At 38.7% G+C, this 118,854-nt stretch overlaps 6 protein-coding genes across 11 annotated transcripts; 3 read left to right on the forward strand and 3 right to left on the reverse strand.

The window, feature by feature from the left end:
* Positions 1–12,790: 12,790 nt before the first annotated feature.
* Positions 12,791–27,634, reverse strand: lhfpl2b (LHFPL tetraspan subfamily member 2b). 2 transcript variants are annotated; one of them, XM_053480501.1, is made up of 3 exons: positions 27,538–27,634; positions 17,644–18,246; positions 12,791–14,155 (listed from the first exon to the last, which is right to left on the reverse strand). In XM_053480501.1, the coding sequence occupies exons 2-3, from the start codon at positions 18,050–18,052 to the stop codon at positions 13,899–13,901; spliced, it is 666 nt and encodes a 221-aa protein (XP_053336476.1). In that variant the 5' UTR covers positions 18,053–18,246; positions 27,538–27,634; the 3' UTR covers positions 12,791–13,898. The 2 variants fall into 2 exon arrangements, with proteins under 2 accessions (XP_053336476.1, XP_053336477.1); XM_053480502.1 differs by lacking the exon at positions 27,538–27,634 and adding an exon at positions 27,276–27,436.
* An 8,181-nt stretch (positions 27,635–35,815) lies between these two features.
* homer1b (homer scaffold protein 1b) lies at positions 35,816–59,370 on the reverse strand. Of its 2 annotated transcripts, XM_053481057.1 has the most exons (9): positions 58,989–59,370; positions 54,238–54,394; positions 48,939–49,070; positions 45,974–46,066; positions 45,326–45,483; positions 38,288–38,444; positions 37,432–37,542; positions 37,276–37,356; positions 35,817–37,128 (listed from the first exon to the last, which is right to left on the reverse strand). In XM_053481057.1, exons 1-9 carry the CDS (start codon positions 58,991–58,993, stop codon positions 36,940–36,942), a joined length of 1,083 nt encoding a protein of 360 aa, XP_053337032.1. In that variant the 5' UTR covers positions 58,994–59,370; the 3' UTR covers positions 35,817–36,939. The 2 variants fall into 2 exon arrangements, with proteins under 2 accessions (XP_053337031.1, XP_053337032.1); XM_053481056.1 differs by lacking the exon at positions 58,989–59,370 and having other exon boundaries at positions 35,816–37,128; positions 54,238–54,547.
* Positions 59,371–61,852: 2,482 nt separating this feature from the next.
* On the forward strand, positions 61,853–69,293 carry tent2 (terminal nucleotidyltransferase 2). Of its 2 annotated transcripts, XM_053481690.1 has the most exons (15): positions 61,853–61,945; positions 62,293–62,457; positions 63,231–63,329; positions 63,423–63,705; positions 63,792–63,906; positions 63,990–64,081; positions 64,162–64,225; positions 64,307–64,373; positions 66,623–66,699; positions 67,155–67,283; positions 67,512–67,555; positions 67,640–67,776; positions 68,193–68,284; positions 68,432–68,511; positions 68,659–69,293. In XM_053481690.1, the coding sequence occupies exons 2-15, from the start codon at positions 62,324–62,326 to the stop codon at positions 68,731–68,733; spliced, it is 1,488 nt and encodes a 495-aa protein (XP_053337665.1). In that variant the 5' UTR covers positions 61,853–61,945; positions 62,293–62,323; the 3' UTR covers positions 68,734–69,293. The 2 variants fall into 2 exon arrangements, 1 of the variants encoding a protein (XP_053337665.1); XR_008356076.1 differs by lacking the exon at positions 68,193–68,284 and having other exon boundaries at positions 68,659–68,736.
* Positions 69,294–71,780: 2,487 nt separating this feature from the next.
* On the forward strand, positions 71,781–90,241 carry cmya5 (cardiomyopathy associated 5). Its single transcript, XM_053480423.1, has 13 exons — positions 71,781–71,942; positions 73,463–76,907; positions 77,350–77,445; positions 77,556–77,789; positions 79,000–79,022; positions 79,303–79,424; positions 79,555–79,689; positions 81,813–81,959; positions 83,314–83,461; positions 84,355–84,488; positions 84,587–84,701; positions 85,607–85,783; positions 85,884–90,241. Exons 1-13 carry the CDS (start codon positions 71,848–71,850, stop codon positions 86,134–86,136), a joined length of 5,124 nt encoding a protein of 1,707 aa, XP_053336398.1. The 5' UTR covers positions 71,781–71,847; the 3' UTR covers positions 86,137–90,241.
* A 776-nt stretch (positions 90,242–91,017) lies between these two features.
* Positions 91,018–102,551, reverse strand: mtx3 (metaxin 3). 3 transcript variants are annotated; one of them, XM_053480456.1, is made up of 9 exons: positions 102,459–102,551; positions 101,105–101,174; positions 99,062–99,138; positions 97,379–97,471; positions 97,109–97,291; positions 96,578–96,654; positions 96,231–96,388; positions 94,564–94,652; positions 91,018–92,262 (listed from the first exon to the last, which is right to left on the reverse strand). In XM_053480456.1, exons 1-9 carry the CDS (start codon positions 102,537–102,539, stop codon positions 92,155–92,157), a joined length of 936 nt encoding a protein of 311 aa, XP_053336431.1. In that variant the 5' UTR covers positions 102,540–102,551; the 3' UTR covers positions 91,018–92,154. The 3 variants fall into 3 exon arrangements, with proteins under 3 accessions (XP_053336431.1, XP_053336432.1, XP_053336433.1); XM_053480457.1 differs by lacking the exon at positions 102,459–102,551 and adding an exon at positions 101,265–101,419; XM_053480458.1 differs by lacking the exon at positions 94,564–94,652 and having other exon boundaries at positions 102,459–102,546.
* A 3,585-nt stretch (positions 102,552–106,136) lies between these two features.
* On the forward strand, positions 106,137–118,373 carry thbs4a (thrombospondin 4a). The gene is made up of 21 exons (XM_053480681.1): positions 106,137–106,344; positions 106,929–107,126; positions 107,336–107,583; positions 107,715–107,817; positions 107,905–107,984; positions 108,143–108,194; positions 108,332–108,495; positions 110,497–110,634; positions 111,120–111,197; positions 111,296–111,499; positions 111,583–111,687; positions 111,772–111,879; positions 111,992–112,151; positions 113,817–113,935; positions 114,383–114,435; positions 114,523–114,704; positions 114,808–115,035; positions 115,219–115,415; positions 115,602–115,774; positions 117,229–117,368; positions 117,449–118,373. The coding sequence occupies exons 1-21, from the start codon at positions 106,209–106,211 to the stop codon at positions 117,529–117,531; spliced, it is 2,949 nt and encodes a 982-aa protein (XP_053336656.1). The 5' UTR covers positions 106,137–106,208; the 3' UTR covers positions 117,532–118,373.
* Positions 118,374–118,854: the final 481 nt, after the last annotated feature.

Consider the following 118,854-nt stretch of genomic DNA (forward strand, 5'->3'; position numbering starts at 1 on the left):
AAGCTACATTTTGAAAAGGGAAATATATTTCTACACCTCTAAATTAAGGAATTACCTACACAACACATCCATTAGCATGATGCCTCGGTGAATAGGCTATTTGCGTCTGAGTGCCATTGAACTGACATTGTAGTGATCATTAAAATAATCTATCATTATTGTCAGGGAGAAAAATGTATTAATGTTGATGTTATTCATGGCCCTATTTTCTAAATCATTGATTATCAATGTTTGCTTAATAGGAAAATAATAAACAATTACGCAGAGACTTGTGGTAGGGTAATTGTATTTCTAATACTGTACACATTAACACCATACCCCCTTCCCAAAAAAAAGTGGTGATGGTCTGCATGAAATCAATAAGGAGAGATGCAATTTGTATGATAATTTTATACTAAACAGAGGCTGTGATTTGGGTTTGTTTGTTTCAACCTCAGATTTGTAACATCACTCACGACCCAGGCGTGGAACATGCACAATACAATTCAACTGCAATACTATTCAAATAAAATATAGCAATACAAAATCAAGGAAATAAAACCATAAGAAAAAATATCCAAGCAAAGAAAAAATGCTTATGATTTACTGATCTTTCATAACAGTTACATTTAAGTGAAAACTAAATTAAGCACATGTTTTGAACATGCACTGTCATTTAAACAACTTCTTAGTGAATCCTTTACAAATGTGTTTCTCCTAAAAATATTATTAAAATGTGGACCGACCATTGATATCTGAGTCAGACTCTGGTAGTCATGTACTGTATTTCTAAACAATCAATATGTTTATATAGTACAATATCATTATCAAACATATTCAGAAACCATATTCAACATATTCAGAGTTACAATCCGACGTGCATCCAGATATGCAATTATCTAGTGTCGGGGTATAATACTTTATATATTCCTTTCTACCCTTTCTCCCTTTTTTCCATTTTCATCTGGCCTCCTTTTCCCTCTGTTCCCAGCGTATTGCAGAATGTCAAAGAAGCCAATAAAAACTCACATTTGAAAAGGCAACCAGACATCCAGGTTTATCAACATAGAGCCCTAACCTATTCTCTGCTGACCAGACACATATTGAATGCCCTCACTCTGAAAGGGTTAACAAATTGGCCTATTACAAAACCCCGGTTTGAGACTAACCCCCGCAAAGAGAATGACAGAAAATCATTTAAGTTAAAGCCATTAGCTGCCCTGTGGATAAGAACTTGGCAGGTACTATCAGTGTGCAATTCTTGCCTTCCTGACAGAAGTTTCGAAGTAAACAGAGAGAAAGCTGTGTTGAAGTAATGTTGTTAAAATGTTTTTTCAGTTTCAGTAGCAGGTTGAGCCCATGAGGTTTAAGAGCAAATGTGAAGAAGCAAACCAAATTAAAATCACCTATACTGATCAGGACCATTGCTCCTTGGGGGGGCCCCCGACAGTCATCATTTTCTCTTAGAACAGACAAAAATCAATGCTTCATCATCCGTCTGATAAAAAGGTGCCCTTTGTCTCTCTTCTGAGAAAGATTTTCAGTACGTCCTATTATGGGCAATGAATGTACAATGTCAAGCAGAATGCCATGCCCCTTGAGTAAATGGCTGTTAAGTGCTTAGCTTAAGCCTAGGCTCAACAAGCAGAGCATGTAGCCTAGCACAACACTTTTGTGACTGGCAAACAGACTTGCATTTTAAAGGCACGGAACATTCGCTTAATTGAGGCATTCAGAATGAGTATATGAATGGATGCATTATCAAGATTGGACTAATTACCTTTCCATGGCTGAATCACTCAAGTAGAACCCAGTGACGGGTGACATTTTGAAACAGCAATGTTAAAAGCTTTTTCACCTATTTATATTAATCACATGTAGCCCCGCAGACCAGGCATGCTGCCGTGTAGTGTCCATCATGAATATTACAAACAACAAAAGAAAAGAGGAGGCAGAGAAAGAGGAAAATCAGTGGGTTATAGCTTGGCTAAGAAGGGACACGGCGGCACTCGTTTTAATCTCCAGCTGCCACTGGTTCAATTTTCTTCGAAGAACGCCACCTATCTGGTTTGTGTCAATCAGCGCATGAGTGACAGCTGAAGGGGTGTTCGAGGTGGGCTCTGCTATTGCACTGGATTTGCTGACTCATAATTAAAGCAGAACCAAATGGAATTGAGGAGGGGGAGGTCAATGGATTGGCGCCTGGGAGATGAAGCTGGACTGATTGCACCAAATTATGATGGGCCCAACTCACTGTGATGAGGCCAAACGCACGCCTCCATTTGCTGACAGTTCAATTTCCTCCAAACGTCTCTCATATCAAGACGGGCTAATTATGAGTGAAAAGTTATCAGAGGCCCACCTATTGAAAAGAAGGATTAGATGCATTTTTTTTGTTAGGATCCAAATGTCTGAGTGTTATTTTTGACTACATGACTGCTAAAGAGAAGGTCAAACCCGATAAGACTGCTTAAAATGAACGTTACGAAATGTCAGAGCCTTCTAGCATTGGCAATTAAACTAAGCGATATTTACTATTAAACACAAAATGCTTTGTTTAACCTCATGATAAAGTGTGATTAGCGTGAGTGAGCTCCGTGGATGAATTTTCTGTAAGTTCTTCAAATTTACTAAGGTTTATTCTTTTGTATATACAATGCAGGTGAGAAAAGGACGTCTAAAATATCAGTTCAGTAGTTTAATACCTGGAATTGACCTTAAACGCCAACCAAAAATTAAATTAGGGCACTGAGAGCATAGCTAATATTTTATGATGACAGACAGTAGGATAAATGTTCATGATGATATTAGAAGCTCAATCAGTGACTGATAAGACATGCTAAAGAAGGGCTATTAAGATGGGGAAAGTGGGTCCAACACACTCGAATATGTCTGTGTAATAGAGATGATTTGGAAAGGACAGATAGTAATGATCCTTATGAAGCAAGTGCAGACACATTCGATATTTTTACCCTTAGACTTAATACAGTGTATCTATACAATTACAGATTACTTGTACCTGTAAAATTCTTAGTATGAAAATTATATAATTATATTATATATTATATTAAACATGCTGGGTTTTTTTGTTTGTTTGTTTGTTTTATGTTTTTTTTTGCTTGGTGTCCTAACCACACACCTATTCCTTCAGGCAAAAAAAGAAGAAGAAAAAAAACTGTAAGCATGCAATGAAATACTGCACATTGCAACAGCACTGTTTTCATGGTTTATGCTCTAAACCTGTTTGTTTCTCGTGTTTTGTAATTTGAGACGCTGATCATTTTTGTCATGCCTTGTCATGCCATAATATAAAATAAGCACAAGCACGACGATCCCAACAGCAGCCTGACTACAGTAACATATGATGTTGTGAACACGTCCGTCACAAATGGCACACTTCCATAACCCAGCCCAACCGTTTTCACCCTCTGAAGAACCATAAAATCCACCACTGGTTCGACACACAAAGCACGGCAGCACAAAAGAGAGATTTTACACAGAAAACAAACAATGAAGTTAGAACCATATCCCATCAAATACCTCCCCATTCAACAATTCATCTTGGTAATAGAGATAGAAGCAGGGTAATGCACGGTGGTCTTGAAGCGTGAGATTGAGGATTTCTGTGGCACAATGCATAATTCATGGCCTTGGCCAGCAAAGTGTGTAAGATGGGAATTTCACAGCATGCTAAGAGTAATGGGGATGGGGGGGAAGAAATGGGCTATATTAGTACTGATTTATTAATACATTTCACTATGCATGCTCTCATTTCAGTGCTACCTAGTAATCAAGTATCAGAATTACCTAAAATTGCCTGGAAATTTTATCTGCATTGCTGTATTTGCCTGTCAAATAATTCTGAAATTGTCACAGACTATTTTTTAGCCTATGTAACCTGTACAGCTGCTGTAATAGTGATGGGGACATCAGAGTACTTGCTATTGACTTAATACTAAATTGTACTTAAATTATACTCAAATGTAATATTTAGTGTATAACCTAGATTCACCAGTTTTGTTAAGGTAATAATTCTTGAGATAATATAAACCCATTTAAGATTATCTGGAAATCTGATTAAGTCTCTAATACAGGCAATTGAAAATATGAAGCTTTTAAAGCCTTAGTCTTTACCCTATGACTTATAAATTATGGTAAAAGCTGCTGTATCTGATTTACGAAGCCTAAGCACACCACAGATACTGTTTCCCATTTAAATTCCTCGGCGTCTGATTGTTTTTCTGCCTGCCTGGCAGTTTCAGATGTGGAACTAAAGATGAAAATGTGACAGTAACAGGCTTTTTAACTCTCCATTGACGAAAAGCCTGTGTTAATCTAAGCTACATATTTAATTTGTTCAGAGCAGGAAAAACAATATAAATCATTTTTAAAACCATTAGATGCTGACTTACATTAATAAAGTCTTAATTTGGGCATTATGCTGGGTTGTTATGGAAGCAGCAGGGTGAAATAGCATAATTAGCATGTGTAATAGGGAGAGCAGGGTGTGGCGGATACGCGTCAAGGCCACGGCTGAGCGAGAGAGAGACTGGTCACAGGGGCCAATTTTAGACTGTCTGCGGGATGTGTGTACGTGTTTGTGTGCTTATGAGCAAAATGACAATTGTCTAGAGTTCCAGGTTTGGTTTCATTTCCTCTTTTGCAGCACAGCTATCCAGGATCGAATGTAGAACATCTTCATTTGAATCAACTTTGAAGTCAGAGTATAGCAGGGATAAAAAAAAAAAATAAAAAAAAAACCTTGCTTACTCGGAAGACTGCACTTTTAAAACACTAATTACGGCCACATCTGGACATGCAGTCATCTCGAGCAGAGAGCTTTCATGCACATTGTGAGGCTGGGCTGGAGAGGTACGCTAGGGAAGACTTCTATCTATTAGGCAACAGAAGAAGCACTCTGATCACAGCACAGAGCCAAAGTCACAAAGCAGTCTAATAGGGAACACAGGTAATTGACAGAAAATCAAGCCAGGTCTTCAAGCACAAATGGCAACCGGTGCCAGAGTTTTGTGTTAAAGGTTGCAGTGTAAAGCATGCAGCAGGTTTAGACAAATTGTCATTGGATTAAGCCAATGACACCTGCATACAAACACTGACACACACACACACACACACCAAGATACATATATATATATATATATATATATATATATATATATATATATATATATATATATATATATATATATATATATATCTTGCTAAATCCCCTGTTTTGTTTTTTCGTGAATGGTTGTTACTTAGTCAGGACATTTACTGTAGGTCCTAGCAATATCAACAACAACAACAACAAAAAAACATATTACACTTAGCCCCAAAAATACCTTTGTCCTCGTTGTATAGGGAAGGATAAAGCTTTTTACCCAATTACCCAATTACAGATAGCCAATGAGTTCATCTTCACCAAATCTAATCGCCATACCACTTAAGAAGATATAATAGCTGGCACCCTCACTATGAACTCAGTTATCATCTTTGTCTTCTTTGACACTTTTTTCCCTTTAAAACGTACATGGACATAAGGCAGCCAATGAGATGCAGCACATTAAAACTATGCCTGATAAGTTTGCATATGTTGCAGAACATTGCCCCCGTCTGCAGCACTTTCACAATGGTTTGACGTCCATCAAACCTATTATGAAAAAGAAGGGCTGGATGGACCTTCTCTGTGCGGGCCATTATGCACTCGTGACTAGTTTTTATGAACTGAGGGATAAAACTAGCATGGCTTTGCCTACAGACTTTAGATCTGTTAGCACAAACGTCCCAATGACAACATGATTTCCCAAAGACTGAGCACAGCAAGACGTGAATGTGAAGCATTTTAGGACAGGTTTTTTTTTTTTTTGTGTAACCACTATAGATGTACATAAGGTAACATAATGACCAAAGTGACACAATCAAAGCAAAGCAAGGTTGCCATTTCCAGCACTATGTGTATCTGTGTCTGTATATGACCTTCAAGAACAGTACAACAAAACATTATTTATCCAATATAAAGCTTGCAAGTCTGAAGTGTATTCTGCTCATATACTTGGCAAATCTCATCCATCTTTCTAAACTTCAGGGCCACTCACTGTAAACAGTGTTTGAGTCCTCTTGAGCGCTGCTTAGAGGACAAATTATAAGGAAGGTCCTCATATTCATGCTTATTACAAACTTCTTCTACTTCAAAAAAAAAAAAAAAAAAAAAAAGCCACCAATGCAGCACGCAGTTACAAACTCATCATCACATTACTTCAGAATTCACCCAATATAATTTGAAAATGGAAATGCAAATTGTGTGGTCTACCAGTGGCCCTTTCCATTTATTAATCTAAATAGGTTTCATTTAAATTTTTCACGGCATCAGCTTTATTTGTAAATGTCGCGCCCTATGAATACTGTTTTTTTTTTCTTTCGCATATTCTTGCTGCCTTTCATTAATATGTAAATAGGAAGTCAATCGCTCTTCTTCCTGACAGTGAACTGCACTTCTAGTGCAGTGTGTAATCAGCTTTGACCGCAATTCACTATTTATCATACGGAATGCCAGCTTTGACAGTAAATTATGGGAAATATACTGTTATGCCCCTCTCTGTTTGGGTGGTACACGTTTAATTGCCGATCATCATTTCTCTGAGCGCATAATGTAAATACTAACATGTTTGGATGTGCTTTACAAAATAACAGATAGCGTCATCAAATGTGTGCAGCAGCTAATTGTTCAGTTCAACCACCTGTACATATAGTTGTCAGTTGCCAATTATGTACCCATGTCAAAAGTCTAAAATCTAATTAAGCATATTGTATCTGTATCAGGTACCTGAATTGCACCTGAAACCTCATTCTGCATATCTGTGGCCAGGTTGTAGCTGCAGACAACTAATATCTCATACGGTGAATTTGGTGAGCTATATTAGCTGACAGGCTGGTAATAGGAAATATCACTCTAAGCAAAATGCTTGGCCAAATAACAATAAATTCTCCATGAAATGATGAGGGCTACAGCATGCTGCCTTGCATATATTTTGCCATGAATTCTAATTAAGGTGGCATAAACCTGAGAGTGCACGGTCATCACAGCAAGATGCCTGAGGCTTGATTGATAATGTGAAGACACAAGGCCCGAGCTGCCTGAGTTCCTCTCCTTCCTTAAATTAATGGCCATCCCAACAACCCTAATAATGCAGCAAGGATGGTGCCCCCCACCACAGCTACCAGCGCCACCAGTCCCGCGACACATACACACAACATCAAGGATACGCACTTCACCACCTCCACCCCCCAATTTCAATTTTCTAGAGGCATGGAAAATAGGAGAGATCATTCATTTATCTTGTAATAGCTGGATAATAGATCCATCACAATGGAACATCTGCACACACACACACACACACACACACACACACACACACATAGACACTCACCACCACCACCACCATTTCTGCTGACACTACGCACTAAACACTCTTGCCCCTCTCTCGCCCCCCACACCACCCCGTAACCATCCACTGTGTTAAGTCGATATCCAGAGGACGCCTGAGCTCACCGCGCTTGAGTTTCTGAGCACATACACGGTTATGGATATACAGCCAGTGTGTTGATTATCTGGTGCTGAGACCAAATGTGTTGTTTTTTAAAGTTAAAGGATTCTGATTCAGATTTATAGAGAATATGCATCTTTGGAAACATTCACACTGTTACAATGATTAATATGTGACTAGAAGACATAAATTACAACAATAGACATAACCTCAGCTCAAACAAATTATTGAAATGTCTAAAGAAAAAATGTTATCTATTCCTTAGTACTGTTTCTATAATTTTAAGAGACTAGTTTGTTTTATTGTTAATGGGAAGATACAGCAATTTAAGACCCAGATGTTGATCTCAGTGTCTTGGTTGGGACTGAAATGGGGAAGCAGATTGTTCGGGGAGGTTAATGGTGCTGTCACCTGGCCTGGCCGTGACGAGGAAAAGGATCACAGGCTCACCCGGGCTTTTCTCCATCCACCTGCTGAATTAGCAAGGTGCACAAAAGCAATAGCCTGCTCTTCGCTACAGCCTGCCAATCATCCCAAAGCGCTCGGCCAAGATGCAGCCCGGTGACCCCGGCAAAATGAGAACTGCTCATATACATAGTTATTGTAATGATACTTTAGCTTAGAAATACGGTGTTTGCTTTGCTTACTGTTTATGCTCACAAATATTTTATTTGAATAAAGCTGAAGCTCATTTATAAGAATTTCTGCCTTAATAAATAAATGCACAGTCATGAAATAATGGATTTTTTGTATATTAAATTAAACAGAATGTGAATAATAGTAAAATAATTGATTTAGAATAAATTATTATATAATATTTGACTTATAGTTTGCTAATACGCAATAATTGATTTAAATGTGAAAATGACAATAATTAAAATAAATAGAATAATTACTTTACTTCTTGGAGTATTATTAATTGGAGTATTAATTCCCTATAATCACATATATGTGTGTGTGTGTGTGTATGTGTGTGTGTAATTTAATTACGATAGAGATAGATAGATAGATAGATAGATAGATAGATAGATAGATAGATAGATAGATAGATAAGAGAGTAATTAGATATTATATTATCTAATATAATATATATATATATTTTATGAGAGTAATAATATATATATATATATATATATATATATATATATATATATATATATATATAATAAATTAATATATTATATATAAACCTGTAGCGAGCCATGCCCTCATCACAGCCTGATAACCAGCAAATTGCCTCAATAATTCGTTACAATTCCGGGTCCAATCAGAAGTGGATAATTGAAGCGTTGGCTTTTAACACTTGGCCTGGTGTTTAACTCTAAAGTGCTCTTGCAGTCACTGGTTAACTTGACTGGCATTAATTGCGCACGCGCAAAGTCTGCGTCCTTCACTGTGCTCCACGGCGCTTAATTAACCTTCATAAATTGCCACATTACTGTACTAAACACTATGTCATTGCCTGTGGTTCCGTACTACTGTGACATACTATTTAGTACGGTAGTTAGTTTGTGTATTTGGATGTAGCCCAGGTGTTTAAGGGCGCTAATGTAGCAGCCATTAACGCAAACAATTAGCCAGAGGGAAATGACACCGGTGCGGGATTTTTCTCTCTCTCTCTTTTTTCCCTGTCCCCTCTGTGTTTACCTTTCACATTCAGCGACAAACAAGCCATGTGATGGCCCGTGTGCCCAAAGCGCAGCATTATTCCTAATTAAAAGCCGGGGATGTGTGCCATTAGCAAGATTCATGCTCGGCTACGGGAGAGTTCATTCCGGCTGTTGACTATCCATTGATTATTCATACGGGTTCTGATTCGGGCCCATTAATGCAAAATCAAGTGGGAAGTAAATTTTGTAAGAGCAAGGCGCACACTGATGCCGGCCCCACTGAGCACGCCAAAGAGTGTTAATGGAGCAGGTTAGGGGGCCTTTAATATCATTGAATTTACAATGGAGCAAATGATTTTTCCGCACATTTACAGCTCGTACACGTGGACAAGCCTACTTTAGTGGATGATGTAGAATTTACATTCATTTTATTCCAGGTTTTTCTAGGCTATAATTCTGACCATCATCATTTCTATATACATATAATACTTAGCCTAATATTATAATATATAGCATAATATATAGTAGCCTCATTTGTTTTAAATAAATTGATAAAAGTAGTTAGTTACTCAGTGAGAACTGTCGCCTTGCACCTCCAGGGTCCGGGTTCGAGTCCCGGGCAGGCTCGATTCTCGTCTCTGTGTGCATGGAGTTTGTATGTTCTTCCCGTGCTTGGTGGGTTTCCTCCGGGTACTCCGGTTTCCTCTCACATGATATGCAGGTTAGGCTAATTGGCATTCCCAAACTTCCCATAGTGTGTGAATGAGAGTGCGAGTGTGTGTATGTGTGTGTGCCCTGCGATGGATTGGCACCCTGTTAAGCCAGAGTGTTCCCTGCCTCGTGCCCTAAGTCTCCTGGGATAGGCTTCAGGTCTCTGCGACAATGAATACAGGATAAAGCGGTATAGAAGATGAGTTAGTTACACAAATTTAAATCAGTCTTCTTTGTGCAACTTAACATTAAAATGTGCAATTATGTGATATAGTCCTAACACAAGCTATTATTACATAAAAATTATTATTATAATAAACAAATAAAACTAATTTAAAAAACATCAAAACCTCAATCACACAAAAACGACAAAACAACATACAAGGCAATAACAAAAAGAGAGAAAACCTAACAAATACACAACAACAAAGAAAAAAAACAACCAAATATCGATACCCTTAGTGTAAAACAAACAAATAGGCAAAACAAACAGATAGACAAAAGAAAATAAGCAAACAGACAGACAGGAAGAAAAATAAACACAGACAGACAAAACAAAGAAATAAACAAGCAGACAAAACAAATAAACAACCAGACAGACAACAAATAAACAAACAGAAAACAAATGAGCAAACCAAAAAAAAATTAATTAAAAAAAAAGAGAAAACACAATTGTTCAGACATAATCCAAGCATGTCGGGTGTAATAACAAATCTCTGTGTGTGTGTGTAATAAGTTAAATATCCAGACTTGTGGGTTGTTAGGCTCCACGTTAGAGCCATTCTGTGATTTAAAACTGTGTCACAAATGCAAACTCTCCCGTGGCTCATTGTGTAGTTAAAAATGGATGTGAAAGTAATCGTAGCTAATGCCTCCTAAATGTTCATTACAGTTGCAGGTTTCCAGCTGGTTGGAGCTGGTCTGCATGAGCACTGGCCTCTGGTCTTTTTGTCTGTGAGCTTTGTATGGAGAGGTGTTATAGGAAACAGTGAAGAGTTTGACACAGGCGCCACCAAGTGTTAGACATGGCACATTACACCATGCTAACTCCGCGCTCAGGTCACTGGCTTATTTACCTCGAGGAAGTAACACGACAGCTGAGGTTTACTAATGTTTTACAAATATTACTTCATTTTAAGAAACAGCATATGTTAAAATAGCACTAAAGAAATAATCAGTGTGACGTTATATTTCTAAATGTAAAATAAATGAAGACTTTTAGCCACTTGCTAATAGCCTAGTTTATTTTTTTCAGAATTTTCTCTTCAGTCATTTAATCCTGTTACATTTTCATATCTGAAATTTCAGATGTGAACTCAAGGTAAACAAGATGTGAATCATCATCTTAATAATAAGAACCATGTGGTGTTCATATAGATTTAGCTCTGAAATACTTTGATGCCATTATCTTTGTTTTGCTAAGTTTCTTCCCTTAACTACACTGTTTAACTTTACTTACACAACACTCCTGCCTTTATATTGGACCTAGATTAACTACTGTAATATTCAATTATATTCTACACTGCTTATTCTGTATTAACTGTATTAATCCTGTCTTTTGTGCACACCCTTGAGAGGGTGCCAATCTATCACAGACTACTGTAAAATGTAGGCTTTATTCATTTCAATAGAGAGCAGCGTTTATTTCTGATGAATGGTAAAACAGAGGTATTTACCTAAAAATAAGAGGAAAGCTGTGTATGCAAACTTTTAGAATGAACTGTTTTTGCGAACACTGCACTTACTGGGTGCATCTATTGTGCAGAAATATTTTTGGGTAAATTTTTCCATCTTGCAGTAAATGCTACAGGGAGGGGCACTGACTCCAGCATGACACTCAACTGATTGCTGAATGAGTAAACACTACTCAACTAGCATAAACATAAGCTAAAAAGTGAATGATTGAGTTGAATCAACTTCCTATTATGGAACATTGTGATCTTTAGAAAAATGTGTGTTGAAAATTTATTAAGGGCCAGAGAAAAAAAAAAAAAAACTTCAAATGCTTCTTTGATGTAAACACTTCAAAGAAGTTTGTTTTAAAGTTGGGAGTTTCTATATGTGCACTAAAGTTTTTATGTCTACAAAAATCAATGTGTAGAAAAAGAACATCAGCCAGCTCCAACCAGGAAACGGTGCTCTAATGAGACGAAACCGTGAGCCATGCCTGTTTGGACAGCAGTTTAGGTGGGAAGTCCTGCATACATTCATCAGGGAAGAGGCCACTTCATTGGGAAGGCATTAATCACCACAAACCTAATTATAAATTGATTACACGGTCATGCAAGATGAAGAGGCCTGTCGTGCATTTCTGATCAGTACGGGAAGGCCATGAAGGTCTGGGTAAGAGACTGGCAGTCATATAAGAAAAGGGTGTAGCAGAACAATCCTCCCCATTATCGTAACTATCACAATAACCCATTATCAAATTATATTTTACAGATCTGGCTATGTGTGGAACTTCCTACTACCAGTTCCAAATGTAGTTGAGTTTTTAAAGTTATTTACCTTTATGTATTTTTAAAGGCACATTTATCAAAGTGTCTTACAAGTGAGAAAAAGTTCAAGCCAAGCTTTAGGGGTTCTCTGGCATCATGTTTAAGCTCAAAACCTTACCAAAATCCCTCCCACACACACACGTTCATCATTACAATGCATAAGCAAACACAGCCCAGTCCCCAATTAATTTTAAAGAATTAACTTCTGTTTCAATATTAAAAATCAACTCTGCTTTTGTCATTTCTATGTAAGACAAAAAAACTTGATCAGCTTTTGTTATTTTAACAGTGTTGATCAAGGATACAGTGAGGAAGCCTCCTTTTCCTTCTTCAAGCCAATGATCTAGTGCTTCCTGTTTCCTGATCTGCTTCCTGACTTGTTTTGCACTGTCTCAGTCAAATATGACAAAAACAAACCACACACACTCATGATATTTTTTGCAGTCTAAAATTTTAATTCATACTGCTCACTAAAAGCACAGCAACAGATATAAAAATATACAAAATATTTTTGTTAATATAACAAATACATGAAAGAAAAAAAAATAAAGGCAGCAAAAGTTAAATGAAACCACTTCCAATGAACTCCTGCACAAAACTGTTAGATAAACGTGTGTGTGTGGGTGAGAGAAAGCGAGAAAGAAAGAACAGTAAGTATTAAATGCAAAAAAAAAAAAAAAAAAAATGTAGCCTGTTGCCATCACAACTACAAAGAACTAACTATAGTTGAAGCTAAAAATAAATGATTTTTGACCTACTCTAAAGACACACAGTTTGTCCCTGGAGCTTTATACCTGCCCTCTACAACAACCTCAGAAATGATTGCATACCTTTAAAAAAATAAGAAGAAGAAGAAGAAGAAATGGGCTCACATATTGCATCACAGATGTTGCATTCATGTCTTTTGTACCTTAATGAACAGAGAGCTTTATATCTGTTTCTAGCACTGTGGGATACAATCAGCACAAAAATATTAATGCCTCCTTGAGCTCGAAGTGGATAATCTGGGCTAAATACAAGTACATAAAGAGGAACAAATGGAATTCAAAGGCCACAGAAACTTCACTTTGGTTTCTTTGATGCAGAGGTTTTGAAGGCCAAAAATTTGTAGCTTCACCTCAGATAATGCTCCTCGATATGTTTCTAAGGCAAACGATTTCGGTAAAATTTACGTCCCTAATAAGTAGGATATACACACTAGGCATCGATTTATATTCGTACTTCTTATCTCATAGCCTAACTTTCTAACCCTTAATACGTTTTACAATATTATCAAGATATTACATTTTCAAAATACTACTTTGGATAACTAACTGTGCATGTTTTGAATTTGGCACAAAAAACTAAAGAATTTTGGATTAAAGGGTGTTATTACTATCATTACCACCGTCATCATCATCATCATCATCGGGCTGCATCTCTTCTAGAGTCGATCAATCAAAAAGAGAGCACCGTGTAACATCAATGAGCCCTGCCGAGCGGCGACAGAAAAACAACTCGAAAACGTTCGGCTCGTGACTCTGAGAGAGATGTTAGTCTTCTAGCTAAATGTTTCACAGCACACAGATGAGAGTCCTGCCTTCATCTATCTCATCTTGAACCTTGTCGCCGGAGGTGGCGATCTCGGCTTGGGCAGAGAACATGGCGCAGACGAAAGTGAGCACCGTCCCTCCTATTGCTGTGTAGAGAGCCCAGCCCACTGAACACTGACCCGGTTTATACGGGGAAGCTTCAGGGCCACAGTAGCTGACCACCTTATCACAGCCGAAGCCTGCTGGGTAGAGCATCAGTCCGAGCATCAGGAACAGACCTGGGGGGAAAAAGCAAAGACTCACTACTTAGTGATTCTCAGTGTGAAGTCTGGGGGAACCCAGAAACCTGTGAAACATTTGTTAGAGTAGTGGAGATACTAACATGGCATAATCAAAGTTATTGGAATTATTTTTGTTAATATATTTAAGTTATTGGTACGGTTGACTTAACCTGGACGAATTTATTGAAAAATACATTCACTTTAAAACAAGGACACTTGTGGAATTTATTTTATAATTAATGGATTATAAAATTTATTTTATAATCCTGGCTGTAAAACAAATGGAAATCCCAGTTATAAATACACCATTCGGACAAAAGTTTGTGGACATCTAACTAGCACACCCATGTGTGGGCCTGTAACCTGTTACCAGTTTAAAACACACAGTTGTCTAGAATATCTTTGTATGATACAGAATTTTGGTGCCTTTACTGGAACTAAGAAGCCCAAAGCTTTTCCAGCATGACAATGCCCCTGTGCACAAGGAAAGCTTCGGGAAGACATGATGATATGAGAGAACATGAGTGTCCTGTTCATAGTCCTGACCTGAACACCTTTAGGATGAACTTTAAATGACATCAGTGCCTGGCCTCACTAAAGCTTTAGTCGTTGAATGAGCACAAATCCCCACAATCATGCTCCAAAATGACCAGAAAGCCTTCCCAGAAGGGAGTAGGTTGTTAGAAGAGCAAAGAGAGCCAAAACAAGCGTCATGTGTCCACTTTTGACCAAATAGTGTATTAGTAGATTTGTTATATACAAGAAACGTTTTATGAATAAATATATATATCAACAAATAAATATGATAAATGTATTTATACTAGGTATAAGCACTTACCTGTTCGTTTATTTTTAATCAGTTCAGTTCACAAATTACATATTTGTTATTGTTTCACATTGTATCATATCTGCATGGACGGGCATGACCAGGGACTTCCCAATACAGTATAATTATAATACCTAGGTCACTGATTCGATTTGTATTGTGATTCTAAAAAGTATCCTGAATATTATAAATATACTAATTAATAAATAATTTTTAGCCACAATTCTAAACACTTTATACAAAATATAATAATAATAATAATAATAATAATATCTGCTTATTTCAATTGAGTTAATTATTTTGCCCATCTCTATTTGCTTGTATATTTACAGATCATGGGGACGTGCTGTTATAAGAGCACACTCTACAGTGGGGTGGTGTGATATGGCCGAATGCTGGAACAATTGCTAGAATCATTGTGCCAATGATTGCACTTTCTATTTTATTAATGAACATGTTCTGCTTTTTAATCATTAACAGTTTCTGTTATATTTTCCTTTATATACAGATAACATAACATTAAGATTTAAAAAATAATAAAATCAGTTGGTCATGTTACTGAAAAACTGGAAGTCCTCTTTCCTGAAGATAGTGGAAAACTTACTGACCTTTAACATGCTTTGACAATTGAAATTCCTTCCATAAATCAGAAAAAAAAATTCCCCATATCCACAATTATATGTTTTTCTTTATTAAATAACACATTTTAAAAATCTGTTTACCATTAGGCTTGGATTATGTAGACTGTCTCGGTTCGAAGTCCCTGTGAATGCTCCGTTACTGTTACATCCACAAGCCTTTCTTTCCCTCGTTACCACTAATGTTTAGAAACCCAGACCTCACCCATGCTATATAAACACTAGGATTCCTTTGAGCCATGTGATACCATATATCATCTATCACACAATTTGCACACAAAGGGCTCATATCATTACTAATATCTCGGTATCTTATCCATGGACCGTTTGCTGGAGTGAAATAAAAATGGATTTTGCATTCGATTTGTCTTTCGAGTTTGCCAAACAGGCCAACGTTCTTTCTCAGCCACATAATGCACTCTCTCTGCCATCAAATCGGGCATGCGAGGTCCTGCCTCAAAAGCCTTTCTTCTGACTGTTTAGGAATTGCTCAATCCCACCGTCGTAAATATTTCACTAAGCTTTCAGCACAGCTACAGAGCTCTCTTGTCCCCAGATAAACCCTTGCAGAAATGAAAAACCCTTTACATGGGGTTACAAATCAGTGTTTTCTATATTACGGAAATTAAAGACGGCGGTCTTAGACTGGGTAGTGAGTAACGGAGCTGTTGGATTTGTCCCTCCCTAACTGGAAAGATTGAATGGTGGTTGGAGCAAGCCGTAGACCCTGCCATGGTCAACAATACACGCGCTGTTGCTGCGGGTTGGGCTGGGACGGAGTGCTGATGGGGCAAGGCAACATGTGGTTGACATGCTTTACTTACCACTGACATAATAGATAGCAATTTTACAACTCGCACGCACCCACAGCAAGATACAGTCTATCGAGTCGCTAGGATCGCTTAAAACCTCCCGAGTCCCTTAACATTCCTGATTCTTTTATAGCCATATTGAAATCATTTACCCCAGGTTTGTTATCACGATCATACAGTCCATGTTATGATTCATATAATGCTGTAGATAAGCTGTGAAAGTCCTGGAAGACATCATTCCGTGTTTTCCAGGCAAGCCTGAACCTCTGAGGCTGTCAGGAATGTGAGGACTGTCAGCTTAGAGGCTTTGACATCTGACCTGAATACGCACGCTCAGCTTATATCTCTATGCTGTGGGACTGAAATAAAAAAAATATTCCTGGGCAGGATTCACTAGCGTCACTTGTCTTTCCAAATTGGTCTCAGTTTTATGTCTTTTATTTTATGTTCTTATGGTTTAACCAACACTGGACGGATTAAACATCAGATCCTGTCTAGTCTAAATATGAATATAAAAAATTTTATAATTAAAATATAATTTAAAAAATATTTTTTTTAGAAAGGCATGTTTCAGGAACTACATATTTTTATATTAAATATAGCTTCAATTATTTAAACAAATAAAACTTTGGAATAATGCACTAATTTATGGCAGATCAAATATATATTATATATTTTTCTCAATTAAAATACCTGCTATGAGTTGATGCTTTTTTTTGTTTGTTTGATCCAGTGTAATTTCTTCAGTCTGAGGAAATGTTATGCTATGTTTAGCCATGTGTCAGATCATATACTAGATGATTGGCAGTTGTGCCTCTGTGGCAAAACAAACACTTAATCTGTTGCAGTGTTAAACGGAGTCGAATGACGAAATGAAACATTTCCAGAATTCTAAATTTCACACAAGTCGTGAATTAAAGATGATAAATGATACTAATTTCCTGACACTCACGGTATGATGCTTAAACAAAACAGATTTAAATTCTAAATGTCATTCTTGAATTAATCAATAATAGTCACTTTAGCAGTGGAGCAGAGGCGTAGTATTTACTCCACATATGACTGTATCATACTTCCACAAATGATTTATTCCTAATTTTAACATTCATATGTGAATACATACCTGTCGCTATGTTAGTAAAACCCAATAGTTACACAGCAAGAATAATTGTAGCAAAATAAAAAATATCTCAGATGTGATCTTCCTACCTGCTATGCCTTGAAGTAGGCCGCACACATTGAAGATGCTTTTTCCCAGGATACTCTGAAAGCACATGCTAAAGACGGCAAGAAAGCCCACTATGGACAGCAGGAAGATTCCAACAACCAGGAATATAATGGAGGCCTGCCAAAATCCACTTGCAATCTCGGTAAAGTCTGCAGCGTAGGGTCCGCACTGAATCGTCTTCTGTTGAGACACTCGGATGCAGCGACTGTAGAGGCCGAGCGTGGGTGGGTTAGGGTCTGGAGGTCCAGGAGCTGAGGCGTTGAACTGAGATGGGTGTTGTACCCCTACTAACCAATCAGCACTCATGATGGCCACCAGCTCAGCAAACGCCACCACGATGCTCAACAAGGTCCAAAGCATAGACCGGCATGTTACAATGACATGACACATGTTGTCTAGCCTATAAAGCTCCTGTATGCTGATGCGTTCGATCTAATAGACAAAGAAGACTGAAGACTTGCAGGGTTATCTTCATAGATCCCTCTTCATGAGCAGACTTTCATGCTGGACACGATCCATGCCTGGCAGAACAGAATCCTCATCCATTCTCAGCGTATCCAATTAAGAAAACAGAAACTGGGCACCTATGAATAAATGAAAACAGAATGACATTTAAAAAGGAGTTTCATGTATGGACCTCCCTTTGGCACCGACAGATTGCTCAAAGGCTATGAATCAGCATGTCAGAGCTCAACGTTACGGCTGCATCTGGCAACACCGACTGCACGAATCCCGTCTCAACAGGCATGAGGCTCCTAAAAAAAAAAAAAATCAATCCTATAGGCACACGCTGATTCGATATCTCATTTTCTTTAAAATGGGATAATAACGTTTTCTCCAAATACAATACTGCACCACCGGGTGTCTTCTTGGTTGGTAAAAACGGTCTGATAAATTCTACACAGCTTTTGAAAACATCAGTCAATACTCCCATTGATATCATGCCAGGTATGCCCTGTAACACTATTGTCTACGGAAATTTGGAACAGATGGGTTCAGAGATATTAAGTTTTGGGGGGGGGACCTTTTTTTTTCAGCGTATTTGAATTTATCCATAGTCACTAAGACTTTAGTCTTTAGTGATTTTAGTGATTTTAGTGATTTTCCTTACTATACTTTAGTAAGGAAGCGGTGGAAGAAATATTTGGACAAAGATAGTTCCGAAGCAAATCATCAAAGGAAGCTTGAAGCGTTAAGCAGATTGAGATAAGCACTGACAGGGCGAAGCTGTAACAGACACATAGCTTTAAGCTTGTGCAGGCAAGCTCTGGGAAAACCGATGCAGGGAACAAAATTGTGCCTAGGTAGTCATAATACAATCATCCCAGACCATGAAGTGCTACAACGTGGGATTGAAACCTTTGTTTGACTCATACCTTCTTCTAAACAAAATGGAAGTAGACTACACATGGTATGACGGTAAACACAGGTTTGATATCAGATATATGTGCTGGAAAAAAACAATGACATCAAGGCTAGTAGCAATAAACAGTAAATGTTAAACGAAAGTATTTTTAGACAGCGCAAAGATTATACACCTTTTAATTTGCTAAAATTACTTAGAGAAATTTAGCAACTAAATCATGTTAAGAAAAGATATTAACCTTTTTTTTCCCCTTCTTTTTTTGTTTTACTTAAGATCTGATGCATTTGTATCAGCTTAGTTGGTTAAGGCTGTGGGTTACTGATCGAAGGGTTGGAGGTTCGAGCCCCAGCACCGCCACTGTTGAGCCCTTGAGCAAGGCCCTTAACCCTATCTGCTCCAGTGGTGCTGTAAGCTGGCGGACCCTGAGCTCTGACCCCAGCTTTCTAACTAGGATATGTGAAAAATTATTTCACTGTGCTGTACAACACATGTGACAAATAGTTGAATATTATTATTATTATTATTATTATTATTATTATTAATATTAATAAATCTCTGTCCATGTAAACAACATTCAATTATTTTTTTTTTATGTAAAAGCAGAGATAAAACCTTATACGTCCAAGATCCTGAAGAATATTTGTTTGTTTTTTTAACTTGGAATGACCATGTACTTTAATCTTGAATCTTTTTAACCTATTTAAAAAAAAAAAAATGAACCTGGCCTCAGGCTAGCAATATGATTCATAAACATAGGTGTGTCTCAAAGCATTAAACCCTGCTGTGTCAATTATTAGACTTCGATTCGATTCTCTGACTTCAACATACAGTATATAAAGCACACAGCTCATTCATCCTCAACCACACATCGGCTCATACCGTCTTCTTTTTTAAAAAAAAAAAAAAAAAGGATCCCCAGCTGCTGTCTATATGAGAAACCTATTTACAGCAATTATATACAGTCATGCTGTGATCCCATTTACCTAGACAGGCACATGTGTCCAAACCAGAACTCACACAAGGAAGATTTACTCAAGAGCAATCTAATCAAATCAGAGCGCATGACTTCCCTGCAATAAAAGGCACGCAGGCAAGAGCGCCTCGGATTCTCAAGAGACATCAGAGAGGAATTTCACAGGCCAGGAGTTGCTGAGAGGCGTAGAGACAATGGCGTCTCACGCCGCGGTCCCAGCATGGACCTCAAACATGGATGATCAGACTCTCGGACCCCCAGTGATGTGGATCAAAGAGCCACAGATGTTGCTTCAATGTCAGAAAGATGAAATGTTGCCTCAGAAACACGGCCACACACGGACGGGAACGCGTCCTCGTTACTCTCCCTCTGAATATTACTATCAATATTATTCCATATTAAATATATAAAGCAAACTATTTAATGTTTCTAAACAGGGAAACATTAGACATGACAGTCTTAAGACAACTCTAGGTTTGGGTTGGCCTACTCGGAAGAAGTCCGCATTTAGAATCGAAACCATATGTAATTAAAAAGTGATCCCTGAATGCATCTTTTTAAAGTGAACTGAGCCAAATAAAGAATGAGCTCCAAACCCAGTCTCATTATTTAATATCCTAAAGTGCTGGGTCAGCATTCTAGCAGAACACTCGCACGGCTTTCTGCAGCACCACACCGGTCCACTTTAACCACTGCGTGCCCTTGAACAAAGACAAGAATAAAACATTCAAGTAATTTAAGAAGTTTAAACACTGAAGCGGTCTTGAGTTCTAACCTGACATTAATGGATGTTGTAATAAATGCAAGTTTGAAGTTGGTTTGTTTGTTTAAAAGATCTCCATACTAAGACCACCATAGAAAACGCCGGCATACTGTTTAGTACAGTGGATTTTTTATTTTACTAAAACTGTCTGTAACTATTAACTATTAAATACAAATGGTTTATAATGTCATATTATATTTAAGAGTAAATGAAATAAAATTGTAGTTGGTCTATTCAACATTTAGGAAGCAAGGGATTTATCTGGGACCACCTGATACGATATCAGGATAACCAGGTGCCGATTCTATTTGTATTGCAATTTGATATACGACAGTATTTAATTTAAATGTTTTAAAATTTTTGTTACAATTCTGGCAGCACAGTGGTGTAATGGTTAACACTGTGGCCTCACACTTCAAAGGTTCGATTTCTATCTCGGGTCTGTGTGTGTGAAGTTAGCATGTTCTCCCCGTGCTTACTGGGTTGCCCCCAGTTACTCTGGTTTCCAAAGACAAAGACATGCATTTGAGGCTAATTGGCGTTTCCAAATTGCACATATAGTGTGTGAGCATGTGCCCTGCAATGGATTTTTCACCCCGTCCAGTGTGTCTAATTTCCTACCATGCAGGATGCTGTGTTGCCTGTTAATGCGTAAATAGTTCAGAGTACGCCTCCTTCAGGATCATAGAGAAAGATTTTACCACATCAAATGCAACATTTATGAATTAAAAAACATTTTTTAAAGGATTTTGGAGTCACGGTTGTAATGCATGACATGTCACCCGATACACCCAATCTCTACTCCATGATTCCCCCCCATCTCTACTATTTAGTTTCCTACTGCTTTACCATAGGTCCTTCTTCCCTTTGTTTTTACTATTTTTCTACACTTCGCTATGCAGTAAGCTACACATCATAAAGTAGAGTAACCTAACCTAAGCTACCCTAGTAAACCAGAGTAGACCAGAAAAGATTTCATAGATACAGCACACCGAATATTTGATGTCACTTAGCAAACACACTTTTGGCCGAATTCTGGTTGGACTTTTGACTGTTAATGGCATAATTGGTAGGGTTCAATTAAATTCACTGCTTTCCTGTCACAAACCAAACTTTTGACAACAATTCACCTATTTTTGCCAAAAATTTCAAGTTAGGCTTCATTATGCATTTAAAAACCAGCTTTGATGTGTATCTGGGATCATCGTCCTTTTTGGAAAAATCTATTTCGTTTTAAACTTCAGTCCAATTGTTTAAAGTCATGCTGAATAATTACAATTTAGTCTATTTGCATTACTCCATCTACTTCATGCTCTCATCAGTTCCTCTGGCAGCAAAACAGTGTCAATGCATGATGCTACCACCACCGTGCTTGATAGTGTTATTGAGGTTGTTTACAAATCCAGACATAACTTTGGTCAAAACTTTATTCCTGAAGGCTTTTTCTTTGTCCATGTGGTCAGCTGCAAACTTTAGTTGAGCTTGACTAGTCTTTTCTTGGACAGCATCCTATAAGTTAATGTAAAACTCGCTTGACTATAAACAGTGACAGAGATGTTCCAGCATCTTCCAGTTCAAGGCAATGGCATTCAAAATGTCTCTAAGACACTTTGTGTAAACCTGTCATCCTTTTTCTCAGATTTGCACTGAGCTCCGTGGACTTTTCAATTGGTCAATTCAATTAGTGCTGAAAAACAATCCCTTTTTATGTTGGCACAGTGAAGCTACCAGCTGTAGTCAATAATCAGGACTAACAGGAAGTTTAAAGGCCTTGAGCTCAACAAATTAAAAAGGTTTGGGTCTTTTGGCACCAGTGAATGAATGATCTTACTGGAGGTTTGTATATTTCAGCCCTGTGTTGATTTCACAAAAAAAAGAAGAAAAGAATTACATCATGTGCTCTGAACTCCTTGGGGTTTTCCTCTATTGAAATATGCGTGTTGTACAGTCATTCTGCCACATAAACCAGTTCAAAGAAATAACTGAGAGCCCAGTAACGCAAATAAAATTGTTCATAAAAACTCATGTTCATGATGGGTGTATGTAAACTTCTGACCACAAATGTATACAGTATGTAGTACGAAAAACACTACACTTTATCCACTGCCTGCCCCCCCCAAAAAAAATGTATTCAATAAACTTTAGCTTTGATTACAGCACACAGCATGGTATTCAGTTCATTCAGGTCATCACCTGAGTTTTTATTGCCAGATAATATTGCTGAGCACACGCCTGACCAACTGGAGCGACCCCGGATCATAACACTTACTCCAGAGGCTTGTAAAGCGGAAACTATGCACGATGGGTGCATCGCTTCAAGCACTTGTATAAAGTCAGTCCGAACTCAAGGCCACATGATCCGAGTCCATTGCTCAGCTCTAATCTTTATGCTTCTCAGCAAATTCAAGCTGATTTTTGCTGTTTGGTCTCACAAACAAGCTCTTTTTAAGGCCACAGAGCTGTTTAATCCCAATCCTGTGAGTTTATCACCTTGTGTGCATAGAAGAAATGTTCTTACTTTCACTATTAAACATAGTTAGGGTTTTTGCTGTTGATGTTTTATACAATGCAACTTCAAGTGTTTAAATGATCTCCATTCATGATTTTATTCCAACAAAGTTGAAGGTTTGGCACTAGCCTTCCAGGTTTTAATAATGTGTTGAAAAGTTCTTAATCCATTTTTACTCATTTAAAATCTCCTTAGTTGTTTTCTTTGCTTGGTGCAGCCCAATAATTTACTCTTTTAAAATGACGACTTTTTTTTGGCGAGGTAGTTTATTTGTACATTTGTACGGTGGGGTGTAATGGTACGCATTTTTGTACTGTATCATTCGGTAGAGGATGTTTGATTCGATGCACATTGTAATTTGAGTAAATAACTGATTTTCAAAAATGTTCTAATTAAGAATTTACATGTTCATATACAAGATATAGAAGTATATATAAGTATTTGACCAGACCTGTTTTTATCGAATCCACAAGTTTCAATTATCCTCAATGAAGGGCAATCTTAATGCTTCAGCAGACATCTTGGACAATGGTACAATGGTTTCCAACTTTGTGACAACAGTTTGGGGAAGGCACTTTTCTATTCCATGACAACATGACTCTGCCCCAGTGCACAAACCAAGGACATATATAAGGACATGGTTTGATGAGTTAAGGTGTGAAAGAGCGCTGACCTTAACCCCATCAAGCACCATTGGGATGAACTGGAACGGAGATTGCAAGCCAGACCTTCTCTTCTAACATTAGTGCTTGATCTCATAAAGGCTATGCAGAATAAATTAGCACAAATTCCCACAGAAACACTCCAAAATCATGTGGACAGCCTTCCAAAAAGACTGGAAGCTGCAGTCATTGCATGTTTGGCCAAATACTTTTTGTCCATATAGTATATCTTTATATTTAAGTCTTTAATTAAACCATTAACAAATGATGTCAAAAGATTATACCAATATCAAGGAAAACATGCCTTCTTAACCTGATAAACATCCCCTAAAATATGTGCTGCTCACAAAAACTGTATTAAAAAAGGCAAGATAAACAGGCAGCATGTGATTCACACATCACTTCAGTCATATGAAATGGGGAAAGGTTCTAAAATGAAAGGAGAACAGGTTTAATTAAAAACACTGAATCAGCAGTTATTTAACCCCAACTGATGCAGTGAGTAGATTCTCATTTCTTTCATGTCAGTATGAAAGACATATCCTGTGGTCGTGGCAAAGATGTTACTCCAGATCAGATGTGTTAAATTATTGTCCTGCATCAAGAAACGAAAACAACTATGAGTTTTTAAAAACCTTAAAGGTTAGTGGTGAACCATCATCGTCATGGAGGAAATGTAAATGGAAAAAAATTTAATGATCATGATTGGAGATCACTTAAATGTCTGGTGAAATCACCAGTAGAACTCACGGCTATATTTATTAGTGAAAGTAAGAGCGGTTCCACACGCACATGCGATGAGAAGGACTCAAGAGATTAGGACTAAACAGCTGTGCAGCCTTAAGATAACCACTTATCAATGAAGCTAATCAGAAAAAAAGGCTTCAACTTGCGACGGAGCATAAAGAATGGACTGTGGAGCAATGGAAAAAGGTCATGTGGTCTGATGAGTCCAGATTTACTTCGTTCCAGAGTGATGGAAGAAGAGCGGTGAATGAAGCAATGGCCCAGCCATGACTAGTGCCTACCGTACAAGCCTGTGGGGGCAGTGTTATGATCTGGGGGTTGCTTCTGTTGGTCAGATCTAGGTTCTGCAACATTAAGATTGTGCCCATACAATGAGGTCAGCTGACAACCTGAATATACTGAATGACCAGATTTCCCCCCCCCCAATCAACTGATTTTCTTTCTTTTCTTGATGGCCCAGGAATATTCCAAAATAATGATTTATTGGAATTGTGAAAGAGTGATTAAGGAAGCATGAGACATCAGTTTCACACATGAATTGGCCAACAAACCTTAATCATGTTGGGCTGCGGAAGTCCTGAAGAAGGCTTTACGCAACGCTCCGTCTCTCCCATCATACTATACGCATTATAGAGAAATGATTGCAACTCTAGTTTGAAATAAATGTTGCAACATGTCTTAATGAATGCCATAATTAAGTAAAAGGTGAAAAGAAGAATATGTGCCTTAATGAGAGTAGTAATGTTTTAAAAAAATTATTTTAAAATGTTGATTGAGCAAGTTATGGACAACTTGCCAATAGATAAAGTACTAGTTTATATGTTTATAAATTAAATTCATTATAAATGAAAAATAATATCATGGGGTTTTTTTTCACTGTACCAAAAAACATATTGAACCATGTATTGAACCTTTAAAATAGACTTACTTACCAAGCTGTGATTTTACTTGTGTAAAGGCATGTAAGCCATGGCCAGTTTTGTACAAGCTATACACTACTTAGTAATCATTGTGTATACACAATATTGTATGGTGAACTATGCACTACATAGTATGGCCAACCATACATTACATCGTATGGTACGTTATACAGTTATTAAGGGTGGCAACCTTTACATGACAGTAAACTTTACACTATATAATTTGTCTGCTATAAACAATATAGTTTGATAAACTATACACTATTTAGTGTGGTAAACTATACACTATAAAGTATGTAAGCTAACTACAGTACAGCAAACTATATGTACCATAGACTTTACAGTGTATAGCATGGTAACCTATGCACTATAAAATATTTAAGCCATTCACAATATACAGTAGTACAACAAACTATACACAATAGTATGCTAAGCTATACACAATTTAATGTGGTAAATTATACATTATAAAGATTATACATTATACCTATACCTTATATAATGCAGTAAACTATATACCATATACTATAAAAACTATACACAATATAATATGGAAAACTATGCAAACTAGACACAATTTTTTTTGTGGGAACCTATACACTATATAGTACGGTAAACTATACATTATGTATTGAGTGTAAGCTATACACAATATATAATGATGAAATATAACCTCTTTAGTGTAGCAAACTGTACATTATATAGCATGGCAACATGTACACTAAATAGTATGTTAAACTATACACAATATAGTATGGTAAACTACTTACAATACAGAACAGTAAGCTATAAACTACTGTGGCAACCTATACACTATATAGTGCTTACAGCTTTCTCACAATGCAGTGTATAGTTTCCCGTACTATATGCACCATTAGGTTATAGGTTACCATACTATACTGTGTATAGCTTACATACATGATCACCTATACACTGTGAAGTATGTAAGCTATAGGCAATATAGTATGGTAAACTATAGTCTATTTAGTGTAGTAAACTATACATAATATAGCATGGTAACCTATACACTGTAAAGTATGTAAGCTATACACAATATAGTACGGTCAAATATAACCTGTTAAATGTAGTAAACTGTACATTGTATAGCATGGCCACCTATATACTATATAGTACGGTAAACTATACGCCATATAGTATGTACGGTATAGACAATATATAAAAGTGCGGTAAAATAGACTATATAGTCTATTCTTTTTTTTACAGTAAGTTGACTAGTATTGTACTTTTTTATAATGCTGTTTTAAAAGGTTGCCTGTCGACAAGGTTTAAAAAGTTTTTCCTACAGTAAAGGTAACAGTTGCCTATACATTATTGGCTGTAACGTTAAACTGTTCAGAAGGAGAGGTCCCATGCTATTTCCCTGCAGGAGGCAGTACACTGGTTAGTACGGTACTGCTATTTCATGAACAGAAGAACAGATGTAAAAGTTACATATTCATGCAGTTCTCTTTCGCCTTACCTCCCTACAGCTTCACAAAAATTTCAACCGAAAAAAAAAATTACAAGAGAACTTTTCATTTCGTTTTGTTTTAGTACGGCTTTCTGCGAAAAGTTTATTCATCTTCAGTCAGCTCAGACCATGCAGGATTGTCCTTCTCCCCCGGTAATTAGATTTCCCTTTGAGAAACAGAGAGCTGCTCTCAAACACAAACCTGCACTCTGTTCAATCCGAGCTGTTCCTCGGTCATGCAGTCCACAGCCGACTTTAGCTTTAGCGTGATAACGGAAAATGTAACGGATCACGGAGAGCTACGGCAAACTACTTTTTTTGTGTAGCGGCACTTAAGATTTTACGAGCTGGAATTAGTGAGAAAAGAAAGGTAACGCGAGCCGACTGCGCCTGTACATAAAGCGCAGGTAATGAAAATGGAGGAATGCTGTTGTGTTTTAAAGAAGAAAGAAGCTAAAGCTGACCTGTGTGTTGGTGAAGTCTCATTCTTCTCCCGCTGTTGTTCCGCTCCACTCCGGCATTGTGGCCCATTCAGGAAGTCTTCAACAGGATCTTCCCCTTCTCTCTCTCTCTCTCTCTCTCTCTCTCTCTCACACACACACACACACTTTCATCTGTCTCTGTTCTCTCTTTTTCCGTCTCTTTTGTCTTCCTTCCCACCCTACAGTTTTCCACTTTTTTCCCACTTTTTTCTTCTTTTACTCTTTCATTTGCTTCTCTAATTTAGTCTATTCTCCCTATATATTCTCTCTCATTTTTAATTTGCTCTTTTATAATTTTCCTCATCTTTCTATTTAGATTTCTCCCTCTCTCTTTTACCTTTTATTACAGTAATCATCCCTTTTTCTGTCCCAACTCTCTCCTTTTCTGTCTTTGTTGTCTCCTTTTGCTTTTCTTCTCTCTCTCTCTCTCTCACACACACACAGAGGTAAATTTAAAGTGCTTTGATGGGATAAGAGTACACTTGCTTTTCAACAAACTGTGTTATGGTGTATGTATATTCAATTCAGTTATATTTATATAGCTTTACAAAATCAAAAGAAAATGATTCAAATATGTCTAAATCAGGACAGCATGGTGGCTTAGTGGTTAGCACTGACTTAACCACAGGAGTGGAGTTTGCCTGTTCTTCTCATGCTTGCTGGGTTTCCTCCAGGTACTCCGGTTTCCTTCCACAGTCCAAAGACATGCAGAGTAGACTTACCCGGCGTTCCTAAATTGCCCATAGTGTTGTGTATGAGTGGGTGTACGTGTGTGTGCCCTGCGATGGATTGGCACCCTGTCCAGGGTGTACCCCGCCTTGTGCCCTAAGCCTTCTGGGATAGGCTCCAGGCCTCCCACGACCCTGAATACAGGATAAAGCAGTATAAACGATGAGTGAGTGAGCTTTACAGAATCAAAAGAAAAGGATTAAAATATGTCTAAATCAGGACAGCATGGTGGCTTAGTGGTTAGCACTGTCTTAACCACAGAATTGGAGTGTGCCTGTTCTCCCCATGCTTACTGGGTTTCCTCCATTTCCTCCAGCTTTCCTCCACAGTCCAAAGACATGCAGATGTAAATAAGCATGTGAGTTTATGTATGAATGTATGTATGAATGTGCCCTGCGATGGATTGGGACCCTGTCCAGTATACCTCGTCTCGTGTCCCAAGTCTCCTGAGATAGGTTGCAGGCCCCCTGCAATTGGTACACAATTGGTATAGATGATGAGAGAGTGTGTGAGAAAGTGTATAAACCAAAATGATCATTGTCCCTAATGAGCAAGCCAAGGGTGACTGTGGCAAGGGAAAACTTGCTGGGACATTAAAAGAAACCCGACCCAACAGGGAACCCATCCTCATTTCAGATAGCAGGGATTTGATCAGCAGTCATACTGAAGTTGGCTGGACGTTCAAATTTTAAAAAGTATACAATTTTAGTCTTGTCATTGGTTCTGGAACCTATACTAGGAACACAAAGCTTGAGGCATGAATAAGATCCTGCATGAGATGCACACACATGTTCACACACTCATTTACACTACAGAGTAATTTAACCCAGAGCTTATTATCAAACCAGGGAAACTGGCACCACAGTGCCCAGGAAGAGTCATTCACCAAACTCAGCAGGGTTAAGTGGTTTCTGGATATTAATACTAATCATAAGCGTTTGTTCATCTATTTATTTATCTTTGGTAAGCCAGGTGTTTTACAAACTAAAACTAAAACAACAAAAATGTGCTGTTACAACAGTAAAAGTAATTCAATTAAATAGATAAATTAATGCTCAAATTATAATTCAGTCCCCAACTCTTCTCACATCTCATTACTTTTCCACAATTTCTGTTTCAAGCTGTATGTGTTCGATGGCTTGTAAATGTTAAGCTGTGAGAATGTAACGGGTTATCCTTACTCACTACTGTATATAATTCCCAAAAATTCATGGCACACTACTGAATGCTAGTCACCTCTCGCTTACACATCTGGACCATTAGTTGTTGTTGTTGTTGTTGTTTTGTTTTTGTTTTTTGACAAATGTTTGTAGCACTTCTTATACCTTCATGATTAGTTGAGGCCCTCTGTTCTTCCTAAAACTATCCTGTGTTTGTTTATGGTTAGTTGGTGGAAACTTGCAGCACTTGTATGAATGTGAGCTTTTTTAACAGCTAAGTGCTTGGAATTTTTTTCCCTCACTTGTAATTTGCTTTGGACAAAGCAGCTCAGTTCTCATATACAGTACTGTGCAAAGCGAAGTTGCTTTCAAAAAGAATAAAAGGAAATGTTTAACAATTCATTCATCTTTAGTAAGCACAATCCCGGTCGGGGTCACAGTGGATCTGGAGCTTATTGCAGGAACAATGGGCATGAAATGAGGACACACCCCGAATGGAATTCCATTACAGAACACAATACTTTTACTAGAAGAAGAAATGTAGAGTAAGTAATAAGGGCAGCATTTTGTAATATGCAATTGACCTACAGATTATATATTTACAGAGGTTGTTGTATAGGGCGGGGTGTAATGGAGGCCACATAGTAGTCACTCCTATGTCCTGAAAGAAAACCAGAGAAGTCAGAAGAAACCCTTATAGGCACAGAACATACAAAAAACACAGTTATTTAAGCAGTAACCCATGATTGAACAAGGGAGCTGGTGACAATGCTACATATTGTATGTACAATATCACCATGCTGCTCAAATTCTGCATTACTAACCATAAAATATTTATAAAGAAAGGGTTAAACAAATAAAATCAAATACACATTTTATACAATTTGTTTGTTTAAGTAATGATGTTTTATTAGAAATTGGTAGTTTTCAACCTGTTATTTAATTTAGTGATAGGCAGAAATTACTCATTTTTTGTGAGATTGCAAAAGACATAAAATATACATTTAAAATTTGCCTATTAATTATTTGCTCCGTTCTGTATTTAGGAACAACAGCACATTTTAAAATTATTGTCGTATTGAATTACACTGTCTGACTTACATGAGAGCGGAGTCACATTACATTATTATTTGCAGTTATGCTCTTCAATCATGTGTTAAATCAAAAAATGATTTCACCTAAAGAACTGTTCATCAAATGTGAAAGATCGTCACACATCTGTAATGGGTTTATCACACACCCTAAAGCAAATAGATCATAATGGCCAAGAGGAAATGAATAATGAGTGAGGTATTCAGCAAATCAAATTGTTGCCTGTACAGTGTCATTTACATTGATTGCTTTTCTGTCAGAAAAGAAAGATTATATTACGAATCATCTAAACCAAATGTCTATCTGTCAGCTATCGATCATGCTGAGTATGATGTCATATGCACCCATTTTTAATTTATGTAAAGAAGAACTGCAAAAGTTTTTTTTCCCCTATAATCCAGGCAGAAGAGTAAAAAGTGTACATGTATCTTGTCAAAGCCATAATGAGAATTGAATTTGAAGGAAACCAGTCTGCTGTCGACTCGGCTAGCTGTGCTTGCAGTGCTAACAGCAGCGAATATGATGAGATCATGGTTTAAGCAACAGTTTATGGATCATGGCAACATATTTCCTCAGTATATGGGAAAAATACCCCATAAGGCCAAACAGAGCAGAGCGTGTTTACAGGCAGCGCACAAATATTTAGATTAAGTGTGTGTCTCATACTTGAATACGTAAGTAACTCCTTGAGGAAATGTGGCTCCTGATGGAGCATTACTCCTTTACTTGTAATGTCCCAAAACAAATAAGAAGAAAGGAGTAAAAACTCATCTTTCAAAAACATTGTTCAACACCATCGTAATTATCATTCAGCACATGTTCGCACAGCTTTATATATAAAACAATTCAATACAGACAAAACAGTTTTCAAAGCTATTACTTCACGATGTCCTGGAGTCATGCTGGAATTAAGAGCTCAGAGAATTCGTTACATGATTCATCACTTTATCACATGCCAAAGCTATAAAGCTGCCAAGTTTTTTTGACCTGCCAAAGGTCCAGTTCAAGACAAACATTACCAAATCACAGCAAATCATATGACGAAACAAGTAAAACCTTTTAAACTGACATGTTACAATTTTCTTTAATTTAATTTTAGTCCAACTTTCTGAATACGCAAACCTGTCGGAATTCAGCACTCATCAGCTTAATGAATATACTCCTCCCTTACTAATGTCTGGCTGAACCAAATGATGCTCTGGTGTCGTCACAACTGAAACTGTGCATGCTTGTCTTTAGTCATCAAAAAGTTTAAAAAACCCACAAAAATCCAAAATATGCATTTAAACCATTCACGATTTACTCATTCAAAATGCAAGTATCACCAACAATATCTAAGAACAACATTCAGATTCCAGTCAGCAGCATGATCCATAACCTCAGAGGAAGCAAGCATGAGAACATGAGTGTCCTGCACAAAACCTTGACCTCAACCCCACTAAATGCCTTTAGAATGAATTGAAACACAGTCTGCACCACAGCCCAACATCAGTGTCTGATCATGTTAATGCTTGCAGCTGAATGAGCACAAATCCCTACATACATGCTCCAAAATATATTGAAAAGCCTTTCCAGAAGAGTAGAGGCCATATAGTGCATCATGGAGCACGTTTGTTTTCCATAAATTAACGGATCTTTGGTTTTATTGCCCACATGACTATATATTTTCTATGTTTTATATATAGTGCATGTAATTTTTAAGGAAAAAGTAAGTCTTTTATGTTTCTTCATGTGCAAATACAAAATTCTTCTATTGAATAAACAAGTCAACTCGACCATTTTATTAGAAATAAACTGCACTCTTTTTTCACATGTAACACCAAAATTGTGTAATAATATATTTAAGCAACTAAATATGAAATATTATTCAGATTATGAATATTGCACTAGGTTTTGGCTCCCCCTAGTTGCTCCTTGTAGGTTTTAAACTGTTGTGAATCAGAAAAAAATGTGATGGTCCTACTTAAGCTTTGGAAAGACAACCCTGGTTATGCTTTTTTAAAATAAAATAAAAAATCTACTGTAATCTAATAAATATGCTACACTGTGCACTGAACTATGCTCTGTAAATAACAACCGTGAAACCCATCATGTGCAGAGATAATATGCAAACTCCAGGTACACACAGCCAAGGTGGGACTTGTACTCTCGAGCCTGGAGGGGCGCGATGCCACAATGGTATCCACCATGCCATTATGCTACATCTTTCTGGTACATTTTAGGGTAATTCTGTAAAAGAGCAGTTAAGAGATGACAACAGGAAGTTGTAAATTGTGCGGGCTAATGCAATGCTTGTTTTGAGCAGCTATATGCATATCTTTGTTCATCTATGTTCAGCGGTGTGCAAAATGAACACAGAACAGCTAATAAAATTAACCAGTAATGCCAGCTATCAGCAATTTTTCCAGCTCAATACAGTTTAAAGAACTTATACACAAAACACCTAAATTTTCTTTAATAACCCCCTTTTTATTGCTTTGCAGAAATATACTAGACTAAATTCGTATTTTCTATAACACTAGTTCTTGTGAACCACAAAACATTTTTAATTTAGCTTAATTTGGAACATTGGTGGCATAGGTGTAGTGGTTAGCACTGTCGCCTTGCACCTCCAGGGTCTGGGTTCGATTCCTGGCTCTGTGTGAGTTTGCATGTTCTTCCCGTGCTTGGTGGGTTTCCTCCGGGTATTCCAGTTTTCTATCACAGTCCAAAGATATGCAGGTTGGGCTAATTGGCGTTCCCAAATTGCCTGTATATGTGCCCTACGATGGATTGGCACCCTGTCCAGGGTGTACCCTGCCTCTTGCCCTAAGTCTCCTGGGATAGGCTCCAGGTCCCTGCCACCCTAAATACAGGATAAAGTGGTATAGAAGATGAGTGTGTGGAACATTGGTGCATATCTGTTAAAACTGCAAGAGAGAATTTAAATTGCATCAACATTTACATCAGAGGTGGAAGGTAGCATTTGTTTAATTATGGTACTTAAGTACATATTTCATGTATCTGGACTTTATTTGAGTAGTTAATTAGTAAATACTTTTTTTACTCAGCTGCATCCTAAAACAAATATCTGTACTTTCTACCTCACTACATTTCAGTTTGGCGTTGCTTAACATAACCAGAGTGGAAATATTGCCTCCTGCTGATTGTTATGCATAATAGTATGATTTGCCTTCCCTCTGAGAAATTAATAATTGTGTAGCAGGTCGAATCAGGAGTGATGGCTAAAGACAATGAGGACAGAAAACACTTTTATAGTTGGCAAAGGGAGAGGGAAAGACAGAGAGAGAGTTTTTTTAATTCCTTTTTTTCTACTAAAGGCTACTGTGAGCTAATAGAAGTTAAGTACTCAGTGAGTACTTTGATACTTATCAATTTTATTAATTATTAATTGCAAATGGAGGACTTCTGCTTTTACTTGAGTAATATTTTGCATATTATCTGAGTAATATTTTACATAAGTGACTTTTTAAAATGACAAATCCATTTAATTGCATTAAACGTGTATGCCTGAGTCAAACCCAATTTCTATAAGAGGAAAATTGGTGCTAAACAAACCCTCCTCGTGCACTGCTGCTTCCACATGGACCACAAGGTGTCTCCCTCTTCATGTGGATATTAGAGTGTGTGGGTGGCACTAGTGCATCTCTGAGTCCTGTGTTTGCTGGAATGTTCAGCTGCATGTACAAAAATAGCTATAATGATGACTTATGGCTGAGATTTTCTACCATTACTTTGAGTGTTAGAGTGAGATGTATGTTTTTGTGAAGAATCCTGAATACAAAAAAGCGCTGATGAGCACCCTACTGTGTTGGAGTGTGTGTGTGTGTGTGTGTGTGTGTGTGTGTTTTGTTATTATGGGAACAAAAATTAAATAGTATATTAATATAAATCTGTCAAAGCCACTGTTATAGAAAAGTAATCATCACTTTGGGATTAATCAGAACTGAAAAATTAAACAGCACCACGTGGCTTAAAGATTTTAAATACACTTCATAAACACAGGTTACACAACCTATTGGGCTCCTCAAGTGTATGTAACAATACTCAACTGTATATAACGTGCGTGTGTGTGTGTGTGTGCATGTATGTGTCCAAGACATTGGACTACGGTTCGGAATTCCCAGGTTTAAATCCCACGACCGCCAAGTTACCACTGTTGGGCCCTCGAGTGAGGCCCTTAATTAACCCTCAACTGCTCAGATGTATAATGAGATCAAAATGTAAGTTGCTCTGGATAAGAGCGTCTGCCAAATGTTTGTGTTTCAAGCTCTTGTGAAAAGGGAATTCTTTAGCATTTTAGAAAATTCCAGAACCTGTCCTTGTAACAGCCCAAAAGCCAAAAAGTTTTTGGAGACGGTCCTCAGGACAGAGGACTTTACAAGAGACTTTCTAAGAATTCTTTGACCTATGACTGCAGCAAAAACCTCTAACAAAATACTACTACTACTGATAATAATAATAATAATAATAATAATGAAATCATTTTTTTTTATTTCAGCAAGATAGTGTTTTCATGCAGGCAGAACTGTGGTGTAGTGGTTAGCACTGTGGTCTTACACCTCCAGGGTCGAGGATTCGGTTCCTGCTGTGGGTCTGTGTGCATGGAGTTAGCTTGTGTGTATGGAGTTAGCATGTTTTCCTTGTGCTTGGTGGCTTTCCTCCAGGTACTCCAGTTACCTTACACGATCCCAAATTACAGTGTCCTGAGATTGATCCAAGCCCCCCACCATATATACAGGATAAACAGTATAGAATATAAATGAGTGAGTGTTTTTATTGATGTTTTTTTTTTCACTTTACAATTTTTTACTATTTCTTTTTTATTCAGTATTAACTTATCACGTTTATCACTGTATTTATGGTCAACATCAAAGTACCAAATATTTTCACCTCAGCTGTTTCCTGGGCCACAAGAAACCAAAATGACCGACAGTTGCTTGAAATCCCAGTGGAATCTATGTAAAACTCTTTTCCACCTCCCTTTTTTCAAGGACATTTCACAACAATAAGTGAGGAAGTAACAATTGACTAACCAGAAATATTAAAGTTCTCATTCATTCATTTTGAGGAACCGATTGTTCTACTGTCCCAAGAACAGTGTTGAGAATGAAGGAGAAGTAACCCTGGATGTAACGTCAGAAAGAGTATGATGTGTGTCTCATAAATGAATCATTGGCTGTTAGCTGTGTTATACAGTAACAACAGTAAACCACTTTGGGACATGCTGTTATCATCAAAACTGCGACACACAATAAATCTGGGATCAAACACTGTCTCTTTTCTTAAACATCATTTTGTGGATATTTTTAAATATTTTATTAATATTGGGAATTTTAAAATTGAACTTTCCAGTCTATAAATACAATCATATTGACAGTGCTCTATATAATTTATCCATCAGCATATACATTTCAGAGTAACACATGATTTTAAACTGTAAGCTGAACATTGCATTTCGTAATGCAAAAAAAAAAAAAAAAAAAACAGAGTTTATTTCCCATCAAATCTGCTCTTCACTGCAGAATTTATACTCTTAGGCCAAAACAATCTGAAAGCACTATAACTGATCTGAGGAAAACTATCAGGGGTACATCTACTAAACCACATTAGTCCACAGATTAGTCCAGAGTTGGAATACCTGATAAATACACTGAGGTGACATGAAGACTGTTTTAGAATATTGCTCATTGTACATTACAGGCCAATACACCACACCTGTATCTAAATGTTCGGACATCCCAGGGTGTTTTTGTTCTTGTCAGGAAGTCGATGGTAGAATATCCTGAAGCTCTGACTGAACATTGAGGCAGTTTCCTTGAAGGTGACGAGGCAAGCCGACACGGTCTGGCTACAACATATGGCTCGGAACGGACGATCTGGTGGGTGTGATTGATTCGAGTGTCCTCAGCAGCATAGTAGATGTCCTTTAATCGCAAGTAACCAGGCACGCTAAACCAGCACCTTAAAAAGGAAGAGCCTATGTGCAGCAACGTTCATCTTTGTAGGCTGCCTACTTTCTCTACACTACCTGCGTACAATTAAGGAAAACAATTCTAATAATAATAATAATAATATTAATAATAATAATAATAATAGTTTTTAAATAATAAAAAAAGAACGGGAGCAATATATGGATTATTATTTCCTAGTAGGTACCAGTGGCACTGAAGAAATCTTGTTCACCTAAAAAGTACAAATTCAAGTGCAACTGAATGATTATCATTACCGTATAAGTGAGTATATAATAATATGAGTTCTCCAGTCAAGAAGGCTTTAAAAGTGTGAAGGTACATGACGAGGTCTGGGTAGAAGAGCTGTGCATTTCGTTCTTGTCACCGTGTACCTCGCAATGTCTTCATGGGGTTTTTTTTTTCTGAGGAAGAAGCGAACGTAACATGTTCTAGCTGTCCTCTATGAGCTTGGCCAGGTTGTCCCTCATCTCTGTCAGCTCAAAGATCTTGCTGTCCAGGATCTCCAGCAGCGTTTTGAGGCTCTTGCGGAAATTCTCCTGCTCCAGCTGGCTCGTCTCCAGGCGCTGTTCCACATCAGCTAACTGCTCCTCCAGGTCCTTGTTCCTTGCATCTGTGGCCTAGAATGTGGGTTGGCACAAATGTGCTGTGAGATGTGATGAAAGCTGCCACAGCTTTTTAATATCAAGCCTTATAAGACCAGTTTCAGATAAGATGTAACTAGTTGTAAAGAGAGATATGTACAGTACAATGTAAGAAGACGTTACCTCTAGTTTCTGTTCCAGCGTCTCCTTCTGTGACTGTAGCTGCTTTGCCTTTTCAACTTCCTCTTTCAGGCGGTCCATTTCCTAGCAGAAAAAAAAAACATTGTTATAGATTTGGTAATGTAAAATTCTATTAAAATGTTTCATTTCAGCTTGTACCTCTTCTTTAGTCTTCAGTGTGGCCTCCAACTCCTCTATGGTTTTGTTGAGCTCTGTTTTCTGACACTTGATCGCATTGGCTTGACTACTTTGGCTCTCGAGTTCTGACACCTGCAACCCCAAAGAAAAACATAAAATACATTATTGAGATCACTGTCAGGTATAAAGGTATAATGTTTTCTCCAGATCTGACTGCCTGCTTCATGTCTGAAATGCTGGCCTCCCAGGAACTCCTTTAAAGCCCAAAACATATGGAAATAGCTTGGAGGAAATTCAGGATTGAATGGGGGTTGTAGCAATAACTCTCCAGTAAGTTCCTGTAATGTGCAAGTGGTGTTTATGTGTGTAGAAGAGTCTCTTCTGCAAGTAGGCGACAATTTATCTGTCGATTTCCAAGGAGCAGGCGTTTCACTTGCTGGATATTAACGGGAATATTCACTGCTCGATTTTACTCCTTTATTCAAAAGTCCTGGTTTGACTTGAACACCCCTGTATGTTGAATACTATTATTTCCAAGTGTTCCAAGTTACAGCGATTTCACACTGATTCTACATAAACAGATTAAAATGTGTGTAATTTGTAATTTATTCCAGTAATATCTTTTCCTTATGAATTTTAGGGAGAGATCAGTCTGGAGGTATTTCTATTGGGGTATTTTTCTAAACATAACATTGACTGTCTGTGCATCTACTCAAGGAATTCAAACAATTATACATACGTAAAATATTCTACATTTAACCAACGTTTTTTAGTCAGACATTATGATGAACAATCTATTCCCAATGATGTGAGTCACTTCTGTGCTATGCGGTTGTATTGTTTCATCTTGGGATGAAAAAGCTTTTCTGATCCTTACCCTTTTATGAAGCCTTTCAGCCTCCTCCTGATAAGCAGCCAGCTGTTGTTTCCACTGCTTGACGTTGGCGGTGGACTCCAGCAGTGCCGCTGTTAGTTTGGCATTGTTACTCTTCAGTGCTGCCAATTCTGCCTCCCAGTGCTTGGTGGTAGTCGGACTGTTGTGACAAAAACAGCAAACATAATAAAAAGACAGATCAATTATACAGACATGTGTAAATGTTAGTGCCCCCTCTTTTAATTTTAAGTGTTTTTGTGTACAAACATAATAAAAACCATCTGATCATAGCGGATGCCAGTGTTTGGCAAATACAACATCAGATGAACGACATATAACTTTTTTCACAGTGCCATCTTTACTTAAGAAAAATTAAGCCAAAAAAAAACAACTTGAGGGTAATACTAAGCACCTCATTACTGCTTCCACATGATTTAAGAGTGTAAGTAGCAGCCAGGTGCTGCCAATCATCAGTCCTTGAGTAAATGATCATCAACGCGTGTGAAGACATAAAAGCTGAAGTTTTGGCAGTTTGCTGATCTGGAGCATTCAGGTGTGTGTTAACAAAATGGCAAGAGGTAAAGACAAAAGCAATGGTCTTAGAAAAGCTATTGTTGTTGAAGATTATTGTAGAAAAGGCTATAAATCTATTTTCAAACAATTTGGAGTTCTATGTTTTATAGTGAGAAAGATTGTTCACAAGTGGAAAGCCGGTTGCCAATCTTGCAGAAGTGGACATCAAAGTACATTCACCCCAAGGTCAGACCGAGAAATACAAAACAAACCCATCTCAGACCCTACAGGCCTCACTGAGCATGGTAAATGGTAACGTCCATTTTGGCACAATTAGGAGAAGACCGAACAAGTAGGGTTTGGAAGAGTTGCCAGGAGAAAGTCTCTTGTGTCTAAAGAGCACAACTAATGTTCACAAAACTGCAAACCACAAGGATTCAGGGACAATGTACTATGAACAGATAAGACCAAAGTGAAGTTATTTCAGCTTAATGCCCAATGTTTCCCGTGTTTAACAAAAACTTAATAGCATTTAATCGGAAACACCTCATACCTTCGGTCAAGCACAGGGGTGGGGGTTGGATGATTTGGGCTTGTTTTCCAGGCACCGTACCTGGGTACCTTACAGTCATTGAGCTGACCATGAACTCTCCTGTATCCCAGGGTATTCTAGAGGCAAATATAAGACCATCTGTCTGACAGTAAAAGCCTAGTCGAAATTGGGTGATACAACAGGACAATGACCGTAAGCACACCAGTCAATCTACATCAGAATGGCTAAAAAATGAAAGAGTCAAGATTTTGGAATGGCCTAGTCAAAGTCCAGATGAAAATGCTGTGGCAAAACCTTAAGAGAGCTGTGCATAAGCAAATCCCCAAAAACCTCAATAAACTGAAGCAATGCTGTAAAGAGACAATGTGAGAGACTGATAACCTAATGCAGGAAATTATACCTTTGAGTGTTTGCTGCTAAAGGTGGATCTCCAAGCTTTTTTGCTTATTTTTAAGAAAAATTACCTGTTGTTTGTTTGAGGTTGTATTGGACTAATACCAAAACTTGCTATGAAGACTTTTATTTTATAAAAGAATATTTTTGCAGGGCATTAATTCAGCACTTGCAACCCCTTTTGAGCAGTTGACAATCTTTTTATGGCATTAAAAAAATCATAATTTTAAATAATAGAACGCTTTTTAGCCTAAAAACATCCTGAAGGCTGTCTAGCATTACATGCAAACACAGAAGCAGGTGCATTAGCCACAGTCTTCACGAGGATTGTGCCAGGTTTTTTTGATATGCTCTGAAAACCTTACAAGGCAATAGCATTAGAAAACTGCACACCAGTGTACCTAAGAGATCTGATGCAGTTTTAATGAGAAAGAGTGCTCTTGCTAAATATTGATTTTTCTTAATTTATTCATGTTACTTTTCTTTATAGTCAATAGTCACATGTCACAAGGTTTCGTTTGATTTTTTCCTCCTTATTTTCTCCTTAATTGGCTCCATTTTCCCCCAATAGCCTTTTCATCCCTATCATACAGCTGCTACCAACCAGGGACCACGGAGGCTCAGGAGCACGGCCAAGATCGTTCTCTAGATTCCCAAGCATGACTGTCTGTGGTGTCACTGGGATTGGAAATTTTGATTTCATTTATTCTTTGCCTTATAAACTGTTAAACTTTAAATTTTACAGTGTAGGTTTATTCTGATTGTTTACAGGCTTTTTTAATGGCTTATAATTAAATGGTTTCAATACAGTAGATGTTACCAAAGGCCTTGATGATGCCAAAAACATACTGTTACCTAAATGAGTGACATATATAGAGTAGAGTTTTTATGATATACAGTATAAATGATACTCTTACTAATTTTGGTTTGATTTGTTTTTCTATTATAAACATTCTATTATATTATAGATCATATATCTGAAAACAAACAAACAAAAAAACCATGGATGTCTCAGAGGCATGGTTACTCTCATAACAGTCAGGCACAAAAAGCCAAAGAGAGGCTATTTAAGGCCACATATAATTACAATGCTGTTCTGGGTAACTATAAAATGCTGTTTAATTTCGACTGTCTGTCAAAGCAGCACTGTGCTTTATCCACTGGAGTGCATTAAAAGCGAGAGCAGGCTATAGGGCACCATGCACACACAATCAAACAGTATACTTCCAGGCATTTTTTGGAGGTAGGATATAATCCTCTACTATACCAATGCACTCATCCCAGAGTTTCACTAGTGCTTGGATATCATCAAGGCAAAGGACGCACGCCGGAGCCATAATCGGACTACCTGCTTCATATCTGAAATAATGACCTCCCAGGAACTCCTTAATGGCTCAAACATGGCAAGGAAAGGACTGTATGGGAGACGTGGCAATAACTTCTAAGTGAATTTTTACAATGTCCAAGTGAATAATTTTACAATGTTCATGAATAATCGTCACCAATTGTCAAGTCAGCGATTTTGAAGGATCAGGCGTTCCTTCACACTGTGAATGTTTACTGGAACAACTGACATCACTGTTTATGTGTTTATTACCGCTGCTGTTCAGCAAATCTAATAATTCCTTACAAACCATATAGTGAACTGTATACGGTAATTGATGGTATATATTTAAACTATAATGTATATAACGTATATGTGTAAAATAATCACATCTCGACATCACTATGCAATAGCAAGCTGAAATCTCCCTAAGTGAAACAGAGCTATGAGACAGATTGCAATTCTGCCACCAATGCAGAGTACAACCCACAGAATTTCCTCTCTCACCCCCCCACACTTTGCAGAGTGGTTACTGAATTGTCATCTCTCCACAGCACATCTCCTCTTCCCCTGTCCCTCTCACCCACCTACACGGCAGTGCGTAACACACACCACGTCTAAACACTCCGGTGAGCACAGTGCCTACGCCGCAGGCCCACGGATCCTGACGATAATTCACATTCATCTCCCACGAGACTGTGACTGTAGTGCTGACGTCAGCGCCACCTTCCCCTCATGCCTGCCACTCTGACTGACGGATCCTCAGCCCACATCCTGACACCTACTGAGGACACGACGAGGGGCCACACATGCCTATAAAGCTCCTCACACGAGCGAGCGAAGCAGGTCGGGCCTCAACGAGACATTTGAGAGAGAAGGAGAGACTGGAAGAAGATCGTTCAGAAAGGCCTCACTGCCGTAAGTTGTGTATTCTGCTATATATATATATATACATTTTCCTTGATATTATTAGCAGACATCTTTCAGAGGTAGAAGTTTGCAATTAATATTAATTGCTTCCACTGTCAGTTTTTGTCTAAATATGATATGAAAAAAGCTGATTGTTTTTCTGTAAGACTGAAGTTCAGCCCTGATTTTGCAGCTCTAACACAGATGATTTCCCTCCTCAGAAAAGGACCAGGTGTAGCAGGTGTGTGTTAGGGCTAAACATTCATCTAGATGTGTTGGACTTTTAAATTTAGACGTTTTTATACATTTTGTTATTATTCCATTTTATTAAAGATTAACAATCATAGTCTAGAATGATTGCGTAATTCATTAGTTATTGGCTCGGTCATGTGACTTGGTGACTTTGCATTGAAGATAAATTATATGCCAATATTAAAAATGTCTGCTTTTTATGTAACGATTACTATCTTGATTTCTCAAGCCCACAAATCTAGGCCATTGTGTGCATTAAGGCCATGCACATCCTTCACTTTCTACTCGACTTCAGACCAAACATTTATTTAAATACCAACCAACATCCTGTGGAATTGTTCTTGAAATTGTTAAAAGCATACGCTTATTATTTTATACAAAGAAATTCACAAAATCATCACGTGCCCTTTTTTGTTACTAATTTTAAATCACACTTGTACTTATTTGTCTTTCGTCTGTGAACCTTTTAACGCTCTTGAAATAAACTTTGCACTATCCTCCATAAAACACTCTGCTTCATCATTTCCTCACCTCCTGCATAAATAATGTCAGCACCTCTATACAGTGATATAAACCAAGCATGTTCGACACGGCACACAAAATAACATCCGAGATTAATGTTCATCTCCACATGCTGACTAAATTCCCCAAAGCAAACTAGAAACTAAATCAATAAACAATTCCACATAACAGTTTACTGCCAGTTCACTCAGCGGTGCAGCACATTACACAACCCTCTTTACCGTGTATTTATTTGTGCACTGTATCCATATAAATACACGGATATGGCAGCGATTTCATCAGCACTCGGAGTGTCAGTGTAACGTTTGACTATTCATCCAGCCAAATCGGTATACACTTTAACCTAAACTCTAAACATCATGCATTCCAGCCTTTATTTTTTTCTTTTTTTCCTCTCTCTCTCTAGCGATATGACATAACAGGCCATCTGACTGACTCATGTGCTGCAGAAGTGACTGTGAGAAGAGTGAATTCACCACCCACACACTCCAAACACACCAGACGCACACACATAGCGACTACAATTGCAGGAAGATGCAGCATAACAGCAGTGAGCTCAGTTTCTTGCTAAAATAATGAAAACGATAATACGTGAGGCACTTACGGGGTAATTAAATTATGAGTGAAATGATTTAATTAAAAAGAAGCAATTGAGCGCCATATTTAGAGTTTAGGAATATGGCTATCGTGCACATTTGCCAAAATTGTGAACATTATGAGCTTTCCTGATACAGAGGTGTGTCTTGGTGATGCATTACTCTTGCACAATAGTACCTAAAGCAAAGAGCACTGTTAAAGGGATAGTTCAGATCTGTCTTTAATCAGAATTGAGGCACACGTAAGATCATTACCATTAGTCTTGATTATTATAAATTTTCCTGCTCTGCACACCGAGCCAGAACGCGAGTGCAATGTAAGTAATTGGGGACAAATTCCACAACTCTTGCTCTGTGCAAAAATGCATTACAAAGTTCAGCTGAGACTCATATGAAGCTTCTGCAAAAGTAATCTAATATAATAATATAATAAAAAGCACAATTTTCTTATTTAGCCTGCTTTTTGTGTGTTTGTGTTCAAAAGGCAGCGTGTATTGTTATATATAAAAAATAATAATCTCAGACACTTCTACTCAAGAAAAATGTGTCTACCTTGGAGATGAAAACTACATATCTGAACAAAGAGCCCTAGGAACTTGACTAAATCTGCTGTACTGTATATCCCCACTCTTTTCCAACTTTGTATTTGGCTTTTTTATTTAGTGTAAGATTATCTAAACAATAAATGTGATATTTTAATAACTAGATATTCAGCAACACGTCAGAAACAAAGAAGGATGCAATATTTAATAAATACAGAAAATAAAACTCTTCTCAGAAATGTTTACAGAAATGCATAATCATTCTCAAATTACAATATAAAAGTGCATTCCAACAGTCACAAAGTCACAAGAAGTGTACAAAATACTGGCAAAGAAAGATAAAACATCTTATCCCTGCAGGAATATGAATCAAGGTGAATAATGAAACAAAGACAGGCTTAAAGTGAGTCCATTTAGGTAGCTACAGAACATTAGAGGAATGCAATCCGTCTGCACCAGTAAAATTAATATGCATATAGAGACATTATGGAAAAAATCCAGTACCGTCAGAAATACAGCCCTGTGTGCTGTGCGTGTTTCAGCAAAATGCGCATTTCAGCAACCATGCGGTGGCTTTTGTATCACAAGCAGCAGGAATGGCTTTATCAGAACGAGAAGACCTGACATGTTTGAAACACGTCTCTGTAAAAAACAAAAGAAAAAAAAAAGAGAGACACAAAAATAATGTATTTAATACTGAAAAAAAAAAAATAACCTTCACTTGTATTATGGACCACTGATGCATTGCTGACTCAACTGTTCGACTCAGGAGGAAGAGATGAAGAAAAACAGATGACGCATGCCTCAAACTAATAAACAAGATCTACTTGGCATTGAGAAGGCATCATACTGGAGGCATCCCAGGAAGGGCTCGTTGCCTCATGTATGAAGGGAAACACGGTACAACCTTATTTAACTGCCGCATGGCTAAAAGTCTTCATTAATCCAATTTTATTACAACCCCAGGCAGTGCAAAGCCCAGAGGATTTGTCTGAGATTTAAACTATAGAAAATGAAATATTACTCTCAAGGAATCGAGCTGATGATTAAAATACGCTGTAATGGAGAGTGTTAAGAAACACAGGGATTTACATTTACATACTGTATATATATATATATAGATAGATAGATAGATAGATAGATAGATAGATGTTAGTGATTAGGGCAATTAAAAATTTTGTATATTTTTATCTTAAAGTGGTCATTTTATTTATTTATCCATTTATTTTATTCCATTCAAGAGCCAATGTATAATAATGTAAGATTATGTAACTACATTTAGCTCTTTTAGGTAACTGTATTGGGTTGTTGAGTTGATTAAATAAAAGCATGAGTGCTAAATGCAAACCCAGATCAAGTAGGCTTTAACTGCTTTAAAAGCTCCTCTTGCAAAGTGCACACACACACACACACACACACACACAAAACCTTAATTACCTGTGCGCAAGTGTCGGGGTGGTTGGCGATAGATCTGATTGGAGCTCGGAATTTGGCGATGTATCTGACAAGGTGGCGTCATCGCCGGTGCCGTTGATGCGGCAGAGGTCAGCGGAGGCGGGAGGGGTCAGAGGCGAGTGGATGTCAGCAGGCGATTCCTGTAAGGAACCACAAACGCTTTAAGTCCTCTGATTTCTGTTCTGCATATCAGCCAAGACTGACATATGTGACCTTCAATACTGCAGGCGCAATATGACAATCATAACCAGGATCAAAATACTGCATTTACTAAAAATAGACACGACTTGGCAACTTTTTTGTCATAACATGGTAGAGAATGATGAAGACGTCCTTGTATTTGCCTGCAGAAATTCCTCTCACAATTTTTGTTTCTACTGATAACACGCAAATCCTCGACTGGAAATTAACAGTTGCTTAATACGAGTATACAATTGACTTAACAAACAATACATCATTTACAGTACAGTAAGGACCTCGGGTTCGGGTTCTGATAAGAAAAGCAACATTAATCTACTGCTGCAAGGTTTTAACTGTGCAGCATGAAAAACTGCTCTAATGAAGTGTGTTCAAAAAAATAAAAAAAACAACATAGACAAGCAGAGATCTTTACAATGAAACCATCCCTACCTGAGAGGGAGAGCTCGCCAGCTCCTTCTTCTCCAGAGACTTCTCCTTGGCTAAGCGGGCCGCTTCTTTATACTCCGCAAACTTGTCGGCAAACTGCGAAGACATTTGAGATCAGATTGGAATAAACAGTGCGCATCGAAGACTCTCTACAGAGCCAGTAGAAATATAAATGTGCATTGAGAACGATAACAGTAAGCAGTTTTGAGGAGACGAAATATATCATCAGTACTAAGGGTCATATCTACCAAGCAGTCCTATGAATATTTTGTATGCTCGCGACTGCACTTCGGATTTAAAAAGCAGTGATCGTTAGCATAACTTTGCTTCGGTCAGTGCTGAGGATAATCTCTTGCAATCCCCCGGCTGACTGTTTTCCACTCAACAATATAAAGCGATATAAAAGCAATGCAGCAAAGGTTGTGCTTTGCATGTCACATTTTTTCCCCTGTTGACTGGGATTGTTTTCTGAGCCAGCACAGAATCTTCTCTGTAGATAAAAAAGAAGGACGAAGCAAACTAGACTGTGACCTTACAACTTGGTTACATCAGTTGCTATAGTGACAGGCTTGCTTTATACACACTAGAATTATCGCTGTGTGTAATACAGTACGTTCATCGTTTCATGGTAGTCCGAATGAAAGGGTTAGAGGCAATACCGATGCCCTTCTGAGATCCTGCTGGTCCAGTAGTGAAGCACTCTTGTATTTGCCTGTGGAAAAATGTCTCTCAAAGTGTTTCAAATGGTTTGTTTAGAAAGTGTGGACATGACTCCAGGTCCCCAACATAAAGTCATTAAACAACTATAAGTACCCTTACTACCTAAAATCCTTGGAAATTGCCATCAGGTTATTCTGCATCATAGGATGGATGAACGGTTCCGTCTATGTGCCGCCCAATGTATATACATCCGCCGTTTCTGTGGCGGTTATTTACAGGGACGGGTTGCCAGGTTGATGCCTGATTATATCTAAGCAATTGGGGGTGAAGTACCTTGCACAAGCATCCAACAGTGGCGACCAGGCACTGTCGGAGCTCGAACCAGGGACCTCCCAGTCTGCAGTCAAACACCCTTACCACCAGGCCCCCCCTGCCCCCCCCGTCCACCTTGTACCATAGGATCATTTCACAATTATGGTAGACTCATTGTTTATATGCAAAATTGCAGACATACAGTATTGTTGAAAAGTTGGTTGTTTATATAACAACTTCAGCAGCAACCTCATTTCCCCTCTCGTCTGTTCCAACTACTCAGTATTCAGCATCACCAGTATACTAATCACCGGTCATCATCTGTCATCATTTTCTGTTAGGCTTAACAAACAAACAACATTCCTCTGAAACTGGTCAGGTAAAGGGACTGGACTGAAAGTGAGAGCTTAAAAAAGTCCTACATGAAGCCTGAAGAAGGATTCCTCAAGACTATGCTAAAACATACAAGATAGTCTGGCTCTATGGAGACAAAATGTGAGGGGTGAATCCGAAGCCTATTCCAGAAACACCAGGTAATGTAAAAAACTCCATTGCCATCACCATCACAAGCCAAAAGATACACATTCACACACTCATTTTCAAGTAAAGGTTTTTTGGATTTTGAACATATCAGTTTGCTTTTCATGAGGTGGGAGGTCACCAGAGAACGCAGAGGAAACCCACAGGGATGCGAGGAAAACATGCACACAGACAGTAACCCGAGCTCAGGATCGATCCAGAGACCCTGGAGCTGTGAGGCTGCAATTGTGTAGGTATCAAATTTGTCTTATTGACAGTACAGCCATACAAACTCCTAAACAGAGGGGAGCAGTGATCTGGATATGTTATCTCCTTTTTCATTTCCAGACATCTTGGCACATCTGTGTGAGTGGTTAAGTGTACATTTTGAGTCACTTAAATCCCCTGAGCAGTTTATGGATGGGAACATGACAGTCTATTGTAAAAGGTTTTTTTTTTTTTTTTTTAGCTTGGATGGCAGTTGGAGTAGATGACTGTCTAACCTTTTCGAAATAGTGGATATGTCATAAGACATATGGTCATGAAGTCACCTTCTCAAATCCTATAATAAGATAGAGGGCCCGTTGAGCTTTTGCCGTTTTGGATCGTTCCTTTTCAGATTCTAACCTGGTAAGATTCTGTGTGCAAATGATTCTTTAGAGTAGTTTGCAGACATGATAGCATGTAGAAAAATTTTTTTCGATTGTGCCGGTTTTATGCTAACAAAGAGTGTGACAGTGTTTATTTGCATGCTTTTAGATTGCCCACCCCACTGGCGCAAATGGTCGATAAAACATCTGTAATTAGTGCTTTGGTAAATATGGCCCTTAGTGTGGACACACAAATAGAGAAAGGTGTATGTGTGTCTTTAAAAGTCATTACAAATCAGTGCACCACTCATTTGATATTAGATTAACATGCGATCAAGAGAACAAAGGGTTAAACCACTAAACCAACTGACATATAGGGATGTTCTGAAAAGATGTAACATTGAGCATGTTCAAGCTTGGTTCAAATAAACTGTAACTGGTCAAGTGGACGTTATAAAGAATGAATCATGCCTATTTAATGCAGGCAAAGGATTAAAGGAGAAAGAGTGATCATAAAAGAACAGTACGCATGCAAGTGCGTATGAGGGTGTGAAGGCATGATGTCTGTCTTGCATAAGCCTGATAGTGAGGCCTTGCTGGTTTACCACCCCCGATGTGTGACAGTATTTAATCATAATGTGGAGGAGAAAAAGAAAGAAAAAAGAGAGAGAGAGAGAGAGAGAGAGAGAGAAAGAGACTTAGCAAGAGAAACCAAGAGAGAAAAATACTGAAAGAGAAAGGGGAGAGGGAAGGACCACGCAGAAGAAGCCTCCCACGCACTGATGACTGTACAGCTGCTCATTAGGGCACAGTGTGTAGGTGTTCCCCAGCACCGAGATGCACAGAAAGAGACTGAGCGAACCAGAGCAGTGCACAATTCCACCCACCTTCGACAGATGATGCTCTGAGGAGAACCCCAAGCCGTACACCGTGTTGGCGCGGCTATCAGCCCACTGCCCAAACTTCTGCGACGTCTTCGTGAAGCTCATGTTTGGGGTGATGGTGCTGTTTATTATAGCCTGTGGACAATTACAAAAAAAAAGACAGTTATTCTTCACAACCCATAAAGAACAAGCAAACGTGAAATTACTGGTGGGGAAACAAGCCTTAGTGGGGGCACAGAAAGGTTTTGAAGCTCTCATCTTAGTGAGCATACAGTAGATGAATAAAGCGAGGGTGTGGTGGATGGTGTCATCGTGAGAATACCATAGCTATAATTCTTGTCTACCTTTCCTGCGGCAGGACGTGGCTTGGATGCCAATCTGCGAAATAAAGAGCTCCAGTCATGTGCAGTGTTGATTTAATACGAACGAATTGATCATAAACGGGATTCGAAGGATCCCATAGAGTGTGGTCATATACTCTTAAGGAATTGATGTGCGTGTATTGATCTGCTTATTGAACACCTCTGTGTGCAAAATACAATAGAGCTCCCATGTGAAAGCTAACACCGGAGTGAACAATAGAATACTCTTCTCACTAAACATACAAATGATCACAAGATTAATCCTACGTCTGTTTGCGAGAACCCTTTAAACTGGGTGACTAAATAATAGAGACATCGCCTGACATAAACACGTAATAGCTTCTGCTCAATCTTAAGCCATCGCTGACTTTCTAAGACGGTGAAATGTGAGCGATGGAATGACCAGCATTACTGCAAGCAAGTGTGTTGTAAAAGTGTGTGGGTGTAAATCTGAAAGGCGTTCCGATCGTGCACGGAGAGCAAAGACAGAAAGAGAAAGGAAGAGAGAGAGAGAGAGAGAGAGACAAAGGTAAAGAGCAAACAGTAGAGAGATAAAAATGAGAGTTCATGGAAAGCAGAACCACACTAAATTAACAGCACATACAGTATAGAGCAGGAAGGTTTTTCCCTCTTTTTTCTCAGTCAAGCTTTCCATGTATCCTGATCAGAAAGTGAATCAATGTTTATGCATGTATTTGGTACAAAAGGCTCGAGATCTTCTCCCTCCCACACACACACACACACACACACACATCTGAAAACATGGTAGCCAGAGATTCATTCCATACAACTGCATTACATGATTTCATAGAAGATAACTGACCGTGGGCTTGAGCTTTGCTTGTGTAACAAATGTTATACAATCCAAGCAGTAGGAAGTGGGAGCATTCGCTCCTCCGCCTCCTTTTTCTCCTAGCTCACATGGAGGAGTTTTCTCACATGGAGGAGTAATGACTCCCACTGACTCCCTGCTTGTACCTTACAGCTAAAACCATAAATGAAAGCCTTTCATCTTTACTCACTTACCATAAGAGCAAACACTGATTTTCATTCATTTGTATTTTTTATAATACATAACTATAACATGCATATTAATTGATTTTAAGATCAGACAGAAATCAGAGAATGTCCTACTAAAGCGATCTAAAATGACAAATCTCCTGCTGACTACTTGCTTATTATATCCCTAGAATGAATGTCTGATCTTTATTCACATCAAAGGTCTATTGGGTTGGCTTTTCCAGTTGGTACCGCGGAGACTTAGGTCTGAGCACCAGTTGGATGGATGGATAGATGGATGGATGATGTTGGTCCATTTTTCATTTTCTTTTAGTCTCATTCTGCTTAAATAATCATCCTGCTTCTCATCTTATAGATTGCTAACCAGTTAAGCCATGTTGTACATACATCTGCATTGTTGGGAAATGGTGAGTTTAAAAAGGTAATGCATGTGTGCTTTTATTTTTTACTGGCTCATCGCAAAAGCAAAGCGTTATACCTTATGTCGGAGATTATTATTGAATTATTTTCTTTTATTGAAACAGCATTAGCCATTTTCAATTGTTACCGTAGCATACAACCACTAACTTCTCACAAAAAAACAAGAATAAACCAACATATTGGCACGTAAATCACTAAACAGAGTACAAATAATTCAATAAAGCATACTTAATGTTTTCAGGAAGGAGTTTTCCTTTAAGTAGTTATTTCTCATTTTCCAATATTGGAGCAGCACACTACAAGGCAATTCTGGTTAATTACGCTTTCCCTGAGGTTCAGTGCTATCCATCCCTACAAATTGTTCTCTTTTTTAAAAGGTGAATTCTACAGAGTCAGATCTTTATACATACCCTCATTCTTAAAGCACATACACATTTATGAGCAGAATGATAGGTTTGAGTAAACACAATTACTTTTCCTTATTAATTACAAAGACATGTGTCATAATGATTGTGTAAGATTTACACAAGGCACACACGATACATATAATAATATAATTAGCTTATGTATTACTTTAAGGCTTTGTTTTAGCTCTAGATGTATGGTACATCCAGCACTAATGTTCTCGGATGACAAGCAGTACTGTCAAACATATAACTGAATGGGATCAGAATTTATGTTGACAGCTCATCAACTCTTAATTTACTGCTGACGGCCAAAACTAATGTTAGCTAATCAATCACGTAAACATCAGCCAATCCAAATCAAAGTGTTCTAGCGAAAGTACCACAGTGTCCCAGCTAATCACTCAAACACTGGTCTGTACACAGGGACAAAGTGTAAACCAATAAAGGAAGTATGTCTGATTTCGGGAGATTGACAGTTTGAGCATTTTAATGTCTATAGATGGTGCTCGGAGATTTTACTGTTTCTTTTTATTTCATGATCAGCATTGTGAAAGTTCTGATCAAAATTCACACATGCTGTGTAATCAGGCTTCAGGCTTAAAGTTGCATGAAATTTGAAAAAGTGCATTGACACATTCAAAAACGTAAATTTTTTTAAAAGTTTTCTATTGGCTTAAGACTATTTTCAGATGTTGTGGGAATAAGTGCACAGCAAAATCTTCAATTAACACCCAGAGTGTTGACACTGGGAATTATGTTGTCTTTGATATGGATCATGGAGGGGTCTTTTCTAAAATCAGCATGTGTGTACGCATGACGTGTCCATCTCATGTGCTTTTCCTATAGTTTCAGTTTTGCTCTGGTCTGATTGAGTGGCGTTTATATGTTTATCCTGGAACTTTTATAAATGTGTACCTAAACTGAGTTGGCACATCTTGATCCAACACAGGATAAACTGCATGGAAGATTTTGAAGTATTGATGATGTGTTCTTATTTTCATTTTACAATTTTATGTCATGTCAATATGTTTTTTTTCTGCTTAAAAATAGATTCTATAAAATTTGAGGTTAATAGTACATAATAACTTTGTGTCGGGTATATAAATACATTTCTTGTTCATGTATTAAAGGGTTAGCACTGTCGCCTTGCACCTCCAGGGTCCGGGTTCGATTCCCGGCCAGACTCGATTCCCGTCTCTGTGTGCATTGAGTTTGCATGTTCTCCCCGTGCTTGGTGGGTTTCCACAAGGTTCTCCGGTTTCCTCCAACAGTCCAAAGACCTGCAGATTAGGCTAGTTGGCGTTCCCAAATTGCCCGTAATGTGTAAATGAGTGTGTGAGTGTGTGTATGTATGTGTGCCCTGCGATAGATTGGCACCCAGTCCAGGGTGTACCACACCTCGTGCCCTAAGTGTCCTGGGAAAGGCTCCAGGCCCCCGCCACAATGAATACAGGATAAAGCGCCAAAGTGTATTAAAGGTTTTGAGTGCAAGTTGTAAAGTGAGTGAATTTGGATTGACAGTTTTGGATTGCTGAGGGTATGCACTTGCATTCAAAAAAAGCAGCAATAGACTAATGGGTAAATGGCAAAATTGTCACTAAATTTGTTTAATCAAAATGTAATTCTAAGACAATAATGTATATAATACTGTATATAACAATAATAATGATATAATAATATGTCTCCAATAAAGTTGAATCTTTAAAAGAATGAAATACATGCCGTGCAACACTGCTGATCCTCTGACACTGTTCAATAGGTCCAGGTCAGTTCAGCGTGGCTCAAAGCTTAAAAGCCTTCAATAGTAGTGTTTCTATCTGCTCTGCTGGAATTTACAGAGGTCAGGGTGGACTCCATAAATTCTAAGTAAGATGAGTAGAGAGGCATATTACAGCTAAGATATCAAGCAAGGTATTAAATAAACCAATGGATTAGTGGACCGTCTTGTTAATGTGCCATCAGCCATAACTGAACTATCATCTCCCCAGTGTGGCCCTACGACCGTGCTCTTATTACATCTGACCTCATTTCACTGCCCCAGTCTCACCTTGCTTCTCATAAAGACCTCTAATACGAAATATGTTTACTGCAATACTTCAGATGCTGTACAAGAGCAACATCCAGAGGCACTTTTACAACTTAACACGTTGTACCAAGAGCAGCTAAAGCCGTCACAGCCACAGTGAATGTGCTAAAATCAATTTTGATGACATTTGCATGAAAAGAAGCCGTAGTTAATGTTTTGGACATAAAGGCAATAGGCTCCACCGAGTAGTTAAAACCACTTCAGCATGCTGGATCACTTCACATGTTATTTCTGTCTCTGAAGCTCTGAACCTGTGGTACAGAGAACTCTAATACAGAAACACACACACACATTGGTGAGTGAGCTATTTCTGAGGTCTCGCTGCAAGAAGGGGTAAGATACTAGGATTGAGTTGCCTGATTTGTCAGCGACTCGAAATGCAATGTTTCGTCTCACCTAAGAAGTTTACGTGAGCAGACATGTAGTGCATGAGGAAAACGTATGAATTTTTTCCCATGGCGACGAATATGGATGCCTTACATTGCAGTAATGTCTCAGATTCTGCCTGCTGCTCTCTGAAAGTAGGGAGTGTGATTCCAATACTAATCATGGTCGCTGCCCTTAAGGGCTTATGATGCAGGATTGGTGCACCAAAATAGGCTCCATATAAAATCAATGTAGTGATTTTGGTATTATATTGACGCTCTGAAGCTGCAGCTAGCAAATCACACATGTAATGTAAAACGTGAACTGTGCAAGCATGTAAGTAAATGAATAGTGGCAGGGATTGTGCTTTTTTTAATTATTATTATTATATCTGTGTTGGTGCATGGACTACATTGTATGCAGTGTTCCAATGCATATCATAATGGCACTTTTATACATGTTTTATTAATGCTTAAATATAGATTAAACGTTAATAAGGCGACCAAAACAATAATAATAAGGTACCAAAACAATCCTGACAAATAATAAAGTAATATGTAAATATACAGTAAGAGCGACAAGTTTTTGTGCCAGGAAAGAATTACCCAAAGCCTGCACATGCAAAACAGAGGTTGGTTCACCTTTGACCCGTCCAGGCTGATGATCCGGTACACATTCCTGGTGCTGTCATAGAAGTAGGAGACAGTGACGGCATGCTTGCTGGTGGGCATCCAGTTCTTCTTGGTATTGGGGTCGATCTGGAAGACATGCGCCCGTGTGCTGTAGATAGGCTGCTCCCTGAAGGGGACAAAAAAGAAATGGTGAACCTCTTTGTGCCGCAGTACTGTGGTCTGACCAATGCCGCTGTGTGAACTTGCACGGCCTGGGAGTCGGAGGACCATCTCCCTGGCCTCCATCTTGCTTTGAGCAGGGACCAGAGAGACTCATGCGTTCCCGCCCACCTAGCTAGATACATCGGTGTCCTGCTTTACAGAGCATTAGACAAGCAGATACAAGTCGCTCAGCTGAGATGGAAATGCCAGCTGTTTGGCAGGGGTCGGGTAGGGCAGAGTGGGGGGTGGGGACTAAATATAGTATGGAAGAAGGTAATCTGTCACGGTCCCATGATCTACACTGTTACTCCTGTGCTAGTGCTTGCTCTAAAATCAAAGTGACTTTACGTGATTTGATTGAAATTTTAACGAAGATGCGTCCAATTTTTCATCAATATAATGAGGGTTGTGCTGTTTAAAGGTTCTTTATAGTGAATTCCTTTAGTAAATAACTAGAAGGCCTGTTATTCTAATTTGTTTTATAAGTTATGGTGATGGCAGCATGATGGCTTAATGGTTAGCGCTGTTGCCTTGCACCATCCGGGTACAATTCCTGCCTCGAGTCTGTGTGTGTGGAGTTTGCATGTTTGGTGGCTATCTTCCGGGTACTCTAGTTTCCTCCCACAGTCCAAAGACATGCAGATTAGGCCAACGTTCCCAAATTGCCAGTAGTGTGTAAGTGTGTGCCCTGATTGCCCCAGATTGGCACCCAGTCCAGGGTGTACACTGCCTGATGTCCTAAGTCTCCTAGGATAGGGTCCATGCATCTGCAGTTGTCAGTCCTGTGCCTTATGTGTATTATTACTTATTTCAAATACTTGAAATCTGATCTTTATACAAACATCACCTTCTGCTGGGACAGATAATTCTAAACAGAGCCCCTAAATATTTGCACGTCCAATTCTCACCTCTTCTTGAACTCAACTGGTTATTGTACATGATTACTTAAGATCTGCTGCTTTAACTGTAAAGACTCTTGTACAGTAGCATTCAATCACAATACTGAACAGTATTTGATGCATAATCCCACCTTCCGATGAAATCCAGAAGAGGATGGGGTCCCCCTGGTTTCTTTCAAGGTTTCTTCTTTGCATCGACTCAGGAGGAGGTTTTGCTGGCCACTATCACATCTGACTTGCTCATTAGGCATCTACTGTAAATGCACATCTGGATTGCTGAAAAAGCTGCTTTGTGTCTACAACAAGATTGTATGTTTACTTGATACATATTATCAGTAGTTTAAAGACTAACTGTTAAGAAGTTTGCTCTTGGGTGGCTGGAATGAAAGACTGCAGATACATGGTAACCATTTAGAGGAGGATGAGTTCCATTTTGAGTCTGGTTCCTCAACAGTTTTCTCCTCATGTGGTCTCAGGGAGTTTTTTCGTGCTCACTAGAGATCTAGATCTACATCTAGATTTCAGTTAAGCTGTTTTGTGACAACGTCTACTGTTAAAAGCGCAATACAAATAAAAGAGATGGGATTCTTTCACTCTGGGTCGAATTGGCCCTTTTTTCCACTGCTTCAGCTTCTATAGTTTTCCTGTATTATCATCATCATCAGACTGGACTAGCATGTGACCTAATTCCAGAGATAACCCCTTCCCCCAGAAATGTTAATACTTTACAGTATTTATCTCGACATACAGTAACACCATAATCAAATCACAGAATCAAGTAAAGTAAAATTGGAAAAAACGACCGAAATCGAGGACGGAGGCCTTTGTGCGCTAGAGTTGGTTCAGCTCATCTATGGGGTGTCTAATTATCATTAGGGTACTTCTAATCAACTGCCGTTGGGCTGATGTTTGGATATCTGTATGCACGAAATGGAGGAAGAGAAATGATAGCTAGGGGTGTTGTGAGAAAAAAAGGGGAACAAAAGGGAAAGAAACAGTGCAGTTGGAACATTGAGCTTATGCTGCACTCAGACGCTGAAAAATCTTTGAACATCAAAGGCACGTTGCATAATTACCGTTAAAATTCACGAGCAATCACAGTGATAGTACTGGCTGTGGAAAAAAAAAAGTGTCGTTTAGCTTTAGGTGTATACACTGTATTTTTCTGCATGGATTTAAATACTGAATGCTGTATATATTGTATTTATTCAACATTGGACTTTTTTTAGTATGTCTGTTTCATCATCCTCTACATCTAAGCACAGCTCTCTATTCAAAGCAAGTGCGCACACTGTGTCACCTTTCTGTGCGGAATATCAGAGCAGTTAACGTGAATTGTATGCTGTGTGGGAGGCTTTAGGGCTTCATCATGAGGGGCGTACATCAGGCATATCTAGCTTAACTGTTCTCATAGTCATGTTTTTCTGTTCTTTGTAAAGCAACTAAGCGAATTAATTAGTGTTTTGATTTTGTACAGACACTAATGGAGTCACGCCGACATCTAAATTCCAAGCAGTCATTGGTGTGAGAGGTGAAACACTAATCTGCATTCACCCCAGAGGAGTGATAGTAGTAACTCTGGTGTGATAAAAACCATTTCACACTACTTGCCTCCTACAACCAGTCAGCACCCAAGGATAAAAGTGTTCACCCTTGTCTAATAGCGCTCTCATATATCATTTCAAACGACTTTGTACTCTAAGGGAACAGCCATGAATCAATCCTTTTTTTTCGGTGGTGGTCGAAGTGACGTAACTGTCACACATATGGTTGGGTTTTGGTCTCAAATCCTCAAAGTTAACCTGCTTCATCTAGTGGCCTAGAATGCAGAACAGCCAATCAGTTCGAGATATTGTTCTAAACAAATGTAAAGAGTGGAGGACATTGGAAGAGGCAAATATTTTCTCAGGCATTTGTAACCCATCTTTACTCATTGTAGTGGAAAAGAGCTGAAAGAGCAGAGCTTGTACAGCATAATGTACCAACCCCTGTTCCCTTACAATATTTTACTTCAGTAGGGCAAACAGCCTGGATTTGCCTAATTTAATACTTGGATAAGATTTAATAGACTTAAATATAGAATAGTCTTTTTAAGACAGAACCGAAGGCAGCAGGCTCCTTCTGTGGGTTTGCAAGGTCATGGGTCTACAATTACATCATTTTTCAATTATTAACGTTCATAACCTGTGTATCCCAGGAACACTGAACACACCATGGATGGGATGTCAGTACATCATAGGGCACCATGCATCCACGTGCATTTACATTTATGGAATTTGGCAGATGCCCTTATCCAGATCGAATTACATTTACATCAATTACCAGCTTGGTGGTGTTGGTATTGGAACCTGTGACCTTCTGTAGTTCAATATCTTAACCACTGAGCTACCACTCCACCATTCACACACCCAGTCACACCTAGGGCAATTTAACATAAAGTGGAGAAAACCAGAAACTCCCAAAAAAAAAGAGAACCCACAGAGAAACTAAAAGTACACACAAAACTATACACTGACTTTATGCGAAGCTCTGGATCGACTTTGGGACAATGGAGCTGTGACGTGACTGCACAACCCGCTGCACCATTGTGCTGCCTCAGAACTACAATTATCACAATTTAATTAAGTAATAAGAGCAGTGCTGCTTAAAAAGGGGAAAGTGGTTTTCCATGACAACAAGGAATGCTTAATACGCAAGCAATTCCTCAGCAAATAAAAATAATCAGTCGAAGGGGGGGAGCACAATTAGCAAGGAATCTATTTATTTTATGATATACATTAACCATGTCTCAGTATTGGCTATAGTCATAATTGCCGGTGTGCTTATGTATAGCTATTTCATTTCAGAAATAATAGCTGTCCTTTTGTAAATTCACATACTAGAAAATGTCAAAGTTAAAGCCTCCATTTTTCCAACCAGCAACCAATGACAGCACGTTCCAGCTAAAACGCAAATGACACACAAATGCATTATCTAATTGCTTTGCCCTTCTTTATCCAGGAAAAGAGCGGACGGCCAATTATGTGCATGGTGAATGTGCTTTAAAGCCTACCTTCTCTATCGATCGCAAATCTATAGCCATCCATAAAGATGAAATGCTGAGCTGTTCTCTGTACATTTTACGATCGAATCTCCCAGAACTCACTGCCAGTGCTGGAATGCAAGCCGGCTTGCCTACTTACTGCAGGAACCGGCAATAACCTAAGCATTACAATGTAATGGCCATGCATGGATGATGTGGACAGACGATTAATGGTTTGCTATAATAGGGAGATACAGATGAAGGCTACACAGTGAAGGGGTTGATACCCACACCTGCACATTATATCAGAGAGGTCCAGTGCTTTGAAAGAAGAGAAAGTTGGGGCTTAATGTCCATTTAGGGAAGCAGGTTGATCAGTTCAATGAATGGGTTGAATAGAAATGAAGAGAAAATGCACAATCAAAAGAAAAAGAAAGAAAGAAAGAAAGAAAGAAAGCCAGTGCATTCTGTAAGATGGGTCGGGGTGTCTGTCGTTTCTCCTTCTGGATGCTGCCATCTGGTCTATAAGTTCTACCCAGGTATGGGTGGAGATCCATAAACCAGAGCAAAAACCAAGCTTTTCTGAATGATGTCTAAGGCAGACTCCTGGTTAATGCGGGTCGCAGTAATTCACTTACCCCATGGTGGATGATTCTTCCTTTCCTCGGCGCTGAATGATCCTGAGACAGAATGCAGATTTAAACCGATTTCCGCTCGCGTTTCGTCTGAGTGGCCTCCTCGTGTCGATATGAAATGAACCGTGTCCGTAACGTGTCCATCAGTGCCGGAGCCGTGGCTCCTCCGCGCGCGCTGCCATTCCACACGGCGGCATTTTCTCACACGCGCGCACACGCACGCGCGCACACACGCACGCATGCAGCGGTGCTGGCCGACGCTGTGTGGGCTGTGGGTTAAATCCCACCGTCAGTTCTTTCCCACTGAGCCCGGCTGCCTACCTGAGGAAGAGGCCCACGGATCTTATCGGTTATATCATGATCTATCCACGCAGAGTGTTCCTCTACAGCGCGCGTGGTGCGCAGAGATACACACACCGCCGGACACACACACACACACACACACACCGCTGTCACTACGAGCTGGATGAATGGAGACAGAGGATGAAGATGAAGAGGAATCTGCTGCCAATTGCCAAGCAGAATCTAAGCTGCAGAGTGCAGCCCTGCCAGCATCATCCACACACACACACACACACACACACCAATAATAATAATCATCATTAGCCTCATCATTATTACTTTTTTTTTTTTAATGTTCTGGTAGTTTAAATTCCATTAATGGTATACATTTATCAATGGTCTCATTTAATATTTGCACACACACACACACTACGGGCAATTTGGGAATGTCACTTAACCTGCATGTCTTTGGACTGTGGGAAGAAACCAGAGTACACTGGGAGAACATGCAAACTCCATGCACGCAGACTCAGAGTTGGAAATTGAACCTGGACCCTGGAGGTGCGAGGCCACAGTGCTAACCTCTACTCCATCGTGTCGCCTCACGATCACTATTATTACTACTTTCTTTTTTATGTGAACTTTAAATTCTGGTAGTTTTAATGCCACTACTGTTTTACATGTACCAGTGTTTTTTTTTATCATTTGCACACATCCTTCTACACACTGTATCTCTGACTAAATAATAACTTAATTAGTCTCTTTTTTTCTCGCTTCTTGCTCTTTTGAGAACATTTGTGTTGTCCCTGGTGTTTTTATTAAATGTGTTGTCTTGTAATGCCCTTTATTGTTGAGTTTATTGTTGATCCTTGATCTGTACACCACCCAGTTACCACTAACACTCTTGTGTGACAATAATAGGCACTGGTGGCTCAGTGGTAGTTGTTTCGCCTGCCATGCAGAAAGCCTGTGTCCGATTTCCAGCCAGTGCCCAAACCCCAGCTACTGGATGCAGTGCCAGTCCCAAGGGAGGGTAAAATGGGAGGGTTGTGTCAGGAAGGGCATCCAGCATAAAACCTGTGCCAAGCTTGTATGTGTGGACTGGATGGTCCACTGTGGCGACCCCTTACCGGAAGCAGCCGAAAGGATACAACTCTTGTGTGACAATGCACGCATATTTTCTTAACAGCTACAGTGAATACTATACTCAGCAAAAAAAGAAATGTCCCTTTTTCAGGACTGTGTATTTCAACAATAATGTTGTAAAAATCCAAACAACTTTACAGATCTTCATTTTTTAAAAGGTTTAAACAATGTTTTCCATGCATGTTCAATTAACCATAATCAATTAATTAACATGCACCTGTGGAATGGTCGTTAAAACCTTAACAGCTTACAGAAAGTAGGCATTTAAGGTCACAGTTCTAAAAACGCAGGACACTAAAGAGACGTGTCTACCGACTGTGAAAAACACCCAAAGAAAGATGCCCAGGGTCCCTGCTCATCTGCGTGAACGTGCATTAGGCATGTTGCAGGGAGGCATGAGGACTGCTGATGTGGCTAGGGCAATAAATCGCCATGTCCGCACTGGGAGATGCCTAAGACAGCGCTACAGGGAGACAGGAAGGACAGCTGATCATCCTCGCAGTGGAAGACCACGTGTAACAACACCTGCACAGGATCGGTACATCCGAATATCACACCTGCGTGACAGGTACAGGATGGCCACAACAACTGCCCGAGTCACACCAGGAACACACAATCCCTCCATCAGTGCTCAGACTGTCCGCAATAGGCAGTCCATGAGGAGGAGATGCACTGCAGTACTTCAAGCAGCTGGTGGCCACACCAGATCCTGACTGGTACTTTTGATTTTGAGCCTCCCTTCATTCAGGGACACATTGGGAAACATTTTTAGTTTATGTCTTATGGTGTTGACTCTGTTAGTGTTCATACAAATATTTACACATTAAGTTTACTGAAAGTAAAAACAGTTGAAAGTCAGAGGACGTTTCTTTTTTTGCTGAGTATATTATTATTCATTCATTCATTCATCTATATTTCTTTATTCTGTATACAGGGTCGCAAAGCCCTGAAGCCTATTCCAGGGCACGAGGCACAGCACAGTACACCCTAGAGGGGTGCCAATCCATCACAGGACACACACACACACATGGCCAATGGCCAATTTGAGAATGCCAATTAGCCTGTCTTTGGACTGTGGGAGGAAACTGGAGCACATAGGGGAAACCCACCAAGCACGAAAACATGCAAATTCCACCAACACACCAACAATTTTTTGCTTCTTTCTGCGTTTTTTAAAAAACATTTGTGTTGTCTCTGGTGTTTTATTGATTAGTTTATTGTTTAGAATTTATCCTTGATATGTACCCAACCATAAACCACCAAAATAATAATAATAATAATAATGCTATTCTTGTTAGCATTATTATTAGAATTTTAGTTTATGTTTTTTTCAACAGAGTGAACGGACGTTTTTTCAAAACAGTATACACAAGCGCTAACACGCGCACTTGCACGGAGCGGAAGTAAAAAAAAAAACAACAACCCGGAAGTAGAAAAAAAGGACAACACCACCCATGTATGCTTCCTGTTTTTTCTCCCCCTGAGTGTAGTTTAGCTCAGTGGCTAAGTCACACCATCTGCCCTGTCTGACTGTAAGTCCCCGTATTATTATCTACAGATTATAAAACACATAATTTGCTAACTGGAAGATTGAAATCTCAGCTACATATTACATTATATTAATTTCCATTACACAACTAGCTACAGTAGCCAGCAGGAGGGACTGTGTGGTGTTAGCGACCTAGCATGAATCTCTTACAGTGTTTGTTTTTAGGGTTGTAAAAGCGTAACGAATACAACAATAACCTTATTCCATTGTTAGTTAGCCCGCTGTTATACAAAACGTCTGAATTATTAATAAATTAGCATATTTAGAAAATATGAGATTTAATTTATCTTAAAACATTTGCCTTGTTTTTCACTCTTTTTCCCTTTCAAGAATCAGATGTTTGCTCTCTTTTCCAAACAACATGTTTTCGAGGTCTCCAGTCTTCCCAAACAAACATGGGCAAGTTAATGGTTTATTCCACCAGCACATTGTACCCCAAACCTGCCCCAAACCACAGCAACCACCTGAAACCCATCTTAATCTAAATAACACCAAGTGAGTCTCTTGATTTCTTGTTTGACGTCATTAATGCGTTAATTAGAACCAAACAACATGCATACAATTTATTTCTTACCAGCATTAGTACCCATAGTTGACAGAAAAATAGTTTGTAGAAACAGTTTAAAACTTAAAGCTAAAAATAAGATGATCAGCTGTTATCAGTGATATTTTTATTTCAGGTTGAAGCACACCTGCATGTCTGCGTGTCTTTCTGTACAGCAGAACTCTTACTTACTAGTCCATCCAAAGAAATAAAATCTTGTAAGAATAAGTATCTTACACCTTGTTTACGCTCTAAACTGTACTTCTTTCATCTTCAGCCAAATAAACTCTCTTTTCGGTAATCAGATTTATATAATATTATATAAATACATTATATAATATTTCTATTAATATTTATTGGTGCAGTTGTTTGTTTACATTGAGCAAGTAGCTTATTTTAAAGTATCTACTTTTCATAACTTCACTTCTACTCAACACTTTGATTTAATTTATGGCATAGGTTAAACTTCAGCCAGATATCTAAGTTTAATTAAATTCTGTACAGTGAGTTTTGCACGATGCTGTGATAAAATCTGGCTGGACAGGCATATAGATATAACATTTTTTGAGAATGGTTTCTGGTCCTCCAATGTATGAAATGTAAAGATATCAATAAAAAAATGAGTTCTGACCAATGTACAGAGAAAACCCTTCTTTATTTTTTTATTTATATAAAAGATATTACAGATGTGTTTAGTTTAAAACCCCTTTTCTTTCTGCCTCAGCTTTCATGGCCAACCTTTGAATATATTCCCTCATATCCCAATATACCAGTGGAAAGCTGCGCCGGAAATTTCTCGCACCAATTCAAATGGATCCAGGAAGTAAGCCTTGCTTTTCAGTGGCATCCTAATGTAGTGTGTTTTTGCAGAGTATCTCTGTCAGCCTTTAATGACCTTTAAATGCAATTCATTTAGAAGGAAAAGTGATGGGAACAGTCAGCATGACCAGAAGAGACAGCGCTTCAGTTCCTCCCATCCATATGGACATCCGGTTAAAATGGGTTCATTTAGCCCCGTGCCTCAGGACAAGTGTGGAAAAACCAGTGGGTTTTTGAGGGAGACATGCTCTCCTATTCACTTTCCTGTGCATCCTTTGGTCACGTCTAAACCACACTGCAGCGTGCCATTACCCAGACAGGAGGCAATTCCTACCCAGACAAATCAAAATTCCTTGCCATCATATGTCATCAAAGATAAGGTAAACCATGATTTATGATAATTTTTTTTTTTATCTTTAAGCCATATTACACCACTGAGTAGTGATGTGTTTGAACTGTGTTTCAGCTGAGCCAGCAGATCCTGGATCTGTTCCACACTTGTGAGCAGCAGAGTGAGGACTTGGAGAAGAAAGAGTTCTGTCGTGCGCAGTTGCAGATAGACATTCGGCGACTCTTTCCATGTATGTCTGTTCCTAACCTCCATCCACAGCTGCACGGTAAAGACAGATCAACTATATTTTATGTGACGCTGTCTCTCGTACAGGTGCGAGGATCTTCCTGGCAGGTTCGTCTCTGAATGGTTTCGGCAGTCGGACCAGCGATGCCGATTTGTGTCTTGTTATTCAAGAGGGTCCAGTAAGTAAATAAGTCCTATCAAAGCTTGAAATGTATTCAATTCTTAATTATTAATGTTGCTTATGCTTTTGAACTTGTAGATAAATCAAAAAACTGATGCAGTGTACATACTCAGTCTTGTGCAAAGGCTGTTTTACAAACTATGTAAGTAAATTTTCCAGACGTTTATAAACCTGAGCTGTAATACGAGTAGAGATAAAATTCAAAATGTTCTTTGGTCCCCAGCTTACATAGAGAGACCTCAGCTCATCCGGGCAAAAGTGCCAATATTAAAGTTCAAGGACCGAGTCAGGTAGGAAATTTAACGTTGGATTATTTTCAAGCATCAATTCAGCCATTCATTCATTAATTCATTTTGGGATATTTTCGGAATTACATGCACTCCAGCACTCCTGACTTGTGTTAAAAAAAACTGATGGGTCTGAAAAAGCTTATGTGCGTGGAAGTACATTTTAGAGGCCAGTAATTACACAACCAAGTTATGTGCTACACCTACATTGTGCTTGCACACACTAACTGCAGTTACATGAACAATGTTCCTTCAATTCTATTGAAATGTACATTTATTGCATTCGGCAGACGCCCTTATCCAATTCATTTTCTGTCACTCTGGATAGCCTTGTGGTGCTAAACTTGGGACCTTCTAATTCACAGTCCAACACCATAAACCCCTGACCCAGAAATAATTCTGATTAGAGATTCTGAATTTAATTGTTTACATAGATGCTAATTTGATAAGAGGTATGTTTACATGCTCAAAGCATTTAATCAGAATTAATCAGTACAACATTATGGTTCTGCCCACTGTGATGAAGAAAAATATAAAAAGAGCGGTTTTTGTTCCAAAAATAAGAGAAAGATGTTGAAAAAATTGCTCAAATGTCCTTATAAGAGGACATGACATTTTCTCCCAACTACATAGTCTATATATATCCTTGTCCTTGTATTTGAGCTGTTAAAATTATTTTGCCAAACTTCTTTTTGGTTGAGGACATTGATTAAATTTATAGTAATTAGCTTTGAAACAGTAGGCGGCGGCATCATTAATTTTTATGTCCTCACTAAATGTAACAGTAGGCAGTGTCATCTATGGCAAAAACGGGCATGTCGGGCTGGGAACATAGCTACTAAAACACCAGATCGGACCATCCGACAAAATTAATTTTAGTTTTGAGTACCACTTCTAGTACTGATAACTATATGTTTTTTAGCACTGCCTAGGCAGGATTTTGGCAATGTGATCTGGAAACCCTGTTTGCGAGAATTCAATTCATTCAATAGAAAAAGATGAGCAAGATGGTTCATCTTGGTGTCATGAGACCAGGATTTGCGTTTTTAGCCAGACTGTTCTGATAGATGTATTTAGATGGGCCTATCATTTAAATTATTAGTAGAATATTGTGGGGTCCATGTACACGCAACTAATCAGGTGAACCTTGTAGTTGTCTTGTAGTGTAATGGACGATTCTTGGTGCTTGTTCAGTCCCTTGTTATTTCGAGACTGGACTACTGCAACTGACACCTGGCAGGTCTGCCTTTGTCCATCATTCGTCCTCTGCAGCTAATTCAGAATGCAGCTGCACGCCTCGTGTTCAACCGTCCCAAGTTCTCCCACACCACCCCACTTCTCCGCTCTCCGCACTGGCTTCCTGTAGCTGCCTACATCAATTTCAAAACCCTGATGCTTGCTTACAAAGCTAAAAACGGCCCAGCACCCACTTACCTCTTAGCTTTAATCACACCTCGCACCGCACCACGTTCCCTCTGATCCTCCAGCAATGCTTGGCTTGGTCCTACCATCTCTCTGAGATTGTGCAAGACATGCATACAGATTGTTTTCTGTTCTGGCACTTAGGTGGACTTCCTCGAGATGTCAGTACAGCCGAGTTATTGGCAATCTTTAAAGGTTGACATATCTGGTTCTTTAATATCCACCCTCCACCCCCACCCCTATTAAAAAACAAACAAACAAACAAAAAACCTTCCTTACAGTGTTTGGTCTATGCATAGTTAGTCACCTAGAACCCATATCCAGTGACGGAAACTTAAGCATTTATTTAAGTCACTCAGGATAAGAGCGTCTGCCAAATGCCTAAATGTAAATGGTACCTCCTGTAGTTGCACAATCGCCCCAGTTTTTAACAGTCTGCATCAATATTTCTCTCGCCCTTTGTGTTTGCTGTCAGATGGATGCATTTATATTTGTTGTTATGAATCTTCTCGGTCCAGCAGTGAAATGGCATGTGTGTGTGGGTGTATGGGTGAAATACTTAGCTACACTCAGATGTACAGATGTACACACACATTACTAAGTTAAGCTGCATAATTTACACCTTGGTATAGATGTAAATTAACTTGGCCTGTTGTGGGTATTGATAAGTCATAAGTGAATGTTTATTTTTAAGCCAAGCCTTCATGCAGTTGGAGATTATTATTAAAGACTTTAAAAATATCATGTTCACTGGTACCCCTGATCTTTTCCTGGTGGAGTCGGTTGACTGAACCAGAGTCTAACGATTTTCCTCTACTGTGTTATTGCAGTGGTGTGGAGTTTGATTTAAATGTTAACAACACCGTGGGAATCAGAAACACATTCCTGCTGCGGACGTACGCATACCGTGAGTACATGTAAGGTTCTCAAATCTGAGTCTGTGATCCGATGTTTTGCAAGTGGAGATCAGTACAGGCTGCTATCTCACCATATCTCGCTAAAGCTATAAAAAAAAAATTCAGGTATAAATAATATCAGAGCTGTTTGAATACTAAATACACTACCAGTCAAAAGTTTGAACACCTTCTAACTCTGTGGTCTTTCCTGATTTTAATTTTTTCTTAAAATGTAAAAAAAAAAAAAAATGCTAAAGGCTCTCTTTTGCTTTCTTGGGAAGGTCTTCATGAGAGATAGTGTCCTAATGTCATATGCTTTGTTTTATAGATTTGAAAAAAATCTATTATTCTTCTAAAAAGTAGACCAATACATTCTATGTAGAAAATAAATCCCAACTTTTAATTGGTACTGTACATATTAGTACAATATAACAGTATGTATGTGCATCTGTGTCCTGTCATTTAGTGGAAAAGCGTGTTCGTCCCATGATCCTAGCGATCAAGAAGTGGGCTAGTCATCACAGGATTAATGATGCAAGCCGTGGAACCCTGAGCAGCTACACACTGGTCCTAATGGTCCTACATTACCTCCAAAGTAAGCGCCATTTACAGAAATACAAACATGTCATGTGCTATTAGCTATACAGTCATATTTGGATTTGATTTGAAAACCCAAATGTCTTCAATGTATAACAAAAATAAAAAAATATGACGGGCGTTCTGATCAGGCATACTATTCTGTATGACCCATTTGCATGAATGTAATCCTTTACATAAATCCTGAATTAGTTTTAATGTTTACTATTAACTCTGTCCTGTTTAGCTCTTCCAGATCCTGTCATTCCTTGCCTTCAAATGGATTATCCAGTAAGTATTTGATGCATGTGTTTGCCTAACCTAAGGGGTCAGATTTTTTTGATGATGTAGGACATGTAAACAATGTTCCTACAGGAGTGTTTCAGCCCTGTGATGGATATTCATCTTGTACCTGACGGCCCCAAGAACATTCCTCCTTTTGTGTCGAAAAACCAGTCATCTCTTGGAGAGTTGCTCCTTGGCTTCCTGAAATACTACGCCACAGTTTTCAAGTGAGTATTGTTACCACATACAGTACATGTAGTCTTGGCTGATAGTGAGATTTTCAGTGTGCGATTTGACCTGCGATGTCACTTCCTGAATCCCTACTTCCTGATTACTTTTGTATTTACTCTCATTCGACCCAGAGACACTTCATGTGTGTGAATGACACATGGATTAGAAGCTAAGCTTTGCTTAGTCCTCTGTTAGACTGAAAGTCCCACACATCTCCCAGGCTGCCAGGCTCTTGTTTCATTAAACTATTTGACTGACAGCAACAGGTCTGAAAAGGTTTCCCCTTTTCATGGCCTTGGCTGAGTCTCCCACATGGCTTACTTTAACATATGACACAACATAAGTGACAATGTACAGGACAAAACATCATGGTGCTAGATTTGAAGTCACTGTATTGCTGTTCATCTTACAGATGGGACAAAAACATTATCTCTGTTCGTGAAGCAAAAGCTCTGCCAAAGGCAAACTGCTGGGAATGGAGAAGCAAGTTTCTTTACGTGGAGGGTGAATTGACTTTGCTTCTTTAGACAGCAAAATTATTTTTTCCCGATATAGTTATACGCTAGTCAGTTTAATTCAGAATACTAAAATCACAATATTTTTTTTCAATTTCTTATTTCGCATTACATAATAGCTTGTTTCTGTTTTCAGAACCGTTTGATGGCTCAAACACAGCCAGAGCAGTTCATGAGAAAATCAAATTTGATGCCATCAAAGCAGTATTCACAGAGGTATATAACTTAGTCGAACTACTTACAAAACTACAAAACCACTTCAAGATTAATTCACACACTGCAGTTTTCCCCTTGATTAGGGAATTATTTATTTAGCAATAAAAATAAAAATGCACTTTAACTGTCTGTTCTTGCTCTTTACAGTCCTGGCAGGTGCTGCAAGTGAGAAAAGATCTGAACTGCATTTTACCCATCAGAGAGACAATTCCGAAAAGATAACCCAAGCCCTTTATGAACCTTTTCATTCAGAGTGCTGATCCAGCTTGTGTGATCTTTACGTACGACTGCCATCTTGAATCATCTTTCTTTCTACCACTTCTACCTTGGACCTGTCTGCATTTTAATCAGTGGATAAAGAATTGTCTGTTCTTTGTTTGGTTGAACAGACGTAGAGTTTGTGGTTTGGGCAGCACTGCGATGCTCGCTACAACTTCCTTACTCTTGAAGCACAAACAGCCAAAGTCTCTCGTGAGCTTGAGACGTGTGTATAGATGAGATTGTGTTCTTAATGGCATAATAATCAGGTTCTCTTGCCAAACAGCTCATGTTTAATTACTCTGTTCTGTATTTCTACAGTGAAATATAATTAGTACCTGATCTCTGATTTAATGCCTATTTCTGACACTTTAATTAATATCCGACTTCTCAAAACCAAGCATTTGAAAATAAGTAATTGGTGTATGTTGGATTCTCCTGACTATTCCTGTCACTTCTTGTACATTTTGTACAGACTTTTTAATGACTATTTAAAGAATTAAAATTTCCTAATTTAAATGTTATCATGTTTGCCTTCTTGTTACATGTGCAGTAATCAAGGACAATAAAACAGAAAATTCAGGCTCAACACAACAGATGAACAGTATACAAGTGATATACTAGTCATTGCTAGTGGAGGGATTATTTCTGTCTATTTGAATCTTTCAAAAATGTGGCAATTGTTTATGTAAATACATTCTGATGGGCGTACTCTTTTTATGTTGTTAGCATTACATTGTTTATTAAAATGAGAGGAGACTCTATAGGCTATAGACTCTTTACAAAGTCTTCAGGACTTCAAATCACTCTACAACTTTGAGGAGCAGAAAGGCATCTCAGAAAACAGAACACATCAAGCCGAGGTGGATGGGAAATAACACCAGATCATATCAGGGTTCAGTCCTTCCAGCCAAGAATCTGAGGCTATCACGGGCATAGGTTCAAGTAAGGAATGGTGTTGGAGGTAGTGTCATGGTTATGGGTACATACCTGCTTCTTAATTATGCTCACTAAACTTTAGTGGTAATGTAACTCATGATGGTAACAGCCAAATGAATTCAGAAATTTCATTTTATAATCAGAAATGTCAACATTCTGTAGGAACTTGCAGAGAAATACACCCTGAGTAATTGGTGTTCATTTTATTGCATCTTTTAACATAATTCCACTTGCCTTTTAAGTTTTAATTTGTAACTGTAACTTTCAGTCATTCATTTTCCATACCACATATCCTGTACAGGTTTGTGGGGGCCTGGAGACTATCCAGATTATATGGGCATGAGACTAAGTACACCCAGGACCAATCCATTGCAGGACACACACACTATAGGTAATTAATGGATGCCAATAACGTAATCTGGAAGAAACCCAGCAAACACAGGGAGAACATGCAAACTCCATGCACACAGAACTGAGATGGGAATCGAACCCTCAGCCCCTTACTGTAACATGACAACCAAAAATGGAATCTGAATTTCTTTAAACACAAATTATAATACAAGTCAAATTTGGCTTGTGCTCATTAGAGAGAATGGGCAAGACTGTGATGCCAGACCTTCTTTGTAATGAGGTCCCATGAGTTTTCCAACTTGGAAAATCACTACTGCTGTTTATTCTATTTTATTGTTTTTTTTTTTCTGGAAGCACATCATGAAATATTTGCTCACAGAAAAAGATATGGCTACACCTTTGGCAAATTCCTGAATTTGTCTACTTTCAACAGTCTGAGATGGGAATGAATTAATGTGCACTGGGAGCTGCCTTCAAAAAGACATGTAGTTGGACTGTAAATTTAGCTAAGACCTGAAACCCTGATGACAGGTGACCCATGTAAACACACACATTTTTTTTATATTGTATTCCATCAACCTAAAGTTTTCCATGGGTGATTTTTCAGACGCAAATCTTTCTCTCTCTCTCATAAAAACGGTCAAAAAGAATTATAGAGAATGAGTGAGTAATACTCTCACTCATCGTCTATACCGCTTTATCCTGTATTTCGGGGGCATGGAGCCTATCCCTGGAGACTTAGGGCACAATTTGGGAACGTCAATTGGGAATGTGGGAAAAAACCAGAGTACCTGGAGGAAACCCACCAAGCACGGGGAGAACATGCAAACTCCATGCACACAGAGACAGGAATCGAGCCTGGCCGGGAATCGAACCCTGGAGGTGCAAGGCGACAGTGCTAACCACTACACCACCGAGTGATAGGCTGAGTGAAAAACAGGACATTATGTGAAAATACTGCCATGTATTTTCCAGGACAATAGTTGAAAAGAGGAACAGCTGTGTGAGAACCTGGAAAGGTGTCAACCCCACATTATGTAGCACCTTTAATCAGATGCGGTGAAAATCCATTGCAGGACACACACACACTACGGACAATTTGGAAATGCCATAATCTGCTTGTTTTTGGATTGTTACCCTGATGAAACCCACCAAGCACGATGAGAACAACACAAACAAACAAACCCCACGAATATCAAAGGTGGGAATCGAACTCAGACCCTGGAGGTGCAGAGCCACCTTACCGCCCAGGTTATATTCTGTAGTTTAAAAAACAAAAACAAAAAGAACACAGTAATGTAACAAGGAACTAAACTATCTTGTCCAGTTTTTCTGGTGGAATGAGGCCCTGAGCACTGAGCTGATTATGAAGCATTGGAAGGAAGAGTGTGTGGTGTATAATTAGCTCCTGGCACCACAGAGGCCCAGGCCTTTCCCTCGCACAACATGCTGGTGTCCAACCCGTGTCATATTACACACCATAGCGCTCTCTTATAGTTTTTCATCTAAACACCGCAGGACATCGTTTATTTTCATTTCCTCTATTAGCAGGAGACAGAAAGGGAAAGTCCAGTGCGGAGAGAGAACTCTTCTGAGAAGAAAAACGCGCGCTTTTTCAGTTGTTCACGGCGCGCGCGCCGAGCTCTCGAGAATAGTTTGCATTCTATTTCGAGCGCGCGCTGAGTAAGGCGAGCCGCACTCCTCTTGCGATGCTCCCGACACCAAGCTGCTCTCCGGTAAATAAAACATTAAAATAACTGTTTAATCGGGTTTAAACGGACAAAAAAAATGGAAGAAAATGACAGGACTGAGCCGGAGATTCAGGGCGACGGGACAGAGGCTGCCAGCATTGACGACGAAGAGGTTGAGGACCTTCATAACAGGTAGCTGGCCAAACCAAGTGCACTATTTTTAAGGTTACACGACTGAGCATGCTTCATTAAAAACTGTGAAATCATTTGTATGTATAAAAGACTACAAAATAAAACATAGTTTTCTTACCTTTTTTAATAATGTATTTGCCACATATTATACTAGGTTTCATTTTTTCTTTTTTTAGATAAAATGTCTGATTAAGACCTGTTAATAAAATCAGGAGAATTGAACACATTCTTAACCATCTAATTCAATTGCAATTTAATACAATACCTATTAAGCATTATAGTGCACAGACAGGGCATCACAACATGGACGATTTTCACCTATTGATGCATTGATCAGCCATAACATTATGATGACCTGCCTAATATTAATATTGTGTATGATTCCCCTTTTGACACCTTTCTATCACAACCAGCATTTACGCATTTACCTTTTCATCTATTTGATCTACACTAACGCTTCTATTGGATCTGACTACACGGGGCAGGCTTCGCTCTCCATGTGCAAAAATGAGCCTTGGCCACTCATGACCCTGTCGCCAGTTCATCGTTTTTTTTCCCTTGGATCACTTTTGATATGTCCTGCAGACCAGACAACATCCCACAAGAGCTGCAGTTTTGGAGTTGCTCTAATCTAGTTGCCTAGCCATTTCAATTTGGCCCTTCTCACAGTAGCTACATTTTCAATATCTCGTTACAGTGGCGGCTAGAAGTGTGTGTGTGTGTGTATGGGTATTAGGCTGCAAGTGAACCCTTTTTCCTGAAGTTGATGTGTTGAAAGCAGAAAGAAATGGGTAAGTGACTTTGACAAGGGCAAGATTGTAATGGCTGGAGGACTAGAAAGTTTTTAATCCAAAGCTGCAGCTCTTGTGGGATGTTCTTGGTCTGCAGTGGTCAGGACATACCAAAAGTAATTCAAAGAAGGAAAATCTGGATGGAACATGGATGGCAAGGCTTAGTGATGCACATGGGCTGCTGTAGTTCAAATTAGGGAAAAGGTTATTGCTGGTTCCAATAGAAAGCTGTAAGGACACACAGTGCATTCCTGTTTTGGTGGCAAGTTGGGGGGGGGGGGAGCATACACTGATCAGACATAATATAATGACAACCTTCCTGATATTGAGTATCATAGGTGAAAATCATCCATGTTGTGAAGCACTGTGTGTGCACTGTAATAGATAATAGGTATCATATTAGATGGAAGAGATAATAGGTAAGAATGTCTTTAATTCTTCTGATTGTATATAATTTATACATTTTTATTAATTCATATAAAATTAAAACCTCGTACAATCTGTGCCTAATACATTATTAATGAAAAATATAAAAGATTAAAAACCCATGTTAAAAAACTCATGAAAAATATTTAATACACATACAGAGCTACAAGTCAGTGTCCCAACATATTTAGATGACCACTCATCACTCTTAAAGCGTTCTCAAGTTAGTGTACCATGTTTTCAACTTGTCATGGTGTACACTCTTTATAACCTCTGCTTTGCTTTTGAAATTTATTTGTACAGTTTAAAGGAAGTAGTCCAAGATCCTGCTGTAAAGCCCAAATTCCAGTGTCTGATGGTGGACCCGTCATTCTCCATGGTGACAGTACAGAGCGAGGACAGTGGCATTGTGTGGGAGACTGCATCCAGCAGGTGTTCAACACCATGGGCATCGGAGGCCAGCTCTCCTTCAGATTCATATAGCCTGGAGGGATCGGGGACACAGGGTAATATAGTTATCATCATGGATGAAGATAGGGTGAGGAGAAAGAAAAAAACAAGCAGCAGAGGAAAGTTGGGTGACAGGTTTCGCAGACCAGGCTCCAGATTGTCAGGCTCTGCAATAGGAGAGGAGCGACCTGCCATGATTGAAGTATCTGTGCCAAATATAAGATGTGAAGATTCAGAGGATGTTCAAACAGCACAAGGAAAACAGGACAAGGATCAAGAGCTATTTAACCTGATTTCTGAGGGTTTTGAAATCCTCAATATTGTAGTCCCATCTAAACTTCCTACAGTGGACGAGGAATGCAGTACAGAATTGGCAGACAATTTGGCCTACTTGGAGGACACACCAAAGCTCAAAACAAAATGCAAACTTGAAAGCCTAGCTCCCACCACCATTCCTACGGTCACAGATATAGACATTGACATTCAGGAAATAAAAGATGATAATCAAAAAGACTTATCTCAGCCCCCTGCTAATGAGCAGTTACAGAAAGATGAAACTGATATGGACTACTTGGAGAAATTCACACTCCTAGATCAACATGCACCAGATGAGGAAAAGCCTGAGGCTACACATGATATAGAGCAAGACAAACCTCATGTCCCTGTAGAAGAACAAAAGGTGGAGGACACAGTGGATGAGAATTCCTTTGTCATTGTGAGTGAGGTGGAAATTGCAGATGATCAACTAGATGAAGTGTTTTATGGAGCAAGTTGCAATGCAGAACCTGAAATTCCATCACACGCTAAGGAAGACAAAGAACATACAAGTGGGAGCTTTAAAACACTCAAAGAGTGTGGTTCGACTTTATTTGGCAGCCAGGAGACTATACTTACTCCAATTTTTCTTCCCTCTGGCCCACCCAAGATCATAGATCAAGATCTCCTTGATGAGCCAAGAGCAATGTCGTTCCATTACTTAGACCTTTATGAAGATGCTATTGGAGATCGAAAAAAGGATGAGGATGCATCAGATATCGAGAGTGTCGTTTCAGAAAAGTCATTTAAAAGACGTTTTTCTGATTCGGATGATGGAGATGGCTACCTGGAGAAATTCATATTGAAGGATGACACTTCAGCAGTTGAAGATGTAGATGAAGTTGATACTCAGAGTGATGGTGATAGAGTCATATGGCCGCAAAGTAAATTTGAAATGTCTGGATGTTTAATTCGTGTTAAGGAAGACACTGCTCCCCAAGAAGAGGATGCTGGTGTCAATCAAGTGGAGGTAGAGAGCAAAGATGTTTCGAAAGATGAATGCCAGCCTTCATATTCATCAAAAGACTGTGAAGAGTATGATGAACTGAAAACTGGTTGTATGACAGTAAATAGTCCTTCAGAGACCTCACAAGGGTGTGAGGATTGTGAAATGAAAACTGGCTGTGCAATTCAAAAAATAGTCTCATCTGATATGTTTCCTTGCATAATAAATCAAGCAATTGAAACAGCCAATCAGGAATCAGATAAATCTGTATTGATAGAACGTGGAAAAGGAGGTGAAGCTCTGGAACCAACAAAAATCGATGACAAAAAGGTGACAGCTGGACTACATGAAACCATTTTTATTTCCAAGGAGGACACATCGGACAAGGGGCAACACGTTACAACTACAACACAAGAAATGGGTAAAGCTAATTTATTAAAGGATAAAGAAACCTCAGATGTATCATTAACAGCTAAAGAAACAGGACGTGTACCTCATGGAGAAATCCATCGAAAAAAGGTTTATGAACCAGAGCATTGTGAAGATGTGACGGTTCCTGAACCTGAATATCAGGTAATAGTTAGTAAAGAAAGTAAACCTGAAGTTCTCCAGAGTAGGACGATACCTACTGTAGAGGAAGATCGCAAAAAATCTGCAATCCAATCGATTTTACCTGACAGTGAGAAGCTGGAGAAAGTCACTGACAAAACTGTGCTACCAGAGATGAAAGGCCACATTACAAGTGCAGCTGCAGACAGTGAAGGAAAAACTGATTTGAAAACTTTAAGTGAACAGAAGGTTTTGGAGGAAGTACTGGTATGTGAAGCAGATACACCTAAAGAGAAAGTTGAAGAAATCAAGGTTGAGGAAAAGCTAAAAGAACAAACTGAAAAAGATACTGTACCAGAGTTTAATCGAAAGACTTCAACTACACACAGTGTAACAACAGAGAAGAAAGAAATGCTAGATCATGTCGCTAAGTGTGTCTTTATACCAGAGGAAGAGGAGGGTGAGTCAGTGGAGGTGAAGAAATACTCAGAAACAGATTCTAATAAAATCCTAGAGAGCTCAGGCAGAACACACAAGCGCAAAAGTGATGTTGTACCAGAAGAAATCCCCATAGCGTGTCCTTCTGCTCCAGAAGTTACTGACAGAGATCTGGCAGCAGCAATGCTCGATGAGAAGGTGTGCAGGGAAGAGAACCTAAAGCCGGCAGATGCTCATGTTTTAAATGACTCACATGCTGAGATTAAGATGATTTCACTCATTCCTGCTTTAGAAAAAGATGACTCATCTGGTGTTACAGTGCCTCCACCTGTAAGACATGAATATGATGGTGAAATAAGGGATGTAGCCCTTAAGCCTGTACATGCAGTAGCTGTAGACAAAGTAGATAGTGTCTCTAAAATGTCAGTACAAGAGGTGGAGGGAAAAAAGGAAAGTAAATCAAAGAGAATACCGCTAAAGGATACGCACAGAGAAGAGTTATGGAGAACTCTGGAGCCTACAAGTCCTTCCCCTCCTATGGAAATACAGGACTCAACAATGAGGGTTTCACCTTTAGAGCAAGAAGAATATGATAAAGAAAATGATATATTTGCAGTGGATCAAAGCATAGAAAGGGACAAAGGCCGCTTTTCCACTTTACGAAGTTTCAGCCCACTGGAGGACCTCACTGGGTTTGGCCGTGATTTGCCAGGGCAGGATTTGCCAAAGGAAATATATGAGGAGCTAGATTATGAGATGGTCACTGAGCAAGATGCAAGACAGTCAGAGACTGAAGTAACTGTAAATAAAGAAGAATATCAGGAACGTGGCCAGGATCAATCCCCAGAGCCAGCTATTGAGGCAGACTATGAGTTTATTGGGGACTTGGAAGGAACTCAAATCCCAGAGCTCAGGCTGCTGAAGGAAAAAGGGGAAGTTCAGCCAATGGATGCTTTCTGCCTTGTTTGTCATTGCCCAATATTAATGAGTGATGGTGGCCATAAAAATCACGAGGTGTCAACACTGGAAAAAGCATTCAATGACATTAAGGTAAGCGTGTCTTTGCTTCAAACATTCCTGCCTGTACCCTCCAAAATTTCCACCATGATGTGAATCATATCATAGTGGAAATGATGGAGTATATAGGTAGGAATGTTCCTCCACGGTCCTCCATGACATCATCTCTTGACAGCAGGCTGAGATCTGATATGCATCAATTTCTCTTGGGGAAGCTTGGATAATGAAGTCACCAACAGATATTTCTTTTGATGCAGAGCCAGTGACTCTTCACATTTGAAGCCTTATATAACTTAACGGAACTATTAACATACAGTAGTGACTACTTTTAGTTTCACTGCCTGTTCATAGAGATTTCAACATACTGTGACTTTAACTCTGTAAGAGAAAAGAAATCTGTCAAATGTTACAGAAACAAAAAAACAATGAAAAACTTTCATGAAAAGCGTGACCTGTTCTGAAATTCCATTTTCAGATTCAGTTGAGTAACTGGATATCGGTTTTACAAGAAAGATCCGAAAATATTGAAGACATGGTATCTGAACTAGAGCTGGCGTACAACTCTGTGGAGGTATACTCGCATATAAATGTAGAATCTGCATTTGAAATATTTGACATTACATAAGTAATGCCCGCATGTCCAAAGTACATCTGATTTTGTCTCTAACTGGGGTCACACAGGAGCAATGTAAGGACAGTGAGAAAGCCCTGGACGAGCAGAACGAGGAAGTGCTGAAGCTGGTGATGGAGCGGTATAATGAAATGTCTCAGACGATGGAGGAGGAGAAAAAGAGCAAACTTGAGCAGCTTTATGATCAAATTGTGTCCTTCCAAGAGAACACTGACTCGGCCAAAGAGACAATGGAGACGACGGCAAAAGAGATAGAAGAGACAGACGAGTTAGTATTTTTGTCGGTGAGTTTGGCATTACTTAATCTTTTTTTTTTGTTTTTTTTTTACATATTTTTGTTTTTGCCAATCCATGCTCAATTATCGCCATTGCCTAGATCGCGTTATGGTGTATACAAGGTTGGGGGGGGCGGGTTGGGTTCGGTGCTGTAGCCTATTCCAGGAGCACAAGGCAGGGTGCCAATCCATTGCAGTGCACACACTGACACACACACACTTACACACTCATTCACACACTACAGGCAATTTGGAAATGACAACTCGCCTAATCTGCATGTTTTTGAACTGTGGGAGGAAGCCCACAAGCACGGGAAGAAGATGCAAACTCCATGCACACAGACTAGAAGCGGGAATCGAACCCTCAACCCTAAAGATGCAAGGCGATAGTGCTAACCACTACTGCTGCCCATGCTTAATTAAATAATCAAAACTTTTTATTCATTGTATTGTTCACTGCAAGTGGCTTTTTATTATCAGTGATGGAAAATCTCTGCCTTGCATATATTAGAGTATTTTCAGCTGCCAGCACACCTGATTTAATTAATCAGCTAAATCACAAACTTTTGTTAATTGAACTGGTGTAAGTGAGCGAGTTATCTGTAATAGTATGAGCTCCAGTAATAGTAGTAAGGAAAAAACTAACATATTGCACCCATAAACCCAAAAGGCAAAATGTACAAGGGGTGTTCAAATCAAACATGGATTTTTGATTGTGCAGAATAACAGAACACAGTTGTGATAGTAAAAACGAACTTTTTTCTCTATATAATCCCCTGCTACGCTAATACACGTATACAAGTGTTTCCTTGAATATCATCAAGGTGGAAAGATTTCTCAGTAATGATCAGACTGCCGGCAAAACACTGGCCTCCCAGGAACTCCTTTAATGGCCCAAACATGTAGAAATGGCATGGAGCGGGGTCATGATTATACGAAGCATGTGGCCGGGATCGCCATTCACAGCCATACAGCCTTGTTTAAAACGTACTGTGCTTGGAGTCTTCTGTAAATGTGAATCGGTTTTAAACCAGCATTCATGAAAAGTCCTGTGTTTGAGTTGAACGCCGTTGTTCATTGTCTTGTAAAACTTTGATTCCATCTAATTGGGGCTAAAAGAATAACAAGTCATTGATCTGATTATAAAAAGTTGTCATAATGTTTGTAAAGATACTTCTTTAGAAGAAACTTGATTAAATCAGATGTCTTTTTCTTCCAGTCATACAAAGACATTGATGCGAGGTAAATAATGAGTGTGCTGCACATGGATTGATCTTGTAACAATCTGTTACAATTTTGAAAGGTTTGCAGTGAACAAGCTGAAGTGTTTGCTGTTGCCATTGCTGCTGCTCTAATGAGTTGTCTAATTATTTGTGGTGATTTATTACATTTTGCATGTATATACAGCACTATAGTTAAGAAGCTGGAATGAATGTTTGAGTTTGCATTATACATAAAGATGCTGTGATGTCCGTATAGTAAAAAATAAATATCATCTACTATTGTTGTTGCTTAATTACAGGTTAAAAACAGCTTTAGATTCAGCCATGTCTCTGGAGCTTGGCCCACGAGGTTTGGATGTATTCGAGGATTATGCCAAAGGCACCACAGGAAATGGCAAGAAAAACCGTCAAGTGATTCCAGGTATGTCCTCTGATTTGAGTAAGACGATAATAATAAGAAAGCCAAAAGTCTTACTTAATCTGGTAATTTCAGTACATGTATGTGCACTTTATCAGATTTTGATCCGGGTGTTTGTTTCTGCTATTAATAGTGCCGCAGCAACCCCATCTTCAGCCGCAGGAGACTAGTTCTGCCACAAGCACATCTGTCACCGTATACTGGACAGTGAATGAAGGAGACATCATCGACTGTTTCCAGGTTTACTGCATGGAAGAACCTCAAGGAGGTAGGACAGGAAGGTTGGAATCCAATTTATAGGAATGCAAAGTCTTTTAATTGAAAATGGCTTTGGGGATAACACTGTGGTCTTCTGTCAATACGCATGCCCACTCTGTGTGTTTTGGGCAGGAGGGAGTTAGATTTGTTAGGAAATGGAGCACAACTAACTTTTTTATTCAGTAACAATACAGAATAGAGTATGCATATAACATATTATATTTATACAGAGAGTTTGTACAACTCACAGTATATGTGTGCACATAAGCTGTGACCATAGCACTTATTTAGCAGTGTTAGGCACCAGAACAGTCAGTGCAGTCCCCAAGGAACCCCCACCCCTGCCAGCGGTCAATAAACCCTATACCCCCCCCCCCCCCACACACACACACACGCACACAGCCAGAGGCCCTGTGTGGCCACCTGTATAGCTTAAGGGCAACCCAAATCCTAGGTGGTTTTAATGTTATGGCTGATTGGTATAAGATTAATAGTTAAACTTCATAGAAACTGAATCTTTCTAAATATCTTGCTTACACAACATTCACTTCCTTTTTAAAATCTTCTTTCTTAGTAAATCTGGCATTTTCTTCTACTTATGTTTGGTTGTCTTGACACTCATTTTACTTCACACACCTTTACAGTGACCTACCAACTATTTTCGACTGCGTTATACGTCATGTGTTGTGACAATTAATTGAAAGCATAATTAGAAAGTTACACCAACTATATTAAGATGTGAATACGAGACACTGATGAACCTGTTACCGTTGCCAAGCATGCACTGCTTGTGCGCTCACTAACTTTATTAGCAACGAATGCATGCATTACAGCACAGCTCATTATTTCGGCAGCTTGTGTTATTGAATTTCTACATAAAATGATTGCTGTTTAATTGTTGATATGGTTAGATTTTCTGTGTGTAAGCCTAATTAACCTGAACGGAACCTCTAGTGTGAGCACTTTGTAACAGTTAGGTTGTTTCTTTACATTTTATTACCTACAGGAAAGCGAGGGGGTACAAATAACCAGCTTTTATGCCATGAGTAATGTTTCATGGATGTTCAGAAACATCAAATGTAACTATAAATGAACAGAAGGTACAGTACAAGTCTAGTAAATTGTTCACACTGAGAGATGAATCACAATGTGGCATGCTCTTAAAGTAGCCATACCATACCATACCAACTTTATTTATAAAGCACTTTACAAACCCACACTGGACCAAAGTGCTGTACAGAATCAAATAAAAGACATAAAAAAAATAAATAAATAAATAAATAATAATAATAATAATAATAAAAAAAAAAAAAACAGCAACTATATAATAAGAACAAATGACACAAAGTAGAGTAAACAAGATAAGTAAAGTAAAACAAATAAATCAAATGCCAGCATCTCGCACGTCATCAAAGGCTATGGAAAAAAAATGGGTTTTGAGAAGAGATTTAAAAACAGCAAGGGAAGAAGCCTGTCTAATGTGCAAAGGCAATTTATTCCACATTGTTGGAGCTGCAACAGCGAAAGCCCGATCCCCTCTAAGCTTACGCTTAGTTTTCGGCACACACAGGAGCAGCTGATCAGCTGACCTAAGAGAGCGGTAGGGCAAATATGGGTGAAGCAGCTCAGACAGGTAGGTCGGGGCTAGACCATTTAATGCTTTAAAAGCAAACAGGAGAATTTTAAAATGAACCCTCAAATATACAGGGAGCCAGTGAAGTGAGGCTAAAATTGGGGAAAAGTGCTCATACTTCCGTGTGCCAGTTAAAAGACGTGCGGCAGCATTTTGTACTCGCTGAAGTTGAGCAATGGAGGAAGCATTAACCCCCACATAGAGTGCATTACAGTAATCAATTCGAGTGGTGACAAAAGCATGAATTACTGTCTCAAAATGCTCCCTAGGGATAGCAGATTTTATTTTAGCCAGATTTCTCAATTGAAAGAAGCTTGATTTAACAACATCCCTAATCTGACTGTCAAACCTAAGATCCGCATCCACTAGCCGGTATTTTATTTTCCCCATTGTGTTTTGTTCTTTATACAACCATTACCTGATACTGTACCAAGTTTTTATTTGGTTAAACCGCAGTAGATTGCTGTTCAGGCTCTTTTAATGCCGTTTTGTATCTGTAGCCATCTCAGAGGAGTACAGAGTGACAGTGAAGGAGAGTCACTGTAATCTTGAGGAGCTGGAGCCAGATAAGTGCTACAAGGTGTGGGTCATGGCAGTGAACTACACCGGATGCAGCCTGCCCAGTGAGAGACTTCCTTTCAGAACGGGTCAGTGGGATTATTATTGTATTTTATTTTTTTTAGCACTGTTTAGCAAAAGTTTCAGACAGTCCATGAAATTATTTTTTATGGAGTGTCTGGAAAAAAATCTGGAATTTATTTTTCTTAATTCCAGAAAATTATCCATACAGTGTTGTTGTTTTTTTTCATCTTGTATGACATAAGAATCAATTCAGTCTGACATAAATATATTCTGCAGTTTCCTTATGGGACATAAACAAATGTGCTCTGGCAACAAAGTAACTTCTTGGATGTCTGAGAGCTCTTGGACTTGTAGGGCATATTTCATGTAAGAAATACGTTTTTAAGGAAATGGAAAAGCCAGCGAGATCCTAGAGACCATAATACTTGAAGCACAAATCAGAAAGAGAAAGACTCCTGGATAACAGTCAAAGTAAAAGATTCATGGACAAAGGTACCGGAGGAAGAGTTGATGAGAAGCACATTGATGCCTGCCTGCATGTTTTTGTGAATTACTTTATTTCAGTCACCCTTAGTAACTGCTTTATTCCAGAGGCAATACCGGTAACACTAGTTGAGAAACACTGAACAGGGCACTATGCATTCACATTTACACACAAATTCACACTTAGTGGCAATATTCTACAGACAGGCTAAATAACAGTTTTTTTTTTGTTTTTTTTTTGGATGACAAGTTCAAGTACACCAAAACGACAAGAATATTACAACGCAACAATTATGCCCAATACTGTGTATTTTCCCCTTGCTGCCTGGGCATCTCTGGCCTCACAAGTTTTCATGGGGTGTGCTGTGGTGTCCGGCACCAGGACGTTAGCAGCAGATCCTCTGGGTGTTGTGGGGTGAGACCTCTGTGTATTAGACTTGTTTCTCCAGTGCATTCTATGGGTGCTCAATCATATTGGGATCTGGGGAGTTTGGAGGTCGGGTCAGTGGAATTAGGCATTTATGCCTGCTGGTCCTCATGCATGGCAGGCTGGTGTTGTACTGGGTGTCATGGTGCCTTTCCATTGTGGCCAGCAATAGTTTTTAGTTTTGCTGCATTGGTTTTTCTGTTGAATGGGACCAGACAGGAAAGCTTTTGGGTGCCTATGATCCTGACACCAGTTATTATTACATAATTAATATATATTATTATACTTATCAACATGTACATACCAGATTATAATTGCTAATCAATGTGTTAATGTTATGGATGTTCGGTGTACCATTGGCAAAATGACTGACGATGTCTGCCAGAACACTATAATTAAATAAATAATAAGAGTGAATTATAGATACTGTATCTCAGTATTAGTATTAAAATTAATCCTTCTGTTTATTTACAGTCCACTTAAATCCTTTACTCTGTTTGTTCGGACAGCCCCATCTGTTCCAGTGATTAACCCAGAAACTTGCACGGTGTTGTGGGACACTGCTATAATCCGCTGGAGCTCATCTCAGCCCAGTTCTGCAGAGAGCTTCACTCTAGAGTACTGCCGTCAATACGCCCTCGAGGGAGAGGGCCTCAGGTACATGTCAAATTCCGCACTCTATGCCTACTCATCAAGAACCCGAGAGATTCTGCCATTCCTGTAACATTCCTATTGAAACTGTGAATACTAAAACAATGTTTTACTGGGACTGAGAATTCCCATTTGTAAAGGAAATGATTCTACTATAATGTGAATCTAATACTACATGCAACATCAATCCTTAAGATGAGATAAAAAAAAAACATCTCTCACTAAAGGCTGTTCTTTTAAAGTTGGATTAAATATTTAAAAATCCAACTACTTACTCCTTTTCTTGTTAGTGACACTGATGCAGGGTCAGGTTATAAGCCATGAGTAATACTTATCTACAAATAGTAAAATGAGTCTTGTGTCTGTAAGAATGATTTCTACCAATTTAGAGCTTGTAGATATTCTAAGAAAGAAATCAAGGGATGTTACGCTTTCCTGTTTTTCAGAGTAAGATGTCAAGCTTACTTTTTATGGTATTAACTTTAAGAGAGAAAAGTGTACAGTAAATGTATCTTTAAATGATTAACAAGCACTGTGATGTATTATTAAGGTAAAAATGTCAATTTTCGGCAAATCACGGACTAATAACTTAGGGACATGCTATTATAGGCACATAATCCACTCACGTATGCAGTAGATAAAAAAGCATGAGTATTTCCTTTTCTATTACACTGAAATCGCACCACAAAACTTATCTTACATATTGCCCTAAGTGCCAAAAAATAGCACTTAAGCCCTTAGGTATAAATTCAGGCAAGATTTTCTAACATCCATAAGGATTTACTCTTAACTAAACTACACAGGAAGCTATTACGGTATTTGCCCTCATGCCCCTAAAGGTGCGGTTTATCCCACATAGAGGCTACATAATAAGATGATAATGATGTCTTTCCTGACAGGTCTGTGTCTGGAATAAAAAGCTGCGAGCACAAGGTTCTCCTGCAACCCAATGAGAATTTCCTGTTTTACATCAAATCAGTGAACAGCGCAGGAGCAAGTGAGCAGAGCGAGGCAGCTCTCATCTCCACACGAGGTTAGAGCCGAAACCATCTCAGAGTGTCTTTACAGTTTCATCTGCATTTGTGTTTTATATACTGGATACATTTTACATTAGGTTTTCCAACTGTTCAGGTACGAGGTTCCACTTACTGAGTGAAACAGCCGATGTGGTGCTTAAGGTTTCTGAGGACAAGCACTCTGTGCAGTATCCCGTGGAAACCTACAATAAGATGTCTGCAGTAATCGAGTGAGCACTTATTTGATGAGTATTATATTTCTTTAAATGTGTTCCTCTTTGCTTTTATTTAATGTAACTGTAATACTGGTCACTGGCTGTCTTTTTTTTAGTTTTTTTGTTGCTGTAAATGTTGTTCATGTTAAATTGGCTTGGGGTAAGAGATTTTAATGTTTTCCAAAAAAACACTTACCGTACTATAGAGATCATCAGAGAGAGAATCAGCAGTCACTGCTCGATATATCACGACATCTAGGTGCCGATTCAATTAATATTGCGATTCTGTGTCACGATTTTATAAATATCCCAATTCACACACCAATTCACAAGGCAACATTTAAACAATACAAACTAAGTTTAAATACAAGAGATTAACATTTAACTTAAAATTTAATTAAAAGAAAATCTAAATTTTTACTGTTTCTGTTGCACCGCTCACTGGTGCATCTCTATTATATATGTAATAAATAATTTAAAAATTGCTTTGGAAGTCAATGTGGCAATACATAAATCGGCACAAAAGAATCGTGATTCATAACTGAATTGATTTTTCCCGCCTTCTTTACTACTTTTTTAAAAGACAGAATTTGTAAAAAAAAAATAAAAATAAATAAATATATATATATATATATATATATATATATATATATATATATATAAAATTTATTTATTACAAGAATGTAAATGCTATCATAATTGTTTTAAATGTACTTTTGATATAGTCGCATTTTCTGCATAAAGTAACTGCCCTAAACTTTCAAGGTAAATGAGTTAATGAGTTTTGCATATCAAGGAAATTCTTGTCTTTAGTAATTACGCATGCACTACAGGTGCAGAAGATAAAAGCTTAGGATGAAAAAGTTGGATAATTTCCTCTATTCTAGTTTGACTGTTGACTGTCTAACTTTTCTTGTCAGATGTCCAGCGGTGAGAGGGGAGCTTCTTCCCCAAGTTGGATGTCACTACTGGGAAACAGCGGTGGCTGGGTGTAAGGCCTACCGCATTGGAGTTGCCTATCAGACTGAACCACGAGACAGCGCAGTGGGTGAAAGCAGCACCTCCTGGTGTCTGCACTGTGTACCCACATCCATCAGGTTTGACCCCCTCACTGTTTTCTGCATTTATGCCATTATGTTGGAACTGGTTGCATTATTCCACATTAGCCTTACTCCACTTTACTGTTCACTCTCACAGCTGTAGGTTCGAGCTGCTCCACGACAACGTGGAATCTGACATCTTTGTGACGGACGTTCCAGCTCGTATCGGGACGGTCCTAGACTTCGTGCAGGGACGCTTGATCTTCTTCAACGCTCAGAATGGTCAGTGTCTTGGCTCGTTCCAGGAATCCTTCAGCCAATCCTGCTACCCCATATTTACCCTGGAGAGACCCGGCAACCTGGAGCTGAAGATGACCATGGAGGTCCCGGAGTTTGCCAAGCACTGGTAGCTCAAAGGAGGATGGATTTCTGGAGAATCCATCTTTATTCTCTTGGCCTTGTGATCTGGAATCTGTCAGACAGACTGTGTGTATGTGTGTGTGTGTCATATTTATTAGGTTCTTGGAAATAAATCTCAGGCTCATGGGTTAGTGCGAGGATTCTCTCTCTTTGTACATGATATACAGGGTTTATGTAGTTATGGAATACAACATCTTTCAACCTAATCTCTATCTCACAGAGTGCATGGAATTACCAATAACTATTGGTGCCAATTTATTGACTTTACTAACAAAAATGTGGCCTATTGTAATTAGAAACCTAATTATAAGAACTGCTAAATTCTATCAATATCATATGCAAGTATGAAATGCAAACTTAAAACCTGATAATGTTATACTAAATACCAAATTCTGGTCACTTTCCTTTGGTATTCATGTGACGTGAACCTTTCTGTACTTGTGCAATAACCACAAATTATTGAAAAGAATGGTTTCATACAGATTAAGATCTTTTTTTTTTTTTATACAAACTACAAAAACCTTGAAAGAAGTGGCTAAAATGGAATTCAATAACTGCCCCTACCCTTTTACTATGAATGAGTTTGCAGTAAAGGGCTTTCTGTTCAATTCCTCAGTACAGGAAGTGTATCAGGATTATTGTTAATAACAAACAATGCACATGAGATCATGTTAAAAATGTAAAATACAGTGGCGTATTCCTTTAAGGTAAATATGTTTCTTAAAACTGGATTTCTATTCAAAAGGTTTTTTTTCCCATTTGGTTTTGGTAGTTGATAGGTTTGTAAATAAGGTACTGGTGAATGCATACTATTTATTTGATTGTGTAATAACCAGTAGTGTAATGTACTAAAGCAACAGATTACAGAATGCATACTATGAGCATTTTGAAATTTATTGAAATTTATTGTATTGCTAATCACAGTTGCTTTTCTTATACGTTATTATTTACCTGCACATATCATAGCTGACCAGTAGATGCTGCTGTAGTCTTGTGCAGTTTACAGATTTACATTTGATACTCCCCCCTCCTGATCTGTTTAGCAGAAGTTTTTTCACTTGCAAATTTTTACTAGCACCTTTTTTTCTTAATAACATTTGATTGCAGTCTCATATGAAATCACATTAAATTGCAAATATTTATCCAATTTGATCACTATCTACATCTTCTATGTCTACCAAAATATACATGAGAACTTCATTTTATTTCCAGTGTAACGTTGCTCTCTACCCCTGACCAACTGAGGCAACCCCACACTGTCTCCAGATGCATGATGGGTTCATCGCTTTATGCTCTTCCAGTCTTATCCTGAGACGCCTATCTGTCTGGCATAGGATCAATCTGACCACATGACCCATTGCTCTAAAATGTCCAAACTTTATGCTGTTTAGCAAATTGAAGATTTTTCCAGTTACACTTACTAACAAGTGCTTTACTTATGGCCACACAGCTGTGTAGTCCTATTCCAGAGTTCTCATCACATAACGCTCTTAATTTCAGTATTAAACACAGCTGTGATTTCTAATGTGAAATATTTTTACGATGCCAAGCATGTCCTATCATGGGCATTTGTGATTTTTTTTTTTGTACCATATTTCTTCCATAAAGTTGATGGTTCACCACTATCCTTTCTTGTTTGACAATTCTTAACCTAATTCCAGTCATTTCAGAAATCTCCTTATTTGTCTTCTTTGCTTGATGCAGGCCAATATATCTTTTTGACTGTTTAACAGTTTTATTGTTTAAGAAATGAGAAGCTCCTCACTGCATCAAGTTTAAAAAATGCCAGCTGAAGCACATTATGAAGTATTACATAAGTATTTGTTTATTTAAATTCCAAATAGTGACTATTTGATCTGTGCAAAAGTCTTAAGCCACCCCTCATTTCTTCCTGTTTTGCTTCCAAAGAGCTGACTTCCTTCTAATTTTCATTTATTCTTGAGGACTAGTTCTCCTGAAGGACTTTTAGGCTCTCACCTCCAGTCCAGTCCCTGCACCTGACCAGTTTCAGAGGAATGTGAAGAGAGGAAAGAAAAAAAAACATTGTGGGGAAATACAACTCATCTCCATGATTCAATAGTTAATGTAGATCAACTTTTAGCAGCAATAACTTGAAGTTACTATTTCCCGTAAGACTTTATCGTGTCTTTCACATCGTTGTGGAGACATTTTGGCCCATTCTTCTTTACATCATTATTGCAGTTCAGGTTTTTGGGAATTCGCTTATGCATAGCTCTCTTAAGGTTCCGCCACTGCATTTCATTTGGGTTGAGGTCTGGACTTCATTGTTTTTTTTATTTTTCACCTATTCTGATGTACAGTAGGTTTATTGGTGGGCTTCAGACCACTGCATCTCTTGCATGACTCAATTTTAACCAAGCTTTAGCTGTCTGACAGATGGCCTCACATTTACCTCTAGAATACTGCAAGGTGCCCAGGTTCTGTGGCTGCAAAACAAACCTTAATCATCCCCTCTTGCTGTTTGACTGTGGGTATGAGGTGTTTCTCCTGAAATGCTGTTGGCTTTTCCCTAAACATGACACTGGGCATTAGGGCCAAACCACTCCACTTTGGTCTCAAGGACATTGTGGTTTGCTTAGTTGCAATTTTGCTAACCTCAATCATGCTTCCATGCTCTTTTTAGACAAAAGAGACTTTCTCCTGACAACCCTTCCAAACAAACCAGACTTGTTCGGTCTTCTTCTAATTGTGCTGTAATGGACTTCAAAATGTAACATGCTCACTGTGCCCTGTACGGTGTGTAAGGTAGACCATTGCTTATATCCTTCCCTCTTGGCATTCTGTAAACATACAGCAAACTGCCAAATCTTCAGATTTTCTACAGGTCTGTACACTTGCTGATGGTCAATTAATGAAGGGCTGATGATTAGCAGCACCTGGCTGCAAATCCTGGAAAGCAGTGAGGGGATACTTAGTACTCCCTACATGTTTGTTTCTTTTTGCCTTCATTTTTGTTAAATACATAATGGCACGTTGAAAAAAGTGATATAGTGTTGTTTGTCTTGGGTTGTATTTGCCAAATGCTGAGACCCGATACAATCAGATAATTGTTATTTCTGTTTTTACACAAAAACGCTTTTTTTTATCATTATTAAAATGGGGTACTAACTTTTGAACATGACTGTGTGAAACAATCAAGCAACAAAAAATGATCAGGCTGGTGATTAGTATACTGGTGATGCTGAATGCTGAGTGGTTGGAACAGATATACGTACAGTATCTACGTACTTTGAAGTCTGTCACAGTAAAACGTCTGTTTCCTTTTATTTCATTTTATTTAATATGACGAAATGAAGTGTGGCTCAAGACTTTTGCACAGTACTGTATGATTATATATGCATAAATTTATAAAATACTTAATGATTAATAATGGAGTAACTGAGTAAATTGAAGTTATTCAATCTTTTTAGTATTTTGTTTAAGCACCTCTAAGCTTTTTTAGGTTTTATGTTTGTTATCTTATTCTCCAAGATATCACTTGGAGAATGAAATATAAATAAAGTTGAAATATTTGTGAAGCATTTCTGCATGTTGATGTCTGGCTATGCCAGAGTTGATTTTATGCATTTTCTGATAAGTCAGGGTATAGTTCTACTATACAAGAATACATGCTTTATTCACATATATACTGTTTAATTGCCTTTTACCTTTTTTTTTCTGGTTATTTTTGCATTCACAACGTATTATAGGGTTTATTAACTAAACATTTTCTTTTCTTGTAACCAGCCGTTATTTATTTTTAGTTTGTAAATGTCTTTTTCCTTTTATGATGTGTTCAATCACGGCGTATTCTATTTGTAAGTGTAAAAAGGAAAACAAGACTAAAGGCGATCAATTTCACTGACAGCTAAGAATGATTTTTACGATTTTAGATTTTCATTTCATTTGTCACCCAATAAGCTCAATTCGGTGCAATTATTATGTAGCACCTTGATGCCTAAATATGGGACTAATAACTAATAAATTCTGAATAATATTCAAACTCGCAGCCTAGAGAGATGTTTACTGGCTTAAAAGTATTGCAGGATTGTTTCACTCAGTGATTGTCTCTAGTAAAAATGTGCACATTGAGCTTTGCAGAATAAAACCCACACACAGTAATTCACTTCTTTTCTTTGTTCTTTTCAAAGCTGTTATGCAACCCCAGAAATGAATGAAATGTGTTTTGAGGCCTGCTACAACAAACCTCTGTCCGTCAGTAATACGTTGTTTAAAAAAAGCAGAATCCTAACGAGCGGTGGAATTAGGCATCTGTTTTACAGTTAAAAACACTCTGTCCTGCACTTCCAAAACAATGCCAGGCTTTCAGAATAGACAAAGAAATTCCTTAAGGTAATCAGCTCAGTTCTTCCAAATAACAGGTCTTGATTTTCCTTAGGACTGTTTGTACTTTCACTAGATTTACTAGGTTGTTAAATATGCACCTCTGTAAATGTAAAGGATTCATGTTAGTTTCCCAGAAGCAAATCACTGCTCTGAGAATAATTTAGGGATTGTTCTGACCATCTTTTCATATCTGTCATTTCTGCTCTCGCCTCACGTCTGGTAAAGAACTAAGAAGTAAAAATACTCACAGGGAAAGAAAAATAGGACAGGAAATGTTAAGGACAGTTTATTACTGCCAGTGTCTGTTCTTTTTGAGCTGGGTGGCCCATCAAAACAGCATAGGATGGAAATAAAGTTAATATAATTTGTATTAAATTATAAAATATATATATATATATATATATATATCTAGCTCAGGGAGAGAACCAGTAAAGTAAAAGGAGATTATTTGTGCAGTGAGCGATTTTGGTCTAATCTCCAGGCTCCAGGATTCCTCAGGAACAGCTGGCAGTTCAGTGGCAAAATATTATAAACTATTTTATTATATTCTTTTTTATTACAAGTCCTTTAAAATACATCATACAGTAACTGAAGAAATTTAATTCAGCCTTGAATTACAAGACATGTACAGTACAGCATGAACACTTTAACAGGGTATACAGAGTCAGAACATTCATTATGAAAAAATATTTGGGGAGAAAAAAAAAACCTGATTGCATGCAGGTGGTGCGGTGAAGTATTTAATTATTTAATAATTTTTTTAAGTTCAACTAATTAATGATACATTTAACTGTTTCGTGCATCTCCTGAACACTTCTGGCCTGCTTACAATGTGAAAATATTTTTCATTTAAAGTTAACCTTGTTCACAGTGACGAAATCAGATTTGGATAGAGAAGGAAAGGCACGCAGACGGAAAAAAATCAAGACAGATCCATTTGCATTAAAGCACGGCATAATGAGTAGAAAAAGATGTAATAAGCGGTATATTTTAGTTATAAATTATTTGTTTTAGTGTGTTCAGAAGACTATGCTAAATGATGTAAAAGCCTAAATTGAGGAACTTTGATTAGTTGTTGAAGTGTTATAATATTCACCCTGGTGATTTCCGACTGTGACACACAGACACGGTGAATAACTGCCATGATTTGGTGCAAACCATTTAAACCAAACTTGTATATCGACAGCTGTAAAAGAAAACTAAAAAAAAAAAAAAATATTGGAGATGTTCAACGAAATTAATTATGAATCGAACTAATAGCTCTCTTAAACAAATCTATTTTTGCACAGTGCCAATGGAACGGTTTTATCAGATACACAGAACTTGATTATTACAAAATATAATTTCCCTATGGCGGGAGGGTGTTAAGAATAGCAACAGACTATGAGCATCTAATTACTGTGATTAGTGTTTTTCTTTTTTCGGTTGATATATATCTAATATATTATGAAAATATTATTATCAGTATGAGGCTTATGGAAAACTGAGTATGCTGATAGAACGCTTTCGATAACAATTAAAGCCACATTTGTTCAACCTCTGAGTATAAATATACAGTGACTGAGCACACTTATGACACCTCGTGTAGTCATGCTCATTTTAGTGCTGCTTCAATAATATGAGCATAAATAAATAAATAAATAAACATTTGAGTGAGGCTTTCAGGCAGGAGTCAAGTTCCTGTCCGTAGCCCGAGATGAAGGCTTGGCTTCGGGTTTATGGGGTCGGCTTGGCCGGTGTTGAGGGCTACTGCGCAGGTTATCATCCATCTGTCGAACACACAAAGCTGTCAGAGCAAGACAAGCAGGTGGAAAAACCCCTAAACCTATAACAGATGATGTACGAGTAGTTAAGCAGTACAGTATGTGAATTCTCTCTAATTTACTCATTGTTCATTTTATCAAGTGTAACTACCATATAAAGTGCCAAGAAAAAGTACTTGAAAATTTTTCATTCAGATCATCAAACAAATTTTGATGCAAAGTAAATGACATGTTTCAGTTTCTTATGCAAGACTTTTTCACGACACTGTACATCATTTCGCAGGTGTAAAACTATTTATGGTATCCCTTCTCTTGCTATGCACATCTAATAAACATTGTCTACCCAGTTTTCCCTCAATGAAAGTTGAACATCACAGGACTACCTTTAGCGTTCTGGCCCTTTATTAGTGGACAGCTTTTGACCCAAGCACTACTGCAGGCAGAAAACACCAGTAACATTACTTGGTTGTGATCCCCTCAGGCCAGTGGCAAACACATATGAATAATATCTAGTCATCAATAGTTAATGGGTAAGGTGTTAAACATTATGCATACGATTGCAGCCACCAGTTGGGTGTCGCTAATAAACTGGAAACTCTGTATTTGATCTGTCAAAGTCTCTCAATCTGAGTTTCTTAAATATAAATAAGCCTTAGTGTAGAAATGCATATGATTATAAATTCCAATAATATGATAACTATAGTCACTTCGAGGAACCTCACCATGGTTTGTACTGTGAACAGAACCTAGCCTAAGGGTTCCTCGAAGTGAGTATCATAGTTAGACTCCACCAAATCAGTCAAATTAAAAGGGTTTAGGCACTTTTTATAGTTCCCAAGTGTGCACATTCCTCAAAACCTGTCTCTAATGTCCCAGTGACAGAAGCACACAGGCAAGCCAATCTATTCTTTAACTAAAGACTCTCCACCAAATTCACCTTCTAGTCAAAAAACAAACTCTATATTTGCATTATCTAGGCCAATTTAAGCGCAGTCCTAAAGTTTATGGCAGCAATGAGTCCCTCTGGTAACATTGGGGGGATAATATGCTGTGACCACAAAGATACAGTAGTAGGTTGTGGCCACAAATTACTGAGGCAAAGAAACGAGATAGCATGCTGTGGCCACGACTTACTAAGGGGTACGAACGAAATAGCATGTTGTGACCACAACTTACTAAGGCGTAGGAATGAGATAGCAATTTGTGGCCATAATGTACTAAGGCGTGGGAACGAGAGAGCATGTTGTAGCAATGACTTACTGAGGCATAAGAATGAGATAGTGTGTTGTAGCAACGACTTACTGAGGCATAAGTATGAGATAGTGTGTTGTAGCAACGACTTACTGAGGCATAAGAATGAGATAGTGTGTTGTAGCAACGACTTACTGAGGCATAAGTATGAGATAGTGTGTTGTAGCAACGACTTACTGAGGCATAAGAATGAGATAGTGTGTTGTAGCAACGACTTACTGAGGCATAAGAATGAGATAGTGTGTTGTAGCAACGACTTACTGAGGCATAAGAATGAGATAGTGTGTTGTAGCAACGACTTACTGAGGCATAAGTATGAGATAGTGTGTTGTAGCAACGACTTACTGAGGCATAAGAATGAGATAGTGTGTTGTAGCAACGACTTACTAAGGCATAAGTATGAGATAGTGTGTTGTAGCAACGACTTACTGAGGCATAAGAATGAGATAGTGTGTTGTAGCAACGACTTACTAAGGCATAGGAACAAGATAGTATGTTGTGGCCACAACTTACTAAGACAATAAAATGAGATAGCATGTTGTAGCAACAACTTACTAAGGTGAGGGAATGAGATAACGTTGTGGCCGTGACTCATAAGACAATGAAACGAGATAGCATGTTGTGGCTACGACTTACTAAGGCATAGGAACGAGATAGCATGTTGTGGCCATGATTTACTAAACCATGGGAACAAAATGCTATAACTCATGGCAACTAAATACTATGTTGTATGCTGAACATTGTTGAATATTTTGTCCCCCAATGTCACTATTTTGCTCCGTGCAAAAAGGGTCACAATTAACCTAAACAGAATATAAAGGCTATGTACAAAAGCTAATAGTGGGATCTTGAATGTTTTTTTTTTTTATCTAAAAACACTTTGAATACTAAGTAAATATAGAAGTATTCTTAAAATTTAATGTGAATTTATGTTGACAGCTCTGTTCACACTGTACTCCATGCTGTACACACACAGTTCACTGTACTGAATGATGATCAGAGAGCTCATTGCCCTAAACAATCTGAGAGAAAACTGGAAGCAGGTTTAAGCAGGACCTTTTCAATAAGGTTGGACTCTTTGTTAACAAGCTGCGTCAGTTTCTGGAGGTTTGCGTCGACCGAGTCCTGGCAAGCAGGAGGAGGGCCTAGCGACAGGACAGACATATGAAAAGAAGAAGAAAGAAACTTGAAATTGTAAGAGTAAGAGAATGTACAGTACATTTGATTTACATGGAAGAAATGTTAGTACAATGAAATCTTAAACGGAGGCACAGCATGTTACATACCTGCGTAAAAACTGCTGCACTTTGCTATGCCATGGAAAATACTTATTAGTGTTAAAAAAGAAGTGAATGGTTATGGAAAGCAGCTGAATTGAGGAAACCAGCTAAACCAGTGAGGAAAGGATTCATGGATCTGATGGCGGAGATGGAGCAATCTTTTACTTTTAGAACACAGATACTGCAGGAAGCAAATGGCCCCTTACATCAACCATAGGAAAGGCTTTTTAAGAAAAGATTAGTTAAAATTTTGTTAGTTTTATGTAGTTTGTTTTTGTTTTGCAATTAAAATAAGAGTGCATTTCAGGTGGAGACAACAGTACACTCATTTTGAAAATGCAAGATCTTCCCTTAAGATACATGATGAAATGATGTGAAGAGACAATTCTAGACATGATAATGTTGGTTGGTTCACTAAGATTTGCATCCACTAAGGTATTTGAACCGCACAAAAGACAATAACATGAACAGAAAAAAAACCTGAAAAGAAGTTTAGACCTGATTCCAAAAATAAAGCATTTCAGGACATGATACTTGACAGAGTAAGTTAAGGTTCAAGGTGGCTACAAAGGCATACACCTTATTACAGCTTATTATTATCAAATCCAGAAGCAGAGATGCTTTTGAACTGGAATCTAAAGATTTTCTACCAATCAACCATTTGTAACTCTTATTAAAGTTATATGCCTTACAGTTGTAACTACAAATAATTAGAAAGCTAATTGTAAATGGATTTTAAGTTATTTAAAATGATTATCTTCCCCCCCACTTTGCCCAAAATACACACTTGGCAGTTCCCACTAGTAAGGTGGCCTGCCTTAGATGGCTGGATGATCAGGCTGCATGTGAATCCACTCACTCACTCACTTACTCACTCCTATACCCCTTTATCCTGTATTCAGGGACCAGAAGCCTATCCCAGGAGGCAGGGTACACCCTGGACAGGGTACCAATCCATTGCAGGGCGCACACACACATACACACACTCACATTCACACACTACAGGCACTTTTAATTGGGAACGCCAATTAGCCTAACCTGCATGTCTTTGGACTGTGGAAGGAAACCGGAGTAACCCGGAGGAAACCCACCAAGCACGGGGAGAACATGCAAACTCCATGCACACAGAGACGGGAATCGAGTCTGGTGCAAGGCGACAGTGCTAACCACTACACCATAGTACATACATAGAATTATTTAAGTTTGTATGAAATGTGAATGTTTATAAATGAAAATGATAAGATTGTCCATGAGAGCAACCCAAGAAAGAAAATGAAACTTATAAAGTTTTATTAATGTTTTAAAAAACAGATGTGGGCTGTGAAATCACCTTCGTTGGCATCGTCTGAGTGCTAATTATGCCATCTATAGTACTGTATGTCTGTCTTAAAGCTTAAAAAAGTGTAAAGATCCCTGTGTAGAAAGCACAGGCTGTTGTCTTACCAGAGGCTGCCTCCGAAAAGTAGTTTTTGAGGATGTTAGTGCAGAACTGGCAGAGATTGTGAAGCTGTTTCAGGTGCTGCTGGAGCTGAGCACTGGGCAGACTGGCTTTATGGAGGGGTGCAAGGTAGCCAAAAACAAAGGCATCCAGACTTGTAGGCCTACAAAAACAACAGCAACGTGCCAGAAGAGCATGTTTTTCTTATTCCAGGAGGTCACACTCGTTGCACATGCCACAGCGCATAAAACATGACATAACATTAAGGTAAATACGTCTTGCTCAAATTACAGACACTTAATAGTCTGAATGCAAAGCTGCTCATGGATGTAACAGTTGGCTAAGAACTTACATGTTTCCAAAGAAGAAGTGTGAGGACCCCAGTCTGTGAGACAACAAATTTAGACACTCCTTGGCTTCACTGTAGATCTATAGACAAAATAAGATCATTGACAAACCAGACATAATCAACCAAGAAAATACACAGACTGCTGGAGTTGGATCTGAATGCGTTCTACAGCCACATGAAGTTGGCAGGTTTTGGACGTCCAAAAATTTGGGGGCTTTGAGCTCACAACAGGAGTAGCTCCTATCCTAAGGGTGCTAAACTATTTTCCATCTGCTTCTTAGAAACCGCAGACAGAGTGCCGACAGCCCGGGAGACCGTTTAACAGCAGACTGCCATCAAATCCAATGTCACCCGTTTAGAGGAACAGATTCAAAACGGACCCGGTTGCACGTTTTTGTCTTCTTTGCTGATGCGATGAACACATTTAAAATAATTTAAGCAAATTAGCAAATAATACACGAAAGAGGAAACATTTGTTACAAAGTATTAGACACATAATAAATGCTTTAATCATTATTTCTTCATAACTACTACCTTTCCTTCCACCTCGGTCATTGAATGTAGCGGAGCTTCTGCTTTGGTCAGGAGGATCCTGGAGAGAGCCACACTAGCCTGGCGGCCTGGCACAAAGAAGTTAAGCGGGAATGGCGAGCGGGAAGCAAACCAAGGCCTCGTCAGGTTGGCGTAGTTCTCCGCATCCACCCAGAATGTATGGAGCTGTGAACGTTCACAATGTAAAAGTCTATAGACAACACAACGAGATTATAATGGATGAAGGTTTTCAGGAACTGCAGGCACACTAACCAAAGCAGGACGCAGTTTCTCCTCCAGGAGAGCGATGTACGCCATGGTGTCAGCTCCCTGCTTCGCGGTCAGCTCAAAATCCGCATTGCATCTCTTTTCAGGGCATAAAGAAAGCTGATGTTAAGTTCTTTCTGAAGAAATTTATTCTCACTGTGTGAAAGGCTGATCTAGAAAAGCAGTTTATGCACAAGGCACCGCTTCAATGGATAATCTCATCTCAACACTGAAGATTTGCTGCTGAGAACTGAAAACTGTCCTGTGTTTATCTCAGAAACAGATAGAAAGTTTTGTGCCTCATTACATCTCAGGGAGGTTTTATTTACCACTTTCATTCTAAGATCAAAGTGCAGATTTCTGTAAAGCTACTTTAGAGAGGTTAACCCAGTGTACCGCTGTCCTCATTTCTTCATCAGACGTGTATCTTCGTTCTTGTAGGGCTGGTTTTAGGGGACCAGAGAGGTCTTATGGAGCAAGTTTAGCACTATAGGGAGGATGCAAGTTTTTGCAGAGTGTCGGAAGTATGAGCAGAAATGTGTGATGCAAGATCACACTGCCCTTGGATAGCAGTCCCCTGCATTTAGTCCGAAGTTTAGGCTTCAGATCTTTAATAGACATACTGTTTCTGGGTCGGTGATTGAGAATGTTTCCAACTTTTACACTTCTGTTTATGCTCTTCCGTGACTTGTTGCCGCACAAGTTTCGCCCTCAGACCACAAACGACCAATCACTACACGCTGCTATTCTTTTGTGCAAATCACAAATAGAAAATCCATTTTTGTAACACGGGGACAGGACCAGGTGGATCATCCCTTTGAACAGAAAGCACTGATAAGACAGTATAACCAACACAAGTTTTAATATAACTAGAGTGCGGATCATTTTTGATCCTTATAGATAGATAGAATACTTTATTAATCCCACAAGTTACCTGTAACAGTTCAAATATTATCCAACAACATATATTAGAGGCTAGGTTAAATTAAAAAAGACAAAAGAAGGTACAGTAAAATGTATTTACCAGTGATGCACTGTTTACCGTGTATCCACTTTTGTATTGATTGAAGCTTAAACAAGCCAGTTAGATTTTCCCCCTAAGGTGACCTCATATAAGAAGTTTGGTATTTTTTTGTAGGTTAGGTTGATTGGTGTTCCCAAATTGCCCATAGTGTGTCAATGAGTGTGTGTATGTAACCTAAAACCTAACCTAAACAACTTTCTGCTGTTTTTTTTGCTCAGATATGTTGTCTTATGGAGGGGCGTGGCTCTGCAGTAGCTCATTTACATAGACACTGAAATGGTGCGTTCAGGAAAGGAGTGAAATGAAGTAAATTTGAGGTATGAAAAAATGCATTATCTGAGGGGTTTTCAGCTGGAGCTTTAACACACATATGTTGGGTGAGCTTTGAGACTCGTGTTAACTTTTTAAAGAAATAGTAAAATATGGGACCTTTAAATCTGTGCAAGTTGGCTTAATCCACAAATATCACACTGTTGCACCCATTTCTGGATTTTTAAAATAAAAATAAATAGGCCCTAATAAACTCTGTGGGAAAGTTATTGCCATTATCTAACCACACACCACTGCACCAGATTATTAGAGACAATCAACTAAACTTCAATTGAAATTAAAGCCAAAATGCAATAGTGAAATATTAGAATTTCTCAGCTTCAGCTGCAACTTACATTTTGCCTGAGAAAGTTGAGAATCTGTGTAGGTTCTGTTACAGAAGATCCCTCATACTGCAGTTGTGGAATAGTAGCTGAAAAAGTGGAGTAGAAAAAAAAAGTTAGAAAATGCACACGTCCCAGATTCAGTACACAATATATAATTTATACCTTTATTACGAGGAACGTGCAAGTCAAACCCAGGACTTGTGAGGAAGTTTCAAAACCGAATGACCTTGTAACAGCAGATTATATGGAGAAATAAAGTTAGTAACTGTGTTTTGTGTTTCTGCGAAATCAGAAGTCCCAGTTCGACGTGAACACCAAGCAGTTAAGCAGTTATACTCACTGCTACAGTCTCCCATTTTGGCATGGAAAACAATGTCATTGTTTATGGTCAAGCATAGTTATCAATATTAAATCTGGGAAAGAAAACATTTTTATACAATGTGGCTTACATGTAGTGCAGAATCCAAGCATTTCAATAATAAATGAGCTAACTTTGTGTTCAGGAGAGGAGTGAAATAATTGGGTTTTTGAATGTGTCATGTAGAACCAAAGTGATCATTACATTTAAAATGTGTATATTGCACTGCTACTAGAATATGGGAATGATGGCGCAAAAATGTAGAACTAACAAGAGTGCAGAATTATTATATATTCTAGCATGATATAAAATATATATTCAATGATAGGGCAAGTTTTCATCGCTTGTATCACTTTATTTTTGTCTGCATAGTTAATGTGTTTCTTCTTCTTCTTATTATTATTAATATTGGACACAAAAAAGAACCTAATACAACCATAAATACATGTCGGCTTATAAATCCATGCCATTTCTTTGCCCATGTGACCTATATAAATTTATTAAAATACAGTAAAGTGGAAAATGGCTAAAAAGTGTTTAGTTCTTAATTTTTTTGGCTTCATCTTACTCTGCACATACTGTAGGAGTAGGAGTGGTGGTTAGCAGGCTGGATCTCTAAAATGTCAAGTTCATAGAAATATCGCTCACTCACTTACTCAATTCAATTCAATTTTATTTGTATAGCGCTTTTAACAATTGGCATTGTCCCAAAGCAGCTTTACACATTTTACACAATCAAAAGAATTATTTAAGTTTGTATGGAATTTGAATGTGTATGAATCAAAATGGTCAGATAGTCCCTGGTGAGCAAGCCGAGGGCGACAGCAACTCACTCATCTTCTATACCGCTTTATCGGGGACCTGGAGCCTATCCCAGGAGACTTAGAGCACGAGGCAGGGTACACCCTGGACAGGGTGCCAATCCATCGCAGGGCACACACATACACACACTATGGGCAATTTGGGAACACCAATTAAACTAACCTACATGTCTCTTTTGGACTGTGGGAAGAAACCGGAAAACCCGGAGGAAACCCACCAAGCACGGGGGAAACATGCAAACTCCATGCACACAGAGCCGGGAACCAAGCCTGGCCGGGAATCGAACCCGGACCCTGGAGGTGCTAGGCGACAGTGCTAACCACTACACCACCGTGCCGCCTAGAGAAATATTAAATACATTTAAATATTGAGTTAAAAGTCATATCTGGTTGTTATTTGTTGTTGTTGCCCATTTATGATTCAAATTAACTTAAAAATATTTAGGATTACTTTGTTACTTTGATTACTACTACTTTGTTAACCATTGTGAACCTGCCCTTACCTCATCTAAAGTCTAAACACAGTGATGCAGTAGTGATTTATTCATTCAGTCTTTCTCACTCCCATCCTGGCACAGAGTTTCCCCAGATTCAACTGTGCTTGTCACCTCAACGATCTCTAGCTAGTCAAGCCATGTATCAAGTAAGGTATTTAAAATTCCAACATCTCTACGACTTGTATAGTGGATTTCCTATTAGTATGATGAACATTGTGTGAAAATTGTGAGTTAAAACACAAGCGCTTTTTTATATATATATATATATATATATATATATATATATATATATATATATAAACTAACAAGAAAACAAACAGTTTCCCCTAGTTTTAAATATTTTGTTTTAATCATACAGGCAGAATTATTCAGTTACCTGTGACAGTCCTCCATGTCCAGTCCACTGGCTTGACTGTAAGATTGGCACCAGAAAATTTAGCATATGCCTGCAATGAAGCATTGATATCAGAGATGTTTGGGATGTACAGTACACATTCTAGTCAATAACAATTAGACTTGCGCTACAGAAAACTTACACTGAGAAGATATGGAACTACTTTAACAATAACGAGTTTTATCCATCCATCCATCCATATACTGTAGGAACCTTACATTGACAGTGGAGACCAATGGTGACCATTGTATTTATTCCCATTTTACGACCATGGTAGGATCTCCGGTCAACATTTCCACACGCATTCCCACACTAATGGCAATATGGGAAAACCAATCAGGATGTCTTTGGACTGTGGGAGGAAACCAGAGCACCTAGAGGAAACCCACCAAGCATGGGCAGAACTACGCAAACTCCATGCACACAGACCCTGAGGTGGGAATCAAACCCAGACCCTGAGGTGGGAATCAAACCCAGACCCTGAGGTGAGAATCAATCCCAGACCCTGAGGTGAGAATCAATCCCAGACCCTCCCTGAGGTGGGAATCAATCCCAGACCCTCCCTGAGGTGGGAATCAAACCCAGACCCTGAGGTGGGAATCAAACCCAGACCCTGAGGTGGGAATCAATCCCAGACCCTGAGGTGGGAATCAATCCCAGACCCTGAGGTGGGAATCAATCCCAGACCCTGAGGTGAGAATCAATCCCAGACCCTCCCTGAGGTGAGAATCAATCCCAGACCCTCCCTGAGGTGAGAATCAATCCCAGACCCTGAGGTGGGAATCAAACCCAGACCCTGAGGTGGAAATCAAACCCAGACCCTGAGGTGGGAATCAAACCCAGACCCTGAGGTGGGAATCAAACCCAGACCCTGAGGGACAGTACTAACCACTACGCTAATCACTGGCTATCCACCTGCTTTTGTACTGCACCACAAGACAGCTGTAGTATCTAACAAAAGACTCAAACTAATATTTATTAGGATTCTAATAAATAAATGTTTTAAATTTACTTAATCTTGAGACAGCCAATATAAACTGACCTTGATCAGGAAAAAGATTTACAAAAGATTTTACTTAGACAGCATCCTGGTAAAAAATAAATAAAAAGAAAAGACAGCTTGTTCGTTAAACTGACCCACATTTTAATAAAAGCTCAATGTTACAGATGTCTGTAGAAACAATAGGAACAAGATGAATGTTGTTGTAGATTAGCTTTACAGCTAGCTAATTAGCGGTTTGGTTTAAATCTCCCACAATCTGGTCCAAAAGCTGTTGTGGCGAACTTCTCTATCGCGAATACACACATTAGACTTGATAATTATTAAGTCAGTTACCAGAACGATTAAAGACTCCGTGTGTACAGACGGCAGGTCCCAGTCGCCTCCCCAGCACAGGAGCTCCATGGGTGCCGCCATGTTTGTTTGGCAGGAACACCAATGACAACACACGAGGCTCCGCCCCCTTTTCCAGCCTCAGCGTGCAAGCAGAAAAATGCAATGATTTGGTCAACAGTATAATGACACATTCACACATAAATACATACACAAATACATAAAACTAAACCATAAGTTAAATATGAAAAAATACATTTCCATACTCACTTTTTTACGCAGAGTGGTGGCTAAGTGGTTAGCACTGTCACCTTACACCTCCATGGTAGAGGGTTCGAGTCCTGCCTCGAGTTCTGTGTGTGGCATTTGTATGTTCGCTCTGTGCTCGGTGGGTTTCCTCTGAATACTGTACTCCGGTTTCCTCCCACAGTAGAAAGACATGCATATTAGGATAATTAGTGTTCCCATATTGCCGGTAGTGTGTGTGTGTGTGTGTGTGTGTGTGCCCTGCAATGGATTGGCACCAGGTCCATACATGATGAGAGGAGACACAGTACCATTGCAGTACCATTTTGTCCATTTACACTCAGTCACACATTGCCTATACTGCTTATATACCTGTATACAGGGTTGTGCGAGGGCCTGGAGTCCTGGAGGCCATTGTGCTGCCTTGTCCATTTTCAGTATCTTCCAATTATCTTTACCTTTTCATGCATATTTTTACCTTTTAATTTCTTTTTTTACATTATTTAAATGTTTCTTTTTTGATAATTCATGGCTTTGGCTATTTAGCTCTCACGGTCCCCCTTCTGTGTTGTAATTCTGCGTGCACTCATTAAGCACAAATAGCACAAATAGATACATCACCCTTTAAACCCATGTAGTTGGCCTATAAAACAACCACACTGCTCTCTCATTCACTGGATTCAAAGGCAGTAATTAGGGCAGTGTTTCTTTTCTAATTATGTTCATGTTAAATCTGTAGTGTTTCCACAGCTGCCTCATATACAGGTACAGATGCTAATGCCTACTCTCAGGTGCCATTCTCATTTGCTCATAAAGCCCACTCATGCCCACAATCAGAACACTACGATGATAAGAGAATATGCTGCAAGCTGGTATTAAGCATTTCATGTTGAAACTAACAGCTTCTTATCCACAAAACACAACATACTGATTGTCTGAATGCTTTTGGATATTGAAAGACTGAAAGGAAGGTTTTGTGTAAAGCTGCATTTCGATGACTAAGAGGCAGGCCACCTGGACAGGATCATTTCGGGTTGGTAAAAAGGGTCACAAGACAAACAGGAAATAATTGGAGACTTTTATAGCCTCTCTTTGTGGGCTCAAGATCACAATGTGAGCAAATGAGCACTACTAGTTTGACTAGTTTGGAAATTGCCATGTGCAAAAAAAAAAAAAAAAAAAAGAATTGGGAACATTAAATAATCTTTTTTTTTTTTTGCCTGAAATAAATGTACAACTACAATAATGTGGATTACGTACTTTAAACAAATACAATACCACATATACACATTTACAGTTTTCTTTCGCTTGGGTTAAGTAAATATACTCATCTGTCTGCAACCACAAAATAATGGGCATCTGTTCTATTAAGCCCAGATGATTAACAGCGTCTACAAAAAAGAGCCACAGTAGGGGGGATTCTCTGGAGCCAGTGTTTTGTAACCACTTTCCTTGCACGCTTCTATAAACATGACCCAGGCTTTAGTTTGACCTACTAAATACCAGATACAGAGGGGTAAATGTATTAATAAAGGTGCAACACTGTTTAGATAATAAAAAGAAGAAGAAGAAGAAGCAAAAGAAGAGCAATTTAGGAAATTTGTCTGGGCTGGGCTACTTCATTAAACTTATGCCTAGCTGCCTGTCCCATTAATAATTTTTATAGTGTGTTCAATTCAATTAAATTTTATTTGTATAGCGCTTTTACCAATTAACATTGTCGCAAAGCAGCTTTACACAATCAAAATAATTATTTAAGTTTGTATGAGATGTGAACGTGCATGAATCAAAATGATAAGACTGTCCCTGATGAGCAAGCCGAGGACGACGGCGACAAGTGGCAAGGAAAAACTCCCTGAGATGGTAATAGGAAGAAACCTTGAGAGGAACCAGACTTAACAGGGAAGCCATCCTCATTTGGGTGAAATGAATAGCAGGGATTGAGCTGCATCATACTATGTGTTAGGAGGCTGGAAGTTCAGTATAACAGGAGATGTGTTCAAGTGAAAATTGAGTCCAGTTCATTATTGGAGGCTCAGGTAGACTGTAGGAAACTCCAGTCCTGAACTATCGAGCGACTAAAGTCACAAGTCCTCAGAGAACAGCTGTCTGCATCAGCTGAGGACTGGAGCATCTTCATGGAAAAGTTAAGTGTGTTAAGTTGTTGTTCACAGGTGTAATGTCTGGTACAAAAATTTACCTCTCATAAGTGATTTTTTCCACATACAGGCACACTTTAAAGGAAACATTTATCCCACCTTTAATTGTAGCTGTAATGGGAAGAGAGAGAGAGAGAGAGAGAGAGAGAGAGAGCTTTACTTCTTGAAATAATTACACATTTTTAGTGTGTTTGATAAAATTGGCACAAATTGCTATTTAGTAGCTCTTCGCATAGGATAAGCAAGCTACCTTGTGTGTAAATCCTCCTACCCTCCATGAGAGTAACAAGAGAGTAACATATTTATATTATACGAATGTTGATCAGATTTTGGTAACACATTGTAAAAAACGCTCATTAGTTTTAAGTCTGTCCTCGAATTTAATCTCATATCTGGGTCATCTCTACCCGCAGTCCTCGAGGACTCAGATTTCCAAGTTCACGTTGTTCTATTGTCTGCTTGTGCCTGTGGCCAGAAAGGTGCAATATGGCTTGTTTTTGCTAAAATAAAGGGGTATGTTTATAGGTGCTATACATACAAAAGAGAACCAGCTATACCAAATGGATGGTTACATACTGTACAACTAAACTAAGCAAAAATAGATTTCTGTGACAAGTGTGGCAAGTGACAAGTCTGCACGATAAGTTTTTAAAGATTTCAGAAATTATGTGAAGGTTGCATGCTTCCAGTAAATGTTAGCAAGAATCCAGTGGACATATTTTATGATCAAAATCTGGCTTTATTTTGATAAGAAGTCAAAAAACAATATGAACCAAAATGTGACTATGCAACCATGGGAAAAAAAAGATATTGTAATGATTATGCTGTATATTATAAGGCTATATAGAATTAAACTTAACTATAGGTACAGTATTTGAATTCTTTCTTAAGATTTGAAATAGAATACATAATCAGCATTTTAGATTAACTTTCAGATGATCCATACGTAACCAATATTAAGATTTATTCTAAAAGCGATATTAAAACTAATAAAAAACTAATTCATAATGTGCACATAGCAATTTAATAATAATAATAATAAAAAACATTACCAGATAATCATAAAGTACAATTCATACCCTAATCCTAATATATTACTGTTAAAATCCTTTTTTTCCAGGATGCAAGCTTTACTGTAAAATGGTTACATTCTGGGAAGAGAGCTGGAGAACTTATTGGAGGAGGTACTTGGTCACACCTTCCATGTTGAATGTCATCTGAAAAGCATAAATCTCCCAGGCACCTATCTGGTTCTCATTCAGCAGCTGGGCTGCAGTGATCCAAAGGGGAAAAAACACGGCTGTTTTGACTGCTACTCCACATATGCGGATGCTTCTGCAGGATCTGCATGAACAGGTCTAGAGACACAGCATTTCTTCTATTTCTTCTACGTGAATCATCAAAAATGGGCTTGTGGGCACGAGTATTGTTTAGTTTACATGTGGTTATGCAGCTAACCTATATGGTGACCTCCCAAGGAATTGGTAAGTGGAGAATTTTAACATTACTTCCAAGGCATTGTAAAATTTTGTGGTTGAGAATAACTGAAAGGGTATTGTAATGTTGTGCCCACTCTGTACCAGCCCTAATTTCTGTAACAGGCAATAAAACCAGCAGTATTACTAATGCAATGCTTTTTGAAACAGAGTCAATATGGGATATTTTATGGGACTAAAAATATGTGATCAATAATAGGACAATGTTCGGGAACCTGATCAAAGCCTAAATAATGGAAATCTAACTTAAGACATGATTACTGTCATATTAAATGTAAATGTAAACACGGGTAATCATCAGCCCAAGGAAAGTTGTATCATTCTGGAGCATTCATCTAAAATGAAACACATTTTAAAATTCAACATGTCTTATGAAAATATAAGAAAAAAACATCAGAAGATCAAAAGATCACATTACCTAAAATTTTTAAGTGAGTTTCCTATACATTATAAACAAAACTGTTTAGACTGCAGTAAGGGATGAAAATAGTGAATGTCCTGATGTACTGTAAGCATTGCTTTATGATTATCTCCTGGGGAAATGGAGATTAATCAGATCTTTGTGTTTGCAGTCTATGATCTCCTGGCATCACCAGATTGTTTGCCAGATCTCCTACAAGGAGGACTGAAGGATAAGAACGTGAATGACGTTTATATCCTGACAACCTTTCAGGTCCAGAATAAAGCGCCAATGCATATTTTTCGCATTTACAACCCTACAGACAACACTGACATTTTGGATTTCTCAGTATACGGGAAGCTCAACAAAGGTACTTTTGTTTTTTGTATAAGGACTTTTGGGTTTTCAAGAAAGAAAAATACTTAATTATACATAATTAATAGTTCATTGAGCCATATTGAGAGATAATGTTCTCAGATTAGAATTTGACTCTTAAAATACAGTAACAATTATTAAGCAGACCTTCTAGTAAGGTCACATGTCTGGACACATTCAGACCTCTCTTTGTCTCTGTCTCAGTGTCTCTGAGGTATCTGAAAATAAATGGAAAAATAGGTACAGCTAATTTCCTCAAAGTGCCCCTGGCTGACGGCCGGCCACACAACGTCCTGTTGCACTTCAGCGGGCTGATACATGGCACTCCTCGCATGCTTCTGTATGTGGACTGTAGGCTGGTGGAGATAGTGGAGGAATTGCCAGCTGCCTTGAAGACACTACCACCTGGTCCTAATCAAGTGGCACTAAAAACCATGCCCAGTACATCAGAGGTTTGAGTACAGAATAACACAGTGCCTTTCAAAACTTTAGCTTTAGGCACAAACACGATTATTGTGAACTTTAGATTTCCAACAAATGTTGTTTGTTCAACAGCTTACAAAGATCTGTGCTATTATTCCAGGACAGTGTGTTAGACCTTAAGCTAGTTTTGGGTGAATCGATAGAAAACGTTGTGGAGCTTCAAGACTGTTCTCACCTGCAGGGTGAATCGATACAATTATTGGGTGAGTGGCTTTTATGGTACTTTTAGTTTTTGATCTATTATTATAGCAAGGAAGAAAACCATTATTAATGGCCAATAATTTCAACAGGCCTCTCATCTAAGCCGGAGCCAGTCATATTTGACCTTGTGCAGATGATCCAAGAACTGAAAGGGAAAATGGACCAGCAGGTACCATGCTGTGTTTTTCAGAAGTATATAATAAAAAGACCTTGAATGTTAAAGTTCCACAAGTAGGATGATTGCATACTGTAGCTATTATTATTATTATTACTATGATTATTATTATTATTATTATCATTATACGGTACTATTATATATCTTAACAGATCCAGGAGACTGCAAATTTAAGAAAAATACTTATGGAATGTGTTCCATGTGGTAAGCTCCTCATTCAGGCCTTATATAAACACATGGTTAATTGCATTCACTTAAGCCTGCCGCATAAGCGTAATAATGAGGATAATGTCTTATGCAGACGGGCTAACTCATGTGTCCGGTTCATTTTTTTTTTTTAGATGGGCAAAACACAGGCAAGACTGATGAGGACTCCCACACCAAGTGTGCTCCAGGAGTGTGCTTTCAGCAGAGTATGTGTACGGAGACCGAGCAAGGTGTCAAGTGTGCACCGTGTCCTGAAGGCTATGTAGGAAATGGAGTCCACTGTGAAGATGTAGATGAGGTAAAACTTCCAAACATCAACATGTGCTAACATTGTAGACATCACGAGTCATATTAGCATGCTTTGGGGTGTCACCATTGAAGCAGCTTCTACCATAGCTTCATTAGCCTGTTGAAGGTATGTCCACAAGGGACAGCGTTTTTGTACGTAAGACTTAATGTGTTGGTTAGTATGAACTTTGGATGTTGGTGGACTTACTGTACACTAGGTGGAGTGTGTGAGGTAAGTTGGGGTAAGATGCCACGATGGGAAGGATGGCACAAGTGGGTAATCGCTAAATGGCGCCACCATTAGATTTGTTTACTCCCACAAAGTTGACTTGGTTAGGTAAGGGGTTGTTGCTAAAAACAGAGGTGGAAATTACAGGAAAAAATGTACTTTACAAGTTTGGCTTTTTACTAATGTGGCATGTTGTCCTACACTGTCAGGGAAGATGCCAGTTTTGGTCTCGTGCATTCAATGACTTCAACTAACATTTGTTGTACATTTAGCTGATGGATATTATGTGGTTATGTAAATAATTCCCCAGGCCTGTTACGCCTGTTTGTTTCCAACTTTTGAGTTGTTGAATTTTGCTTAAATTTCTTTATTATATATTTGTAGAAAGTGTGACATAACGTTCACTTGGCATTCCACATGAGTGGGAGGTTTTTACTCTTATCTTGGTGAGCATTTAGATTTGAAGTGTTTGTTATCACATAAGTCCATTTAATTCGTACTTAGTGATGGCCTAATAAGGGTTGCAGTAGTTCAATTAGCCTGCTTGTGATGAATCCATAAAACTGATTGAAGTTTACAGAAGACTTCAAGTAAAGTACTGTACACTGATGAGATCTCTTATCCGCAGTAAAACATATACATGGTGCAAATGTTTTAAAGAAGGCCGTGTATCCGTAAATGACGAGGTGGCTTGGAGCTCACTGCGGTCGTTCACCTGAACATTCAGCGAGTGGAACGCCTGATCCTTGAAAATCAACAGATAACTTTGATAACTTTCGCCATTTTGCAAAAGAGATGCATCTGTCTATGTGAACACGAACAACACTTACACTTTACAGGAATTCAGCTGGGAGTTATTATCGCATCCCCTGTACAGTCCTGACCCTGCTCCAAGCCATTTCCACATGTTTGGGCCAATAAAGGAGTTCCTTGGAGGCCAGCATTTTAGACATGAAGCAAGCAGAACGATGGTCTCCGAGCACTAGTTATACGCTGGGATAAGTGCATTAGTCTAGCAGGGGATTATATAGTGAAATAAAGTTAAGTTAAAGTTTTACACTCATAACTGCTCTGTTAATCTGCACAATCGGAACAAAAGTCCCAGTTTGACTTGAACACCAATCATAGTCAGCGTTGTCTATGCAGCTTAATCCTGTATAGTGGGTCGCGGAGGGCCTGGATCCTATCCCAGGACACCTCACCCCACATAGTTCAGGGTTTTATAATTTGTAACTATTTTATTACTATTACAAAAAAAAATACACTCAGCTTTACTTAAAAACTAATTAATTTATAAAAACTAGTCTAGGGCACACCTACTCATGTTCAAAAGTACATTTAGAGAAACAGATCATGCTAGCAGCATTGTTTTACGCTCCCCATTTGTCCACAAGTACATCAAATCAAATCTATCCTGCAAACAGATGTAGAGAGACACAACGTAGCCATAACACACCAGTTTTCTCTCGTAGAGGCGTAGGTGATGACTGTAATTGCTGTTCTTTCCATTACACACAGTTCTCGAGGTTTCTGCTTTAGAGGGGCAAACAAATCCTTCAATAAAAGCAGTATAACAGCACTTTATGTTTCACTCAGACACTCATTGTTCGAGTGGAACAATTCGACTTTAAACAAATTTTTATGACAGATTGAGGTAATCTCTCACCAAGAGCAAATCATTTCCAAACCCGGTCTTGTATGAATAAATCCTGGTATGGTGTTATAAAATAGGGATCCGGAGCGATATTTCTTTTCAGTGTCTTGTAATTTGTGTGTTCGTAGTGTCAGTTCAACCCATGTTTCCCTGGTGTACGGTGCGTTAACACAGTCCCAGGATTCCAGTGTGAGAGATGTCCTAGAGGGTACAGTGGGCCGGAGTTGCAGGGTGTGGGCATCGTCTACGCCCAGTTACGCAAGCAGGTAAGAAAAACGCTTTAGGATAGGCTTGATCCTCTAGGATAGTTTTTTTTTCTCAGTTGAAGCCTTTTGGATAAATGATAGACAACGTTTAAGATTATATGAGATTTATTTCATCATCTTAAATTACACGCCTAGATAAAATGGTTCTTGATCTATTTTTGGATGGAGAAAAGGAAACCCAGTGTTGAAGGTTTTTAAAACTCCTCCCATCAATCCAAAGATTAGGGTACTTTGGGTTTAAAGTGAACTTCTAGACAACAGACCTACAGTTTGGGATTTTTTAGCTTGTTTAAACCCCCATCTCCCTAGACTTCTTGCTTTAGAGGTTCTACCCTCAGTACTAATCCAGATCCCGGAATCCTGGTATCCTACAATTCCAATCCTTGGATTGGGAATTCCCTCATGTTCAACCATATTCAATCCAGTTCATTTGCTCAGTTAGCTTAAGCCATATATATTAAATTCCCAAAATGTCTGTGCACCAGGTCTGTAACGATATAGACGAGTGTCTAAGTGTGGACAACGGAGGCTGCGTTTCTAATTCCTACTGCCAAAATACAATGGTAAGATTTTTTACAAATATCCTCACTAATCAAGATTCCATCAATATTTTGCTTGCTTCCTGCAACCACTGTTAATAAATCGAACAAGCCACTTTCAGGGTTCATTCATCTGTGGAGACTGTAAGCCTGGTTTCACTGGAGATCAAATAAGAGGCTGCAAGTACAACCCTGAAAGCGAACTTGGTCCTACTGATCCTGTTGAGACTGCTGAACTCAACAGGCTGTGTGCGAACGGTGAGCGCAACCCATGCGACCTCAACGCTGAGTGCATCGTGGAGAGAGATGGAAGCATCAGCTGTGTGGTGAGATGTTCAGATAAATGCGAGGGTTGCGGTTTGGCATTGGGTTAGAGCAGACATGTTGTAATAGCTTCTTCCTCAATCAGTGCAACATCGGCTGGGCCGGTGATGGCTATGTGTGTGGAAGGGACACGGACATCGATGCTTACCCTGACAAAAAACTTCCATGCCAGGAAACATACTGCAAAAAGGTGACTCACGCTTGCCATTCAAGTGTTTATATGACCACATAGGCTTTTCATTAATTCTATGCAAATGATTGATCTTGCTTCCAGGACAACTGCATATTTGTACCCAATTCAGGCCAGGAAGACGCAGATGGTGATGGAAGAGGTGACGCCTGCGATGAAGATGCAGACGATGATGGCATCATCAACGAGAAGGTATACACCAGGGATCAACTCAAACAAATATGAGGTCATTTATATCTCATGACATTTATAATATGTGAAATAACATTCCCAAAATACATGTGTAATTGAAAAAAAAAAACAGGACAACTGCTGGTTGAAACCAAACACAGACCAGAAGAACAGCGATGGAGATGCTCATGGTGACGCATGTGACAACTGCTTAAAAGTAAATAACCCCGACCAGAGGGACACAGACCAGGATGGACTGGGAGACGATTGTGATGATGACATGGATGGTGATGGTAAGAAATCTGCACACATAATGTTTTAAAGATATCAGATAATAAGTGTTGCTGCTATCTGCTTTGAAGTTATAAGTTGTAATTATAGGTTTTGTTATTGCGTTTATACTGTATGTAGAGATACCGAGAATGTGTAAGGATCCAGATGGTCTGACCGAACATGACTGAAACCTCACTAGAACTGTAAAAAGTAAAATCATTTATAAATGATCACTAAGGGCATTTTTTCATAAATAGATTTGTTTATGTGGGAGGTGTTCGATTCAAACCGGGACTTATGATGAAAAACTGATGGACATTTACAGTACTGTGATGAGACTCTTATGGTCCTAAAATGACAAGGTGGCTTGGAGCCCACTTGTAGTCGTTCCTGTGAACATCCAGTGCGTGGAACACCTGATCTTTGGAAATCCACTAATAACTTGTCACCGACCTGCATAAGAGCTGCATCTGTCTATGGGAACTGTACATACAATCATAAACAAACCCACATATCTGGGATTTATTGCAATATTACTGTAGAGTCCTGATCTCACGCCAAGTCATTTCCACACATTTGGGCCAATAAAGGAGTTCCTGGGAGGCCAGGGTTTCAGATTTGAAGCAGGCATTTCGATCATGGCTCCAGGGTACTGAGAAAACATTCTGTACATTGTAGGATCCAAGCACTAGTGAAACGTTGGGATACTGTAAGTGCATTGGTGTAGCCGGGGATTATATAGAAATAAAGAAATAAAGAGAAATAAAGAGAGTTTTTACTGCCATAACTGTGTTATTCTGAACAATCAAAAGTCCTGGCTGGACTTAAAGACCTTGTGAATATGGAGGTATTTGTGGCATCTTTCAGTGGAATTGGAATTAAGCCTTCTACCGTTTTCATTTTTACTTTTAAAAGAGAGATATAGAACAGAGAAACAGCTCCATTCCAGGATAGCCTGTAGTTTCCAGAACTATGCAGAGTTTACTATTTTCAAGTCAGTGTTTGAAGGTTTTACAGACTTCTACTGAAACACACACCTCCCTTTCATTTTTCCCTTTTTAAATTTGTTTTCTTTCAGACACACGAAATGGTGTTTTTTTAAATATTGTCTTTCTTTCAGCCTGCTTTTGTACAGATCTGCATTTTAAGAAGAAAAAAAAAATCAGTGCCCTAGTAAATTTCAGAGCACCAATTAGAAACACCGTTTTTCACAGGGGCTCATTATTAGGTATGACTTGCCCTGGAGGGATTTTCTCCTTGGCGACCCCTTTGAAGCACCATATTGATAAAGCTCCTCTAAAGCACAGTAATGCCTTGCAGTCTGACATTTATAGGCTGTTCATAAATAACATGACTCCAGACACTTGACTCGATCTTTCACATGCTGGTCATGTCTCTGTGGGCAAAACCACATTTCCAGCATGAAGCCTAGCCAGGAGCTAATGATCAGTGGAAAGTATTTTGGAAAGAGTTGAACGGAAACACTGCCACCTTTTGACACATGTCTTGAAATATGCAACGCATACACAAAGGCATTATTGTCTTGTGTACAGCAAAATTCTTGAAGGCATTTGCACCATCAAAGTATATAGAAAATGTATTTCTTGTATTCATGTGGGTTTAGGGGTTTATTTAATGATGTAAATGCCAGTTAATCATCATTTCCATTTTGTTCTGACGATCAGGAGTGAAAAACATTTTGGATAACTGCCAGAGAGTTCCCAACCGTGACCAGCTGGACAGTGATAATGATGGTGTAGGAGATGTTTGTGACAGCTGTCCTGATGTGCCCAACCCCAACCAGGTATAATACAACTAGGTTCCATGGATGCTTAAGCAGAAAGAGTGATTTTTATTTGTGCAGTTTTAAAGGATTCCAGGTCAAATGTTTAGCTTTCGAAGAAAAATCAAGAGGAGAACCAGTCCCACCAATTTAGCTGCAACAGTCATCTGTAGTGATTGAATTTACCTAATTTTTCATGGCACTTTAATTATCAGACATTCACAATGGTTAAGATGTACATTTAGTGTGCAGATTGCGAGAAAGCAACCCACCTCTTCAATAAATCCAAAAGTACAACATGTGTTGAAAAGATGTTCCATAAAAGCATCAGAGTCTTGATTGATATGATTACAGCAATACTTTTCAGATCAAGTCAAGAATGAAGTATAACTGATTATTTATTTATTATGGGAACTATGGTTAAAAAAAAAAGTAATAGCTACTGGCTGTGGTTGCTTTGTCTTTTAGTCAGACATTGACGATGACCTTGTAGGAGACACTTGTGATACCAACACTGACAGGTAAATGCGATTATGTTTCATCTTGAATCCACATTTGTCTATTTATCTTATCACCCATCATTTCTAATGTTTAATGCGATGTCACAGTGATGGAGACGGACACCAGAACACCAAAGATAACTGCCCTACAGTCATCAACAGCTCTCAGTTGGACACGGACAAGGATGGGCTTGGGGACGAATGTGATGATGATGATGATAATGACGGCATCCCTGATAAACAAGACAACTGCAGATTGGTGCCCAATGTAGACCAAGCAGATAAAGACAGTACATACCTAACAATATGGTTTATATATGTATATGATTATGTATACCCTACAGTGTGCATTTTGTCCTAATAGATAATTCTATTTTCCTGTACGCTGACTAGATGACAATGTGGGCGACGCCTGTACTGGAGACTTTGACCAGGACCGGGTGATTGACAGAATTGACCCCTGTCCTGAGAATGCAGAGATCACGCTGACAGACTTCAGGGCGTATCAGACAGTGGTGCTGGACCCCGAGGGCGAGGCTCAGATTGACCCTAACTGGGTTGTCCTTAATCAGGGCATGGAGATCGTTCAGACGATGAACAGCGATCCAGGACTCGCAGTGGGTAGGTCTGGATGACATTATTCATAATAACACAGGAGCAATGTAAAGCACCGGGATTCATTCTATTACACAGAATGGAACAGGGTGCATATCTTAAATCAATGCCAGTGGATCTGCGACTTGGGCCAAAGTTTAGTCATAATGTCAATGAAATGCTTCAGGTGGTTCACGATGCTCCTCTCAGGTTACACGGCGTTCAGTGGCGTGGATTTCGAGGGAACCTTCCATGTGAACACGGTGACTGATGATGACTACGCCGGGTTCATCTTTGGCTACCAGGACTCTTCCAGTTTCTACGTGGTTATGTGGAAGCAGACAGAGCAGACCTACTGGCAGGCTGTGCCATTCAGAGCTGTAGCTGAACCTGGCATCCAGCTCAAGGTTTCAGTCATCACTGTTACTTCTATTAACTTTCAATACAGAATGTCAATATTAATCATTAGTGGGTTTCTGTAGTCTCTGTGATTATCATTCTGGACTCAATGTGCAGAAACCAGTTATTGACATGATTTTTTAAAAAAAAACTGGCAATAGTTTAGCTTAGCGTGTCATCTTTTCTTCCCCGAGGCTGTGAAATCCAAGACAGGGCCTGGCGAGTTTCTGAGGAATTCTCTGTGGCACACGGGGAACACCGAGCATCAAGTGCGGCTTCTGTGGAAAGATCCTCGCAATGTGGGCTGGAAGGACAAGGTTTCATACCGCTGGAACCTGCAGCATCGGCCTCAGGTCGGATACATCAGGTGAGACAGCTCAGCCGTTAAGTAAAGGTTCTTTTCTATTAAAGAAGAACTATTGTGTCTACTTGCCTATCGATATTTGCCAGTCAGAATCAGAAATCTCCCCCTCATAAACCAGCATTCATGTGTTTTGGCCCGAGCAGCACATGTGCATCTGCTTTGGAAAAGACGATGAATTCCAAAAACGCTAATGTGTTGCCAAAATGCAAATATGTGAAAGTTAAAAATGCCTTTTCCCCATGGATGTCTGGTTGTGATTTTCGATGGAAAGGCTAAGACTAAATGTTTGTCTATAGCTTGCCAGTGAAATAACAAGCGACGTACAAATCAAACATCAGGACTTTTTCTTTGTTCAGAATAACAGAACTCAGTTATAAGAGGGAAAAAAAACGACCTTTATTTCTCTATATTTCTATATAGAGATATTTCTCTCGGTAAGCTGGAGCCATGATTGGACTGCCTGCTTCATTTCATCATCACTGCTGAAACACTGGCCTCCCAGGAACTTCTTTAATGGAAACTGTTTGATCACCCAAGGCAGAACCTCATACATACTGCCCACTGCACCACTTGCACAGTACAAGAACTCAGTCGGCTGGGAGTTATTGCCAACATCCCCTGTATAGTCCTGACCTTGCTTTACATGTTTGTGCAATTAAGGGAGTTCCTGGGAGGTCAGCATTTCCAACATGAATCAGGTAGTCCGATCATGGCTCGAGCATCCTGAGCATCCTTTCTACCTTGACAGTATGCAAGTGAAACACTGGGAAAAAGAGCATCGCTCTGCTATGTAGACATACTCCGCTACTATATACATTTCCTTAACTACGTTTCTGCATTTCCTGACCACATTGGTTTGTAGTATTTAAAGCAGGAATTTCACCACCTGCTGACTATTATGTGTAATTGCTTGACTTGCATTTCCTTTGAGACACGCCTAATAATGTAACAGGTGTTTGAAATCAGTAGCAGAGCTTGCTGCAGACAGTAATAAAAACAATACGTTCACAGTCTGGAAGGAAGGAAAGAAGGAGGGAAAGAGTGGAAGACGGAGAGAGATTTACTATGAAAAAGGTTACTATGGGCTAATACAAGCCCTGTACTTTTGATTATTTGAAGATGAGTACTTTTGTACTTTTACTCAGGCAGACATGTAAATGGAGGCCTTCTACTTTTACTTGAGTACTGGTTGCACTTCTAGTGGAATCTCTATTTTCGGTCAAGTCCAGGAATTGTGTACTTTGTCTACCACCAATCATAAATTAAGTTAGGGCTATAAAGTAAAATCAGCCTCAACTTTAACACTCTTTATACCTTTTTATGTATTTTTTAAATGGCCTTCGGTTGTGGTGATGATGCACTTGTGTCCTTAACACATTTGCCAAATGAAATCTCATTGGAAACTGAACTACATAGTAAAACCGTTATCTACCATATCTTCGATCTTGCTTGGAAAGGGTCCGGTTTTATGAAAGCGCCAGTCTGGTGGCAGACTCCGGCGTGGTCATTGACACAAGCATGAGGGGTGGGCGTCTTGGTGTATTCTGCTTCTCCCAGGAAAACATCATCTGGTCTAATCTGAAGTATCGCTGCAATGGTAAGTGGACAGCTCTTGATTTCATCACCTCAGAATTCCCAAAGGAATACTTTTTTTAAAAATACATGTTACATTTACAGACACAATCCCTGAAGACTACCAGGATTACATTGCACAGGACTCCACCAGGAAAGAGGATACTCAGGATAATACTACACAGTAATGTGAGAGGACGCATTGCCTGAAAAAAGTCCTCACACAGCTAATAATTTGGGGGGTTATTTAAGGGTATTATATTAACCAATCCCACTTGCTTTGTAAAAAAAATTTGCGTAAAGTCTGTCTTTATGTAGTCCACTAAATGAGCGAGCAGAATCACTGCTTTTTGCTTGGCTCACATGTTGGACATATTTTCAGTGTTATATGGAAAACATTCAGCAAGCCTGAAAGTAACTAACGATGACTTTGGGACCTAAACTGCATTCTCCACTCTTGTACACAACTTTCCTACTAGTTTGACTGTGAATAATGATGCTGAGTAAGTCGTAATGCTTTACTGAATGATCTGCCAGGGTTGTATAAGATTTAAGTAGTTAGATATAAGAAAGTTTGTAGAAGTTTTTGGACTGTTTTTTTTTTAATAGTAACCTGTATATGAATGGGATCAAATTTTGTTGCTGCAAACAAAATTATTTTCCCCCCTTTGAATATGGATGTGTATTATGGGATAGGTCTTAAATTAGGAAAATGTGGTTGTTTGATTTTTCTAGGACTGGGCAGCTGTAAAAATGTCACATGTCATGGAATATTTTTCTGGCTTTTTCTACACCAGCTCACTGTCAAGATGTACCAAAAAATGCAATTAAAAGCAAATCTCTCTTTCCACGGAAAATGAACACAACATTTATTTCTGGAATGTCTCATGTATATTTTTTATTTAAAGATCAAACAAATAACCTGAAAAGAACAGGCTTTCTTCTGCACAGTTAAGTTTGGGTCCTTTATAATTATTTAAAAAATATTTAACAGGTAAGAAAACATGATCAAATTCTTTTTTTGTTTTGTAAACATATGTAAATTTTTCTTGGAAAAAGTCATGGCATGCAAAATTAGCAGAAACAGGAATATAAAGAGTTACAGCTTTGTAAATAGTGTGAACATGTATAGTGGTCAGATACCTTCATACAGAGACAGACTTCATTTATAGCATATTCTGTTTAATTTCAACTAGACACAATGTGACTATATAGAGCACCGAATAATTCACAGATATACATGTAGAAAGAGAATAACACAAAAAACGTGCGCAAAAACTTGTTAGTCAAGGATCAGGAATGTAATGGAGGTACATTTTTAACACTTGTAATATCTTTAGGGTTTAAACCTATAATATGCTCTTAGTTTAAAGAGCTGCTCTCTAAGTGGTCATGGCACTGATGCAGCAGTTCTTCAAAAGTGCTTCAACTACTGCAAAGAGTATCAAACAAGCAAAGCATATACAGTTCTATATTTCTTTAACTTACATTTGATCTTATAGGCTTATTCG

Source organism: Clarias gariepinus, chromosome 21 (assembly GCF_024256425.1).
Source record: "Clarias gariepinus isolate MV-2021 ecotype Netherlands chromosome 21, CGAR_prim_01v2, whole genome shotgun sequence".
NCBI classification, from domain to species: domain Eukaryota; kingdom Metazoa; phylum Chordata; class Actinopteri; order Siluriformes; family Clariidae; genus Clarias; species Clarias gariepinus.

What these genes read in the sequence shown, in the direction of transcription:
- lhfpl2b (XM_053480501.1), bottom strand. Translation starts at nt 18,052, where the DNA reads ATGTGTCATGTCATTGTAACATGCCGGTCTATGCTTTGGACCTTGTTG. An exon ending in CCTACTTCAAGGCATAGCAG is followed by an intron (nt 14,156 to 17,643) that starts GTAGGAAGATCA and finishes TTTTCCCCCCAG; the next exon opens with GTCTGTTCCTGATGCTCGGA.
- homer1b (XM_053481056.1), bottom strand. Translation starts at nt 54,513, where the DNA reads ATGGAGGCCAGGGAGATGGTCCTCCGACTCCCAGGCCGTGCAAGTTCA. An exon ending in TCAGCCTGGACGGGTCAAAG is followed by an intron (nt 49,071 to 54,237) that starts GTGAACCAACCT and finishes AATTGTCCACAG; the next exon opens with GCTATAATAAACAGCACCAT. An exon ending in CAGAGCATCATCTGTCGAAG is followed by an intron (nt 46,067 to 48,938) that starts GTGGGTGGAATT and finishes ATGTCTTCGCAG; the next exon opens with TTTGCCGACAAGTTTGCGGA.
- tent2 (XM_053481690.1), top strand. Translation starts at nt 62,324, where the DNA reads ATGTTTTCGAGGTCTCCAGTCTTCCCAAACAAACATGGGCAAGTTAAT. An exon ending in CATATGTCATCAAAGATAAG is followed by an intron (nt 63,706 to 63,791) that starts GTAAACCATGAT and finishes ACTGTGTTTCAG; the next exon opens with CTGAGCCAGCAGATCCTGGA. An exon ending in TCAAAGCAGTATTCACAGAG is followed by an intron (nt 68,512 to 68,658) that starts GTATATAACTTA and finishes TGCTCTTTACAG; the next exon opens with TCCTGGCAGGTGCTGCAAGT.
- cmya5 (XM_053480423.1), top strand. Translation starts at nt 71,848, where the DNA reads ATGGAAGAAAATGACAGGACTGAGCCGGAGATTCAGGGCGACGGGACA. An exon ending in AGCTCTCATCTCCACACGAG is followed by an intron (nt 84,489 to 84,586) that starts GTTAGAGCCGAA and finishes CCAACTGTTCAG; the next exon opens with GTACGAGGTTCCACTTACTG. An exon ending in AAGATGTCTGCAGTAATCGA is followed by an intron (nt 84,702 to 85,606) that starts GTGAGCACTTAT and finishes TTTTCTTGTCAG; the next exon opens with ATGTCCAGCGGTGAGAGGGG.
- mtx3 (XM_053480456.1), bottom strand. Translation starts at nt 102,539, where the DNA reads ATGGCGGCACCCATGGAGCTCCTGTGCTGGGGAGGCGACTGGGACCTG. An exon ending in CACTTCTTCTTTGGAAACAT is followed by an intron (nt 96,389 to 96,577) that starts GTAAGTTCTTAG and finishes TTGTTTTTGTAG; the next exon opens with GCCTACAAGTCTGGATGCCT. An exon ending in AGTCCAACCTTATTGAAAAG is followed by an intron (nt 92,263 to 94,563) that starts GTCCTGCTTAAA and finishes TGTGTTCGACAG; the next exon opens with ATGGATGATAACCTGCGCAG.
- thbs4a (XM_053480681.1), top strand. Translation starts at nt 106,209, where the DNA reads ATGAACAGGTCTAGAGACACAGCATTTCTTCTATTTCTTCTACGTGAA. An exon ending in CCTACTGCCAAAATACAATG is followed by an intron (nt 111,198 to 111,295) that starts GTAAGATTTTTT and finishes AGCCACTTTCAG; the next exon opens with GGTTCATTCATCTGTGGAGA. An exon ending in TGTGATACCAACACTGACAG is followed by an intron (nt 114,436 to 114,522) that starts GTAAATGCGATT and finishes GCGATGTCACAG; the next exon opens with TGATGGAGACGGACACCAGA.